Consider the following 142,106-nt stretch of genomic DNA (forward strand, 5'->3'; position numbering starts at 1 on the left):
CTCAGAGGTTAAGAGCATTGGCTGCTCTGCCAGAGGTCTTGAGTTCAATTCCCAGCAACCACGTGGTGGATCACAAACGATCTAAAACAAGATCTGGTGCCCTCTTCTGACCTGCAGGGACACATGCAGGCAGAACACTGTATGTATTAAAAAGAGTTGCCATGGTCATCGTGTCTCTTCACGGCAATAGAGAAACCTTAACTAAGACAAGAGCCAAACTTGATTTGTTCCCCAGAACTCATCCCCCCACCATTTTTTTTTTCTTGTTTTGAATGAGTGTGGAAGAAGTGGGGAAGAGAGACAGCCTTCCTGTATTAGCCAGGCTGGCCTGGAACTCATGATCCTCCTGCCGCAGCCCCTCTGATGCTGGAATTATAAAATACATCACACCAACTGGCCTTAGGGAGTTGTTCTTCTTTGTTTATTTGTTTGTTTGTTTCCTTGTTTGTTTGCATGTAACCCAGGCTAGCCCCGAACTCCTCCTGCTCCCTCCTACCGCCACCTTCCAAAGGCTGGGATTAAAGGCAGGTGCAGCCATGCCTGGCTCCCACCTAGTTTGGGTGCCAACCCAAGTCCCAGGTGTGCTTCTGACAACGGCTGTAAATTTGAGTTCCCAACTGGGGTTTGATCGATTTGCTGGAGCTGCTCAGAGACCTCAGGAAAACATTGACTGACACTGGCTGATTTGATGAAAAGATGCAGCAGATGGTATCAGGGAAGGGCAAAGCGCTATGTCCTATGTGCTCAACTACTGGGAAGCTTGACAAACCGTCCCTTTTGGGTTTTGTAATGGCATGGTTATGTCGGCATGATTGATCAATCATTGGCTATTAAGTTAGCCTTCCTGTCACTTCCCAGAAGATCAGTGGCTAGGACATCAAGTTCCAGCCCACTAATCCTTGTCCTGGTCTTTCCTCTAGTTAGTGGCTAGGACATAAAGTTCCAGCCCACTAATCCTTGTCCTGGTCTTCCTCTAACCAGTCCCCTCTAGGAGCTGTCTACCCTCATTCAACTCATTAGCATACAAAAAGACACTTATTTCAGAGACTCCAAGGATTTTAGAGTCTATGCCAGGAAATGGGAACAAGACCAAATATTTATATCATGGTGTCAATTGAGCTCCACTTTAACTACAAACATCTTGGTTCCTTCTCTCCCTCCCTCCCTCCTTCTCTCTGTCCCTCCCTCCCTCCCTGTCTCTCTCCCCCTCCTCCTGTCCTTCTCCTCCTCCTCCTTGTGTGTGTGTGAGAGAGAGAGAGAGAGAGAGAAAGAGAGAGAGAGAGAGAGAGAGAGAGAGAGAGAGAGAGAGTCTTTCTGTAGCCTTGGTTGTCCTGGTACTCTTTGTGTAGACCAGGTTGGCCTTGAACTCACAGAGATGCCTGCCTGGCTTGGTTCCAATCTCTCTAGACCACTTTCAGCCCCTTCTGTGTCTAAGACTCTCATTCCTCAGATGGACTGTTGTTCGGCTTTCCTGACTGTCTCCTGTGAGTCCCACTTCTTCCCCTCCTGTTGGTTCCCCAAGAGAGGGTCAATTTAAGTCTACTTCCGAGCGCAGAGTGGCGGTGGTACATGAATGCAATTCCATCACTGCAGAGGTTGGAGTGGAGCCAGGAAATGCTCAGTGGGTAGACGTGCTCACCACCCAGAACAAACCTGGAGTAAACAGAGAACCTGCTTCCAAAGGTTCTTCTCTGACCTCCATGCGCACACGCTCTGGAACACACATCCCTCCCCCACATGAACATAACTTTAACAGTAGAAATGGAGCAGAAGGGTCCTGAGTAGGAGGCCAGCCTGAGCTGCACAGTAAGATTGACCATAGAGAAAACTTGTCTGAAGAGAAACTGGGCTGGGGGCATAGCTTGGTGGTAGAGGACCTGCCTAGAATGGAGGATGCCCTGGGATGTAGTTCAATCCCTAATACTGTTCTCTTCTCTCTCTCTCTCTCTCTCTCTCTCTCTCTCTCTCGCTCTCTCGCTCTCGCTCTGCTCTCGCTCTCCTCCCTCCCTCTCGCTCTCGCTCTCTCTCTCCCTCCCTCTCTCTCTCTTTCCCTCACCATACATACATCCCTCTTTCTCCACCTTTCTAGTCCTCTCTTCTCATGCAGAACAGAGTCTAAAGTCTTTTCCTTATCTGTATGTGTCCCCAAAGTCACCGTGACCAGCTCTCGCTTTCTCTCCTTGCTCTTCCTGCTTCTCTCTGTCTTGCGCCTCTCTGTCTTGCACCCTCCATCCACACTGACCCCCACTCTTCCTTGAACACACCATGTCTCCTGAACTAGATGTTCCTCCTGGGGGCAACGCTCTGTCCCCCTAGACCCATCCAGCCTGCTCCTGCATTTCTTCAGAACTCAGCTGGAGGGCACTTTTCCAGACAGGCCTTCCCCATCTTCACCATCCCTTACCCTGCTTGATTTTATTCCATTTGTCTCTTCTTCTGCTAGGTCGTGCATGTCTAGTCAGGTTGTTTGCATGTTGTCTCTCTCTCTCTTCTCTGTAATATCAGCTTCATGAAACTCGACATTCTTTGATTCATTGCTGTGTCCTCAGTGCCTACTGAAGTATCTGGCATACCGTAGATACTCAATCAATATTGTTTAAATGCATGATGATAGCCTCAGTAATGCTTTGCTGATCATATAAAAGACGTTTCTATGATTATTTGTTGGACATTAAGATAGTCTGAAGTAGCCAGGTGGTGGTGGCACATACCTTTAATTCCAGCATTTGGGAGGCAGAGGCAGGTGGATCCCTGAGTTTGAGGCCAGCCTGATCTACAGAGTGAGTTCCAGGACAGTCAGGACCACACAGAGAAACTTGTCTTAAAAACAGTAACAACAAAGATAGTCTGAAAGACATAGAAATGAAGGAAAGAGCCCTAGGCTGGACACCAGTTGTGTGACACTATTCCTGGGGAGACATGAACAAAAGTCTACATACCTCAAATAGGGAACTGACAACAGACTGAAGTACGGATACCACCAAAGTCCAACTTGGGAAGCCAATGAATTCTGTAGAGGTTATTTACAGGAGTAGGGGTTGCTTACAGGAGCAGAAATGACTCAAAGACAGCTGCATCACAAAAGCCCACCCATCCATGGGTGACATCTTACCAGGAGCACACTACACAGCCTGTAGGCAACTCAGCAGGTGCAGTGGTGCTCAACCTGTGGGTCGAGATCCCTTTGGGGGTCAAAATACCTTTTCACGGGGGTCACACATCAGATATTCTGCATATCAGATATTTACATTACAATTCATAAGTAGCAAAGTAACAGATATGAAGTAGCAATGAAATGATTTTATGGTTGGGAGTCACCACAACTTAAGGGACTATACTAAAAGGCCACAGCATTAGGAAGGTTGAGAATCATTGATTAGAGAGTGTCCTTTGCAGGTAGCTCAGTTAGTCTGAGAGAGTGTCTCTAAGAGTGCATACATATACATGCACTTGGGGAGGGTGGGGCCTAGTGAATCTGATCAGTTTCAGGAACTTCAGGAAGCTAGCTATATTGAGCTATTTACTTCCTGAGCTTAGTAAGTTTCCTTGCAGGATGGAGTGTTTCACCTCTGCTTAGAACATCCTGTTGTTTCACCTCCCTGTAAACACCCTGTGTCTTAATGAGGTCCCCCCGCCCTTGGTTGGAAGGCTTAATCTCTGAGCAAACAGTCACATAACAGGTAGTTTTCATTGTGAGATGTGTAGTTAACATGCTCAAGGCCCTAGATTTCATCCCCAGAAGCAGCAACCACAAAAGGAGCACAATTCAAAAGGAACACCTAAATAGCTAAAATGTATAAATTCTAGAAAAATCAAACCAAAACTAAAGCCAAAATTCAGTCAATTAATGAATTAAACAAACCAACCATTTGCAGGGACTGGTGGTATAGGCCTAGAATTCCAACTATTACAAAGGCTGAGATAGAGGAGGTTGGCAAATTCAAAAGCTACCCAGGCTACAGGCTTAGTTCAAGGCCAGCCTGAGCAACTTAAGGAAACCTAGTTTCAAAACAGAGTAGAGAGAAGATTGGGTACACAGCTTAGTGGTAGAGTGCTTGCCTAGCATTCACAGGGCCCTGGGTTCGATCCCTAGTACTGCCTGGAGAAATATCAACTAAGCTACCACTATGGTTCTGCATCCCTGCGAACCCAGCACTCAAGAGCTAGACACAGGAGAGCAGCTGTAAGACTGAGGCAGCGTGGTCTGCATAGCAAGACCTTGTCTAAAAACAAACAAACACCCACTCGAGAAATTCCAAGCATTTTAGAATCTCTGTTAGGAACCAGGAACTGTATGCCAGGCATGCCTGTCCTCACCATACCTGTAATGCCAGCCATCCCAGCAGTGGGTGGGACAGGGCAGGAGTGGAGGGAACTCCAGTGTGAGGCCAACTTGGGTTAGCAGTGAATTTGATTTGACACCAGTCTAACGTACATAGTGAGACCATGTCACACACACACATAAAGACCAAGTCAGATGTAGCCTCTCACACCAACACAGTGCTTACCATCATCACATTGCCTCAGAATAAATACAATTGTTAAGTCAACTCTACAGGTGACCAGGCTGGGAATGTCGCTCAGGGGAATTATGTTTACCTTACAGGTACAAGGGCCTGGGTTTGACACAAAGGAAATTTGTTCTTTGTGGGAGCTGTTGGACTGAACTCCTGTACTAGGTCCAATAGAGCAAAACAAAATGGACTCACCTATGTTCCATGTCCGCAAGCTAAATTAAGCTGTTTTATATAACCTTCTGAGAAGGCGGGAGCTAGAGGCAACAGCCCAGTCCTGGGCAGGCCAGCCGGCATCCGTTTGCACACACACTGGCCTCCCCCCCCCCTCTCCTGCTGAACCTCACATCCCCAAGTAGTCGTCCCCGTTCTACCCTCATTGTTTTGTTTTTATTTATTTATTATTATTGTGTGTAAACGTGTGCAAGTGTGTGGTGTGTGTGTGTGTGTGTGTGTGTGTGTGTGTGGTGTGTGTGTGTGTGTCACGGCACACATCTGGAGGTCAGAAGATAACTTCCCCGGTCTCTGATTTTACTCTGGGTTCCGAGAATCGAACTCTCGTGTCAGACTTGCACAGCAAACACTTTTACCCACTGAGCCGTCCTGTCAGCCCCTTTAAAACTTGATTCCAGTGGGGCTGGAGCGATGGCTCAGTGGTAAAGAGCACTGACTGCCCTTCCGAGGTCCTGAGTTCAATTCCCAGCAACCACATGGTGGCTCACAACCATCTGTAATGAGATCTGGTGCCCTCTTCTGGCCTGCAGAGATACATGCTGTATACATAATAAATAAATCTTAAAAGAAAAGAAAAGAAAACTTGATTCCATATATGAGAGGAAAGCATGCTGTATTTGTCTTTCTCAGCCTGACTTATTTTACTTTATAGGACATCCTCCAACTCCTACTTTTCTGCGAATGACTTACACTTGTTCTTTATGATTGAATGTGTATATGTGTACTGCATTTTCTTGTCTTAAATTTTGAAAAAAATTTTTTGAGATTATAATATAATTACAGCACTTCCCCTTTTTCTTTCCTCTCTCCAAACCCTCCCATATACCACCATCCCTTGCTCTCTTTCAAATTCAAGGTGTCCTTTCATTGCCATTACGTGTGTGTGCGTGCGCACGAGTGCTCCTAAATACGTGAATACAACCTGCTCGGTCTGTATGATGTCACTCATGTTTTCAGGTCTGACTATGTGGTATTGGATAACCAATTGCTGTGCTCTTTCCCAAGGAAGACCCTTTCGACTATTTAGGCATTCCTTAGCTGCCTTTCGTGCTTTGTCTAGGGTTGAGGCTTCGTGGGCTTCCTCCTTTCATGTTAGCATGTCTATTGGTGACATTCTTATTCAGGTCAAGTTTAGGGAGCCATGTTGGTGAGATTTCATGGGTGCAACTTCTGACATTTCTAGGAGACACAGTCTAGCAAGGAAACCCCTCATTCCTCTGGCTCTTACAATCTTTTTGCCTCCTACCATGCTTTTTTTTTTTTTTATCCACTAATCTATTGGCAGGCTCCTACTCTGATCCATAGCACAGCTATTGTGATGAGTGCTGCTATAAGCATGGGTGGACAGATAGCTTTAGTCTTGCTGCCTTGATTCTTTTTGCTGTGTATACAGAGTGGTCTAACTGGACTGTATGCTGGTTCTGGTTTTACTTTTAAAACAAACAAACCTCCATACTTATTTGCATCAGTCTAAGCTCACACATGGTGCTTGAATTTCCCTGCCCCATCTTCACCTACATCTCTCTCTCTCTCTCTCTCTCTCTCTCTCTCTCTCTCTCTCTCTCTCATTCTCTCTCCCTCTTTCTCTCTATCTGCAGGGTCTTACTATGTACCCCTGGCTGGCCTGGAACTCATATGTTGACCAGTCTGGTTTCATATTCTCAAAGATCCATCTGCCTCTGCCTCTGCCTCTGCCTCTCAAGTGCTAGGGTTAATAGCATGTACCACTTCTGTCTCTCATTTCCTTGTAAAAACAAGGTCTCATGTAGCCCAGGCACCTGCAAACTCTGTGTTGCCAAGGATAACGTTGAACTCTTGATCTCTAATCCTCCCACCTCTGCCTCCAGAGTACTGGGATTGCAGGTGTAAACCACCACACTTGCATTATGGGGTGCTAGGGACTGAGCACAGGGTCTCGTGCATGCTAGGCTGGCAGTCTACCAACAGAGCTACATCCCTAGCCTTGTTGCTTCTTTCTTGATGGTAGCCATTCTGACTGAAGTCGGGGGGGGGGGGTCTCAATGTCATGGGGGTTTTCTTCTTGCTTTTGTTTTGGAAATACAGTCTTATTACACAGCCCAGGCTGGTTTCAGGCAACCTAGGATGCCTCAGCTTTCCCAAATTGCTTGTGTATGAATGATGCTCAACCTCAACTCAGTGTAGTTTGAATTTGCATTCCATTGATGGCTAAGGATGCTGGACATCTTCCCATCCATTTAATGACCATCTGCACCTTTTAAGAGCACCGTCCAGTTCTTTGTCTCTTTGTTCATTGGATTATTTGATCTTCTGATTTGTATGTTTAATTTTTTGAGTTCTTCATATATGCTGGATGCTAATCCCTTTATCAGATAAATAGCATGCAGAAATTTTTCTCCAGTCTGTAGGCTGTCTCTTCATTCTAGTAATTGTTTCTTTTGCTGTGCAAAGCTTTATAATATGATGCAGTTCCATCTGTCAATTCTTATGATCTCCTGACTTGTTAGAATACTACTCAGAAAGTCTTTACTAATGCTTAGAACTTTTTAAAAAGAGTTATTGTTAGCCAGGCAGTGGTGGTGCATGCCTTTAATCCCAATACTAGGGAGGCAGAGGCAGGTAGATCTCTGAGTTCTGTGAGGCCAGCCTGGTCTACAAAGTGAGTTCCAGGCCAGCCAAGGCTACACAGAGAAACCCTGTTTTGGAAAAAAAAAAAGAGTTACTGTTATTAGGTGTGTGTGTGTGTGTGTGTGTGTGTGTGTGTGCCATAGGCGGCCAGAAAAGGATGTCACATCCCTCAGAGTAGGCATTACAGGTGGTTGTGAGCTGCCCAATAGGAGTGCTGAGAACCAAACTCTAATTCTGCAAGAGCCAGTACTCTTAATGCCTGAGCCATCTTCTAGCCCATCACGCTTATATCATGAAGTGTTTCCTTCTGAAAGCATCAAAGTTTTGCACCTTTTATTTGGGTCTTGTATCCAAAAGTCTTTGCTCCATTCCGAGTTTATTTTTGCATAGGGTGAGAGATAGGATCTAGTTTCACATCTCTGCACATAGTATCCAGTTCTCCGTATCTCTGCATATAGTATCCAGTTCTCCATATCTCTGTGCATAATATCCAGTTCTCCATATTTCTGCACATAGTATCCCGTTTTCCTAGCATCACTTCTTGAAGCTTAAGCTTTTTCCAGTCTTCATGTTTGGCTCCTTCGGCTCAATTCAAATGGGTGTTGGCACATGGGTTTGTTTCTGGTTTTTGTTGTTTTATTCTAACCCATTAGTCTATATTTGTTTTGGGGCCAGGAAAGATAACTTTGAAAGCACCAATCACTTTTCTTTCCTGCTTCTGCTTTTCTCAGCCCTTTTTGGTCTGTAAAATCAGCGTTCTCTGCTTGGCTCACTGACACACTCATTTTACAGACTGAAGTATGGCCTGATTCAAGAACAATAAACACACATAAAAGAGAGCAGGAATTAAAAAAAATAGAATAAGGAACAAAAGCCAATTAAACTCCTTAAATTAAATATGTAGTAATTATGTTGCTTTTTTCAACTGTTTGCTTTGAGACAGCATCTCTTATATCCCAGGATGGCCATCTATCCAAGGGCGACCTTGATCTCCTGATCCTCCTGCCTCTACCTCTGGAGTATTGGAATTACAGTTTTTAACGAGGTTTTGTAAAGCAAACCCAAGGCTTTGTGCATACTAGGCAAGCACTCTACCACCTGGCCTACAGCCCCAGCCTAATTACGGCCTTTGACATTTCATTTTGTCCTCATTCACAGAGGGCAAAGTACAACAGAGACAGATGCAAGACCAGACTCCAGCTTCAGCCTCAGCCTTCATGGTGTGGTCCCCTGCATTAGAAGGTTGAGAACCACTGCTCTAAAGCCTTCCGGAAATAGGGCTGGGCATATCAGCCCGGTGCCTCACTGTGGCTCAGGGCTAATCATAAACAGTGGTCCAATGACACATTACAGATCAAACCAATGGCCTGCCATTAACTCCCCTGTGGTGTTGCCAGAATCCCGCCTCTGAAAGACAAACAAAGTGCAGAAGGGGTCTAGAAAACCCTACAGAGAAAATGTGACGAAGGTATTCTTTCTCTGTCTCTCTGTCTCTGTCTCTCTCTGTCTGCGTGTCTCTGTCTGTCTTTGACTCTCTGTCTCTCTCTCCAGGGACTCTCTTCATAGTCCTGGCTGTCCTGGAACTCACTCTGTAGACCAAGCTGGCTTTGAATTCAAGAAACCCTCCTGCCTCTGCCTCCAAAGTGCTGGGATTGAAGGCAAGCACCACTTTGCTTGGCTGAATGTATTTTCTCAAGTGAAGTTTCTCTTCCCATATGAGTCTAACTTGTGTCAAGTTGACAAAACAAACTAACCAGGACAATGTATATAACACCGTCTTCTGGGCCCCACAGTCATACACACACACACACACACACACACACACACACACACGTCACGCAGACACATGCATCCACACAGATAGGTAGGTAAGAGAGGGTAGGTAGACGATAGATAGATAGATAGATAGATAGATAGATAGATAGTAGATAGTAGATAGGTAGGTTGATAGACCTCCCTCTGCTGTGAGAACTAAAGAACCAAATCTTATTTCCTCTTCTTCCTTCAAGACAAGCTCCTAATACATACTCTGGGCTGGGCTCTAACTCAAAGTCCTCCTGTCTGGATCTTCCAAGTGCTGGGATTGTAGTCATGTAGCACCACACTACACTCAGAACTTTTTAGGTATAGTATTTGTACATGGGTATGCAGGACAGAGCAACAATTTAGTTTATGTATTCAATATGTAATTCTCAAATTAGTATAATAAGCAGTTCCCAAGCTGGGTATGAGACATGCCTATTATCTCAGCACATAGGAGATGGAGGCAGGGGGATCAGGCATCTGAGGTCATTTGAGGCCAGCCTGGGCTACATAAGATCCTGTTTCAGAAAACTAAAAGTACTTCTGTTCTCCTTAGACATTAATATTAATAATTCCTATGTACTGGTACTTTTACAGCTATTCTGAAATACATCACATAGGCTGAGCACGTAGCTCATTGGAAGAGTTCTACCCATCATATACAGGCCTTGGGTTTGACTCCCAGCACCACAAAGGAAGAAAAGACAGAACTATACCTTAGACTATTAGAAGCAACAGTTATCCTGCTGTGCTCCAGAAAACCAGAACCAAGGTGCCTATCATTGGATAAATATGATATATATATACACAATGGAATATTAATTGGCTTAAAGAAAAAAAACCAAAATTATATCATTTGCAGCAGCATGGTCGTTGCGTTAGTGAAACAAGCCAGGCATGGAAGTTAGTAAGTCCCACCAAACTCCTTTTATGAGTAAGGCAGGAGGTGGGCATGGAGACATATGCCTGTAATACAAGCCCTCATGATGTAGAGACTGGAGGGTTTTGAGTGTTCAAGGCCAGCCTAGGCTACATACAGAGTATCAGTCTAGTGAGCGCTACACAACAAGAGACTATCAAAAAGGAAAAAGAGGAGGAGGAGGAGGAAGGAGAGGAGAAAGAAAGTGGGTGGGGCAGTATGCTAGTGTTTGTGAACTCCCAGACATTTATGGAATTCACTTTACTAGAAACGGGTCGGGTATCTTCTGCTCTTGGTAAGCCCCTCTACCCTGTTATCTTGTACTTAATCCCAACTTTTCGCTGCAAGGTCTCTCAAGTATAGTTAAGGAGAAGTGTGTGATTCAGTGGTAGAGCACTTTTGTAGAATTTATAAGGCCCTGGGTTCAACGTGTGTGTGTGTGTGTGTGTGTGTGTGTGTGTGTGTGTGTGTGTGTAAATTTGGACAAAGTCTGTTAAGGAAGTCTCTTGCCCCATAAAACATTTGAGGCTAACTAGAATACAAATAGTATTTGCATGCTGTTGAGAGGAGATGTACCATGGTAAGCATTTAACATTTATATTATATATATACACTGAATACTTAAGTGCATGCATATATGTGGATTGTTTATATAATTTTATTATATAAAGTTATATAGATATATAATTTTTATTTGTTTACATTCCTTGAGATAGGAATTTAGATATCCCAGGCTGGTCTCAAACAAGATACGTAGCCAAGGTCAGTCAAGGCCAATTCTTAATCCTCCTGCCAATAACATTTATTTAATTGGTTGGGCTCCTTAACTAGATTGCCTGAGAATGGGAATGAAATGTGAGTTTCTTTTCTCTTTCAAAAACGAAGCCTCAAAACAAGACATTTGGAGGGGGGCAGGTAGGGATGTGACTCAGTTGATACAGTGCTTGCTTGCCTCGCATGCATGGAGCCCTGGGTACTGTCTATCCCTAGAACCGTATAACTGGGCAAAGACACATCTTCCTGTAATCCCAGCACCTAGGAGGTATGGCTAGCAGGACCGGGAATTCAAAATCATCCTTGGCTGTGCAGTGAGTTTCAGGCCAACCTGGGCTGCAGGAGCCCCTGGTTGGGTTGGGTTGTTTTCCTTTTAAGACAATCACAGAATGTTGACCATTAACTCCTGGGTTCAGGTGAGTATCATGCCTCAGCTTCCCAAGTAGTGGGACTATAGGTGAGTACCAGGTAGCAGTCTTCTAACACACACACACACACACACACACACACACACACACACACACACACACACCTGTCCCTGAGCACAGGCAGGAGAATGCAACTTATGGGGAAAAGCATTGAATGGCTGAGGGGGCACTTAGGATTTCAAAGGGAAGTGCTCACTCCTGCTCTTCGAGACTTGGGTTTCTCCCTCCATATATACAAATGGGGATGTACCCCACACTCTGTGCATTGTGCAGAAGTCAAAATGATGCCCATCAGGGTGGAAGTGCTGTGGAAATGTCCCCCCCACCGGGCATCTCATGCCTACCACAATGTACCTCCTCTCTATCGCCTCCAATGTCATCTGTAATTTGTGAGCCCCAGAGGGTTCATGGGACAAGAGACTTCCTCCTGAGACTTTGTCTTTTAGCAAAGAGAAGCCACAGAGAAGCTGTGACAGGTCAGGGACCCCACAGCTCTTCTCTGTGTATCTCTGACCGACACGGGTTAGAAGATAGGCAGTGTGGTATACGTGCCTGGTCTCTGCCCATCTCTGGCCCCTTTCCTGAGGAATGCAGTCTCCATTAGGCCGGCCCGAGGCCCCTGCTGGGAGCGTCCATTCCACTTCTCATTTCCTCCATTTGCAATCACTATTTATTTATCTTTGGAAGTTGAAGGAAACAGAGCCTGCCACAGGGACTGACCAGGGAATCTAGCGAGGGAAAGCTGAGAAAGCAAGCTAGTGTGTCTGCTGCCATCAGGCCAGGGAGAGAAGCTGCTTCCCTGCAAAGGAGATGGGAGACTTGGCTCACAGACCACCGTGGCAGAAAAGGCACTGGACACCCTAGCAGGTCCAAAGTGGGGTCACTCCGCTGGTACAGAAGGGTGGGGAGCAGTTCTGCCCCAGCCCTGAAGCTGCTACCTAGCAGTGAGGTGAAGAGACAAAAAGTTCATCTTTTGTGGGGAAACAGAGAAGATGGCACCCGGGTCCTCTGACCCGGGCCTTCTTTTCCGTTGGCACTGCAGCACATCTGTCACCAGCTGTTGGTGGTTGTTCCTGTTGCTTTTTGAGGTAGTGTCCACGGGGCACTTTCATTTCCCTGCCCAATTGTCAGAGTCAGATCCTACCCGAGACTGGACACTTTCTCTTTCTCATACCACAGTCTACACTCATACACGATGAGACGAGCAGGACCCAATAGATTACACTCCCCTCGGTGTTATGTGCTGTGTCCAAAGTCAAACAGCTAAGAAAAGGCATCGCTGGGCCTCCAAACCTAGGCTGGGATGCCCTGACTCCTGGTCCAGGGCTCTGCCCATACCCTATTACAGATCCCTGGGCCTTCTCTTATTTTTACCTTTGCATTTACTGCCGCCCACCCCCCAAACACACACACACACACACACACACACACACACACACACACACACACACCATACCACACCAACCTTTGCTAACAGGGGCTAACTCTGGCAGCGGCTGCCTTAGCCTTTGACCTCTCCTTGGCCTAATGACATGCACCTCCTGCTGGGCAAGGTCACTGCTCACAGGGTAAGGTCTATGGCCTCCTTGTCTCGCACTTGCGTCCTCCTGCTGTGGTCTCGGTCGAAATTTGGGGGTGGGAACAGTACTGTGAGAGTCAGCTTTAGATCGGCCCATGGTGTCAGGGGCCAAGAATGACCTTAATTCTGAGCAAAGCTCAACCCCTAACATGAAGCACCCAGACAACCGAGACCAGTCCCGAACATCACCAAAAGTCCTAGCAGGAACAAGGGTGTAGGCGGATGAGAGGGTTTTGTTAAAAAGTAATGGTTGCCTTGGAGGTCTGAGCTGGGTTGTGGCGAGAAAGGGTCCTGGCCCGTAGAAAGAGTCGGGATGGAAAAACAGCCTTGGTGCAGGGAGAATGGGAGTGGGTGGCTGTCCAAGCCGGCTTCCAGGCTTGCACTTGAAGGAGGGCAGCCGCCGAGCTGCGCATCGGGCGGCGCTAGGGCCTCGCAGAGTGACGAGGCGGTGAGGGAGGCGGGCGGGGGCTGGCGGCTGGAGCGGCGCGGCGCCGAGCTGCCCCCATCCATGGCACGGAGCTGCGGCGACAGCAGCGGCCGGAGCCAGGCGCGATCCGCTAGGTCTCAGCCGCGCGCACCGCGAGCCGGCGACGCGCAGGGGCCGGGCTCCCGTCGGCTCGGAGCGCTGCGCTGAGACTCGGGCCGCTCCGCCGGGGGCCACCCGCGCTGCGCTGTCAGTGGCGCCCGCGTCCCGCCGGGCCCCGGTGCTCGTAAGCCATGCCCCCGGGGCGCCGCAGCGGGGACCCCGAGGCTTGCCTCCGCCCAGGGCCCCCCGCCCCGCCCTCGGGCGCCCGGGGCTCCCGCTGAGCACGCCTCCAGCACGCCCGGCTCCCTCCGGCCGGCGCGCCGTCTGGCTCCTGAGCTGTAGGTCCCCGCGGGGCGATGGGTTGATGGGCGCCGGGGGACGCAGGATGCCGGTGCCGCCCGTGCGCCTGCTGCTGCTGCCGCCGCCGCTGCTGCTGCTGTGTCTTCTGCTCCTGGCTCCCGGAACTCGGGGTGCGCCTGGCTGCCCGGTCCCCATCCGCGGCTGCAAGTGCTCTGGGGAGCGGCCCAAGGGACTAAGTGGCGGCGCCCACAACCCGGCTCGAAGGAGGGTGGTGTGCGGCGGCGGGGACCTCCCCGAACCTCCGGACCCCGGCCTTCTGCCAAACGGCACCATCACCCTGTGAGTACCCTATGCCCGATCAGGACAACGAGGGGAACCTAAAAGCAGGGGGGCGATCTTGCCACTTGAGAGACTGGGTAAAGTTTGAGCCCAGGCATCAGCCGGGAAACTTGAGTTAGGGGAAGGATAGGAGTTTCTGGAACCAGGGTGTGCCCCAGAGAGAGAGGGGCACAGCGGAGTCCTCTCACCTGCACAGGTGAAGTGCGAGTGGGCGCTGGAAGGACATCCGTGTCCCTTGTCCCAGGTGGGCTAGCATTGCAGCCTTAAGGGGCCCTGAGCTGGGTGGGAGTGGGAAGGCTGATCCGGGCCAGGGGCCCTCTAGATGGCTGTGGTTCTTACTGAGGCTTCGGAACCCCCACGAGGGCGGGGAGGGGGGGCATCCTCCTGGACTCAGCTGGCTAGCCTGGACGCTAACTGGGATAACAGAGTCTGCGGTGCCCCGCCCCGGGCCTGCGGAGCTCTGCTCCCAGCCGGGCTTCATTGGGCAGGAGGAGAGTGAGCTCCGCTAAGCCTGTCCTTGGAATGCTGGAGCTTCTGGTCTGAATGAACCCTCCTGCTCCCTCCCGCCGCGTCCCAGTTCCCTCTTGGGCTCTCTCCCACTGTCCACATTTGGGAAGTGAACTCGGGTTGGGCAAACGGGTTCTGGTCTGTTCCTTTACTCCCCCCTGGAAATAATACAGGCCTTGACTGTTTATCGATTGACTTCATTGCTCAAAGATTTGGTAGAGCAACCCAGTTGAAGGGAGACACGTGCCTCCCGGCTCCCTCCAGCGTTCTCCTTTCTTCTGGGGCCCGATTCAGCCCTCGCTTTACTGGTCACGAGAGCCTGTGCTCCTTAACCCGAGTCTCAAGTTCCGGCAACCGCACGAGGAGAGCCCCCCGCACCCCAGCGGCTTCCTGTGCTGGCCATGTGCTCCAAGCTCCACGCACGACGTGGAGTTGAGGGTCGCGCCCTAGCGGTGACTCCTTGCTTTCCCGTTCGAGATCCAGCCTAAAAACCGCCTCCTCCTTCCCTGTCATCCTGACCCCGGGAGCGGAGGCAACTGTTTCTCCAACCACCCCTAGCCCAGAGCTGAGGCTGGCTTCATCTATTCGATTGTCCCCAGAACAATACAGTAAGTCCTCTGGTGGGTTCAGAGGCTGCCGGCTTCCTGACAGGACACAACTGGTCAGCCTGTGATGTTAGCCAGCTGGCCTGCATTTTCTCCAGCTGGGGTGTGTGCATGCACACGCCTGTTGTGCCTTTGAGTGGAGGCGGCATTTCTCCCCTGTTCAGCCTCCATGCAAGCTCTGGGGGATGGCAGTGGCTGCTAAGACTTTTTCACAGCAGGTCTGCGTGTCCAGTAATGCTAAGGGTCGTAGAAGGCTTGGGCATTCCCAGCCTACTTCGTTAGGGAGGCGCAAAATGCTTTGCCCGTGAGCACTAGCTGGGCTGATGTTTGGGTCACACAGCCGCGCAGTGATGGTTCAGCTGGGGGTGGAGGCGGTTTGTGTAGCCGCACATGCTCCTGAGGCTCAGCACACTCACATGTGTGGGAGCTGTCTCTTGTATGTCTGTCGGTGGGGATTAGGGAATCCTAACATGGTCAAGGCAGAAGGAAGGGAGGGGAAGAAAAAAAAACAGAAAAGTGATTTTGCAGTACATCTTAGAATGATTTGGCAACTAATGCGTTCCAGCCATGGCTAATTCCCATCGACGCCACTCAAAGGAGTGAGACCAGCTCTTGGTGAGAATATATCATGACAAAGTAACAGCAGACTTGACGTAACTTACTTTCCTGCCCCAGCCTCAAGCCCACCCTTAAGGAAAGGCTCCCCTCTCCTCTCAGGCCATTCACCTAGCTGGCTCACAATACCTCCTGAAGAGACTGGTCCCCACCTGACTCAACAGTGCAAAGGACAGACCAGGGAAGCCCACTCATCCATCAGTCTGGAGTGGGGTGGACTCTGCATCTCTCTCCAGATGTTTTTCTTAGCTTTCCCCATTTGTGATCCTGATGGTCCCCCACACACACCCCCCCACCCACCCGGGCCAGCAGCCTCTGAAGGAAAAAGACCCAGGGGTCTTCTCCGCAGAAGGTAGGCGAGCATTCCTCAGCGGGGTGCTGCTTGCCCTTTCCATGCCAACAGGGTGGAAACCCCCTTATAAGTGGGGAGTCATGGTAAGGTGCGGGGTCGTGCTTGTAATCCCGGAGGGCGGTGAGTTCCAAGCCATTCTGAGCTACACAGGGAGACCCTGTCTCAGACAAAACAGGACATTCATTTCGTCCTCCCTAACTCCTCTGTGTTCTTTTTTTTTTCCACACAGATTTTTCCCTTTCATTTTTTTTTTAGCTTGTCAACCGGGTTGAGCGGCCAGACTTGAGCCAGCTGTTTTTGCACTGTGGCTGTGTCCTCCCTCGCAGACATTTGCTGCAGTCCCACTGAGGACCTTCTTCTCCTCTCCAGAATGGGTCCCCCAGCTCCCAGTCACAGGATCCCTCAAGATAGAAGCCTGACAGACACTTAGGGCTAGGACTCCAAGTGCCAGATAAGGTCCCTGTCTGCTAGGGGGGGCCTCCCTTGAGCAGTCCTGTTTACCTCATTGAAAAAACTCCTTCCTCCGCCCGCCCGCCCCGTTATCTCAGCTCCTGCCTTCTGTTTTTTGCAGACCGCAGGTCCCCTCTCCCCCACCCTTTGCTTTGTGTCCTCCATGGTGGACTTTCATTTGCAGTTTTCCAGGAAAGCAGAGCTCTTGGCTTCCTTCCTGATCCATTTCTCACCCCACCCCACCCCCAGCCTCACAACCCTGTCTGCTGGGCAGCTGTGGGTACAAATGCCCCGAGCGAGCGGGAGCCCTTATGAGTCTGAGGAGAAAGGTCCTAGAGTAGGTGGCTTATGGCGGGGAGGATTTTGCTGGGAGTGGGAACCTCTCCAACCTGGGCAGTGGCTGAAGGTCTGCTTTCTGGTCCTTAGCTCTGAGAGTTAGAGGGGGAGCAGGTTTGAGAATAAGGGATTCCAGGAAGGACTGATAATAGATATCTGCCGAAGGAAATCTCCCCAGGAGGACCTCGGAGGACACCAGCCAGTGCCATAAATTCCCACTTCGTCCGCACTGACAAGGCCTTAGGAATCAGCAAGCCCGGGCCCACATCTCGAGGCTTTGTAGCTAAGGCTGGAGAGATTAGAGGAATCGCTAGGTGGATCAGTGTGGGATTAACTGAGTCTAAATGTTTCTACCAGATGAGGGTCTTGCTATTTGGGATCCAGTGGACCCAAACTCTACATGTAAAACCCATTTAATTTTTTTTTTTCTCCAGCAGAACCAAAGCCCTCTTAACCTGGAACCATTGCAGGCTGAGTGAGGAGGGGGCAGGCTTTGGATAAGTCACTGCTCATCCCCCCAGAATAGCAACCTGCTCAGCCTACCACAGACGCCCCTGTAAAGGGCAGAAGAGCCTGTCTGCACGCATGTGCCTAATCCCTAGCTGGGGTGCTCATGGGATGGTCCTGGGTAGGGAGAGGTAGAGGGAAGCCCCTCATGGATGGACCCTGCCGATGATCCTCCTGCCTCAGGAAGGTGGCTCTTCTGCAAAGATCTCCCTTGGGGACTCTCAGCTCTGGCTTGGGACTCAGGCAACGCAACCACCAGAATCTAGTTAGGAGAGTGTGGGGCAAAGTGTGCCAACCACCAGGCACACAGCCTGAGGGCAGTGGAAAGATGCTGGCTGGAGGGGCGGGGCCCAGCCTGCCTCCCCACCCCCTTCCCTTCTACCCTCTTTCCCCCATATGGTTCTCATAAGGTCTGGGCTCCGAGACAGCGGCCAGAGGAAGTGGCTGTGTACAGAGCGCTTTTGTGAGCAGGGGAGGGGGAGGGGGAGAGTGGAGAGAAAGAAGGAAAGAAAGGAGGGAAGAGGCCCCCCCGAGATGGAGAGATGTGGGGAGGTTTGAGTCTAGCAGACTCCCAAGCCCTCTAGGGTGAAGGTCTTATTCACACCTCATGATCCCCTAGACCCCCTTGCCTATCCCAAGTGAGGAGAGAGGAGGAACCCCAGGGCCTCCCTGACTCCTCCCATCCACCTTCGTGAGGGGCTGTCGATGGCCAGCCCAGGTGCCAGAGATTTTGACTGCCCCTGCTCTGTGGCCTTGAGAAATGCCTATCCTTCAGACTCCTGTGCCAGATCTTAGGGTGCAATGCATGACCCTGTTTCAGGGGAGCCCTGTGAGGAAATTAGAACCTGCCTCGCCCCCGCCCCCCAGGATTTGGATGGCATTATTTACTGCACTTAAGAGATTGAGACCCCTTAAGGCTGGGTCCCAAAGACGTACATATCCTTCAGCCCCAAATGGTACCAGGACATGGCTAGGGAAGTCACTGGACGGGGTCATTTGCTTGGATTAATCAAGACATGTGCATGGACTCTGAACCCTAAGGTCCCTTTTTGTGGGCTCTCGTGGAATTGGTGAAGGGTGCGACAGCCTAGTCCTTGATGGCAACTCTGAGAATCTATCCACCACGTGCAGGCAAACTAGTGTAGCATGAACCTACTGTCGCTTGACTCTTACATTTGGGGTCACATTTTTCTGTTTGTAAACGTACCCCGCCACACGTGTGTCATCGGGATAAGACCCTCTTCTGCCGCTTCTAAGTTGGTCCAGGTCTTTCCTCAACTCAGCCTCTGTCTGCTTCAATCGCCAAAGCCCAGAGAGGGTGGGGGAGCTCCCCATGGTCACACAGTTCGCCCAGAAGCAGTGACTCTCCCATCACCCCCGAGGGAGAGGCGGGCCAGGGAGTAGAGGGGGAAGAGAGAAGGGAAATGGCCCCGAGCTGAGGGACCATCAGGAAGGGCCGCTGAGAGGGGCTGTTTATTTTCATTCCCCCAGCCTGGCTGCTGTGTTCTATTTAGGGCCCAGACACTGACAGGACGGAGTTGCCTCCTCCCCTTCCTCCCTCCTCCGAGGGGCCCCCATCCTTCCCAAACTCCAGAACATTCCTTTGCTTTCAGGACTGGACCACGGAGGGAGGGGAGGGCGAAGTTGCGGGGGGGGGGGAGAAACCGGAGTGAGCTGACACAGAGGTCTTACTCCCCCAGCCCTCTCCTTCATGTTCCCCTGGGAGGCAGGGGAGGCAGGATGGGGCACCACGGGGTGGTATGCAAGATGGATGGGCCCAGGTGAGGGCAAGCTATGGGGTGACCCCGAGGAGGGAATTGTAGCCAGAGTAGAGGAGCCAGACATCTCCCAGCTGGAAAGGAAAGGGGAGGAATGGGCGCCCCTCTCCCCCCAGCCCCCACGGCGATCAGGGCTCCTGCCTTGCTGGGAATTGTGTGGGGAGGTCCAACCGTGTGCTTTAGACGGGAGAAAAAACACCAGCCCCAGGGTGGGAAAGGCTGGCTGGTAAGGGCTGGGGTCCCCTGTGCAGAACTCTGCCCCTCCCTAGCTCACCAAGCCCTCCTCCGCGGGCCTCTGGCTCCCTTGCCACCTCTGCAGGTGACTTCGAGAGCAACCAGGACAGAGACTGGGAACTGTGAAGCTTCCCAGGCCTCTGGGAGGCTTCCGCTCTCTGGAGGTAACCCACCCCGATGGCATGACCCAGAAGCATCGAGCCCTAGGGTTTGAATGACTGAAGGGGCACCAAAACATAGCTCTCCCTTTCTTCACTTGAGTTGGGTTGGTGAAATAGAAAAAAGTTAGTAGACAGAAGGAAATTTAAAGACGATCTTTTGTTTGTTTGTTTTGTTTTTCGAGACAGGGTCTTACTACATAGCACTGTCTGGCATAGCCCTGGCTGACCTAAACTGGCTATGTAGACTGGCCTGGCCTTGAACTCACAGAGATTTGCCTGCCTCTGCCTCTGCCTCTCCAGGATTGAGATTAAAAGTGTGTGCCACCACACCCAGAGGAAATGTCTTATCACTGCCAAAAGATGGATGTGGTGTGCCACACTTGTAATCCCAGCACCCCGGAGGCGGAGGTAGGAGGATTGCCAGTTCAAGGCCAGCCTGGGCTACGGAGTGAGACCTTATCTCAAAAAAACAAAAAATAACGCAGGCTGGCTTTAAAGAGCACTTGCTGCTCTTGCAGAGGACCTGAGTTTGGTTTCCAGCACTCACACCCTACAGTTTACAAATGCCTGTAACTCCCACCCCAGGTGGCTTCCAAGGCCTGGTGCATACACCAGGTTGGCCTCTAACTCCCTCTGCCTCCAGGGTGCTGGAATTAAAGGTATGCGCCTTAAAAACAAAACAACGCACCCAGTGGTGGTGGCCTTTAATCCTAGCACTCTGGAGGCAGAGGGAGTTTGAGGCCAGTCTGGCCTACAGAGCGCGATCCAGGACAGGCACCAAAACTACACAGAGAAACCCTGTCTCGGAAAAAAGAAAAAAAAAAGAAAAAAAAAAAAAAAAACAATGAAAAAAAAACATTAAAAAAAAAATTGAAAAAAATCTCAAACCAAACTGGAAGGAGAAAAAAGCCAGATAAGAAGCCCCAGCTAAGAGAGTCATGTTGGCTCCCTAGCAGGCATCCTCAGCCCACTCCTGCTCTGGGATGGACAGCTGCCTCTCAGGCAGCTCCAAAGGACAGGCAGGCAGAGTGGGCATGCCCTGGAGTTAGGTGTGTTGGCGGCAAGGCAGATCCATCTACTCTGTCCTTCATCATTCAGGGAAGGGGGCTCGAACCCCCCCCTCCCGGTAATGGCTTAACCAGTACAAGTGTAAAATACCCCACAGAGCATGTGAAGACACTCTGGGCCAGGAACTGGAAGACCTCTGGTCTCTAAATCGATTCTCCAGGTCTTTCATCGCCTTTCCTGAACCATCTCCCAGCTGTCTGCTGCACCTATGGATCGGGGGAGCAGGGGCTCCAGGTAGCTGGGGAAAAGATGGATGTTCAGTCCTGTAGGCGGGATTGGGTAGCATAATGGGATAGGAATGGGAGGAAGAAGGGAACCACCGCCCCTGACTTGGGACCGCTGCCTCTGCATTGAACTCCTTCCCGATGGGCATCCCCTTCCTGCGTACTCTGCTTGCCCCCATTCACTCAGCCAGTGTCTACTCACATCCAGGCCCCTGAAGGAGCTGAGAGACATGCTTTTTGTCCTAGGGACTTTACAGCCTTGGAGACGGAGAGGATCCAGCTGTACAGTGCTGGGCAGGTCTGGGCTCCAAATTAACACTGGGGAGGAGAGACTGGGGGGGACTAACTTACGGGTAAGTGTGAACGATGGATCAGCCAGTGGGGTGCTGCTCCGTTTGGACCAAGATCATCCTGGGCTGCAGAGTGAAACCCTGTCTCAGAGATCAATGAAAAGGTAATAGCAAATGAATCCGTTGGGATTTATGTATTTTATAGACTCTTTGAGTGTCAAACCCAAGGCCTTTTCTACCCCTGGCTCTGTTTACATTTTGAAGGATCCATGAGCTTGGATATCACCGATAGGATTTTAAATAGTGGCAATGGTTGGTAGTCCTTAAGGTAGACTGAAAGTTCCTCCCTCCCTCTGATCTCCACCTCCCCTGTAGAATGTTTCTCTGAAAGTCTAAGTGTAGATTGCTACAGCAGACATCATTTCTTGTGTCCCAGCAAGAGTTCCGGGGCCACAAAATCCCCACCAAGACTCCCTCATCAGCTTCCACAAACACCTGTAGCACTTTGTCTGTGGTTTCGGCCTATAGATTCAGTTCTAAAGCTCAGAACCGTTCCTTTTCCATCTAAGCCCAAATGCCTTGGTTTTGCCCACTCTTTACCAAGTCGTGTGCCCCTGTCGAGATATTTAGAGGAAGGAGACAAGACCTGTAAAAAAAGTGAGAGGAAAGCCAATAAGCAGGGTCAGGATGAGACAGCGTCTCTTTGGTCTTGGCCTTGACCCATGACTGTCTTTGGCTGGCTCTGTGTCTAGGGCAGTGTCTGGACAGCGCTGAGACTGGAAGAGGAAGATCCACCTGGCTCTCCTGTTGCCTGAAGTCATTCAGGGCTGCCTGGACAGGCTTCCAGCCAAGCAAAGCGGTGGGGAAGCAGTTCGGGAATGGGCACAGCACCTTACTTGTCCTAGAGAAAGAGAAAGGAAGCCGCAGAAGGGCAGTCTTCATTTTTTTTTAAAAAATAATTTATTTAACTTAATCTTACGTGCATTGGTGTGAAGATGTCAGATTCCCCCGGAACTGGAGTTACAGGCAGTTGTGAGCTGCCATGTGGGTGCTGGGAATCGAACCCTGGGTCCTCTGGAAGAGCAGCCAGTGCTCCTCACTGCTGAGCCATCTCTCCAGCCCCTTACCTATAATCCTTCATTAAACACAGTACTCATTACTCATTGATAAAGTGTAAGTTTGGTAGTCATGCATATTAAGCATTTGTTAACTTCTAATCCATAGCATTTGTTTGTTTGTTTATGCTGGGGAATCAAATGCAGGGCCTTTCACATACTGGGCAAGCGTTTTATCACTGAGTCACACACCCAGCATAGTGTTTGTGTCCTAAAGGCGCTGATTTATATTTTAGGTTTCAGGCACTTTACTAGGCACTGGAAACACCCAGAGGCCCTGAGCTCCATCCTACAGGACAATCCGGGAGCTCGGGTTTGGCCTGAATGGTACAGCGGAGCTTATCAGAAAGCAGACAGCCCCCCTCTCTCTCACTGCTCAGCTCCCCGACCACATACCAGCAGCAGCGGGCACTGGTGCCAGGCCTTTCCCACACTCTGCAAAGCTGGTGAAGGCCTAAACCACTGGCACGCTGGACCCTAGGGAGAGTGGGTCCTCACTATCCAGTCTGTTGGATCTGAGGAGGGAGGCAGACACATACATCGACCCTCTTGGGCACGTGAGAACCTTTTGGTGCTGGCACATGTTGGTTCCACGCCCCATAGAGCAGGGCCTACATGAGTCCTTTAGGGTCACTTTTGATGTGGGAGTGGTATCTGGTGAGTTCCTGTGGCTACCCAGAGGCCGCAGGGACTCTCCGAGACGCCAGCCACCCGCTCCACTGGCCTCCTCCATTGGCAGTTCCTGTGTTCACTCTCCTCCCTAAAAATAGGACCCCCAACCCAGAGAGGATTCTGGAATGGCCTTGGTGTACCCCGTATTTGGCCAGATTTCAAACTCTGGAATAGAGAAGAGGGGACCAACCCCGGGGGACTGGTCCTCCTTCCCATTGAAAGTATGAGCTGAGGGCAGGGGGGTGGGTGGGGCCAGAAGTCAAAGATGCTTAGCCAGGTCTCTGGGGGGCCTGTAGGGTTAGTGCGGTTGGAAGGGATTTGCCAGGCTGGCTCCCTGCAAGGCAGTAAGTAGTGTGAGAGAAGGATAGCCTGAGGAGGAGCGATCTGACGGGGGAATTTAAAGAAAGCCCACGCTGGCACTGTGTCTAGAACAGCTGGATGGAGCTGTAGGGGACATGGCTCCCTCCTCCACCGGGCTGCTTCCCGGCCTTCTTCCCACGACACAGTCAACAATGGTGGGAACATTTTTTCCTTCCCATTGGATAGAGGTTCTCTCTCTCTCTCTCTCTCTGTCTCTCTCTGTCTCTCTCTGTCTCTCTCTCTCTCTGTCTCTCTCTCTCTCTCTCTCTCTCTCTCTCTCTCTCTCTCTCTGCGTATTTATGTTCAGCCACCCCACTATCAGCTCTGCAACGTCCAGATTTCCACCTGTCCATAACGTCTCCAGACTTGAGAGTATAGTATACATAAGACCCAAGGATCCATCCCCTGCACCAGTAAAAAATAAATTCCTAGATCCATACAAAACAACAACAACAACCCACGAACATTCTCTGGATGATACAGGTTTAAAGTAAAATTCCTTGCCTGCTCAGGGGATTTAAAGCAAAAAAAAAAATCCAATTCTGGGTATTTGGGGACTCAAACCATGCAGCTGGAGTCTGTCAAAAGTGGGCACTGCCACCTGGAGAGGGCCCATTGGAAAAGGATAAAGAGCTGTTTGCCTGATGCCCGCCTTTGTGTGTGTGGAGATCGGGATCACAGTTTTTGCATCTAGAAAAAAAAAAAAAGTGTGAGTTTTAAGACATTAGGGGATGGCATTTGTGCTGGTCAAGCCCAAATCGTGGATTGCAGCTGTCCCCAGCACAGAGGCATATAGAGAAGGGGTCCAACTGCAGGAGGTCTCCGTAGAATAGGGTGGGATGTGTTTGGGAGCTGGCCAAGCTAAGAGATGTGTTGGTATGGTCCTGAGTTTCATCCTGGACTGCCTTGCAGGCTGGTCCCCGCCTTTTGCAATGCTCCTGAACCCTACAATGTTAGTCACACACATTTAGAGCATGGCTGGCCTGAAATGAGATATGCTGTTGGAGTACAGTACACTCTAGATTACCAAGCTTTGAAAGAAATAAAATACCAAATTAAAAATGTAAATAGATTACACATTGAAACGAAAAGACTCTGGGTATGTTGGGTTAAATCATATTCTATTAAAATTAGTTTCATGCTTTAAAAATGTGACTGATAGTAAATTTTAAATTACACATGTGGTTCACATTGTATTTCTATGGGCCAGCTGTAAGTTAAAGGTTTGGGATATATGAGAGGGATATATATATCAGTTAGGACTGATGGCTGAAAGGCATGGAAATATGGGGACCCCATTACCACTTATGTGTTCCTCTGAATAGGATTCTTTACCTGGGAACTCAGGTTCTCATTTTGGAAATTTCGGGATATGAATATATATTTGGGAGTATATAAAAGAATTATTTATTAGAAAGCATTTTCTTTTCCTTTTTTTCTTTTCTTTCTTTCTTTCTTTTTTTTTTTATTTGTTTTTTGAGACAGGGTTTCTCTGTGTAGATTTGGAGCCTTTCCTCGAACTCACAGAGATCCACCTGGCTCTGCCTCCCCAGTGCTGGGATTAAAGGCATGCAGCCACCACTGTCCGGCCCTAGAAAGCATTTTCTGCCTGGCGAGATGTCTCATGCCTATAATCCTGGCACGTGATAGGTAGGTAGAGTCACAAAGATCGTGCATTCCAGGACAGTTTAGACTATGGAGCAAGAGCCTGTCTCCAGAGAGAAGAGAGAGCAGAGACTGGAGGGATTCCCAGCTGTTAACAGCATGCACTGCCCTTCCAGAGTTCCATTGCTGGTACCCACATCAGGTGGCTTACCTGTAACTCCAACTCCTCTGACCTGCTGCACACACCCACACCACAAACACACATACACATAATTAAGAGGAATAAATAGAAAAAAGGGAGGAAAGCAGGGCTGTCAAGATAGCCCAAAGGGTAAGGGCACTTCCTACCATGCCTGGTCCCAGAACCCACGTGACAGAAGCAGAAAACCAACTTCTGCAAGCTGACCTCTGGCATGAGCACTGTGATGTGTTCCGTGTGCACACACTCACATTTTTTTTTTTTTTAAGGAGAATGCAAGGAGAGGGGGGAAGAGAGGGAGAGAGGAAAAGGGAGGAAAAACAGGAAAAGAGGGAATAAGAACGTTTGTTAGTTCAGGACTTCCCCCTACATTTATTTGTGTGGGTGTGCGTGTGCATGTGGAGGTCAGAGGACAACTTGCAGGATCCGTCCTCTCCTCCCACTGGGTTAATTCTGGGGACCAAAGTCAGGTCATTCCTCTTGGCAGCAAGTGCTTCCTGTCACTGAACCATCTTACTGTTCCCTGGTATAGGAATAAGAAAAAAAAACTCACTTTTCTTAAAAGATTTATTTATTTACTTACTTATTTTGAGATAGTCTTAGCCCGGGATGACTTGGAATTCATAGAGATTCACCTGCCTCTGCCTCCCAAGTGCTGGGATTAAAGGTGTACACTATCATACCTGGCCTAAAGATTTACCTTTAAAAAAAAAAACTGTGCCTTTTTTTTTTTTAAGATTTTAAAAAAATACACTTTATGGTTGTGTTTTGTCTACATGTATATATATGTACCATGTGGGTGCCTGCTGCCCACAGAGTCCAGAAGAAGACATTGGGTCCCCTTGGAACTGGAGTTATGGATGAGTGTGCGCTTCTGGGTGCTGATTAAACCTGGGTCCACTGCAAAAGCAAAAAGTGCTCTTAACTGCTAAGCCATCTCTCCAGCCCAAGATCTTCTATCTATCTATCTATCTATCTATCTATCTATCTATCTATCTATCTATCTATCTATCTATCTATCATCTATCCATCCATCCATCTATCCATCCACCCATCCATCCATCCATCCACCCATCCATCCCTGTCTGTCTGTCTCTCATCTATCTATCTATCTATCTATCTATCTATCTATCTATCTATCTATCTATCTATCTATCTATCTATCTATCTATCTATCTTAAGAGAGTGCTCCATTATATATCCCTTCATTGGCCTGAGGCCTCAAACTCACAGAGATCCACCTGCCTCCGCACGCACTTTAGTGCTGGATTAAAGGCATGCGCCACCACACCAGCTAGTGTAGAATTTTTAATGTCAGTGTTTTTCAGACTGGAATCCCCAATCCTCAGACATTGCCCAGAACTCAGACCTGTTTCCCACTCCAAGATCACATCCATTTTCCGAGCCTGAGCGCTAATGTTCTCTGTGGCTTCTCCACTTGTGAATAGGAGTCCTGTGCTGGCATCCTGGATCCAAAACTCAAGAAAAAGGGAGTTTGCTAAAAAGCTCTCAGTTTTCCCATGTCTGAGGGACCTTTTGGTTTTCGTTTTGTTTTTGCTGAGTGTGTTAGGATTGAACTCAGTGCCTCACGCACATTAAGTACATGCTCTCTCTATGTCCTTCCTCTGAGCTGTAGCTCAGTTCTGCCATGGTATGCTTTTTTTTTTTCTGAGATAGATGTTTTACTTTGTAGTGGAGGCTATCCCTCAGTTCTTGAGCCTTCTGTCTCACCTTCCTGGATGCTAGTTACAAGTATGCAGCACACAGGTGGTATCAGTGATGGTTGTCTTTTTGGATAAATAAAAAAAATAAATTAAGATGAAGTAAGTGTGTGTGTGTGTGTGTGTGTGTGTGTGTGTGTGTGTGTGTAGCCTTTTGGACGCCCAGTAATTTCCCCTAAGTCATTCTCCTGGAAACCACCCCTTGTCACCTTTGGAAGGACTATTAGACTGTCCTGGAAGTTGGGGGAGCTCTATCTGGAGGGAGAAGAAAGATGAGGCGTCTAACCCATTCACTGATCCAGAGGCCCCTCCCACTCACCTCCATCCTCGCCAGTGTTGGACCTGGGATGTAGCCTAGCTGTGGAGCATTTACCTAGAATTCCAAAGGCCCCCAGTCGGGGTCTGGGGCTCCTTGCCTGCTTCATGGGGTCACTCACTCACTCACTCACTCACTCACTCACTCACTCACTCACTCCCATGAGGCGTGGGGTGTGTGTGTGGCAGATCTCTGACAGCTCTACCTTTGGTTCCTAGCCCCTCCCCTCTGTATACGGTAGCGCACAGAGACTGTCTACTCCAGAGACAGCTTAAGGTTTGTACTTTGGGCCTTCCAGTGAGTTTTTCCACTAGTAAGAGCAGAGCAAAGAAGAGGGAAACCCTTTGCTTCGGGCCCCGGGCTGCCAGGAGTTTGGGTTGAGAGGCCTCATTAAAACTTTCTAATAAGCAATTAACTGGAGGGTTGAACTCTTTGGCTGGTCTGGAACTCCCTCCTCCCAATAAGAAGTCTGGGAGAAAAAGGCCAAGTGGGTGGGCAAAGATGAGACTGGGGGGGGCCTCTCCCCCCGCCCCCCGAACAGAAACGGTAAACAAACAGAATGTCCTGTCCGAGCAGGCATTGCAAAGGGGAGACCTAGCCTTCTGTCAGATCCAGGGCTCCGTCAGTCTTTCTACAGATTGGGGGGGCCAGGACACAGTGACGGTTCAGCCCCTCTGGACTGGAGACCTTGATGGCCCAGAATGGTCACCTTTCTGTAGAGTCCTTGGCTCCAAGGAGAGTGTTGGAAACCTCTCTTCCACCAGGGCTTCCTCCTCCTCCCCTTCCCCTTCCTTCCCTTCTGTGTTTTGTTTGTTTGTTTTTGAGGCTGGGTCCCAGGTAGCCCAGGCTGGCCTCAATAAGCGCTTGCTCTTTTTGCCTCTACTTCCCAAGCACTGGGATTAAAGGAGTGTGCCTCCATGCGGGGCTTCGGGCTCCTCTTCTCTACCTGACCCAGACGAGACCAGTCTTCCCCATCACTCTGCTCTGGATTCTGGATTGAGGGAGGGAGGGCAAGGACAGAAACCCTGCGGTGGGCATGGGCAGAGGCTCAGCGGAGTTGACACCGAGACTCCGTAGTGGAAGTAGCCTGTCACGTCTTTTTTTTTTTTTTTTTCCGAGACAGGGTTTCTCTGTGTAGCTTTGTGCCTTTCCTGGATCTCGCTCTGTAGACCAGGCTGGTCTCGAACTCACAAAGATCTGCCTGCCTCTGCCTCCCGAGTGCTGGGATTAAAGGCGTGCACCACCACCGCCCGGCCTGGCTATCACATCTTAACATCCACTGAGCCCCATCTCAAATCAGATCCAGTCTATGGGTCCTTCACTGCATCATTGCTTGACATCCATGACTTGAAGCTCTTTCTAGGGCAGGACTGTTCATTCACCAGCTTCTCCCTGTACCACCCCCTAGAGAGTGGTAGGTGGGGTCCCTGCTGCCTAACTGCAGACAGTGAGTGGCATTTACAGGGTGCAGCGTGGCCACACCTCTTGGGAACCCGGGTCCCTCTCAATCTGCATTTTGCACCACCGTCTAGCTTCTAACAGCACATCTCAATGTCCTTCCTGTCTCTTCAGGCTCTTGAGCAACAACAAGATTACTGCGCTCCGAAATGGATCCTTCTTGGGACTCTACCTGCTGGAGAAGTTGTAAGTACCCAGAAGTGCGTGGGCAAAGTGGGGTGGTGTGGTGGGGGCCGTGCTAGCCAAGGGTGGGAGTGTCCCTCTGGGAAGGATGAGGGACTTGGGTTGCCAGGTGAGGCTAGAACCTTCGGAGTCAAGCCTGGTATAGGACTTGGTAGAAGATGGCAAGCTGGGAGCAACTGGCTTTTCAGTAGCGACTGCCGGGCGGCGAACTAGGCAAAAGTAGGGACGCTGTGCTGTTCTAGGCGGAGGTGAGGTGAAAGGCAGCTCATTAATGCTCTTTAATGAGCAATTAGCTGAGAGGCCTGAGTGAGCCAGCTTCCTCCTCCTCCTCCCAGCTGGGGGCCCAGCATGAAATGGCTGAGGGAGACTTAATGTGACTGAGCCCTCTTTTCCTCCTTCCAGAAAAAAACAAATCAACAAGCAAAGCCTGGAGGGGCGCGGAGAGCTGGACTGAGAGGGCGGCCGGAGCTCAGTCATTTCTGACTCTCCTCCCCCCGATCCCTGCCAGTGTAAAGCTGCATTTTGGGGCGCAGGGTCCTTACTCTCTCCTGGAGGCCCTCCTCTCCAGCTGATGACCCCTGGGGCTGGGTGGGGGTGGTTTGTGGGACAGAGTTACTGAGCAGGAGCTGGGGGCCACAGGCCTTAAGAAAGTGAGAATGCAGAAGGCCGAGGGCTCAGCTACGTTAGAGGGCTTGGGGACGGAGAGATAAGACCTGGATAGGACACCTGACTCAGGGACTAAGTCATGTGACCTGCCACAGGAGGGCTTGCGTCAGGCCACAGCCATGCTTCCAGAACCCAGCCTGCGCCATCACTTTGGGCTCTTGTCCTGGGCTCTCTTCTCTCCTGGGGACTGATTCTTGCTCTCCTTTCCACCCATACCCACCTCTGCAACCTCTCCCTCTCCGAGGCATTCCTAATTCATGCAGTGGGACTCTTAGTCCCTCTTGTACCATGGTGTTCCCCAGCCTTGGATCCGTGTGCTGGAAAATATAAATGAAGAAGGTGTGGCTTGAGTGTGGTGGAGATCACAGATGTCTCTGTACCCATGACCACAAAGGAGTTTGGGGGCTTCTTTCAGACATATTCAAAGGAGGCGTCATCAAGACTCGAGAGTTCCAGGGCAGCAGAGATGAGATGCCCACTTAACTGTGTTCCGCTTTCTTACAAGGCCTTCTCCCCCTACCCACTTCACAGTGGAAGGGAAAGAGTTTGCCAAACCCACCAAGGTGAAGAGGGAGACTGAGTGTGACCTTGGTGGGAGACAAAAGTGACCAAGTCCACATGGGGTCAGAAAAGTGTTCTGGGGCAGGCTGGAGACAGGAGAGAGTTCTGGGAGGAAGGTGAGGGTGGTATGGTGTAGGGTCACAGCTCTGTGCTCAGGGTCCTCTGACTGCAGCTCATAGCTGTGATAATAACCATGATGCAACAAAGAAAGAGAATTACAGACCAATCTCCCTCATGAACATTGATGCAAAAATACTCAACAAAATATTGGCAAACCAAATCCAAGAACACATCAAAAAAATTATCCACCATGACCAAGCAGGTTTCATCCCAGAGATGCGAGGATGGTTCAACATACGAAAATCTGTCAATGAAATACACCATATAAACAAACTGAAAGAAAAAAAAAACCCACATGACATTTCATTAGATGCTGAAAAAGCCTTTGACAAAATCCAACACCCCTTCATGGTAAAGGTCTAGCAGAGACCAGGAATACAAGGAACATACCTAAACATAATAAAGGCAATTTACAGCAAGCCAACAGCCACCATCAAATGAAATGGAGAGAAACTCAAAGTGATTCCACTAAAATCAGGAACAAGACAAGGCTGTCCACTCTCCCCATATTTATTCAATATAGTACTTGAACTTCTGGCTAGAGCAATAAGACAGCAAAAGGAGATCAAAGGGATACAAATTGGAAAGGAAGAAGTCAAACTTTCACTATTTGCTGATGATATGATAGTATACATAAGTAACCCCAAAAACTCTACCAGGGAACTCCTACAGCTGATAAACTCCTTCAGTAAAGTGGCAGGATACAAGATCAACTCAAAAAAATCAGTAGCCCTCCTATACACAAATGATAAAAGGGCTGAGAAAGAAGTCAGAGAAACATCACCCTTTACAATAGCCACAAATAATATAAAATACCTTGGGATAACACTAACTAAACAAGTGAAGGACCTTTTTATAAGAACTTTAAATCTCTAAAGAAAGAAATTGAAGAAGATATCAGAAAATGGAAGGATCTCCATGCTCATGGATAGACAGGATTAACATAGTAAAAATGGCAATCTTATCAAAAGCAATCTACAGATTCAATGCGATCCCCATCAAAATCCCAATGCAATTCTTCACAGACTTGGAAAGAACAATACTCAACTTCATATGGACCAAAGGCTATCTTTAAGCTCATGCCTGAGGCTCAGAGAAATGCTCTCCTGAGGTGTTGCATTTATATATAGTGTGGCATGGTCCTAGTGGGAACCTGGGTCCTCATTCCATCTACAGTCTGCACCTTTTGGCTTCTAATGGCAACTTTTGTTGGGACTTCTTTTTTCTTTCTTTTTTCTCTTTAAGATAGCCTTATGGCCAGGCATAGTGGCACACACCTTTAGTCCCAGTGCCTGTGAGGCAGAAGCAGGCAGCTCTCTTGAGTTTGAGGCTAGCCTGGTCTACAGAGCAAGTTCTAGGACAGCTAGGGTTATGCAGAGAGAGAGAGAGAGAGTCTTGTAATGTAGCCAAGGCTGGCCTTGGACCCTCCAGTTTCACTAAGTGCTGGGATTACAGGTGAAGGAACATGTTCATTCTTCCATATGAGATTGAGCATTTGAGAACAGATTTTTTTTAATTTGTTTTATTTTTATGTGCACTAGTGTTTTGCTTGCATGCATGTCTATGTGAGGGTGTCAGGTCCCTTGAAACTGGAGCTAACATACAGTTGTGAGCTGCCATGTGGGTGCTGGGAATTGAATTTGGATCCTCTGGAAGGGCAGCCAGTGCTCTTAACCCCTGACATTATGTCTTGATTGTTGTTGTTGTTGTTTTGTTTTTCGAGACAGCATTTTTCTGTGTAATCCTGGCTGTCCTGGATCTCACTCTGTAGACCAGGCTGGCCTCAAACTCACAGAGATCCACCTGCCTCTGCCTCCCACATGTTGGGATTAAAGGCGTGCACCGCCGCCCGCCCAATTTTATGTCTTGATCTTAAGAGGGCAGGAAACCAAACATTTCTTCAGGAGTCTCTTGGGAGAAAGGCAAACCTACGTTTTCCTTCCTGGCACCCTGGTTGAGCACTTCTCTGAACCTCAAGTGGCCCCTCTGGCATCTTCCAGCTGTCTTCTTGTTTCATTTTTTTCCCTCTTCCTTCGGAGATACAAGGACTGACTACTACTCTCCTCCTACCCACGCCACGCAGAGTACCAAATTGACCGCCTCTCCCCAGCACCACGGACAGGGAACATGCATAGTGGGTCTTTCAAAGCACTGGGCAGATGTCTTAATTGACAGCCTGTTGGGTATTGGAGGAATGTGCCATGAGAAAAGATAGAAAGGCAAGAATTCTCACCTCTGAGACCTCAAATATGGCCCAATTGGTCAGGAAGAATGAACAAGGCTGGGCAGTGGTGGCGCACACCTTTAATCCCAGCACTGGGGAAGAAGAGGCAGGCAGATCTCTGTGAGTTCGGGGCCAGCCTGGTCTACAGATTGAGTTCCAGGACAGCCAAGCCTACACAAAGAAACCCTGTCTCAAACAAACAAGCAAACAAACAAACACAACAAACAAACAAACAAAGCGCATAACCTTAGATTCAGTCCTCAGCACCTGTAAACTGGGTGTGGTGATAAAAGCCCATAAATGAATTTGCAGCCATTCTAGATTATATGGATTATATAAAACCTTATTTTTTTTTAAAAAAAAAATGCTGTACATGATAGCACATGCCTTTAATTCTCAGGAGAATTAAATCTCGGTGAGTTTGAGGCTAGACTGGTCTATATAGTGAGTTCTGGGCTAGCCAGGGCAAACAGTGAAACTTTGTCTCAAAACTAATAAAAATTAAAAAAATTGAATAAAATTCCCAATCTGAGCTGGGAGCTCTGCTGCTATGAATCACTCTATTCATGTGACAGCTATGTATGGAGCCCCTCCATATGTTGGGCCCTGATCCCAATGATGGTTGGTTATAGCCAGCAGACCTAGTGCCTGTCTTCAAGCCATTTATTTACTTTCTCTCTACTGACAGGACCCAGGAAATAACAAATGATGTGTGATGTGTTGGGAGACATATATGCAAAGAAATTCTTTGAGACCAGAAGTTCCAGGCCAATGATGAGCAACTCAGTAAACCCTCATCTCCACACACACACACACACACACACCCCATTACATCCCCCTGTTCTCTTCCTACTCAGTAGTCATTTGCCTCTTCTCTTTTGAAGTGGTGAAACCCAACATCACAACCTTCTAGGGCAGTGGTTCTCAACCTTCCTAATGCTTCGAACCTTTAATAAAGCTCCTCATGTGGGGGTGACCCCTGCAACTATAAAATTATTTTGTTGCTACTTCACAACTGTAATTTGGGTACTATTATGAATTGTAATGTAAATATCAGTGCTTTCCGATGGTCTTAGGTAACCCCTGTGAAAGGGTCGTTTAACCCACAAGTTGAGACCCACTGTTGAAGTGATCAATAATTGCTGTTAAGTATGGGGTACCCATTATCAAAATAGGGAGGGGATAGAGCGAGGCTAGTCATGGACTTAACATCTTGTTCTCCTGGGAGATCAGGTTGTTGCCTGAAGAGATCGGAACTTCAGTGAAGTGGAGAGAGAGCCTTTGGGGCAAAGGCTGTGCACATCCCAGTAAGGAGGGCACCTGGCAGGGCTGGGGACCTCAGGCTTTCTAGCTTGCTGGTCACTCCCTGCTGATAGATGAGTGTGTTCTAAGAAATCAGGTTCTTTCTCTTTTTTCCTTATCTATCTATCTATGTATCTATCTATGTATCTATCTATGTATCTATCTATCTATCTATCTATCTATCTATCTATCTATCTATCTCTATTATCAGCTTGATACAGTACAAATTCTTATCCTAATAGTGAAATGTTTCACTGAAGTTTGCCCAGTGATTGAGTAAAACCAAAACTTATTATAAGCCACGGTCATCCTAGGGTCCCACCTGCTATATAGCCTCTCTGGTTCTGTGGGTTGCAGTCAAAGTCAGGTTCTCATGATTGTGGGGACTGTCAAGTCCAAACTCCTAGGGCAGCCTGGGAAGTCAGACAGGAAAAAGATGCTGCTATCTTGAGACAGAATTTCCTCTCCACAGTTTTTTCTTTTTTTTTTTTCCTCCTGAGCCTTCGTCCGATTACAGGATGTCCAACTGCATTATTGAAGACATCTCCTGAAGGTCAGCTGATTATCTTTCCACATCTGCAGAACACTTCCCCGGCAGGGTCTAACAGGAGTGGTTTGCTTGTTGTTTTGATATGGGCGTCTCTGTGTGTGGCCCAGGATGGCCTTGAAATGCTGAGCTCCAACGATTCTCCCCATGAGTAGCTCGGCCTATCGGCGCATGCCATGACACCCAGCTGGATGAACATCTAGGACTAACCATTGTGCTAGGCTAGGGAGAGGGCCCATAAGTCATGTAAGCCCTGTGTCTCATTCCTGGAGATGGTAAGTCACTGGGTCAGATGGGGCCTGGGAATTTTATCAAGTAGGAAGGCGATTCTCAGGCTCATCTGAAGTTGGAAGCCAACGTGCCAGATGACCCCTAGACTGGGGGCCTATTCATCACAATTGTGACATTGTGGCCTAGTGTGTAGTTGGTGCCCAGGAAACACTGATCTCTCTGTCCAGTGGGACTCGGATGTCTAGGCATGGGCAGCTGAGGCCATGTCCGTTCCATATCCCACAGTCTGTAGACAGCATGTCCTAGGGGAGGGCTGGGATCTGGTCTAGCAACTGCAGTGGTGAGGCCACAGAATGTGCCCTCACCCCCCCCCCACTCCCCACCCCCACTGCTGAGAGCCCTTCAGGTCTTTGCTAATGGATGTCTCTGTGTGTGTGTCTCAGTGTGTCTCTGTGTGTGTGTGTGTCTCAGTGTGTCGGTGACTTGGCTAGCCAAGAGTGGGCAGTAGATACGCAGGCCATATATATATATATATATATATATATATATATATATATATATATATTATATATATATATATATATACGCATGCTTTGGAATTCAGGGCGCTGCTGAGTGAGGCTGGGAAGGGTACAAGCAGGTGGACAGGGGGGTATCTGTGTGAATGTGGGGTGGAAGGGCAGAGGAAGGGAAGCAGAATAGATGGAGAGTGATTGTGGTGAGGAGGACCTTAGTGGTGGATCTAGGATCTAGGGGGACCCATCTCTATCAACTGGGTATGATGAGCCAGAAATCCTGTCCGGCACAGGCAATTCATGGCCAGCCCAGGGAGTGTACAGAAGGGCCCAGACATGCCTCAAGCGCTCTTTCCCTAAGGTCCCTCTGACCAAGTCTGTTTGTGACGTAAAGGAAAGACATTTGGGACAGGGTAGGTGGCAGGAGCCAGGGCCAGGTGTCTTAGCTAGCCATGGTGGACACCTGTAATCCCAGCAGGCTTAGAATTCACCATGTGGACCTGGCTAGCCAGGGCGAGCTCTGTAGTGCTATACCCCAGACCCTCCCAAAACAAACAGAAATAAAGCATGACCTTAGTCTGGTATAAAGAGGCCTGGGATCAAATCCTGCGCCTTGCATTTGTTTCTGGATGCTTCCACGAGCCTCGCATGTGGAGAATGGGGTTAGGGTTTCTTCTCGGAGAAGTTGTTATGGGAATAGATGAGCTCATCTCTGGAGCACTGGAGCACAGGCTTCCTCAGTGAAGACAGTGCCGTCCATGCCTTCTTCTGAAGAGTTCTACAGAAGGTGTTAGCCTGGTCTCCCGTTCTTGGTCGCTGTCCAGACTTCCCAGGCTTACTCAGGCAGTTACGTGTTTGAAATGTAATGATGTCCCTTTCTTGTCTTAATAATATTTTACGTTTATGCCGTGGTACGCACATGCAGATCGGAGGACCTCGTCCTGGAGTCTACCCTTTCTTTCCACCACATGGGTTTTGAGGATAAAATGCAAGTCGTCAGGCTGAGTGCCAAGTACCCCTCACCTGCAGAGCCGTTCTGCGGGCCTTTTTTATTTTTATTTTTTCCTGAGGGCTAGAACTCGGTGTGCACCTCGCTTTGCCCTCTGGAGGGCTGAGGCTCACAGATGCAATCAGCTGTGTGTCAGTAGGGCCAGCTTTGGCTGTTTTTATGATGCTGCTGCTGCTGCTGCTTAGGGCCCAGCACATGCTGGACAAGCCGTGTACCACAGAGCCACCCCCACCCCACCCCCACCCCCACCCCGTGCGGAGGACTCCTTCCTCGGGTGCCTTGTATGTTTGTCCAGCTCCCCCAGCAGTCACAGGCGACGAGGAACAGGTTGCTAGAAAATCCTTCAGGGCTCGGTGAGGTGCCTCCCTGCCCACCCATGAGACCACCAGACAGCCCCCGGAAGAGGTCAAGGGGGAGGGACTTAGTACGCGTGGGGGTGTGAGTCTCCGGGTGGATATGGGCCCTCCGCAGCTTGTGTGTGTGAAGCTGGAGCCGAGGGCCCAAGGAGGGGAGCTCGCTGAGCCCCGAATGATTTGTCATTGCCTAATGAGATTAATGAGCCCTAGGGGCTGGTATGCAGCGGGTGCTGGGGCACTCATTAGAAGCAGATGCTCATGGGAATGGGCTGTTCACTGGCCAGGTGGTTTCCATTAATCTGTGGGCGGGGCCCAGGGTGAGGCCTGGGGCTCTTGTCTCTCCTTTCCATTCTCGTTCCCACTAACGCCACCCCACCGGGGAGGAAGGACACTTCGAAGCTGTCCTGGACTCCCAAGACAGCTGAAGCCTTGACGGGGTGGCTTACAAGTTCAGGGACAGCCCCCTCTTGTTTGCCCTGGTCAGCCTAAGTGCCTGGCACAGTGTAGGTGCTCAATAAATATCTGTAGAATGGTATCTGGGGTAGAAGGCCTGGGAGGTGGGAAGGTGAGAGTCTGGGGCCATAAAGGATTTCCTTGGCCACAGGACTCCTTCTTTTCTTCCAGCCTCTCTACCTACAGGGGTGTTCTGGCCAGTTTTGCAGCCAGCCTGCACTTTCCAGTTGAACTCTGGAAACCTTGAAGGGCTGAGGGCAAGTTGCTGTGTGGCCAGCAAACCTATAATTTGGTTTTCAGACCTACAAGCAGGGAGGTCTGTGGGGGATAGGAGGAGCCAGTTCTGCGCAACCCTGCTCGGCCTGACTGTGTGTGAGTGCACGCACACACACACACACACACACACACACACAGTCACGTCAGCTCACACTCTTAACAAATCTAACATGACGTAATTTATGCCACCCATTGAAAGAGCACCGTCCAGCGCGGGCTTTGCTATATTTCAGAAACCTGTATGATCACCACGCTCTAATTTTAGAACATTTTCATCACCCACGAAAGAAACCTTGAATCATTAGCTGTCACTCCCCATTCCTCTAGCAGCCCTAAGCCACCACTAATCTCCTTCCCGACTTTATGGATTTGCCTGTTAGGAACATTTCATATAAATAGAATTATATAATATGTAGTCTTCTATAACTAGGTCCTTCCAGCCAGGGTAACATTTTTCCAGGGTCATCCATGCTTCAACACGCATCAGCACTTCATTCCTCTTTGTGGGCAAACAGGAGATGGCTCATGGACTGAACACACTGTGTTTTAAGTCTTTTACTCATGTGTGCATTGATGGAGGTTTAGGTACTTTTCTCTTTGAGGCTGCTGTGATTGAATTCTTTTGGGAACCTTCCCCCTGTGGGCTTTTTGTTTCGCTTTGGCTTCCGCTGCTGTTTATTTCTTTGAGGCAGGTTCTGGATCTGTAGCCCAGGCTGGCCTCCAACACCGAACCCCCTGCTTCAGCCTCCTGAGTACCTCACTGCCACGGCCAGCCTTGATCTTCTCTTCCTGCCGTATTCTCATGCGCGCAGGTCCGGGGGTTCTGTTCTCCCAAGGTTGGCACAGGCCATGGCTGCCCTGGGAAGTCTCCCTCTGTTTCTGCTCTCAGGATACCCTTCTTTCATGCTGGCACCCACATCGGGAGAAGGGTGTGCCTAGAGCCAAGGGAACTCGGTATGAGCAAGGTTGGGCCAAAGGCAATGGGGATGTGGATACTCCATCGACACAGTGCCTCTTCCTCAGGTTCCATACAACAACAGAGATCCGTGGAAGCAGAAGGGAGTCTTAGAGTCCGTATTCTAGAAACAGCTTTGTGACCTTAGATGACTTTGCTTTTGTGACCTCGGCTAATTAATGGAGAACCAGTTTAGATTCATCTGGAGCAAGGATCTTTTTTCTTTTCTTTCTTTTCTTCTTCTTCTTTTAATAGGGCCTCACTATGTAGTTCAGGCTAGCCTTGAACTCACTTGTCTATACCTCCTGAGGGCTGGGATTAAAGGCATGCACCGGCCATACCTGGAACAGTCTGTCTGTGTGTTTGGTCCCTCCCCCACCTTTGTGGAAAGGAACTCAGGGCCTTGCCCACATTAAGGCAAGTGCTCTCCCACTAAAGTCCCAGCCCTAGTTCTTTGGAGCAAGGGTTCTTAGCTGGGATTCCACAGCCCACCAAGACTCTGCATCCAAACGTTAGGTGTAGAACATTCTTCTGGGGTGGGAGTCCGGGCTTAACCAGCTTTCCCAGGAATATGCTGAACAGGAAGGGCTCCAGTCATTTGACAAAAGCCTTGGAGTTCTAGACTATGCGGGTCCTAGGGTGGCATTTCCTCCTGTCCCTGGGGAGTACAGCCCTGAGCCACTTTTCATTATTCCAGGTCCGGGCCATCCCTAGGCGCAAAGAGTTATCAGGGTCCGACCCTAGGAGCAGTCCTTGGCCTGTGCCCCCCCCCAGACCTGGTATCCCAGAGCTGGCCCACCCCCTAGAAAACTCACTCCCAAGAGTCATCCTGGTCACCCCTGAGCCTCCCTTGAGGAAAGGCGGAGGAATGCCTATTCCCGTGGAAGCTGCCCTAGAGAGAGAGAGAGAGGGCCTCCAGTGTCTCAGCTGCTGGAAGCAGGGCCGAGAGGGGGGCTGGGGCCCCACGGGCTGCCTTATTCCCATCTGCAGAGCATCAGTGGGGTTCACGGAGGGAGGGGGGGTGTGGGGAGGAAATGAGAATAAACACAAGTGAGCAGAGAGGGAAGGGGTGGGGTGGGGTGGGGGGGCTGCCGCCTCAGCCCCTTGGCAGCCCATGAAGGGAAATGACACAATGAGAAATGTGTTTCCCTCGGCCCGCCCCTGCGCATGGGGGTGGGAGGCAGAGCTCTGAGAATGGCCAGACCCCAGCAGAGGCCAGGGGGCACAGGCTGGATCCACAGAGGAGGGTGGGATGAAAGGGTGGAGCCTGACAGCCGAAAGGGGGCTGGGCAGGAAAGGGCAGTCCTGGGCAGGGGGACTTACTCTGCCCTCTGGTCTTGCCATGCAGGGAACCTAGGGCTAGGCCAGGCCCTACCGCATTCCCTGCATGTGCCCAGCACGGAGGCACTTTCCCAGAACTCTACCTTTCTCCAAAGCAGAGCCCTGAGGCTGGCTTTCCTTTCTGTCTGGAGGGGACTCACCTCGTCGGAGTCTGGTGTGAGAGGGGCTGAGATTGAGCCTAGTTACACTGAAGTTTTATCTCTGCCTCTTGTCTCTGTTTCTTTCCCCAACAGGGACCGCACAAACGGGCCCCCTGGTGGGATAGGACAGCACCTCCCTATCCTGGACACCCATTTCCTCTCACCCAGCTCCAGTTAACCCTCTCCTGTCCATAATTCAGAGCTGTCTCCAGGGCCTTTCCTATGCAGACCCAAGCCTCTCTTTGAAACTGGCTGGGACGGTAGAGCATGGGAAACCAGTTTGACTCCAGATACCTTTGGTAGAGTTCGGTCTTCTTTCCCCAGGAGTGGCCCTGCTTCACTCCCTGCTCCCTCCCCCGAGCTCTTTTAGGTAGGACCAGACAAGATGACACAGCCCTGGTTCTAATCTGTGTTGGCTTATGAAAGACGGGGTCTGATGGAGCCTTGGGTAGGTGGGTCAAGATCTGTAACCCTCCCTAGCCATAGCATAGAGGATGATGCAGAAGATGAGCGGGCCAGTATCCAGTGTGGCCCTTAGAGCAGAGGCCGGTGTGGTAGGTATTGGGCTGGTGCCATTAGCTAGGCACAAGCATGTCCCCTTAGTTGGGGAACTAGCTGTCGCCTCTGGGGAGGGGAGGGAGGGCCAAGATTTGAACTCCTGCCTCGGTGGTGTTTGAGCCACTGAAATGAGAGGTCAGACAGAGGCCGCTGTGTGACTCACCAGTGGTATGCTACACCATGTGGCGTGGAATGGCCCCCAGAAGCCATTGTCCATCCTGCTGTGACCTGCTCAGCCTGGAGGTAGTTTCTTTACCACCTCCTGAAAGCAGTGGGTGGATCGGCTATCCTCTCGAGGAGGCACGGCTGGAGACCTTGCACAGGTCTTATTAGCCCTGGGCCTCATCTGTACCTGTGATTGGCAATCTCAGCTTGGAGCTGTACGAGGGCATAGTGTGCTGCTGGCCCACCAGCCTCCCTGCGGGTTTCCTCACAAGCTCCTGAGAGAGATCTGTAGGGATACAAAAACTATGAAATTCCCTCTGATGAATAGGTACAGCTGTTTTCAGTGGCTTCCCTGAACAGCCCTTCATGTAAGGTCCTAGAGTGGTTCAGGTGAACGGAACATGGGAAACCTAGTCTCCTAACTCGTAACCGGAAGCTTTCTCCACTTCTTGTCCCTGTCTGGCCATCCTGTACCATTTTAGATAAATTGACATAAAACACAGCTCTGGTCCCAAAGGGAGTTAAAGGTAGTTCGTTCTGAGCCACAGGTGAGTGACCGTGACCTCGGAACGGATTCAGCTTGCTCCGCATTACGTGTTCCACCACGGAAGAGGCGACGTGAACCTGATAGGCCCAGAACAAAGAAATCCATACATCAGTGCAAATATTTACCAAATCTACGAAAAGAGTAGGCAGGCATTACCGCGAGGTGGAGAAATCAGCTGTCCTGGAGACGTGCTATCTGAGGACATTCTTAGCTTTGGGGTTGAGGAAGCTGGTTATCTGCTAAGTTACAAAGGTCTTAGCTGATAGTCCGGAGGATGTTAGGCTGGATACAAAGGTAGGGGCTAAGTGGCTATTAAGCGAACTAAAGATAGCCCGAGATAATTGTGGCTTGGCTTTCCACTGGCAACACGACAACTCTCCGTATCATTGGGCAAGTGAACCCTGAGTTAGTCCACTGCATCTTCAACCCAGATGTTCCTTCTCACAGGACTTGAGCTTACACACATTTCTCTGACCAGGGCTCCTTGTCGTTGGCCAGAGAAGCTGAAGAGACCTGGTGGGTGGGTGTGTGGGAAAGCCGACTTAGAAGGGAATCAAGCTCCACAGAAAACCAGCCCCCACCCCCCCCGAGTGACAGGATGCCCCGCCCAAGGAGCAGGGTAGCCCTCAGACAGAAGTGTAAAGGTCTCCCCACTGCTTCCCACAGGGACCTGAGGAACAATGTCATCAGCACTGTGCAGCCTGGAGCCTTCCTAGGTCTGGGAGAGCTGAAACGCTTGTGAGTGGCATGTCCTGCCCACCCCACCCCAGCCCTCTCTTTACCCCCCCTCCAAATTTCCCAGATACCGTGAGTAACTACCCCAGTAGTCACCCTGCCTTGTCCCTTCTCAGACACCAAGCCTCTACTCAGTCCATCGGCTGGGGCCAGTTGCTGGGGGTGTCTCCAGCTTGCTGTGGCAGAGGGGCCAAGCCTACTGCCCATAGAATCTCCAGCTCAATGTCTCTCTCAGAAGTGAATCTTCGTCCTGTTGTATAGTGGACGTGCTGAGTGTCTCTCTCTCTCTCTCTAGAGATCTCTCCAACAACCGGATCGGCTGTCTTACCTCTGAGACATTTCAAGGCCTCCCCAGACTTCTGAGACTGTGAGTAATAGATAGGTTTCTGAGAGAGAGAGAGAGAGAGAGAGAGAGAGAGAGAGAGAGAGAGAGAGAGAGAGAGAGAGAGAGGTGTGAAGGGGGGAAGGCTTGGGAGGAAGAAGGCTGAGCCAGACCCTTCTGGTACCTGCATTTTCTCCTTCCAGGGCTCTATCCTCCTGGCCCAGGGAGACCCTAAGATCTCATCTCACTCTTCCCTGCCCTCTGCAGAAACATATCTGGGAACATCTTCTCCAGTCTGCAACCTGGGGTCTTTGATGAGCTGCCAGCTCTTAAGGTTGTGTGAGTATCTTTCCCAGCACAGGAACAATCCCCTGGGTCCCTTCCTCCGCCCAGGAGGGAGACACCTGGACCCCAGGGGACTCTGAAGCCCAAACCTCAGCCCTCCCCTCAGCCCGAGAGAAACTCCCAGATCCTCTGAGCCACCTTACCTACCTGACAGCCCACACTGTCCTGCCTCAAACTCCTATTTTCCACTCAGCACATTGACTGGGGCCATTCCTAGCCCTGGCGGGCATGCGTCATGCCTGCTGCGTGGGCAGACGGCCAGAAACGCCCCCGAGTTAATCATGTCCGGAGTAGCGGGGCACACATGTGCCCGAGGTTGTCTTCTCCACCCCTTTCCTCCTTAGTTTCACCCCCACCCCACGAGCCCACGCTGTTCCTTGTACCCCACCCTGCAGGGACTTCGGCACCGAGTTTCTGACCTGTGACTGCCGCCTGCGCTGGCTGCTGCCCTGGGCCCGGAATCACTCCCTGCAGCTGTCAGAGCGCACGCTGTGTGCCTACCCCAGTGCCCTGCATGCCCGGGCCCTGAGCAGCCTCCAGGAGCCCCAGCTCCGCTGTGGTGAGGAACCTGTCCCAGGCCCCCAATGAGCCAGCCCCTCAGCCACACACAGCTTGCTAGGTCAGACCTCTCTGGGCCCCATGTATTATTATATGATGGACGTGTTTTCCAGGCCTCTCTCTTTCCCCTAGTTTGACGGGGTGGTCCTCCACCGGCATGCCTAGATCTCTTGTCGGACTACTTGCTTGTCTATATTTTCTTTTCTTTTTTTCCAGTATGTTTACTTATTTATTTCACATCCCCAACACAGTTTCCCCTCCCTCCTGCTTGTTTTATATTTTCATCTGGTCTCCGCTTGTATACTCCTCTGTTTTTCCTCTTATCTAAAAGGATTCTTTATGGTCCTTTTCACTCCCAACCAGAGATGACTAGAGGCAGAGGGTCTGGACCTGCCCTGTGGGATTCCACCTTCACCATGTGCTGCCCTTTAACTACAATGAGCTAATAATAATGTGTTGCATTACTGGACCACTCTTAGACATGGGCTCACGTGCGCATGCACTCAGGCCTCATCACTGATGTCTCTCATCCACAGAAGGGGCTCTGGAACTTCATACGCACTACCTCATCCCGTCCCTGCGCCAAGTGGTGTTCCAGGGCGACCGCCTGCCTTTCCAGTGCTCTGCCAGCTACTTGGGCAATGATACCCGCATCCACTGGTACCACAACGGGGCCCCTATGGAGGGCGATGAGCAGGCAGGCATCGTCCTCGCTGAAAACCTCATCCACGACTGCACCTTCATCACCAGGTACAGCTCTATTGTCCTTTTTCAGTCTAGGGCATGGGGAGGGGTAGCCATGGTGGACATGGTCCTGGGAGACAGGGAGGGCAGGGGGATGGGGGGGGAGAGAATAAAGAGCTAAGATACAGTCATAAATGGTCTGAATAGAGGTTAGAATTAAAGCCCTCCCCTCCTCAAAAAAAGATAGCAAATGCTTGTTAAAACGAGGCTGGGTGGCGTTTGACATTTGTTAATGCTTCTACAATGCCTACAGTGCCCCTCCAATCAGGAGAAAAAGAGTATGTATGCACATCTATTTCTTACTCCGTTAAAGGAAGAACCTGAGCTAGCGTCCCAGAACAGGGTATAGTGGGTGGGGGGCATGGAGGGGAGGGCTGGGCTGGGCCTGAGTGCTCAGCAAGGGTCGCAGTTTGCTTCCTATTGCTGCGCTAAACACCGTGTCCAAAAGCAACTTGGGGAGGAAAGGAGGGGAAGCCAGGGCAGGAACTCAAGCAGAGTCAGGAGCTGAAGCAGAGAGGTTCAGTGTTAACTGACTTGCTCCCTATGCGCAACCCTGGAGCACTCGCTCAGGAGTGGCCCCGCCCACTGTGGGCGGGGCTCTCTCACACCCCGCAGAAATCAAGAAAATGCTCCCACCGCCTTGCCCACAGGCCACTGTGATTGACAGAGGCGTTTTCTCAGTTGAGGCTCCATCTTCCCGGTTGACCCTAGCTTGTTGAGTCAAATTGATGAGGAGAAAAACTAACCAGTGCACCAAGCCGGTATCCCCCCCTCCCTCCCCCTCCCCCCTCCGCAGTGAGCTGACCCTGTCCCACATCGGCGTGTGGGCCTCAGGGGAGTGGGAGTGCTCCGTGTCCACGGGCCAAGGCAACACCAGCAAGAAGGTGGAGATTGTGGTGCTGGAGACCTCCGCCTCCTACTGCCCCGCTGAGCGTGTGACCAATAACCGCGGGGACTTCAGGTTGTCTGCTTTATAAATGGCTGCCCCCCCCCCCCCGCCCCCGCCCCGGCATCTGCACCCTCTCTCGGAGAGCACAAGTGACTCCCAAGGACTGCCTTTTCTTATTTAACTCACAGTCCTGCTGTTAGCCCTCAAGAGGATGAACATCTTTTAATTGCTTCCTCCCACTTTAGTGTGCAGAAGGTTCCTCTGAACAGTGTCACATCTTAACGTTCCAAAGGCCCTCTCTCTATGAAGGGCAGGTATTCTTCCCCATAGCGTAGAGCTGGGAATGCTAGAGCCCAGAGAAGATCAGCGACTCGTCCCATAAACGGCAGAGCTCATCTGTGAACCCAGATCCCTGCGTGGCACCCCCATCTATTGTCTGCAGTATTGTTGTGAGAACAAACAGAGAAAGCAGAAGTTGAGAGCCCCACGATGGCTGCCAGGACAGTCTTGACTGAACCCTTCACCAAGCCCCCCTCGGGGGGGGGTGTCTGGTGTCATAGTCCTGGGTTGAGGTTGGGGTGGGGATGGCATTGGTCTCAAGGAGGCTTGGTCATGGCAGCTTCCTCCATCTACTTCTAGGTGGCCACGAACCTTGGCCGGCATCACGGCTTACCAGTCCTGCTTACAGTACCCCTTCACCTCTGTGCCCTTGAGTGGGGGAGCCCCAGGTACCCGAGCCTCACGCCGGTGTGACCGAGCTGGCCGCTGGGAGCCCGGGGATTACTCCCACTGCCTGTACACCAATGACATCACTCGGGTACTCTACACCTTTGTGCTGGTGAGGCTGGGCCAACCCCCCCCCCCACTAACTTTGATTCCTGGAATTGGCTGGGATGGAGCCTGATACCTCGGGGTGGGGGGAGGCTGCACCTCTGTTCTCAGAGGTGCATTAAAAGGGGGGCGGGTACAACTGTCAGGCATGGTGGTGCACACCTTTTAGGAAGCAGAGGCAGGTGGGTGTCTGTGAGTTCAAGGCCAGTCTGGTCTATGTAGTGAGTTCCAGGACAGCCAGAGTTACATAGTGAGACCCTGTCTCAAAAACAGGTAGGTAGGTAAATAGGTAGGTAGATAGATAGGTGGGTAGATAGATAGATAGGTAGGTAGGTAGGTAGGTAGGTAGATAGTGGTGGGTGGGTGGGTGGGTAGATGATGGATAGATGATAGATAGATAGATAGATAGATAGATAGATAGATAGATGATAGATACAAACAGACAGACAGACAGATAGATGATAGATAGGTAGATAGGTAGGTAGGTAGATAGATAGATGATAGATAGATAGGTAAGTAGATAGATAGATGATTAGATAGATGATTAGATAGATAGGTAGATAGATAGATGATAGATGATAGATGATAGATACAGACAGATAGATAGATAGATAGATAGATAGATAGATAGATAGATAGATAAAAGTGGGTACAACAAGGCCCATGGGCTGGCACCCTTTCCCCTGGCGCTGTCCTCCAGCTTGTCTTTTCCAGGGCCAGGCCTGTACCTTTATCTGCTCTATCCACCATCACAGTCATGTACACCTTCATCACCCTTGGGATAGAATGATGCTTAGCTTGAGTAGCCTAGAGTTGTGATGAGAGGCTCCTGTGCACTTTTGATCCTCATGGTCTCCGTAGATGGTCTTGGCTCCTCTCCTGCCCTGTGGCCCTAGGTTCTGAGACAGAAGGAAACCAGCCTGACCTTCTCCCCCCCCCATGCCCCCCAGATGCCCATTAATGCCTCCAATGCATTGACCCTGGCCCACCAGCTCCGGGTGTACACAGCTGAGGCTGCCAGCTTTTCAGACATGATGGACGTAGTCTACGTGGCTCAGATGATCCAGAAATTTTTGGGTTATGTCGACCAGATCAAAGAGGTGAGATTCAACTTCTCCTCTGCCCCCCCCCCGCCCTGCCCCTGCCCCCGCCCCCAGCCATCCTCCCATCATCTCAGGCTTCACACACACACCAGCCCTGGGTCCTAAATACCACTGCTGCCCTCAGTGACTGTCCTGCCTCCCTCCCTCCCTTCCTCAGCTGGTGGAGGTGATGGTGGACATGGCCAGCAACCTGATGCTGGTGGATGAGCACCTTTTGTGGCTGGCGCAGCGAGAAGATAAAGCCTGCAGCGGCATTGTGGGTGCCCTGGAGCGCATCGGAGGAGCTGCCCTCAGCCCCCATGCCCAGCACATCTCTGTGGTACCGTAGCTTGGCGTGGGAGGGGGAATTAATTCTTCAGGGGCTAGCCCTCGGGGGAGGGGCCTGAGAGTGGACTGGGGCCAGTTTTTGTGACCCGTAGATGGGAAGTGCTTGCCAGGACATACATCAGGCTCTGGTAACATGGTGGCAAGCACAACTCAGCTGTGAACTGTCAGGGAGGCGCAAAGGTAGCTGAGATCCACACTGGTTGGGAACTGAGTTGGGGGGGGCGGGTTAAGTGGATGGAAGTAAAGAGGAGCTGACTGGGATTGAGTGCAGGGAAAAGGGAGGCTTTGTCTCAGTGTGGACAGCACTTTCAGGGGAATGGGGGGTGTTGGAAAGGTCACCGAGGGGCCGGTGACCTTTCTAAGCTGGTAGAATGTACAACCATAGTAGAGCATTATGGGTAAGACATTGTGCTAGATACTCGGGGACATATGGGGGGGGCGGTCATAGACATGGACCCTGCTTGACAGCTGAGGTGGGGAGGCATAATCAGCAGGTGGAAGCTAGGGAGTGTGTGAGAGCAATAATATCTCCAAGGGAAGGAGCAGGCCTGTGTCTGCGAGGTGTGTGTGCGCGTGTGTGCACACGCGCGTGTGGGTGACTCCATGGCATATGTAAGACTTTCCATGCTTTGCAAAGACAGTGAGTCATACAGGGTAAGGGGCGTGGCTGAAGCAGACCTGAAGCACGGACCTGTGTGGTCTTGGGCAGAGGATCACTATGTCTCAAATATCGGGTGACAAGTTCTCCGTCCCCAGAACTCAAGGAACGTGGCCTTGGAGGCCTACCTCATCAAGCCTCACAGCTATGTGGGCCTGACCTGCACGGCCTTCCAGAGGAGGGAGGGAGGCGTGTTGGCTGCACAGCCCGGTGGCCCTGGCCAGGATGTCCCGCTGGAGCCCGAGCCCTTAGCGGATCAACAGCTCCGCTTCCGCTGCACCACGGGGAGACCCAACATTTCTCTGTCATCCTTCCACATCAAGGTGGGCACCAGGGGAAGGAAGGGGGGCGTGGGGGCGGGGGCCAGAAGCTGAGGAGGGTGGTGCTGAGATATACAGGTGTCTCCCGGTGGAGGGGGCTGTGAAGGAGGGGTAATAAAAGGTGGGAAGAGGGACAAGGCAGGAGACAGGAAGGGACTGGGAGACATCAAAACCCAGGGGTGCTGAGTATCTCTGAGGACCTCCTATGTCCCCCTCAGAATAGCGTGGCCCTGGCCTCCATCCAGCTGCCCCCCAGCCTGTTCTCAACCCTTCCGGCTGCCCTGGCTCCCCCAGTCCCTCCAGATTGCACCCTGCAACTGCTGGTCTTCAGAAATGGCCGTCTTTTCCGCAGCCATGGCAACGCTTCCCGTCCTGGAGCAGCTGGGCCTGGCAAGAGGCGTGGTGTGGCCACCCCGGTCATATTTGCAGGAACCAGTAAGGGACTCACTTCCTGTATGTCTGTCTGGCTCCTTCCGTATGTTCGTGGCTCCCTCCTGCCCTGGTACAGTCGGCAGAGGATAGCAGAAACCTCAAGAGTGCCTCAAGGAGGGTGGGAGTGGAGATGGCCTGTAAAGGAAGGGATTGGTGGAGAACAGGATTTGGGGTACATGGTTTTATATCCCAGACATAGGACACTTTTATATCCTAAGCATGTGAGGAATCAGAAAGCTTGTGAGCACAAGGCCTCAATTCCTTCCCTTCACGCCAAACCCAGACCTACTGCACCCGTGGGCCCCAGGCTGGTCAGCCATACTACATGAGCACTACCTTTGCTGTTATAAGGAGGGAAACATGGGGGCTGGAGAGATGGCTCAGAGGTTAAGAGCACTGGTTGTTCTTCCAGAGGTCCCGAGTTCAATTCCCAGCAACCACATGGTGGCTCACAACCTTCTGTAGTTAGATCTGGTGCCCTCTTCTGGCCTGCAGGGATACAAGCAGGCAGAACACTGTATACTTAATAAAGAAATCTAAAAAAAAAAAAAAAGGAGGAAAACATGAAGGCCATGGCCTGCCCCACAATGGCTGCTGCTTCTCGAGTAGTGGAATACTTGAATAACACCCCCAGAGCTACCCCAGCCAGAGGCTCCTAAGACTGCTAGGCCAGCAGCTCTGGAGAGAAGTGTCCTAAAAGACAAGACAGCTGTGGCGTCAGAGTCAGAGGTGGGACTGGCCCAATAAATCCCAAGAGGTAGTCAGGACTTCCAGACACAGCATCGAGGGTAGAGACCCGAGCAGGAGGGAGGATACACTGCCTTGTTTGCGGTCTGGTCCCCGGGAGCTGAGCGGATCACTGTAACTCTGTCCTTGGTTGGTCCGTCCCATCCGGAACAGTTCTTCTACTACCTGCCCACATGTATCTTTCTGAGTCTTTCCTTCCGCTTTCCAAACTCTGGGCTTGCTCACCAGGCAATCTCCATCTACCGTAGGACACAGAACACCCAGTTTACCTTCTGAAAATACCACTGTGCACCCCACCAGAGCCCCTTCAAGCATCACGGGTTTATAATACCTACCTTCTTTTACACGCCATGCAGGGTCCTGTGTGCCATGAAGCTGTTGCCGTCACTACCCTGGGCTCCTCTCCTGTTCCTAAAATGGGCTCTTTCCAGTCCGGGTGGGAACGCTTGTTAAGGACTTAGCGTCTGTCAGTCTCTGCTGGGCCGAGCTATGCTTGAACACCAGACAATTGGGTCCTCGCCCTTAAGAAGAGAGCGCACCTCAGCGGACAGGCGCTGACCAAGTCATTAGACGTGAGAGGCAGGGCAAGGTGCCTGGACTGTGGAGTCACGGTGTTCTTCTGAACCTAGTTAGGGGCCAGGGAGGCCTGCCTGGAAAACTCAAGTCTCTCTGAGACCTGGATGATACGTCATCAGAGGAAGGGTCACTCCACGTTGTCAACCCCATGGGTTAATAACTGTTTTGATGGAGCAGTGTGGAGGTAGGGTGGGGGCTGTATGATCCACGTCACAGGCACTTTCTCCCACGTAGCTCTGCTTAATTCCTTCCTCAGGCTTTCTCCTGACCCCATCCACCCCTCTTTCCAGATGCCAACTGTTCCTTCCAGGGATCCCTTCTCACTTGGCTTGTCCTGCCCTCTGGGTTAGCATTGCAGACAATGTCCACGCCTCACTGGGCACCTAGGGTGGGGAGACCTGGCAAATGGTTTCACCTGTCCCGTCCCCATCCCCACTCCCTGGGTAGACTGTCACCTACACCATATCTAGCTCTGTCCCCAGGTCGGCAGGATCCCTGCATGCTCTGACCACCGCGACCATTGCTCTGCTTCGCCACTCTCTCGGCAGCCTTCCTCACAGCCTCGTGTGTCTGTGTGGACTTCCCTGTCCCCTGCAGGTGGCTGCGGCGTGGGAAACCTGACCGAGCCGGTGGCTGTTTCCCTGCGGCACTGGGCTGAAGGCGCTGACCCCATGGCAGCTTGGTGGAACCAGGAGGGGCCCGGGGGCTGGAGTTCTGAAGGCTGCAAGCTCCGCTTCAGCCAGCCCAATGTCAGCTCGCTGTACTGCCAGCATTTGGGCAACGTGGCTGTGCTCATGGTGTGTATAATGGTGTGTGTGTGTGTGTGTGTGTGTGTGTGTGTGTGAGAGAGAGAGAGAGAGAGAGAGAGAGAGAGAGAGAGAGGAGGGGAGTGTGTGTGTGGGGAATATGAGTGTGGGGGGGGAGTTAGTGTGTGTGTGAGAGAGGGGAAGTGGGGGGGAGTGAGTGAGTGTATGTGAGTCTGTGTGTGAGAGAGAGGAGGGGGGAGTGTGTGTGTGAAAGAGGGGGGAGTGTGGTGGGGAAGTGAGTGAGCGTATGTGAGTCTGTGTGTGAGAGGGGGGGAGTGTGGGGGGGTATAAGAGAGAGAGAGAAGAGAGAGAGAGAGAGAGAGAGAGAGAGTGTGTGTGTGTGTGTGTGCGCGCGCGCGTGCGCGCGCAGAGATGCAGGGAGGCAAGGGAACATGTGTAGGAGATAGGGACTGTGGTACTTTGATCACTTGGAGCTACAAGAAAATACAGGAAGGACAGCAGCCTTGTCCTTTGTTGATGGCAAAGTTCATGGGAAATGACCCTCATTCCTGCCTCTTCATCTTTCAGGATGGATCTGGGGCCATCTAGCTTGGCCCTCAGTGCCTATTTTGTTTGTTTGTTTGTTTGTTTGGTTGGTTTTTGAGACAGGGTTTCTTGTAGCCCAGCCCAAGCTGAGAATGACCTGCCTCGAATTGCTTATCTTCTTGCCTCCAAGCAGCCAAGTGCTGAGATAATAGGCATGCATCACCATACCTATTTTCACCTGAATTCTACTTAAAAAGCAACCTGGTGCCAGGCGGTGGTGATGCATGCCTTTAATCCCAGCACCCAGGAGGCAGAGGCAGGTGGATCTCTGTGAGTTCAAGGCCAGCCTGGTCTATAAAGGGAGTTCCAGGAGTAGCCAGGGCTACACACAGAAACCCTGTCTTGAATACCCCCCCCCAAAAAAAAAAATCAAGAAAAGCAACCTGGGAACGTGTGTAGTCATCTGCTCCCTTATCCCATTCCTCATCCAGCTTTTGCTGATACTGAGCAGACACAGTTCATCGCAGACAGCCGTCTTCCTCTTAGCTCATCTGAACTTTTAGAAAGTGATTTATTTCTTTTTATCTTATGTGCATTGGTGTTTCGCCTGCATGTATATCTGTGTCAGGGTGTCACATCCCCTGGAACTGGAGTTACAGGTGGTTGTGAGCTGCCATGTGGGTGCTGGGAATTGAACCTGGGTCCTCTGGAAGAGCAGCCAGTGTTCTTAACCGCTGAGCCATCTCTCCAGCCCCCGTCTTTGAGTTTTCCACTGGGCATCTAAAAAGAATTTCCCCAGAAAAGCAGAACGCGAGAAGGGAGGCCGTCAGTGTTTCTTGAGGCCAGCGTCTTGAGTGACTGTCTTCATACTTGTATTCTATCTACCAAATGGACTAAAGCATCCAGGTATGCAGGTCCAAGATAGGCAGTTGTCAATGTAAGGGAAAGTGGCTTAGGGACAGACAGGGTCTGCTCAGCCCTCTCACACACACCCCTCCCCAGGAGCTGAGTGCATTCCCTCGGGAGGTAGGAGGTTCTGGAGCTGGGTTGCATCCCGTTGTCTACCCCTGCACCGCCTTGCTGCTGCTCTGCCTTTTCTCCACCATCATCACCTACATCCTTAACCACAGGTGAGCACTGCTCCAGGGAGGAGGGAGTGTGGGGGCGGGGGGGGGGCTCACCACAGACTGGCAGATGTTTCTTCTTCAGGCAGGTCCACATGACCTGGCCAGGCTCTGGGGTTGAAGAGCACATTTTGGGGGTGAGGAAGTGGAAGTGTGTGTGGGGGGGATTAAGGACGTCTTTCCCATGGCCTGGAGCACATTTATGCACATGCCCATAGATCATTTGCGTTCTCTTTTTTGGCTCTCCCAGTGAGTGGTCTTAAGACACTGTAGGGTAGCGGTTTTCAACCACCCTAATGCTGAGACTCTTTAATACAGTCCCTCATGTTATGGTGACCCCCCCAACCATAAAATTACTTCATTGCTACTTCATAACTGTACTGATACGAATCATAATGTAAATATCTGATATGCAGAATCTTTGATATGTAACCCCTGTGAAAGGGTCGGGGGTCTGGACCCACAGGTTGAGAACTGCTGCTGTGGGGGGGGGGGTTTGGACAGCTCATTAATAAAGACTCTTTCTGGGGCAGCTCCATCCACGTGTCCCGGAAGGGCTGGCACATGCTGTTGAATCTGTGTTTCCACATGGCCATGACCTCTGCTGTCTTCGTGGGGGGTATCACTCTCACCAACTACCAGATGGTGTGCCAAGCGGTAAGAAGGGGATGGGGCACTCCAAACTGAGTGACTCCAGAGGAAGAGGGGGCAGAGCCAGAAGAGTAAGGTTTATGGACACAGCCCCCAGCTCCTCTGTTCTCTGCGCGAGCCTTGTAGGGTTGGGAAGGGGGTGATGTGTAGAGTCACAGGAATGAATGGTCAGACTAGCTCCAAAAACGCTGGAGATGGAGTTTCAAAGTGGAGAGGGGGGGGGCATCCCAGTGGAGGAGCGGTCATGTGTCAGCCAGACTGCTGTGTCTGGGTCCTGGAGAACCCCTGGGGTGAGAGAGAGAGAGCAGAGAGAGAGAGAGAGAGAGAGAGAGAGCCCTTGCTGGAAGCAGAGAGGGCGCCAGCAGGGACCAGAATGATGAGTACCTGGGTGGGATGCTGGAGACATGGGCAGAGCGGGAACATACACGGCCATTGACGTTCCAGGGTGTAGCCCAGTCAGCAGCTCAGGTCCCAAGCCTCAGTGCCTTGACCTTGTAGGTGGGCATCACTCTGCACTACTCTTCCTTGTCCACGCTGCTCTGGATGGGGGTAAAGGCTCGTGTCCTCCACAAGGAGCTCACTTGGAGGGCACCCCCTCCAGAAGAAGGGGATTCGGCCCCACCTGGTCCTCGCCCCATGCTCCGGTGAGTGCGCTCAGCTCTTGGCTATGGGGAGGGGCCTCACAAGACCCAATAATAGGCGTAGCAAAGCTGGGGTGTCTGGGGGGCCAGTACAGGATCCCTGGGAGATCTCTCTCCAGAGGCTAGAGACAAGGTTCTCAGGCGTGATAAGGATAGGGAAAGGAGTTGACACCAAAGGGCATTGGGTGGGAATCCTAAAAACCTTCATGACATCCCTCCCTCAGACTGTTTAAGGTTGGAGCGAACAATTTTGGCTCTTGCCCCTCAGAGCACAGTTCTTGGCCAAGTTCTGAAGAAGCTGCCCTCCTTCCCTTAGGAGGCCTTACATCCCTGCCCTCCCCCCACCTCCCCAAAACACACAGATTTTAAGAGGACAGAGGAGATGATAGAGACATTCAATTCAAGGGCTCCGAGCACCTGGTTCTCTGACCTCCGGCGCTCCATTTCTCTGACCTTCAAACCCCGCCCTCCCCCAGGTTCTATTTGATTGCTGGAGGGATCCCCCTCATAATCTGCGGCATCACCGCTGCGGTCAACATCCACAACTACCGGGACCACAGTCCCTAGTGAGCGCCTCTCCCTCCTGCCTCATCATCCCCATCTGCCTGCCCCAACCTCCACACCAGCCCCCGGCCCGCTGTTCCACCCAGCCAGAGCGCCCCCCTGCATGCTGACTAAGCCAGGTCCTGCCTCACCTCTCTACTTCCCACGCCCTACCTCATCAACCACCCAGCCTGTGCCCCGCCTCCAGGGCTCTCCAAACCCTTCATCCACTATACCTCTGTCTCCCCCTAGTTGCTGGCTGGTGTGGCGTCCAAGCCTTGGTGCCTTCTACATACCGGTGGCGTTGATTCTGCCCATCACCTGGATCTACTTCTTGTGTGCGGGCCTGCACTTACGGGGTCACGTGGCCCAGAATCCTAAGCAGGGTAACAGTAGGCTCTCTCCGGAGCCAGGGGAAGACCTGAGGGGTTCCACCAGGCTCAGGAGCAGTGGCGTCCTCCTGAGTGACTCTGGTTCCCTTTTGGCTACAGTTAGCGCAGGGGTAGGGACACCTGCGCCCCCAGAGGTTGGTGATGGCGTCTATTCTCCGGGAGTCCAGCTGGGGGCGCTGATGACCACGCATTTCCTGTACCTGGCTATGTGGGCCTGTGGCGCCTTGGCGGTGTCTCAGCGCTGGCTGCCCGGAGTGGTGTGTAGCTGTCTCTATGGTGTGGCAGCTTCAGCTCTGGGCCTCTTTGTCTTCACGCACCACTGTGCCAGGCGTAGGGATGTCCGGGCTTCCTGGCGCGCCTGCTGCCCTCCTGCTTCACCCTCGGCCTCCCACGCCCCACCCCGGGCCCTGCCGACGGCTGCGGACGATGGATCCCCAGTGCTGGGGGAGGGACCAGCCTCCCTCAAGTCCTCCCCAAGCGGCAGCAGCGGCCGCGCGCCGCCGCCCCCGTGCAAACTCACCAATCTGCAGGTAGCCCAGAGTCAGGTGTGCGAGGCCGGCGTGGCTGCCCGCGGGGATGGAGAGCCAGAGCCCACGGGCTCCCGTGGCAGCCTAGCTGCCCGGCACCATAACAACCTGCACCACGGACGCCGAGTACACAAGAGTCGGGCCAAGGGGCACCGAGCCGGAGAGACTGGCGGCAAGAGCCGGCTCAAGGCGCTGCGCGCGGGCGCGTCCCCGGGAGCTCCCGAGCTGCTGTCCAGTGAGAGCGGCAGCTTGCACAACAGCCCCTCCGACAGCTACCCCGGCAGCAGCCGCAATAGCCCCGGCGACGGCCTCCCACTCGAGGGGGAGCCCATGCTCACGCCGTCGGAAGGCAGCGACACCAGCGCAGCGCCGATCTCGGAGACGGGGCGCCCCGGGCAGCGCCGCTGCGCCAGCCGGGACAACCTCAAGGGCAGCGGCAGCGCACTGGAGCGGGAAAGCAAGCGCCGCTCGTACCCGCTCAACACCAGCAGTCTGAACGGCGCCCCCAAGGGGGGCAAGTACGAGGATTCCAGCGTGACCGGTGCAGAGGCCATGGCGGGAGGCTGCATGAAGACCGGCCTCTGGAAGAGCGAGACCACCGTCTAGGGCAGAGGCGGGCCAGATTTAGGATGGGCCGGCCACACCGGCTGGCTTGTTTATTCCCAGATCCTCCTGGGCGGTCCAAGCTGTCTACCTATGTGCAGGTTTGAGGTGGCCGTGCCCGTGGCTGCCCCTGGGCTCACCATCTTTAGTTACCGGGGCTGGGGAAGGGAGAGGCAGGTGCTTGCCGGTTGTCTGGCGGACTATCCCCTCGGCAGTAGCGACAGACAATCCCAGACATCAGCTTAGACCAGTTTTGATGGTCAAAGTTTTTGGTGTGCCCTCCCAGGTAGGGGGTAAAAGTTCCATCGGTCTGTGGGGTGACCCGCAAACGGAGTGGAAAAGCACAGCCCAGGCAGGTGCAGGAAACCTGGGAACTGCCTTTTCCTCACCAGCCTCAGGAGGCACCGTGTGACTGCCAAGATCCCAGGCCTCTCGCCCAGTTTTGGCGTGGGAAACCATCCTAGCAGGTGAGCCAGGTGCCCTGCCGGGGGAGTAACAGGTGCTGCCTTTTCAGATCAACTATGCAAGGGGGAGGGGCAGTGTGTAGGCAACTCTAGAGGTCAGCTAAGACCCGGGGGACGGGGGCAGGTGGGGGAGAGGTGCCCAGTTAGGGAGACATGATCCCTAGGGGGTGGTACACAAGTCTTCCAGAACAAAACCTGAACCCTGAGCACCTGAGAAAGTGATGCCGCCAGGTGCCTAAAGCCTCAAGGCGAGGGAGCTGCTGTTTGGATCCGGGCACCACCTGTGCCGTGGTCTCAAGAGTGGGTCCACTTAGCTGCTCAATTACAATACCCACTGCCTGCTCTCAGCTGTCCATCTCCAAGGGACTGAGGAAAAAATGCCTCCATGAGGCTTCTGTGGCCAAGCCATGGTGATAATCCGATTTCTAACTCCAGTTAGAAGCCTAAAATGCCAAACCACCTCCCAGCTCACTGAAACCCGACCAGACTCGGAGGCAGTACCTGGGTCCTGGCCGCCCAAGAGTCTGCTTTCACTACTCGCTAAAAACCCCAGCAACCATTTCCCCCCAACTTAAAATGCCTTCTACTAGAATCACATGGAAGGAGAGGAATCCTTGGGCCTTGTGACGCAGTAGGGAACCCAGGTCTGGTCAGGTGGGAGAACACAGTGGGGGAGAATCCACACTCCTTGAGATGGGTCCCATTATTTATGCTTGCTGCACAGACGATATTAGAGGGAAGCTTTGTATTACTCTACCACACATGCTGGCTGCTGTTTACATACCCTGCCGACGCCTTAGCACTGGAGAGCTTTTTGCAATATGCCGGGGAGGGGGGGGAGGGGGGGGGACGACGAAGTGCCAAAGAAAACCTGTTTTAAAAGTTCTGGTTTTATACAACAGAATGTTTTCTAGCAGATGCCTCTCTGTTTTAATATATTAAAGTCTTGCAAAGCCCTTTGAGCGACAGCCGTAGTTCACCCATGGTCCTTTTGTTAATGATGCAGCGGAGCTTATGAAAGCGTGAGACCACTAGAACCTAACTGAGCCTGGGCCAGGAGTCGCGGCTCCTGCTCATGTGACGGTTGACACCATGAGGAATGCCAGCTCTTTAACAACAGCAATGTTTACTTCACACCGAGGCACAAGAGAGCTGGGCAGATGGATCTTCAGCAGTCTTAGGAGGAATCCATCCCAGACTGGAGATGGCCAGCTTGCCCGCCTGCACCAAGGACAGGATTCCCACCCATAGACATTCCACAAGCCTCCCAACTTCTCTAGGGCGTTGGGTCCAATTAACTGCTCCTCTTGGTTCCTTTAAATAAGAAAGGAATATCCCAAGGGCATATACATTTACTTCTGGCAACACAGGCCTATTAACAAACTGTAGTCAGAATTTTTGAATATGCCTTGAAGAATGTGCATCAGTGCGGGTAGGGACACTCGTGGCTCCCTGGCTAGCAGCTTGGGCTCTCTCAAAGTCTCTGACTTCCTGAGGGGTGCGCAAATATTGCTCGATTTCACTGTCAGAAATGTTCTCGTCTCCGGTCACTACAGAAACGGGGGGCGGGGGGTGGGTCCGTTTGGGAGGCTTCAACATACAGGGTGGGAGGAGAGGCGCGGGGCTGGCAGGGCGTTTCCTCTTGGGCAAATCACAGGTACCATCCCCCGCCTCCTCTCGCTGTGCCTGCCCCCGCTGCTCTTGCTTGTGGGTCTCCACTTCCGCTGGTCCATCTCGAAAGGCCATGCGGACCAGCATGTGGCGGTGCTGGAGAAGGTCGCCGATGTGTTTCACCACGGTCCGCTTATCGAGCTTCAGCACTTGCAGCCAGGCCAGCTGGCTGGCCATCCGGAGCAGCACAGCCAGGAGCTCCTGCAGGCGAGAGGCAGCCGGGTAGGGCAGATCCACATTTGCCAACTTACAAAACTGGGCGAGAGAACATGTCAGCCGGCCCGAGGGCCGCAGAGACTGCCACGCCAGGAAGGTGGCTGCAGTGATGATAGGCAAGGGGTGCCGCCCCGTCACGAGCCACGTCTCATTTGCCAGCTCCACCAGCTGCAAGGTTCGAGACAGCATCTTGTCTTTGTCCTCCACATACTTGGCTGGCATGGATGGGGAAGCCTGGAACAGTTTGAAGCTGAAAGAACCAGAAGGAAGGTCAAGGGAATGACGAGTGTTCTTCCAGGGCGAGAAGGGCAGTCTACCCAAGGTGGGTGGGTGGGGAAGCTGTTCTGTCCTAGGGACAGGCAAGGTCACTGGGGAGAGAGGCACTGAGAAAGAGGGGCAGGAAACGTGCCAGGTGAAGGGCGCTAACGTAGCTGAGCACCTTCCTAGGGCACAATTCCAGTGTCCTCATTTACTTCACGGAATGTGTACCATTACATAGAAAGTGTACCATTACATAGAATGTGTACCATTATACAGAAAGTGTACCATTATATGATATGCATCTACTCAGGATATGACCAAGTTTCAACCATTACTGTTTGGGGTTGGTTGGTTTGGTTTTTTTTTTTTAACATAGGGTCTCATCATGAAGTCCAGGCTGGTCTAGAACTCCAGATAACTCTTGCTTCAGCCACCCAAGTGCTGGGATTAAGGGTATGTGCTACCATACTTAGTCAGCCATTTTGTGGTTTTGTTTTGTTTTAAAGTATGCTTGTTAGGCCAGCCTGGGCTGTGCAAGACTGTCTAAAACCAAACAGCTAAGAATCTCACTAAAACCTCAGCTTCGAACCTTGTTCTACTATTGACTAGTATCTTTGGACTCAATATAGAGGTGACTCTGCCACTACATACAGTGACACATGGCCCCTGCACGTAACTCGAACGATCGCCATTCATAAAGCAGGAGTCAGGCAACTCAGTGGCCCTATGCCAAGGCTGGCTAAGGATTTTTTTAAAAAAACATTATCCCAATCCTGTGATGGAAAGGAGATTGGAAGATTACAGCACTCTAGAAAAGTACAAATGGTATTGATCTCGGTGGCAAGCGTGAAATGGGAAGGAAAGACCCCCACCCCCTTTGAGACAGGCTCTGGTGAAGGCATGCATCTGCCAGGGCACCTCCCTACCCAGCCTTTCCTCCTAGACAAACAAGTACCTGCTGCAATAGGACTTCACCAGGTCTGCCAGGCACAGAGATGGCACATCCAGCCCCAAAAGCTTCACGATCTGCATGTAGGTGCCGGAAAACATATCCAGATCTGCGTACAATAGGGTGCAGATGGTTCCCATGGTGAGGGGCCAGTTATGTTGCCGGCAGGTGATTAGAACACAGCATCCGACTAACACTTCCTTCTTCTGTAGTCTCGCAGCGCGGATGCCAGACAGCTTATAGGCCTTTTGATAGTAGGAGACTGCTGTATCCTCGAACGTGGGGGGCAGCTTCAGAATCCGGCACAGGTCTCTCACCCGACGAAGGTCTAGGAAAACACACAGCAAGCAGAGAGGTCAGCTAGGGCTTAATTCAGGTCTGTTAAACTCGCCATATATAGCAGATGCACAAACAATACGCCCTCCTGTACTAACAGAACACTTGATGTGGCCATGTGTTTTATAGTGCTGGAGCTAGACTTGAGATCCTCAGGCATGCTGGGCAAGCTCTTTATCCCTGAGTTGCAGTCATAGCCCTTTAGAACTATGGCCCATCCAAGGGTAGAGAACATCTGTGAAAAGGTCACACTCAACCCACCACCCTCTATGAGTTATTTTGACTTATGGACAGGGCAGTTTCTCATTTGTTTTGGTACCAGGGATTGAACCCCAAGCCTTACATATGATAGGTGCATACTCTATCACCAACCTACCCCTTAGCTCCAAAGCCAAGCTTTACCCAGGCTCCTTGAGGCTACATGAAGCCCTGTGCAGACCCAAACCTTCATCTACCACAATTCCTTTTAGTTTTTAAGACACACGATGTAGCTGGGCTGACCTCCAAGTCTATCCTCCTGCCTCACGTGTCCTGAGTGCTGGGAGTGTAGGCCTACACCACATCAGCAATTGCTCTCTTCTAGCCTATCTTAGACCAGTAATGCCGAAAACAAGAACACACAGATGGACTCAGACATCAAGACAATTTTCCTTAAAGCCACCGTATCATAAAAAGCTGATTCTCTGGGCTGGAGAGATGGCACAGTAGTTAAGAGCACTGGCCACTCTAGCAGAGGACCTGGGGTTCAGTTTCCAGCACCCACATGGCAGTTCACAACCACCTATAACTCCAGTTCCATGTGACCCAACACCCTCTTCTGACTCGATGGGCACCAGGCATGCACATGGTGCGCACACATACATGCAATTAGAACACCCATGCAAACCAAACATTAAAGAGTCGAGTAAATAAAAGCAAAGCTGAAATTTAAGGAAAAAGGTTGCTTCTCACCTCGTTGCTGGCTGCGACTAACTTGTTCATTTTCCCCTGTGCTTCGAGAATATGTCACTTCTGTAAAAAACAACAACAACAACAACAACAAAGAAAAACAAATAGCACAGCTGGCCTCCATTCATTCATCTCCTTGCCCCCTGACCACATCAGACCAGGGAGATTTCAAATTATTATGTATCTACTTCTCATCTCAGAGAGGATACCCATCCATGTAAAAGTAAAGGCTTTTTATGTCTTCAGTAGCACCAAATCCAGCGACAGACAGTACAGAACTATATAAAGCAGCACTGGTGATTCCAATTTTCCAAGTTATTTCTCTGGTACATCCCATTTCGAGGGCTGCACTAGTCAAGGACTAGCCCAGTGGTTCCCAACCTCCTAATGCTGTGACCCTTTTTAATACAGTTCCTTATATTGTAGTGACCCCTAACGCTAAAATTAGTTTCGTTGCTACGTCATAACTGTAATTTTGCTAGTGCTATGAATTATAATGCAAATAACTGAGATGCAGGATGGTCTTCGGCTACAAGACCCGTGAAAGGGTCCTTCGAGCTCCCAAAAGGGTCGAGACCCATAGGTTGAGAACTACTAAGCAATGGCGCGGAAGGAAAGGAGGAGCATTGTGCCAATTAGTGCTACAAACTACCATGGGGTAATGGTTCGTGTTGTATTTCCAAATAATTTACCGGCCAGCCTTCAACACTCATTAGGTCTCATTCATCCACAATCCAGTATACCCACTAAACGCCAGACGCCACAGTAGGTATTGGGGAACACAGATGACTAGCACCCTAGCTAATTTACTTGGAGCAAGCTTCTCCCACATTTAACTGTGAACATGACCAGAAAGAAAGGAGGGGCGCGCGGGGTGGGGGAGGGAGGGAGCTAGGAATGTGGGTTTAAGCACTCCCCCGCCCCAGGCTAGCCCCCAGTACCTCTGAGGTTGCCCTCGTCGCTGAAGGTGGTCGTAAGGACCCCTTCAGTGACCACACAGCCGCAGTCGCAGCACACCAGCTGGCTCTGAGAATAATGCGAGTCTTCCACGAGCTCAGAGGAGCCGCAGTCCGGGCAGCGGCTGCCGCTCGGCATCTCACCATCGGCCACTTACCCCCAGGACACCCACCCCTAAGAAGGTATTGCTAACTGCCCCGCTGCAGAAAAGTGGAGGGGGCCCTTATTCCGACTGCACCTTCCTCTTCCGGTCAGCTGGACCACCGACTAGTGGTTGGCTCCGCCCCCGTGGCGGCACGCCCCTTCCGATCTCGTTGGTGGACCCGGGTAGAAACATGAGTTAGAAAGGAAGGTTCCTGGCCTTAACTGTGTCTCAGGTTCTCTGGTGTCTTGAGATTGGGCCACGTTGGGAGTTGACACATGCCAGAGATAAGGAATCGCTGTCTGCGAAACACTATTTTATTTATATTATTTAATTTATTTTCTTGTTTTTGTTTTTTCGAGACAGAGTTTCTCTGTGTAGTTTTGGCACCTGTCCTGGAGCTCGCGCTGTAGACCAGGCTGGCCTCGAACTCACATAGATATGCCTGGGTCTGACTCCGAGTGCTGGGATTAAAGGCTGCCCAAAGTCTTCTGTCTTTTAAACTCTATTTTTTTTGTTTGTTTTGTTTGTTTTCAACTATAAAATAAGGGAATTGGACCGGACAGGGTGGTACACACACCTATAATCCTAGTGCTTGGGAGATGGTGGCGGGAGGATCAGGAGTTCAAGGTCATCCTCCTCTATACAACAAGCTGGAGACCAGTCTGGGCTACAAGAGGCTTTGTCACAAATAAATCAAAAGGGTGTGGTGGCATACTCCTTTAATCCTAGCTTTTGGGAGACAAAGAGTTTGAGGCCAGCCTGGTCTACATATCTGTTCAGCTCAGCCAGAACAACACAGTGAGAACCTGTCTCTAAATAAATAAAAAATGAGATCGTTGAATTAAAATCTTAAGTGGTAGACTTTGATGTCTTTAGAGAGTAACATACAACAAACAAACACCCTCCTCCTATAGTTCTCACCTTAAAGAGGATAAGCCAAAGTTTATTCTAGAGCCAAAAAGGAGGATTAGCACCCAGGAACAAATTCAAGTACAAAGCCATATATCAAAATATTCAATAGATACAAAGGTGGGGGCCACAGGTGGGCATGCTAGGGGATAATGGGTAAACCTCTCCTATGAGTTTCAGATGCTATCTGACATTCTAGATTCTGGAATGGTAGAAGCTAGCAGCTGGGTAAGAATACATTTTAAGTTGTTAGGGTTTTGTTTTGTTTTGTTTGTTTGTTTTGAGACAGGGTCTCTACTTAGCTCTGGCTGTCCTGGAATTCACTATCTAGGCCAGGTTGGCCTCAAACTCACAGAAATCTGCTTGCCTCTCTCTACTGCCTGAGTGCTGGAATTAAAGGCATGTGCCACCACATTTGGCCTACATTTCTTTTTTTAAGGGAAGAAAATACACTCGCTGGTAGGCATGTTTTCTCTCTCCTCTCTGCCCTTCTCCTGCTCCTCTCTTCTTTCAACTTCAGCGCTCACCAGGTATCTTTGGATGAAGTAATATGGAGTAGTGAGGCTTTTGGCAAACTGGAGGATACAGGCAGATTCAGATCTGTTTAAGACCTTGAACTCTGAGCTGTCCTGGTGGCACACACCTTTAATTCTAGCACTCAGGAGGCAAAGGCAGGCAGAGCTCTGTGAGTCCAAGGGCAACTGGATGTACAATAGTGAGTTCCAGGCCCACTAGGGCTAGATAGACCCTCTCTAAAAATTTTTTGTTTGTTTTGTTTTTGGAGACAGGGTTTCTCTGTGTAGTTTTTTGGTGCGTTTCCTGGAACATGCTTTGTAGACCAGGCTGGCCTCGAACTCACAGAGATCCACCTGGCTCTGCCTCCCAAGTGCTGGGATTAAAGGCCTGTGCCACCATCACCTGGCAAAAAAAATTTTTTTAAAGAAAGAAAAGGGTAAAACAATCTTGAACTTTAAGCTAAGAGTGGCACATGCTTGCAGTCGCAGAACTTGGGAAGTGGAGGCAGGAGGACCAAGAGTTAGAAACAAGCCTGGCCTACATGAAAACTTGTCTCAAAAAACTATCAAAATAAACCAATAAAAAGATAAAATAAAACCTTGAGCATTAAGATCCCCTAAGATTCCGACTCCAGACTTCTTAGTTTCATATAGCTCAAAGAATCCTGAGTAAAATAATGCTCCCAGCGATACCATCATAGAAACTGAATTACAAATTAAGTGTGCTTAGTGTGTTGGTGCCATTGTTCCACACATCTGTGCAGGGAACTTAGTCCCCATTGAAATAGTACTGGCAGGTGAGGTCTTTGGGAAGTTTGGGCCATGACCGCTCTGCACTTCAGAATGGATGGATGCAATTTAATTATACAAATGTATCTGTGTGCATATATTTGCAACCTATGTGGGTACCTTTGGAGGCCAGAAGAGGGTTTCACACTCCTTGGAGCTGGAGTTGCCGGCAGTTGTGAACTGCCAGACATGGGCTCTGGGAATTAAATTCAGGTCCTTGGTAAATGCAGCAAGCATTCTTAACCACTGGGATATCTCTCCAAACTTTCTATTTTAAAGTAGGATTCCCATAGGGCTGGAGAAATGGCTCAGTGGTTAGGAGTAATTGACACTACTCCGGAGGATCAGAGTTGGCTTCCTAGCACCCACATTGGGCAGCTCACAACTGCTTGTAACTTTAGCTGGCCTCCAAGGGCACCCATAGTCACACACACATATAAATAAAAATAAAATAAAACTTGAAAAATACAGGATCCTATGTATTCCAGCATGACCTCAAATGAACTGTGTAGCCAAGGATGACCTTTAATTTTGGACCCTGCTGCCACTAGCTCCAAAGTGCAGGGATCACAGGCATATGTCATCACACCTGGTTGAGAGTGTTTTCTTTTTTTAAGATTTGATTTTTAAATTATGCACATGTATTTGTGTGTGTTCAAGTAGGTTCGTGCACATGTGTGTGTAGGTGCATGTTCGTGCAGCTGCCTGGAATGCAGAAGAGGGTGTGTGATCCTCTGTAACTGGCGTTACAGGTAGTTGGGAGCTACTTGATGTCAGTGCTGGGACTCTGATCTTTTGCAAGAACAGTATGTGCTCTTCACTGCTGAGCCATCTTTCCCATCTCTGAGATTAAACACTAGCTTATAAATAAGTCCTAATTGCACTCACTCCAAGTAAAGACTTTCAGGGCTAGCTCAGTGATGGAATACTTGTCTGTCAGCAACCTGGGTTTGCTCCTTTGTAACACACACACACACACACACACACACACACACACACACACACACACACACACACGGCAGTTTTTTTAGAAGACAGGATCTATCTATGATGCCCAAGATAGTGTGTGTGTGTGTGTGTGTGTGTGTGTGTGTGTGTGTGTGAGAGTGTGTGTACATGCATGCCAATGCATAAATGTGGAGGTCAGAGGACAAATTGTGGGCGTTGGTTCCTATGTGAGATTCAGGGATTTTGTTTGTTTTTTTTTGTTTTGTTTTGTTTTTTTTGAGACAGGGTTTCTCTGTAACTTTGGAGCCTGTCCTGGAACTCCCTCTGTAGATCAGGCTGGCCTCAAACTCACAGAGATCCACCTGTCTCTGCCTCCCAAATGCTGCAATTAAAGGCGTGCGCCAACACCTGGTGGGAGATTTAGGGATTGAATTTAGGTCATTTGGCTTGGTGTGAAAGTATCTTTGCCTGCTGAGCCATTCACTGGCCCCATTATTTTATTTTTGAGACAGGATCTCATGTAGTCTAGACTAGGTCTAAACCTTGTGGCTGAGCATGACCCTGAACTTCTGATACTTCTGCCTCCACCTCTCAAGTCCTGGGATCACAGTCTTATGCCATCACACCTGGCTTGGCTCCTTTTATTTTATTTGTAAACAACCTGTGTTCAGCACAACTTTATTTACTTATTTGTGGTCATGCTGGTGTGCATGCACATATGTGTGAAGCTGTCTTGGAACTTTCTCTGTAGATCAGGCTGTCCTCGAACTCACAGAGATCCACCTGCCTTCTCCTGAGTGCTGGGATTAAAGGCGTGTGACCCTTGTGTGCCACCACTGCCTGGCCCACATCCAGTTGTTGTTTGTTTTGTTTTTGTTTTTGTTTTTTGAGATAGGATTTTTCCGTGTAGTTTTGGTGCCTGTCCTGGATCTCATTCTGTAGACCAGGCTGGCCTCAAACTCACAGAGATCTGCCTGGCTCTGCCTCCCAAGTGCTGGAATTAAAGGTGTGCTTCTTTTCCTGGGGGCTCCAGCCCATAAAAGAAGAGGATTCCTGCATAATAGCCACTAATGGCCTTAGCATTCGAAGTCCCCTCCTGTCTTCACGTGTGTCAATTATGGAGTGAGGACTTATTTCCGGTTGTCCGACACCCTGGCACCTGTACACATTCATACACCTCAGGACATCTATTAGTTTCAGACAGTACAGTTGACACTTTTATTCAGATTTCTAAGAGCAACACAATTAACATTAGAAATAATTGTAGGTTTTTGTTTGTTGTTGGTGGTGGTTTTTCAAGACAGGGTTTCCATGTGTAGCCCTGGCTGTCCTGGAACTCCCTCTGTAGACCAGGCTGGCCTCGAACTCAGAGATGCACCTGCTTCCTCCTCCTGAGTGCTAGGATTAAAGGTGTGTACCACCACCGCCTGGCAAAGAATGGCTTTAAAAATCTTTTAGGCTGGAGAGATGGCTCAGAGGTTAAGGGCATTGACTGCTCTTTAAGAGGTCCTGAGTTCAATTCCTAGCAACCACATTGTGGCTCAAACCATCTAGAATGAGATCTGATGCCCTCTTCTGGCCTGCAGGCATACATGCAGACAGAACACTATACATAATAAACCTTAAAATATAAATAATAAATAAATCTTTTAAAAAATACACTAGCTGGGCAGTGGTGGCACACACCTTTAATCCCAGCACTTGGGAGGCAGAGGCAAGTGAATCTCTGTGAGTTCAAGGCCAGCCTTGTCTACAGAGCAAGTTCCAAGATAGGCTCCAAAAGCTACAGAGAAACCCTGTCTTGAAAAACAAAACAACAACAAAAATTTAATGATTTATTTTTATTTCATGTACATTGGTTTGCCTGCCTGAGGGTGTTGGATCCCTTGGAACTGGACTGGAGTTACAGATTGCTGTGAGCTGCCATGTGGGTGCTGGGAATTGAATCTGGGTTCTCTGGAAGAACAGCCAGTGCTCTTAACCACTGAGCCATCTATTCAGCCTCCTGTTTTTTAAATTTTGAGACAGGGTCTTATTGTGTAGCCCAGGCTGACTTCCAGCTCTTAATCTTCCTGCCTCAGTTTCTGGAGTGCTGGGTTACAGGCACGTGCCACCGCTTCTGCTAAGAAGTCGTTCTTAGCCAGGCAGTGGTGGCGCACGCCTTTAATCCCAGCACTCGGGAGGCAGAGCCAGGCGGATCTCTGTGAGTTCGAGGCCAGCCTGGGCTACCAAGTGAGTTCCAGGAAAGGCGCAAAACTACACAGAGAAACCCTGTCTCGAAAAACCAAAAAAAAAAAAGAAGTCGTTCTTGAATTACTATACAGAACCATATCAGGTTGCTCGCACCCTTTAGTGTAGGCAGCTCTTGAACTTCAGTGCATTTAAAGAGCAGAGGAAGACTTTTACAGGACCTGGATGTTCCACTTCCTCCACAATGCAAGGAGGAAGCGCAGTGTTATAATAAAGCCTCCCTTTACAACTGTAGAGCCGGAAGAATGGACACAGATAAAGGACACCTGCATTGACAGGACAGACTTCTCAGACAGATCCAGGTCGTACTCTGCCCAGTGGAGTATGCCTAGTGATTCTCCATCTCCTCGGGAATTGATGTGTTTGGAACTATTTGCGTCATAAGGGCCCGGGGCACAGCATTCCCGGCGCTTTCTCTCACAGACTCCTTGGAGAGCGACTGGCCACCCAGTGCCCTGTTTTATCTGAGGCACTCCGGGGTAGAATGCCACACGGGCTGGTTTAGAGCTACTGGCGAGGGAGACGTGGAGAGGTAGCTCCAGGCACAGCCCGGAGAGACTGCTGAGAAGACATTCCGGGCATGGTCCATGTGTGTGCAATGCCAATTTTGACCTTGGGCTTTTTTCAGAAGGGAGACTGAAGAGGAAAAGGCTCAAGGAGAGGCTGGTTTAGAGACAAGGAATGCCCTCCACCCCCACACCCCAAGCCCAGGCTAGAACCATCCATTCTAGCACACTGTTAGTCTGGCTGACCTCCCCTTGACGGCAGATTTCTGAGGCTGGATCGTCTGGGGAGGGCTAACACTGGGTATGAAGGTTCAATTGCTGTGAATAGCTGTGCTGGGTGGGCCCAGGAGAAGCACTAAATAGATGGAATTCCTCAGATCATATCATTTTTAGACCCTTCTAATCTAGCGTGAGTCACCAGTGAGGTGTGTAACTCAACCCCAGCTGGACTAACTCCTCTCAGCTCTCTGGACTGCAACGTTGTGGCTAGGCCGGTTTCACTCTGAGGATTCTCACTGTCACCCCAAGCCTAGCGGTTCCATCAGGCTTCAGAGCCATTCTGACTGGATTTCCTTTTCCATCACCCGAGTTCTTTAGTGTATTCATTCTCCAATACACACTGACAAGGCAGCCACAGTGAAGAGTATGGGCACGACTCTGCTGGGTCTTAGTCACCTTTCTGTACACACACACACACACACACACACACACACACACACACACACACTGTACTGGGCTGAAGAATAATATGCCCAACTTCTTGAACATCCAAGACCACAGACATCTGTTAACTTTTTCTTATCTTTTTTTTGAAAAATTTTTTTATTATTTTGAGACAAACCCTTATAGCCCAGGCTGGACAGCTCCAATTCATCATCCGTCTGCCTCTGCTGGAGTTATCAGTGTGCTCCCACTCCCCAATGACATGTGATGGATATGAAGTGGTCATTCCGACTCACTTTGCTGCACTCTGCAGGAGTACTAGTCACTCCTCAGGATCTTCGCTTCCCGGGAACTATGGATTATCTGGTCTTATGCAAAGTCTCTGAGAGGACTGATATTATGTGGACCCCACTTCCCCAGTTTGAGCTCTTTCCCTAATTCTCCTAGAATCAAAGAACATTATCTGCTTGCCCCACAGTGATTCTCGAACAGAGGGTGACAAGCGTGTCCTATAAAAGGCCAGAGAGCAAATATTCTGGTTTTCAAAGACAAATTGGACTGTGCTGAAACTACCTGACCTGCTATTATAAAGTGAAAATACCAAAGACATAAATAACCATGGACATAAATAAGTTTGGCTCTGTCTCATGAATCTCCCATCTAGTAACACTATGGTTTGAATTTCACGTCATTTCTGTATTATGGAATACTATCATTTTGATTTTCCTTTCATTCATCATATCAACGTACAAGTCTCTCATGGCTTAAAAGCTGTATACACACAGGTGACAAGCCACAGTTTGCTGACTCCCTTTCTAATCCACAAAGTCACGTAGGTTAGGAGATCTCAAGAGCCCTGGCTGCAGCAATCCCTGCAGAAGTCCTGGAATGTTCTCGAGTAGTTGCGACTATAGGTACATGCTACCTCACCCAGCCGAATCCTCACTTCGACACTCAGGTGCAGCCCGAACCCAGCACTCATCCCACGCAAGGGCAAATGCAGCTTTCTCTCCTCAACTAACTCTGTGGAGGGCCACAACTCTGTCACCAATGTGACCCTTTCCAGAGCTCAGGATACATGCTTCTGTGTGATAGGATAGAGAATTAAAAAGCTGAGAACATTTATCCTTGAGGTCTTTATTAAAACAAAACAAACAAACAAACCCAGAGCCAGATGTTGGGGTAAAAGCTGTAAGATCAGAGAAGCAGAACAAGTCAGTCACGTTCTTACCTCTCCAAAATCCTCAGCCTCAAGACAGCAAGTTCCTGTTTCCTCATTCCTTATATACCTTTCTGTGTCCTGCCATTTTACTTCCTGGGATTAAAGGTTTATGTCCTTCCCAAACAAAGGCTGATCTCAAGTCTTGGGATTAAGGGTGTGTGCCACCACTGTCTGGCCTCTATGTCTAATCTAGTGGCTGGCTCTGTCCTGTGATCCCCAGATAACTTTATCAGGGTATACAATGTATCACCACAGATTTTGGTTGTGGGAGATGCTGGGCCAGCTAAGCCAGTTTTAGGTCAGAACTGAATGATGGTCAGGATGCTCCAGGAGGAGAGATCTCGGGGATCCTCAAGATGGCACCAAAAAGGAAGCCCCAAACACAAGGTCCATTTGTCTGGTCATTAAGCTCAAGGACTATGGAAGGCTGTGCGTTGACACTTTGGGTTTGAAGGATGGGCAACACTCTGCAAATGTTTTTCAAGGTGGGCTGAGGCCAGGGCCCGCCCCCAGCAGGTCCCCTTTTTAGCCCATAGGTGGCAGTCATAAGCTGTGTCAGAAAGGACCTGGCTCTTGATGAGTGGTTGTTAGTTGGCAGTGGGTGGGGGGTGTCTCCCTCTGAATCCTTATCAGTGCATGTTGCAAAGTATGGATTATTGCAAATCATGGTCATGTTCACGAGGTACATTTTGTTCAAACAGGTACTGGGTGGTTTTGTTATATTCCCACCACGGGAGCAAAGAACCCAGTGGGATCAACTGAAAAGGTGGGTTTATTTGGGTTTCCCATCTCAGGTTTTCATGCAAGGCTGGTTGGCTCTTCTGCTCTGGGTTTATGTTGCAGCAGCATATATGGCTGGGACACATGGTAGAGCTTTACTGATCCTTCATGGTGGCCAGGAAAAAGACCTCAGAAGAGGTCGAGTTCCCAACATCCTCAATGACCTAAATTATCTTCACTCTATCATCCTCCTAACACTTCCACCACCTCTCAAGAGTGCCACAGCTGACAATCAAGTATTTGTTTACAAATTATTTATTAGTGTCTGTACATACAGGCACACATGAGCCACAGTTTAGATGTGGAGACCAGAGAACAGCTCACAGGGACTAGTTCTCTTCTTCCATAGTGGGTTCTTAGGACCCAACTCAGGTCCCCAGGTTTGTGTGGGAAGTAGCTCTCGTACAAAGCCATCTTGCTGGTCACCCAGTATTTAACATGAGGCTTTGGAGAACGTTTGAGATTGAAAAGAAAACAGCGATCTTTCTGGTAAAGGGCGTCTACTTGTGTAAGAGGAAAAATCCTGTCAAGAGTCAGGTCACAGCACTGGGAACTACTCAAGGCGACCTGGCTGACAGCAGATGCTTCCTGAGCCCTCGGCCTTGGGAGTCAGCGTCTTCCAGCTCAGAAGTCCAGATTTGGGAAAGATTCCTTTCTATGCTGTTCATATACTCTATTGCTATTTCCCTTGTTTTATATCTGTCTATAACAAAGGCTTTTATTTATTTATCTATCTATCTATCTATCTATCTATCTATCTATCTATCTATAACCAAAGCTTTCTGTTAATAATAGTCAAGTTAAGGACAAGGTAACTATCCTTCCTTGAATTGGAATTTGAAAACCCTAGGCTGACTGACTGTAAGAGCTAAGCTTGGTAGCATTAGCAGGAACCAAAGTGAAAGAATTCCAAACAAGAGAACCGAACCTAGTCATTTATGAAAACTTAGGAAAAAATAAAAATTCCTACTACTACCATAAAAAAAAAGAAAAGGAAAAAAAAAAAAAGCTCAACCCAAAATGAGAGAGGAGAATACGAATGAATATGAACCTGTTTTCAAACTCCTTAATGAAGATACTCTATCAGTGTCCTATGGAAGCTCCTGGCCCCAATCTAGAACACCATGGGCTCTGCAATGCGATCTCATCCCTGTGAGAAGCAGTATCTGCCCCTCTCCAGAGTCTTCAGAGCAAGGCCTAGGAGCCATGCTCCACACCCGAGGCCAGCAGATGCTCTCCTCGCTCAGACAGACTTAGTCACACTCCACACCCGAGGCCAGCAGATGCTCTCCTTGCTCGGACTTAGCCTGGATGGAAACTCGAGCTGAGGACGATAAAGCCTGGGAGGAGAGGCCTTCATCTGCCCTAACAGCCTCTATCAGATCAGCTGAGCTGACTGACCCCGAATCTCCTTCTCAGATGGGGGTACTTCTGAACCCCCAGGCAAAGACTTCCCTCTGGAGACTTCTGGGTAGACATTCACAGGGTGTCAAAGCCATAGTCCCTCGGGATAAGATGAGGACAACAAAGTCAGGAGATGCTCTGTCCTCTCCACGAGGTGCTCAGGCACTCTCTGGCACTGAGCATGGTGGCGGCTGCAGGACTTCACAGGAGAGGCCATCGTGGGGTACGACCACCCTAGGAAGTTTCCCAACAAGACAGAAGGAACTTTCTTTTTTTTCAGAGCAGAGGACCGAACCCAGGGCCTTGCTCTTGCTAGACACGCGCTCTACCACTGAGCTAAATCCCCAACCCCAGAAGGAACTTTCATCACACCCCAAGTGAAATACAGACGCAAATCTTTGAAAGGTAGTATCATTTTATTTAGTGTTAGGAAATTTAGAGTTAGGAAATTTTAGGGTTTTGTTTAAGACAAGGTCTCCTTTATCCCAGTCTGACTTATAACTCCCCATGCTGCTAGGATGGAGTTGAACTTTTGGTCACCTTGCCTCCACCTCCGAAGCGCTGTCTGGGATTACAAGTGTGCATCACAGTGCTCGGTGGGGTGGGGGGTGGGGGGTGGGGGGTGTGTCAAACCTAGCGCTTTGTGCATGTAAGGCAGGCACCGTACTAACTGAGCTACATGCCTGATCCCTTAGGTATTTCTTAAAAGCAATACCAAGTAAGTTCAAAATCCCCAAAGTAACACTCAGGGAGCAGTAATTCTGTAATTTGAAAAAAAAAAAAAAACCCATTGAGCCTTCTTCAGCTGGAGAGAGAGGAAAGCCAATTTAGTAGCTCACAGAGTAGGTAGGAGAATCCAGAGTTGGTGTGGGTTCGTGTTTCCCATCTAAGGCAACTGACGGATTTTTTAGTCTTGAAGGATCCTCAATCAATACCCTCCCACCCTCACCATAAAAAAAAAAAAAAGAAAAAGAAAGAAAGAAAGAAAAAGCTGGGGGTGGTAACATACTGATATTCCCGGCACTTGGAAAGTGGAGACAGGAAGATTAGGAGTTAAAGGTCATCAGTAGCCTTAAAGCCATTTCAAGGATAATCGGGGCTACATGAGAACCTGCCTAAAAAAAACAAAGACAAAAACATCACCAAGTGGGGTGGGGGGTCCAGCCTTACATTCTCCAGTACTTGATAACTCAGTGGCAGAGCACCGGACTGACGTGCACAAGACCCTGGGTTTAACCCCCAGCACCAGGAAAGTGGAGGGAAAGAAAAAAGGTGGGCTGGAAGGACCTGGGGGGTGAAGAACTCTGGCCTCGCTAGAGCAATCGGCAAAGCATCACGGACCAGCCTCTGGTCACGCCCCATGAACCGAGAAGCTGGAAGCACACAGCTCGTCTCTCATGCATGTGCCCAGCTGTGGAGCATGGCACAAGGCAGGGTTGCTCGCTCCTTCCTTCTGCTGTGGAAGTAAGGGTAACATACCGCAGTAAAACAGCCAGGCCAGTGCACGCGCCAAAGCCAAGGAGATGATAGGAAACAATTGGGTCAAGGGCTGACTGTCCTTAGGAAGCTGACCTCCAATCGGAGTCGGCTGGCATTTAGTCCAATGCCCCCTCAGACCCTGGTTGGCCTTTCTGGAGGCAGCCAGGCAAGGGCAAAGAAAAAGCCCCTCTTTTTCCAGAGCGCAGGCTCCTCAGGGCCTCTCACGCTGGCTTTGGTGGCAGCTACAGGCACAAACCAGTGGCCAACCTCAGGAGCTCCAGGGCTCTCCACGTCACCAACCTCTGCCACCAGGCTCAGCTTCCCTTGGTATCTTCCCTCAGCCCCCAACTGCATATTCAAGAACAGTTATTAAGTGGGTGTGACCTCTATGTACTTTGTGAGCTACAGCCAAGTTAGAAATGCAATGTTTTCCAGTGAAGACCTTGAAGTCAATTGCCCTACATTCTCCCGAGTTCCCAAGTGGCATTTCAGAGCACAGGAATTCACTCCACCTAGACGGTCCTCTCTAGAGCTGACTCAATAGCATACCAAAAGTCCTAGTAGCAGCAGAGACCTCCAGACCCGTCATTAACAAGGCAGTTAGTTCTCCAGGCTGACTCCTCCCTGAATCTGTCCTCTCCTCCCCCATGCACTTAGGTTATCACAGTAAAAATGCCTTTTTATCAAGTAAAAAAAAAAAAAAACCATGATGCAGAACAGACATATACATGTACATTTTCGGAGTTCAAGTGAATATAGTTTTCTTTTTTTCTTTATAGGCATGTTAATGAATTTCACAGTACTAAAAAAAATTACACATCATCCCAGAAATCTGCAATGCTCCCTAGTATTGGAGGAGAGGTTAAATAAAAATAGGTGTGAATCATTAACAGCTAATTAGATAAATCAAGTTACAGTCTTGCCCTTCCGATTAAAGTGCTCCAGTGTAAGCAGTGTCCCTCATCTTCAGGATGAGAAGGACACACACAGAGAGATTCTTCATTGGAACGACCACCACCTCTACCCTGTCCATTCCACTGGCCCGTGACTCCCCCTAACAGAGATGTTAAGATTTCACGAGATTTTTATTACAACCAAGAAGAGAAAAATGAACATGAAACACTTTAATTCCAGTATGAAGTGACCAGCAATGAAATTCCCTCTATTGGTGAAAATGGGACTGAGTTTAAGGAGGAAAAAAAAATTTATATATATATATATATATATATATATATATATAGAGAGAGAGAGAGAGAGAGAGAGCGCTGTATTTTAAAACAAGATTGATACACATAAATCTAGTTTATATATAAATATATATAACTATAACTATATATCTATCTCTCTCTATATAGTTTTATATGTATAAATCTAGTTTAAAAATACAGCAGTCTACCAGGCATGGTGACACATACTGGTGATCCCGGTATTTGGAAAGACAGAAGGGACGAAAGTTTGAAGCCAGTGAGATCCTGTCTCAAAACAGCAGCAACAATGAAACGCCCCACGATCAGGAAGTAGCAATCAAAAAGCACGTGGGGGGTGTCGAGCACCCGACCACTGAGCGCTTACCCAGCCCTGGCCCATGGCGCCTTCATCTTGAGGAATTGGCGGACTCTGGCTCCTCCCTTCTAGGAAGGCTGCCACCAAGACCAGCAAATGGAAGCATGGCCATGGCCAAGGCCCCTTCCTAACGTCATTCTCTACCTCACAGACTGTTGGAGTAAGTGTCCAGATCGCTTAGTCCTCTCTCCAGGCACCGGAGAGGCCAACAGAGCAGCAGGAACCCTGACAGCTGGAGAACAGGGACTCTGACCATTCCCCTACTCAAGTGAAAAGTGACTTTTGTTTTCTTTGAATGTGCACCGGTGCTGTGCCTGCATGTGTGTCTGTGTGAGGGTGTCGGATCCTCTGGAACTGGAGTTACAGGCAGTTGTGAGCAACCGTGTGGGTGCTGGGAATTGAACCTGGGTCCCTCTAGAAGAGCAGCCAGTTCCCTTAACCGCTGAGCGGGCCTGAAAAGTGATTCTTTAATTCCTTCATATCTCCGGGACATGGCCCTATGGATCTACAACAACACACTGTGTGTGTGTGTGTGTGTGTGTGTGTGTGTGTGTGTGTGTGTGTGTGATCGTGCAAGCGTGCTCGCATTTGTACACGTGTGGGGTGTGCTCACCCATGTGGGACCATATGAAGGGCAGAGGTTTATTTAAGGTAGCTTTTCATCTTATGAAGACAGGGTCCCTCACTGAATCCGGAGCTCTGTTTCAGCTAGAACAGCTGGCCAGTGAGCCCCCAGGACCTGCCTGTCTCTGTCCACTCACCTCTCTGTGCCCACCCCCCACGAGGCACCCGCCACTACTGCTGGCCGTTTTGCATGGGTGCCAGGAATGCAAACAGATCCTCAGGCTTGCAGGGCAAGCCCTTTACCCACTGAGCCGTATCTCCCCACCCACGAGGAGCGTGTTTTTAAGGCTAGAAGGGAGAAGGAACTGGAAGAGGCAGTTTGTTCAAAGTCTAAGAAGCATGCTCAGAGGCGTTCTGTAAACAGCTGAGCTCCAGGCAAGAGGCCTCAACACGGTGGCGGTAATCCCAACACTTGGGAAGCAGAGGCAGGAAGATCAGAAAAAGGCTAATCTCAGTTATACAGTGAGTTCAAGACCAGCCCGGGCTATACAACAGCCTTATTATATCAGAACAATGCCCCCCAAACAAGAACCCTACCAAAACAACCCTTGAGTCTGAGAAGTTTATAGGACATAAAAATTTAGCATCTACCACCCCTGAGCCGCTCAGAGGCCAGGAAAGGAGGTGAAAACAGTGCCCATAGTTCACAGAGTCCCTTTCTGATGGCACCCTAAGCCTGGCTTCGAGAGGATACATCCTTGAAAATCTCAGGATCAAAGGCTGACAACCCGAGTGTTAAAATACATTAGTTCCGATGGTGGCCCCTGAATCGGTGGTTCAGGATCAAACCTTATATTACAACTTAGTTAAAGGCACAGCGGCATTTAAAAATAAAACGCTGGGAATGTATAGAAAAGATACATTGTAATCATTAACCTGGTTTCAACTAGGAGAATTAACTCTCGACAGACAACGCACACCGGCAACAGGAGACTGACTGTGTGCTGGTTACTAGGCAGACCATGCCCTTGACCTCGAGAGGTAGTGGAAACAAGCTCACAAAACATCTCCGTTTCCTTCCTGCGATTCACATCTTTCCGGCCTTTTTGCCGAGCGGAGTGGACACTCGGAGGATGTTGGGGGTCTCCTCCATGACTCGGACCAGCAGGTTGTCGATGTAGTCTTCCAGTTCGCGCACCTGAAACTCCTTCTTGCTGATGGTTTCCTTCTGTTTGAGGACCAGCTGGATCAGCTCGTCGTGGGTCAGCTGTGCGTACGCGAAGGCGGGGTCCGAGGGCTGGTACTTCTTTGGAGAGGGAAAGAGAGGGAAACGGTTACCAGGCAGCAGAGAAACCAGACATCTGAAAGGGATGCAAAGGGAATGTCAGCAGCCACGGGAGCCTCTCGGAAACCCATCTTCTTGTTATTCTTCAGCGTCTCACTGCGTAGCCCTGGCTGACCTGAAACTCACTCTGTAGACCAGGCTGGGCACGAACTCACGGAGATTGGTCTGGCTCTGCCTTCCAGGTGTTGGGATTAAAGGCGTGCGCCATCACACCTGGCTTGGGAATCCACTTTCAACACAGGTTGAAACCAGGTGGCTCTGGCTGACTGAGAGAAGTACCATGGACTTTGTAGAGTGTGCATGGGTTGGTTGCGTGCGTTTTTACTTCCTTCCTTACTTATTGTCTTTTTGCTTTATGATCCTTTGGCAAATGTAAAAACCAGGGGCCTGGGAGCAGCTCAACAGCAGAACACTTCCCTACCACGTGTAAAGGCCCTAGGTTCGATCCCTAGCACAATGGTTCAAAAGCAGAAACCTTCCTTGGCTTAAAATTCTCAGACCCCTGATTCTGACTCTGGGTACATGTTTTCAAGAAATGTAATGAGGAGACTGGAGAGATGGCTCAGTAGTTAAGAGCACTGGCTGCTCTTTCGGGGACCCGGGTTCAATTACCAGCGCCCATATGGTATAGCTCCTAATCACCTGTAACTCCAGTCCCAGGAATCTCTTTTTAGCCTCCTCTGGCACAGCCCACCCCCCCCCCCCACCCCCACCCCCGTAAAACAGCCATATACACACACACAAAAAGAAACATAATGAGGCCTTGGTGGGGAGGAGGGGAAAAGAAGTAGGAGTCATCATCAGGTAGTAGTCGTCACATAATCAGTCAGGCTCAGGTTGGAGGCCAAGGTTGATGGACCACTTAATCTCTTAAGTTTGAAATCAGCCTTTAAAACTCCTGCTATCAATACAGAGCTGGGATAAGCCCCAAGGCAGGGCAGAAAGATGATGTGGGGGAGCACCCTCCTGCCAACCCAGCAGGGTACCCGCCAACTCAGTCTGTCAGCCACTCCTACACCTGCTCCGGGACCCCACAGACATTTACCCTGCAATCTCAAAACATGTATAGTGTAGCTAAAGCCAAGTGCCACCAGACCAGACTGTCTGGGTACACGGTGGCCTGTCCCAAAGACTGACTGTTCCTGTTTCTGATGGGAGCATGTACCCGGAACAGTTGCTTTTCGGGAGCATTTATCATCTGGGACAAGGAGACTGACTGCAAGCCCAAGGCCATGAGCGATAAAGCCTCGGTAAGAAGTAGCAAGTCACATCAAGGTCTTCGGAGGGAGGAAGAGGCAAGGCCTGGCAATCTACAGCTTAACAGATGTACAAATTCAAGGACGCAAGACTCCAGTGCAACTCAAGGTGACTCCTGCCCAAAGAACTCCAAGGCAGGAACAGGTTTTTGCCCTGGGGCCCTGCCACTTTCAACTTCTACCAGGAAGACCAATACCTTAAGAGCCTACCATCTCCAAGCTAGCCGAGGCAGACCTAACAGTAACAGTTCAACAACAGCACAGAAGTCATGTCCCCTCCAGGGAACAAACTGCCCGAGGAGACAGAATTCAGAGGAATCCCACTCTCTCACTGGCTGGGTTAGAAACACACGATGCTGTTTTCACATACCCAGCAAGCTTGAGTCCAATTCAGGTGGCCCAAGAACAGCTGGGCGATTTCTCCAACATCTGCTTCTCCCTCCCCCACCTCTGCTTGCTTTCAGCTTGTTGAGGATGTCCAGTCAGAGGGGGTGATCTTTTTGGTTCACCGTTTTTTGTTCTTGCTGCTAAGGATTAAATCCTGGGTTTTGTGCACGACACATAAATGCTCTGTCCCTGCAGTCACTCTGTGTGTGACTTCCAAAACTAGATCAAACCAGGCATGATGGATGGCACACGTGTAATCTTAGCACTCAGAAGAGGCTAGCCTGCATCATGAAGCAAGCTCCACGCCAGCCTTGGCTACAGCGAGGCAGTATCTCAACAACAACCAAGTGTTGTTGGACACACAACAATGTGGATGTATTTAACACTACTAAATTATGTTAAAAAACGGTAACGATGAGGCTGGGCTGTGGAGGCATACAACACCTTTAATCCTTGCACTCAGGAGGCAGAGGTAGACAGGTCTCTTCGAGTTTGAGGCCAGCCTGGTCTATATCAAGAGTCCTTGGCCAATCAGGGCTACAGAGTGAGACCCTGTCTCAAAAGAAAAAGGTATGGCGGGAAGCTTTCAGGTCATACACATTTTTGCCGTAATAAAAAAGGTGTCCATTGATGTTTCACATCAAGAAACATGCCCTTGCCGGGCGGTGGTGGCGCACGCCTTTAATCCCAGCACTCGGGAGGCAGAGGCAGGCGGATCTCTGTGAGTTCGAGGCCAGCCTGGGCTACCAAGTGAGCTCCAGGAAAGGCGCAAAGCTATGCAGAGAAACCCTGTCTCGAAAAAAAAAAAAAAAAAAAAAAAAAAAAAAGAAACATGCCCTGGAGGTTTTTAGATCACACCTCTACAATATAAGGGTTTCATTAAGAAATACTAATGATTGGTTGAGTGTGTAGCTTGGTGACGGAGTGTGTGGTTAGCAAGCGTGAGGCCCAGCGTGATTAAATCTGTAACTCGGGCCCTCTCCATCCCTCCTTCTCTGCAAGCCTCGGTCCCATGCAGCCCATGCTGGCCCTAAGTTCCTGACCCTCTGGCCTCCACCACTCAATTCTGGGGATTACAAGTGTGTGTCACACACCAGCTTTCTTTTTTCTCTCCTCTTTGCTGGTCTCCCCTTCTTTCCTTCTTTTTTTCTTTTCTTTTCTTCTTTTTTTTTTTTTTTTTGGTTTTTCGAGACAGGGTTTCTCTGTAGCTTTGGAGCCTGTCCTGGACTAGCTCTGTAGACCAGGCTGGCCTCGAACTCAAAGAGATCCACCTGCCTCTTGAGTGCTGGGATTACAGGTGTGCGCCACCACTGCCCGGCCCCTTCTTTCTTTTTGAGACAAGGTCTCGTGTAGCCCAGGCTGACCTCAAACATGGGTGGCCTTGAACTGCTGATCTTCCTGTCTTTCCCCAGGGCTGCCATTACAAGCATGTGCTACTATACCCAGTTTATGTGGCATTGAACATCAACCCCAGGGCTTCATGCATGATAGGCGAGCACTCTACCAACTGAAAGAAATCCCTAGCCCTTTCCTTTTATTTTATTTTATCAATGTAGAATTTTAAAAAATTACATCATTTATTTTCAGAGTGAGAGAGAGAGAAAGAGAGAGAGAGCTTCCGCATGTGAACCATGGGACATGTATATAGGTCAGAGGACAAACTGGGGGAGTCAGTTCTGTCCTACTTTGCGGGTCCCAGGGACTGAACTCAGGTCATTAGTCTTGGTAGAGAGTTCATTTATAGCTAAGCCATCTCCCCTGAGAACAGCCTTGTACGTTACTTTGTACACATAATTAAATTTTAGTTGAAATTGATTTAATAGAAAAATTTAATTCAGGTATATTTTAACCATCACTGTACTACTAGATATTTATGTTGTTTTCAACTCTCACAATTATAGGTAACATTTCTTTAAAAAGATTTGATTTAATTTTGATTGTGTGTCTGTGTACTCTCTGTGTACACAAGGGTAAGTGCCCATGGAGGCCAGAAGCGGTTGTCAGATCACCTGGAGCTGCACACTGCAGGCTGTAGTGACACACTCCTGTAATCTCAACACTTTGGAAGGCTGAGGAAAAAGGACCACGGGTTCAATGCCAGCCTGAGCTATATGAAATCTTGTCTCAAAAAAAAAACAAGAACACTGAGAGATGGTCAGTGGTCAAGAGCACTTGTCACTCCAGGTTCAGTCCCAGCACCCACATGGTGGCTCACAATCATCCTTAATTCCAGGGGATCGAATGCATTCTTCTGGGTCTGTGGGCACCAGGCATGCATGTAGCGCACAGACATATATGCAGGTAAAACACATGCACATTAAAAAAAAGATCTCAGTCTGAATTCTGTAATCAAAGAGTAAAGGATATATCTACAACTTTGAAATCATTAGAAGCTATAAAATAATCCAGCATTATAAATAAAAAGGCATCAGTGGCCAGGAAGAGGAAAGGTACCGAAAAATATTCACTACTGCAAATGGTGGCCACTGTCAGGTGTGAGGTCTCAAGAGGGCTGTGTTGAAGGCTGTGCTGGAGTTTTCCCTTCAGGTTCTTGTCAATGACATAAGTTCAAATGTGTGTCCAGCTCTTCCAAATACCACAGCATGAGACTTGTGGACCTAGTTGGACTTCCTATTTTAAAGTAAAAGCATTAAAACCATCTGGGTGAACAACACGCTCCTAGTTACAAGTTATCTGCAAAGACTGGAGGCGCTTCAGCCCTCAATGACAGCAACCTCTCCAGGGCACGGGGAACGTTCCGGAGGAGTGGGGGTGGGGATGGCAAGGAGCCTGGTGAGATGCTGTCTTCATGAACACACGGCAGGGGCCGTTTACAGGAACATAAGGTAGGAGAAGTGCTGGTCAGGAAGAAAGGATGTCTGCACAAGTGGGAGGGGAAGGAGAACTATGAGGTGAGCACAATCACAACATACTGTCAGTCGCTGTGAAACTGTCAAAGCCAGCAAAGTGACTGCTTAAAAATGGAGGCCCTGAAACAACAGCCAAGGGGGAAAACAAAGCCAACACACCAAAAACAGCGTTGCAACGACCCTGCTAGCTTCTCACCGACTTTGGCTGTGTGTGTGGTTTCTCTTCCCAACTCGCTTATTTTGAGGTTATTCTTACAAACACTGACTGCTTTATGCTCGCTACAAAGCTGCCATTCTCCAGGAGGCCAACAGCAGTCAGTCTCCAAGGAGCTTTCTATATTTACCTGGACTATTTACTTGGGAGGGTTGAAGACCAAGAGATTTACGGCAGGCCAAGGGGCAGCAGTGGGCACACAGGTCATGAAGTGAGAAGGGTGCTTTCCTTCTGTACTAAGTTGTTGTCTTAGTCAGTCCCAGGAGAGAAAGCCTTGACCAGATAACTATGAAGAGGAAATAAAATGGGAACCAAGGGCCTTGCTTACTTTCTGAAAAGGAGGCATTTGCTTCTTTCTGGGCTCAATGCCTAGTACATCAGTCAAGTCAATCTGCCAACCAATCAAAGATAGATAGATAGATAGATAGATAGATAGATAGATAGATAGATAGATAGAGATAGATGATAGACAGACAGACAGATGATAGATAGAAAGAAAGAATAGATGATAGACAGACAGGCAGACAGACAGACAAGGTTTGGTTTCCAATACCCACATGGTAGTTCACAACCATCTTTAACTCCAGTTCTAAAGAACCTAGTGCCCTCCACTGGCCTCCATGGGCACCAGGCCCACACTTTATGTGTACATAACACATGCAGGCAAAACACTCACACATATGAAATAAAAATAAATAAAATTAGAAGAGTCACAAAGCAGTCTGCATTGAAAGGAAGTGGGAAGGGGAAACTGCTAGATGGCTAGATTTAATTACGTCATCTTTATGTTGTCCTCTGGCTCAACTTCCTAGTAACTACCAGGAAAACAAAACAACAAAAACCTTCTTGGCAGAAAAACAACCAACCAACCTCCTGGGAGATAGTGCTGTTTCTACTGGCAACTCTCACACAGAAGCCAGCAGACCAAGCCGGAGGATGGATGGAGTTACAGCAGGTACAGACTGTGGGAGCTAAACCATTGCAGGTACGTGGTTCTGGCGCTGGAGGTAGCTCTGAAAGCAATGCTACCTTGTTGGCCCATTTTATAAGGAAAGAGGTCAAGGACGGAACTAGGTGACGCTAACGTGTCTTCAGCAAAAATTCTCACTGCCGAGCCACTTTTATTTAAGACTCCAATCTCCAAAATCCGATGACCGCTTACCCCAGCTCCTGATGGCAGAGGCGGAAGGAGAGTTAACCATCATCAATCACGGAAAAACGCCCGCAGGGGGCTGGAGCGATGGGTCAGGGATGAAGAGCACGTCCTGCCCTTCCACAGGACTTGAGCTTGGCTCCCCGCAACCACCTGAGGTGACTCACAAACACTTGTAACTCTAGCTCCAGGGACTTCAATGATTACGGCCTTCTAGGGCACCTGCCCTCATACCCACATAAAGATACCTATCTTAACAATAATAAAAATACAGTATTTAAAAAATGCTTTTGGGGGCTGGGAACTGTGTGGTCTAGCATGCCAAAGCCAGTATCACACATACATACAACAACAACAAATTTTTTCAGAAGTGACAGGAACATTTTATTTTTTAATTTTTTTTCCAAGACAGGGTTTCTCTGTATAGTCTTGGCTGTTCTCAAACTCAGAGATCCTCCTGCCTCTGCCTCTATGCCTGACAAAACCTTTTAATTAAAAAATAATAGCCGGGCATATGCCTTTAATCCTAGAACTCAGGAGGCAGAGGTAAGAGACCTTTGAGTTTGAAGTCAGTCTGGTCTACCAGGGCTACATACTGAGACTCTGTCTCAAAAGCCAAAACAAAATAACCCTTAAGAAACTATTATAGGGGGCTGGAGAGATGGCTCAGAGGTTAAGAACACTGACTGCTCTTCCAGAGGTCCTGAGTTCAGTTCCCAGCAACCACATGGTGGCTCACAACCATCTGTAATGAGATCTGGTGCCCTCTTCTGGCCTGCAGGCATACATGCAGGCAGAACACTGTATACATAACAAATAAATAAATCTTAAAAAAAAAAAGAAACTATTATAAAAATAGGGTTTTTGTTTGTTTGTTTGATAAAGGTGTTAGTGCACACCTCTGATCCCAGCACTCAAGAGGCAGAGGCAGGCAGATCTCTGTGAGTTCAAGGCCAGCCTGGTCTTTCAGGATAGTGAGGGCTCAAAAACCAGAAAGCGTAGTTCTTAGCAGCAGTCTGAAAGCCCCTCAAATATCTGAAACAGAACACATCCCTGGCCAGTGCAGGTCACCAGTCAAAGACCAGGACTCCAACAAGGCAGTATTCTAACTCTGATTTTAAAACTAGAAAGGGGTTGGGACACACCTCATTAGCAGAGTGTATGTACACTTAGCAAGTAAGAAGTCTTGGATTTTATCCCCAGCACCCTCCAAAAAAGGAAAAAAGTGAGTATTTGAAGGACAAAAGCCAAGAAATCATCCCAGAATGAGAAAGATGTACAGACAGGAGCTGGAGAGACGGCTCAGAGGTTAAGAGCACTCACTGGCTGCTCTCCCAGAGGTCCTGAGTTCAATTCCCAGCACCCACATGGTGGCTCACACCCATCTATAATGACATCTGGTGCCCTCTTTGGCTGGGTACGCATACTTGCAGATAGAACACTGTGTACGTAATAAATAAACCTTAAAAAAAAAAAAAAAAAGATACACAGACAATACATCTAACTGTAAGGGGCAGGCCTGGATTGCAACGCAAACCACTGAACAGGGTTGTCCCCTTGTTGGGAGAACCATGAAATACATTCCAGATGAGAAAGCTGTTAATTCAACAGTACACTTCTGGACTTTGAAGAATTGCAGCACACTTCTGGATTTTGAAGAATTCTTTTGTTCTTAGGAGTTGCACACTCAAGAATTTAGGTGGGGCTGGGGAGACGGGTCAGTGAGTAAAATGCTTGCCGTAAGGACTTGAGTGCGGATTCCTAGCACTCACAGAAAAAGCCAAGTGTGCTTGCATATGCCTGTGATCCTAGGGCTGGAGGGGTAGAGAGTAGGTAGGTTTCCTGGAGTTGGACAGCCAGCTAGCTCAGCTGGATCAGTGGGCTCCAGGTTTAGTAAAAGACCATATCTCAAAAATACAAGGTTTAAAAAAAAAAAAAAGAAGCCTTGTGATAACAGACTGAGAGAGAATCAGGGAAACAATACTTTCAAAACAGTCTCCAAAGAAATATCTTAGGATAACTCTAATCAAGCAAGTAAAAGACTTACATAATAAAAACTTTAAGATACTGAAGAAAGAAATCAAAGACGGCATCAGAAGACAGAAAGACCTCCCATACTCATGGATTGATAGGATTATCGGTGAAAATGGACATCCTACCAAAAACAATCTACAGATTCAGTGCAATTCCCATCAAAACCCCAAAACAATTCTTCACAAAAACTGAAAGGACAATTTCAGCTTCATATGGTAACACAAAAAAATCCAGGATCGCTAAAACAATCCCAAATAATAAAAGAACTGCTGGAGGTATCACCATCCCCTACCTCAAATTGTACCATAGCGCTACAATAATAAAAATAACATGGTATTAGCATAAAAACAGAAACGTTCATCAGTGGAATCAAATTCAAGACCCAGACCAAAAATCCATACACCTAAACTGATTTTTGACCAAGAAGCCAGAAATACACACTAGAAAAACAAAAAAACAAAAACAAAAAAACCCAGCACCTTTAAAAAATGGCGCTGGTCAAACTGGACGTCTGCACGTAGAAAACTATAAATAGGTTCATACTCATCACCTTGCACAAAACTCACCTACAAATGAATCAAGGAGCTCGACATAAGCAAGGGGCCTGAATCTGACAGAAGAGAAAGTGGGGGATAATCTTGAACTCATTGGTACAGGAAAAGACTTTCTGAACAGAACACTGATAGCACAGGCACTAAGATCAACAGCTAATAAACGGGACTTCACGTACTGAAAGGCTTCCATATGGCAAAGGACATCATAATTCAGACAAAGTGAGAGGCTACAGAATGGGAAAAGATCTTTACCAGTTACATATCCAAGAGAGGGTTAATATCTAAAATACTAAAGAACTAAAAAAAAAAAAAAAAAAAAAAATGGACATGAAGAAAATGACCAAATTAAAAAAAGATGAAATACACACGGCTGAAAATCACTTAAAAAAACATTCAACATCCTTAGTCATCAGGGAAATGCAAATAAAACTACTTTGAGACTTCATCTTAGACCAGTCAGAATGGCCAAGATCAATAAAACAAATGACAGCCCATGCTGTTGAGGATGTGGACATGGGGATACTCCTCCATTGCTGGTGGGAATGCAAACTTGTACAGTCACTATGGAAATCAGTGTGTCGGTTCCTCGGGAAGCTGGGAATAGATCTCAAGAGCCAGCTGTACCACTCTTGGGCACATACACAAAGAACTCGACACCCTACTACAGAGACGCTTGCTCATTCAATTATTCATAGTAGCCAGAAAATGGACACAGCCTAGATGTGTATTAGCTGATGAAAAGGTAAAGAAAATGTGGCACATTTACACAATGGAATATTATTCAGCTGTTTAAAAAACTAAAATCATGAAATTCACAGGCAAATGGATGGAGTGAGGGAAAAAAGAATCATCCTGAGTGAGGTAACCCGGACTCAAAAAGACAAGCTCGGTATTGTACCCTACATGTGGATGTTACCTTCTAAAGCTTCGATAGCTACAATCTATAGAGATTAGGTATAGTAAGGCTGGCGGGGAGGGGAGGATCTCCCAAGGAAGGGGAAATAGAATGTAGAGTTATGGAGTGGGGGGGGGTAGGGGAGATTGGAACAGGAAGATTAAATGGACACGGGAAGGGAAGAGGAAGATAAGGGAGAGAATACAGGGCGAGACAACTACCACTGAAGGTCACTCGAGGAGTCACGTGGAAACCCACTACAGTCTACGTTTTTCAAATATATACACACATGAAGGAAATACAAATGGAGTCACCGAATAACGGGGAGGCAAAGCCTCAACTAGACATCTCTCGGCACCAAGTGAAACCTCTAGCACCAGGAATGAGTTATACATAATTAAGTTACTGGCCAAAGGGGCCGCATGAATCCCCCAAGCCACCCAGGCTATTCTAAGGCTGGTTACTCCCCACAAAGTGACGGAAAAGCACTATTGTCAGAGACAACACCCACAGAGCTCACCGAACACCGAGAAGCCACACTGGGGCCTAACTAGAGCCTTCACCCTTCTGACCAGTGTCGTGCACTGGAAGGTACTCTACACGCTACCAGAGGAGAAGGGAAACCGCCGACCCAGCTACAAACCCTTCAATCTACAGCGGTGGTCTGCCTGCACCATAGCCTCGTACGGGCACAGAAAGTCAGGAGTGGGGCGCCCATCTTTAATCCCAGCACTCAGGAGGCAGAAGCAGGGAGATCTCTGAGTTCGAGGCCAGCTTGGTCTACTTAGTGAGTTCCAGGACAGCCAGGACCTGTCTTCAAAAAAAAAAAAAAAAAAAAAAAAAGGTGGCTCAAAAGTTGTGGGAGTAACCAACCACTATCTGATTGGATTAAAAAGTTACTCCAGGAGATGGAACCCATACCCGACAACGCTCCAGTGGCAAGAACCTTAGACTAGACAGGCATGGACCTAGGAGAAAACCAGACACTGCTAAAGGAACCTAGCAATAAAAAGACTCCTAACTACACTCTGCTCTACCTATAGATCACTGTGTCACTCACAATCATCAGAGAAGCTTCCTCCTGCAGGAGGTGGGAAGTAATAAAGAGACCCATAACTGGACAATATGCCAAGACTGAGGGGTCTTAGAACAGTTAGTCCTAACTGGAATGTCTCTATCAAATCTCTCCCCTCAGGCCTCAGGGAACTAACTCTGTGGAAGAGGAGGCAGGAAGAGGGAATGGAGGACACCAGGGAAAGAAGTCCTGTTCTAGACACAACAGGACGGATACACGTAACGAACTCACGGAGACTGGGGAAGCATGCACAGCTTAAGGCAGATGGGGTCCCAGTGCCGAGAGGGAAAAGTGGATAGAGTCCCCATCCCTAACCAAATAGCTGTCTCCAAATGACAACCACTTGCAAAAGGTTTCTACAGGGGAGTCTCACTGGGCATACAAACCATACTTTAGGGTAGGCCCCATGCCCAGAGTAGACGGCCAATATAAAACAAACTCAATGGTATTTTTGTAGATTTTTTTTTTTTGGTTTCATATTGTTTTGTTTGGAGATTTTTTTTTTTTAACCTTACTGACCTTTTGCTTGTTTATCATCATTTCCGATTTTGTGTTTTTATGGGTTTCTATTTCATTTATCTGTGTGTCTCTGTGTATGTGCTTTTTCTTTTGATTCTGGTTTTAGTTTTGGGGAGGGAGAGGAGAGGAGGGGAGGGGAGGGGAGGGTAGAGGAGAGGAGAGGAGAGGAGAGGAGAGGAGGGATGGAGCTGAATAGGTGCAGAGGATCTGGGAGGAGGTGAGGGAGGGGGGATCATGATCAGAATATATTATATGAAAAAATGATTTAAAAGAAAAAACGGTGAAGAGCTATAGAGCAAGACACGGACTTCAACGTCTAGCCTCCACACACATGTGCACACACCCACACAAACACCTGGAGATGAACATATAATTCACACCCAAGAACATTAGATGTGAAAAAGGACATGATGCATACAACCTACTTTTCCCATGGTTCAGATTTAACACACCCAAACTACACACTCAGTGGTGTATGGAGAGAGAGCAGGCGGGACAGGAAGGAACAGGAGGAGACAAACTGGGTCATCCAGAACAACGGGAGAATCTAGATGATGGTCAACAGGAGTTCTTTGTACCGTGTTTGCAACTTTTTAAATGTTGGAAACTATTTTGAAATACAGTGATAAAACCCAGTACATCTGTATCAAGAATTTTATATTCTTGCCTAAAGATAAAAAAGAAGCTGGGTGGTGGGGGGCATGCCTTTAATCCCAGAATTCAGGAGGTAAGGGCAGGCGGATCTCTGAGTTTGAGAATAGCCTCGTCTACAGAGCGAGATCTAGGACAGCCAGGGCTACACAGAGAAACCCTGTCTAGAAGAAACAAAAAACAAAAACAAAGAGAGAAAAAAAGAAAAAGAGAGAAAGAGAGAGAGAGAGACAGACAGACAGACACAGACACACAGAGAGAGAGAGAGAGAGAGAGAGAGAGAGAGAGAGAGAGAAGGGGAAAAGATGAACACTGCCTATAACCCCAGCACTCAGGAGGCTGAGTCATGAGGATTGCCATGAGTTTAGGGCAGCCTAGGCTACACAGTGAGTTCTAAACCAGCCTGGGATACAGAAACCTTGTCTTAAAGAAAAACAAAACAAAACAAGTAAATAAAAAAGTACCACCATACTCGTAAACAGACAGTGCCAGTGACAATCGCGTTGCTAGAGACCGGAAAGAATTCAGTGAGAAATAGAAATAATTGATTACAAGGAAATGTACTTATCCATTTAATGGACAGTCTGGGGGCCCTCAGAGGTTATCCGGACTCCAGACTCATCAGAGGTCTGCGTAAGTAATTCCCAGAATTGCCCAAGGTCTTTAACTTTTGCTGCTGTTTGTTCTGAGACAGCATCTTCCTATGTTGCCCGGGCTGGTCTCCAGACTAAATGAGCTCAGGTTCTCCTCCCATCAGCCCCCTGTGCAGCGGCAACAACTGAGGGCAGCTGTAATGGTGATGCTCTACATGCAGGCTCTGCAGAGCCTAACAAACTGCCAACTCCTCAGAACACATACCTTTATAATGGCTTCGTTGATCAGGTTCTCACTGATGATGGCGGCAGTCCCCAGGCTAGGGTTTGTAATCTTGGTGGGTGTTGTGTTCATCGGCTTCACGGGATGAAGCCTAGAAAGACAAGAAAAGGATCCTTAAACTTCCCGTAACCGCAAAGCTGAGAACTACCCATCTCAAAGATGGCTGCCGGCAAGATGAGAAAGGGGGCAGAGAATCATCTCTGGCCCAACATCCAGCTTATGCATCAGCTCCTGTGGAATTCAAAGTAAAATGGATCAGAGAGCCACACACAACCAGCAAAGCTCATCCTTGTCTTTGGGGGTAGGGGTGGGGTTGGCGCAGTCCCCGACAGATACTAAGTCCCTCAGTCTCCTTATAGACACAAGAACATTAAGACGGTCTTCTCAGGCTGGGACATAGTACTTGCCCGGCACGCACGAGGCCACAGGTTCCATCCTCAGCACTGCAAAACAATTTTTTTTCATTAATTAAAATAAATAAATAAAATAACGTTAACAGTAAAGAAGAAACAAAGAAAGAAAGTTCCTCATCCTTGTGGGTAGCTACAGACTAGGACTCCACTGAGGGGTTCTCTCTGCAGAACCTTCTGGCTTCTACAGTAAGGGAGAGTGCAGATCACTCTTTGAGCAGTTCTCAGAGGACGTCTTCAGCCTTGCTTTGGTCTACCACTCCGTCTACCGCTGGCTTCTGAGACCCTGGAGACACAAGAGCCCCACACTTCCACAGCCACAGAGCTCCGTCACACTGGAGAAGCATTCCTAAGCAAGCTATCTTGGAAGACTTAAGTTCTTGCTACACTTGCGGCTGGATCGTGAGTGATTGCAAGCACAAAGTACATGGCCCTGGTGTGGCCAGCCTTGCCAGCAAAACAGGCAAACTCTGGCATCAGGACGTCCCTTCGGCTTGAAGACATGGTCTCTGCAGGTAAAAGCAAAGAGAGGGCATCTTTCCCCGCGCACAAAGACAATCTCCCCCATCATCTCTCACCTGTGCTTGGCTGCCCCAGCTCCAGCACTTGGCGGAGCTGAGACTGGGTGGATCTCTGAGGGTGTGACCCAGGCTTGCAGAAGGGGCTTCTTCTTGCCAACAGTTTCAACTTTACCAGCGGGCCCTCTGCTGTTGCTTTGTTTGGAGGTTCCGCTACACTGCTGTGGTGACTGTCAGAATATGGAGAGCTAGGCAAAGAGCATGCAGCAGGAAAGGTCTCAGAGGACGAGGGGCTGGGCATGGGAGGGTCCTGGGATATGCGGGGAGGCGGATCTGGCCTCCCACTTTGCTTCACTTCCTCTTCCTCGACAGTCCCAGGGCCTGGTAACTGGTTATTCACACTGGAGCTCTTGCTCAGAGGTGGCTTAGGAGTTCCCAGTGCTGCTGTCTGCTCGGAAGGAGCCGCCATGGGAGCTCTGGGCCTGGAGTCACGGCGATTCTCCGTGAGCACTGACCCGTGTGCCTTCTCCAGACGGGAAGGTGACATGTTGGTGGGTGAAACTCCCGCTTCTAGATCAACCAGCCTTGCTCCCCCCCCTCCATCCCCAGCCTCATCGACTCTCTCATCGTCTGATGCCACTTCGGGAATGGAAGGAAGAGACAAGCTCAGGTCAGCCATGATAGGGGACTTCACGTCAGAGGCAGACGGAAGGTCACTCAGGGGGTCGGAGAGCAGGCCTTCATGATCGCTGGCTTTGCTCTGATACTGAGTCACGAAGTCATCGTTCTCCTCAACCCTCAAGAGTTGGGTGCCCCTTGCTGGGCTGGCCTCACTTGTGGGATCTTCTGAGAAACTCTGGCTTTCAGAAGCTGCCGTGGTCACAGGTCCCTCCCCTGTGCCTGCTGTGTGGGGACACTCTGGAGACTCTTCACCGGGCGCGTCTCCGGCCATGGCCCCTTCACGTGCCAGCTGCTGCGGATGACTTTCGTCCTCTTCCTCAAGCTCAGTGGGTTTTTCAGTGTCTTCCTCCACAAAGAGCCGTTCAGAAAAGGACACGCGCTTCTTGACTTTCTTTTGAGCTCCCCTGGCGGTCGGTGTTCCTTTGAGTCTCTGTGCTGTGCCGCCAAATGGGGAGGCTGCCTCTTCTTCCTGAAGAGGGGGCGTCGCTTCCTTGACTGCAGAAGCCACTGCACCGTTCTGATGGGTCTCCACAAAAGACCTAGACCGATGCTCAGAGCCTGTGCTTCTCGCCGTGGGAGACTTCTCAGCGGGGTCTTCGATGCTGCCACTGCTGAGTGAAAGCACAGAGGACACTTCCTGGGCCTCGTCAGGGGAGGGGACCCAGTGCTGCCCTGGGAAAGGAACCGTCTGGAGGTCTTTGTGCTGCCCCACGGGGTTGTTTCCTGACGCGTCACTGCGGCCTTGGCCTTCTGTCTCTGTGCCTGTCTCCCCGGCCTTGCCCTCTGAAGACTCTTCCGTCCCTTTCTGCACTGGGATGGTAATTTGTTTGCAAGGTGATCCTGAGGCAGAAGAACCACTATTCGGAGCTGGTGTTAGACTCTCCTTCTGAGAAACTGCTTTGAGGAGCAAAGAAGGTTCTTCAGAATGGACCTCCCCCTGGCCTGCGGGGGGCCAGTGCTCAATTGGAGTGGAGGTGGAGATGGGAGCTGCCAGGGGAGATGAGAAAGAGGAGGAGGCAGAAGGACTTTCAGAGGACTGTGTCTCTGAAAAGACAGGTGCCCGGGTAGAGCTAGAAGGGAGAGCAGGAAAGAGAGCAGAGTCAGGGGAAGGAAGCCTGGCCTGGGGTTGAGCCGCTGGAGGGACGTCCAGTCTGCAAAAAGGACACAATAAAATCTGCACGTCAGTTGCAGATGCATTTCAAAAAACATAAAAATAGTCATTAAAGGAGGACAGATGTTTTTACACTTGGGGCAGTATCTGCAAAGTCAAGGGAACCGCAATTCTTGACGTACAGATGGGTCACCTTGTTTTTCCTCAGTGCTGGGGAATCAAAGCCAGGGCTTCGTACGTGCTAAGTAAATATTCCACAACCGAGACATACTCTCCCCACAGTCGGAGACGACGCTGAGCACCAAGCACACCTGTCACACAAGGGTCTGTAGCAATGCACAGCAAGAGACAGATCCAGCTGGAGCAACCAACAGCCTACAGTTCCCTTAGTGACACAGTATGACAGGGCAAAAGCATCTCAAAAGGCTTAACACAAGGTAACAGGTACGGATTCTGAAGAGAAAAGTGCGCACAATCTCCAAAAAGTTTGTCTCCCCGCCCCCATGCCAGAGAAATGTCAACGTGAAAGTCACTCAGAAAAGCAGCTCCTTCAGTTTGGGCAGGCTCTTATGATCAGGCACAGAGGAAACAGAGAAAGGTCACAGGTACACTGAAGGGTGGACCAAGGGTCTCTCACACCTGCAAGATGATGCCAAGTACCGGGGAGAAGCAGCCACCTCCACTGGACAGCATGCACGGAACACTGAAACGCAGGTTCTGCCCATGTACCCACCACACCCATGAATGCCCAGCTCACATGCTCAGCATAGGCCACCAACTGTCTCCTTTCACCAGAGTCTGGTTAGCTCACTGAGAAAAACAACCTCCACCTACGGATGGCTGAGCTGTGGCTTTAGGCTGGGAAACACCCTGTCCTTTGTGCTGGGCAGGTCAGGCCAGCAGAGGTGACTGGTTCAAATGACTTCAGACTAGCATACCTTCACATACACATCCTGAGATGGACCAGGTCTGCTCCAGTGGAGACCGCTAAATACGAAGTAGTGCCAGAGAAAGGTTCTATTGGTCAAAAACTAAGACTTACCTAGGCTTCACAGCTTTGGTCTGGAGAGTCCTTGCAGCGGGAACTGGTGGCTTTGGTTCAGACTTAGGCTCCAGGCCGGCTTCTGGGTTTGAGATCGGCACATCTTCAAAGGGGTTCAGGGAGTTGCCCCGCTGGGAGGCAACAGGCACAGCATCTCTCTCAGACCTTCTTCCGAGCTCTTCCTCTCCCAGCTGGGCTTCCACGAGCGTGGCTTTCCCTTCCTTCTCTTTCTCTGAGGCAGCGGGGAGAGGTTCGCCTTCGCTGCTTTTGGCCACATCTTTCTTGCCCGTCACCAGAGAAAGCAAAGAGGACTTCTTGGTCTCCTGCTTCTTGCTGTCTTTGGTCTCCTTGGTAGCCTCCACGGTTGCTGGGGACACGCTCTCTCTGCTCTCTCCGCTCTCTCCACTGGTCAGAGGCCGGTAGGACGGCAAAGACATGGACTTCACAGACTCCTTGGTGGAAGAGTCGGACAGTCGCCTGTCAGAGGTCACACCATCTCCTTCCCCCGGTTCCTTAGGAGACCGGACAGCCAGGTTTTCGGTGGACAAGAACAAATGCTTCTTCCTGAAACCCTGCGGGGATGGGGAATTCGAAGGGCTGCTGTCTCGGATCTCACCCTTGACCTCTGGCTGCTCCATGTAAACATGATTCCCGTTGATACAGAGGTTAGATCTCGAAAGGGAGTCATTCTTGGACCGGAGGCCTCCGAGGAAGGACAGCCCTTCTTTCTTGGGAAGGCTGAAGCTGGTCTGGTTCAGTTGTGTATGCTCTCCACTGGATGTTCTCTTGTGGGACAGGACTGGGAAGAAAATAAACAGCAAAAGGGGATAAGTTCTGGAGAGATGGGTCAGTGAGTGAAGGTATTTACTGCAAAGTCTGGTGACTGAGTTAAGTCCTAAGGATCCACGTGGTCAAAAGAGAACTGACCCCCATTAGCTAGCCTCTGACCTAACAACACTCTAAATAAAAAATGAAGCTGAGGATACAGTTCAGAGGTAAAGCATTTGCCTATCATGCACAAGGCTCTGGAGTTCAATCTTTAGTAACAATAAAAAAGAAAGAAATTGCTGGCAGTGGTGGCGCACACCTTTAATCCCAGCACTTGGGAGGCAGAGGCAGGCGGATCTCTGTGAGTTCGAGGCCAGCCTGGGCTACCAAGTGAGTCCCAGGAAAGGCACAAAGCTACACAGAGAAACCCTGTCTCGAAAAATCAAAAAAAAAAAAAAAAAAAAGAAAAGAAAAGAAAAAAAAAAAAAAGAAAAAGAAAGAAATTACAGTAGTGAGGGATTGGAGGTATAGCTCAGTGACGGAGTTCTTAATCAGCATGTATGACACTGTCATTTTCATCCTCAGCATTACAAAGACAGGCAGAGAGGAGGTGCAGGGGTGGTAATAAGTAGGTCCAATGGGTAGGGGCACCTGTCAATCTATCAGCATTCGCACACATCTTCAATCGTGGTCACTGTCGGAAGGGGCTAGTGTTGCCTAAGCAACACACAGGATGGTTCTCCACAAGAAGAATTCCCAGCCCAGTCGGCAATGCTGACGTTAAGAAAGTCTGTGTTAGGGACAAACAGCCAAACGAATGGAAACACATGAACTATGAACCAACTGGATCAGGCCCTCTGAATAGGTGAGACAGTTGATTGGCTTGATCTGTTTGGGAGGCATCTAGGCAGTGGTACCGGGTCCTGTGCTCATTGCTTGAGTTGGCTGTTTGGAACCTGGGGCTTATGCAGGGGCACTTGGCTCAGTCTGGGAGGAGGGGACTGGACCTGCCTGGACTGAGTCTACCAGGTTGATCTCAGTTCTGGGGGAGGGGGGCTTTGCCCTGGAGGAGGTGGGAATGGGAGGTGGGCTGGGGGGAAGGGGAGTGGGGCGGGAGGGGGGAGAACAAGGGAATCCGTGGCTGATATGTAGAACTGAATGGTATTGTAAAATAAAATAAAAGGAAAAAAAAAAGAAAGAAAGTCTGTGTTAAACCAATGGAAAAGGCAATGTTCTCAACCGAGTAACAGAAGCTGGCCACTAAAAGGGATTCAGTAAATGAAGTTCAAAATCCACAACTTGAGTTAAGGAGACTGGACTACTTAGCTTCCATCAGGGATGTGCCGCATGGGAGCTAAGCACACGACAGAAGCTCAACAGACACCTGAGGAATTAATGAAGTATCAGACACACGACAAGGTCCTCCAACTTCTATTCTTCCATATACAACAGGTGCTGGGGGTATGGGTCAGTGTGAGAGCATTTGCCCAGCATACTCAAGGCCCTGGGCCAGATCCCCAGGACTGTGAGAAAACAAAAAGCAGAAAAAAAAAAAAAAAAAAAAAACCAAACCAAACAAACACAAACTCGAATGCACTTATTCTGTGAGCCCCAAACCCTTGGAGAAGACGTTTACATTCTCTTAGACAAAGCCCTAGTGAACTTCATCACCGTCATGGCTGTGCTAACTAAAACCTGTAGACCTGCCTCTTCCTCCTCAAAGTCAGAGAGACTGGGAAGGCAGGTGAGTGAGCAAAGACAGGAACTCACCATCCGAGGTGGAGGAGGACTCGTCCTCATTGTCATCACCGTCCCACCGGGACGGGAAGTCTCCAGGTCGCAGCAGCACTCTGTCCGGCTTTGAAGTAGGCAGGACGGACATGGATTGGGAGAGCGGCGTCTTCTGCAAATTCGACTTGGAAAACAAAGTCTTGATCTTCGATTTCTTTTTCTTGTCTTTTGAGGAGGAAGACTCCTCATCGCTGTCGACCGAGGGTGTCGTGCTGGGGACGATGGCAGACGCAGTGTCCGAGGCGCTCTCCTTATGCTTCCCTTTGATCTTGTCCTTCAGTTTTCCGAATGGACTCCGGGACTTATCTTTCATGGAGAGGTCGAACATGCTGGCTGTCATGTTGTTTCTCATGAACTGGATATCGACCTCAATTTCCCCTCGCTCTTTCTCCTTCTTTCCTGGCTTGGACTTCAAGGTGTACCATCTGAAGGGAGGAAGGACGAGAGGTTACCTCTGGATGGAAGCAGCGCCATGGGGCTCCTGATGCGTCAGTGAACTGTCCTCTCTGTCGCTCTGACCTCTCAGACAAATGCTCTTTGACACTGTCTCAGTGAGGAGGAGTAAGCGGGCGTGGGATAATACAGAACTTCGCTTTTATTTACCCATTCATTTTTGTAGGGCAAAGGATGAAACAATGGCGCCAAGCAGGACAGGCACGTGTTCTGCCCTCAAGCTATACCCTGGCCCTGCACTTTTATCTTTGAGGGTTTTTTTGTTTTGTTTTGTTTTGTTTTTTTTTTTTTTCTATATGCTAGACAAGGGCAGTCCGATGCATCTTACTAGGGACTGGACCTAAGGCTTTGAACATACAAGTACTCTACACCACTGAGCTCTATCCTCAACCCTTATAATCATCTAGAATAATGATCCAATGATGAGTACTTTCTAAAAAATAAACAAACTTGGCACAGTGATGCAGGCCTATGTCCCAGATATTAGGGGAATGGGAATGAACTACAACTCTGAGGCCAGTGTAGAAAATATAAGACCCTACCTTAATCAGGTGTGGTAGTGCGCGCCTTTAATCCCAGCACCCGTGGGGCAAAGGAAGGCGGAGCTCTATGAGTTTGAGTCTAGCCCTGTCTACATATCCAGTTCCAGGACAGCCAGGGCTACTTAATGAGACCCTATCTTAGGAAAACAAGAAGACGGGAACTAGCAGAGACCCACAACTGGACAATATGCGGACAGTGAGAGATCTTAGAACATTCAACCTTAAGTGGGATATCTCTATCAAATTCTTTTCCCCAGGGCTCAGGGAATGCTGTGGAAGAGAAAGTGGAAAGATTGTAAGAGCCAGAGGGAACAGAGGACACCGAGGAGACAGTGTCTTCCAGACACAACGGGATCTATGCACATACGAATTCACAGAGATGTGACAACATGCACAGGACCAGCACAGTTAGTCTAAGTCAGATGGGGGCCCAGCATCCCTAACTCAAAAGCCATCTGTTTGTTAATATTCTGACCTGGCTCTTGGGGCTGCCCCGTGTCCTGACATAAAAGGAAAACCTCTCCCTTCTCCTCTCTCTTCCACTCTCTCTATTCCCAGGAGGTGTGTACCCTCTCCCCGTCTCCTCTCTCTCTCCCTTCTGTCTCCCTCTTTCCCTATCTTCCTCTTCTTCTCTCTATTATAACAAACTCATTTCCTCACGGATGCAGCGCCTGGGTTGTGAATGACGTGCCACCCGCCCGCTGCTACATCTGCCCGGCAAGTTTTCCCTCACACGTGGGATACCCTGGCCAGCCGAGGTCCCACGCATGCAGTATCATAACACTATCTCCAACTGACAACCACTTGCAAACAGAAACTAATTTTCTCCAACTGAGTCTTCCTGGGTGTACAAACCACACCTAAGGGCAGATCCCGTGCCCAACAGTAAATGGCCAACAAAGGAACTCAACAGTGTATTTGTAGACTTGTCTCATATTGCTTTGTTTGGATATTTTTAACCTTACCAATCTTTTACTTGCATATTATGATTTCCGATTTTGTGTTTTTATGGGCTTTGCTTTCTGTAATTTCTTTTTCTTTTCTTTTCTTTTCTTTTCTTTTCTTTTCTTTTTTTTTTTTTTTTTTTTTTTTTTTTTTTTTTTTTTTCTTTTCTTTTCTTTTCTTTTCTTTCTTTCTCTCTCTCTTTCTTTCTTTCTTTTTTTTTTTTTAATTCTGGTATGTTAAGCCAGGCGATGGCAGTACATTCTTTTAATCCAAGCACTTGGGAGGCAGAGGCAAGTGCATCTCTGAGTTCCAGGACAGCTAGAACTATGGAGAGACCCTGCCTCGGAAAAAACAAAACAAAAAAATTCTGGTATGTTTGTTTTATTTGTCTGTTTTTCTAAAGAAAGAAGCATGGAGTTGGATGAGTGGAAAGATCTGGTCTTGCAGCAATCTGGGTGAAGTTGGGGGAGGGGAAACTTGTGATCAGAATATACTGTATGAAAAAATTATTTTCAATAAGAAAAAGAATAACACTCAAATGTGCCTGAAAAAAAACAAGACCCCACCTCAAAATACAGAGAAGAGTTCTATCAAATTAGTTCCAATGTCATATTTTCCTTCAGTAGGGACAGTTATTATACAAATTTATATATAAATATCAGATGGCTCCACGGTTAAGAGCACCGGCTGCTCTTCCAGAAGATCCTGGTTCAATTCCCAGCACCCATATGGTGGCTCATAACCATCTGTAACTCCAATTCCAGGAGATCCAACACCCTCTTCTGCCTCCACAGGAATCGCACACATATGGTACACAGACATACATTCAGGCAAAACACCAATACACATAAAATTAAAAAAAAATTTTTTTTAAGCTTATAGAAAGGAATAAAGCCTGGCAGGGAGAAAGGGAACATATAAAATTCAGTTTCAAAAAGAAAAAGAGGATAAAAAAAAGCTACAAGTGACAAATGTTGTATTATGATTGCACTTACATGAGGTACCCAGGGCTGTCAAATTCATCGAGCTAGAAAGTGGAACAGGGCTGAGGGGACTGGGGGATGGGCGGACCAGGGAAGTCATGCCTGAAGGGTAATAAACTCTAGTCCAAACTGGAAAAAGGAAGATTCTGGAGACAGATGGTGGTGCCGATTACACAATGTGAAAGGATACACAACTGCACACTTGAGCTGGTTAAAATGGTAAATCTTAGGCTGGGTATGTAGGTCAGTGGTGGAACACATGCCTAACATTATGAGATGCCTTGGATTCAATCCCCAGGTTCATAGGAAATAAAAAGCTAAATTTTGCATTTTGTCACAATTTGAAATAATGAAAAACTGACCAGAAAGCATTCATGTCTGACTTAGCTATCAGAAAAGAATATTTCAAACATCATTCAAGTATTTTACATGGCCCTTTGCAAGCTACTTCAAGATATGGCAAACGTCAGGGTACCAGACCTATTCTGACCGCAAACTTCAGAAAGGGGATTTCCTTGGCATTTTTTTTTTTTCCATCTGGAAACCTGATCTCTGGAGAACTGGGAGCTCAATTCATTGCAGGTGCATTATGGGCCAACCAACTCCAAGTACCTGGCCTCCAGAGAGCCACCCACAGGCCATCTCACAAGTGGAGAACTTTTTTTTTTTTCTTTTCTTTCAGTGACCTACTTAAAAGCCCAGGGCCTGGACTTTAAGGAAATGATGGTTTTGTCCAAATGAGTACAACTTCCTCTCTCACCTTCAACTGCAGCTCAGCAAAGGCCAACCTCTCCCCTGCCATTTGGCTCACTCTGTACACAGGCACGTAGAACCCTAACCCTCCAACTGCACTTGCAGTGTGCCCTGCAGCGTGTGCATTTGAGCCTCACAGAATGGCACGGAGTGGATGATGCATTCACTTTACAGGCGAGGGAGACGAAGCTTAGAGAAACGGCTACAATGCCAACGTTGCTGCCAAGCGTAGCAAGGATTCGCCAGGTTCTGAGCTCCTCTTCCTTCTCCTGACCAAGCATCTCTATTTAAGCTGATTCTCCTGATTCACTTTCAAATTCTTTCTGAGGAGAGTCTAAGACACTTTCTACCCTCTGTGTGTGTATGTGTGTGTGTGCATATGTGCACACATGAGTGAGTTTGTATGTGTGTGGTGGGGTGCTAGGGATCAAACTGCAAGGCCTCAGAGGTGGCAGGCAAACTGCTCTACTGCACAGCTACAACCCAGTTCACACACTTTCAACTCAAATATCCCAAAATCAAAGGGGAGGGGGAAACGCCAGCGTAGCCTGCCACCTCTCATAACCTGTGAGAAGACCACTGAAGATCCCACACACAGAACTGCCAGGAAGAACTTAGTGCATTCAACAATCTCAGCCAAGACCCAGCAAAATGATGGGAGATGCCAGCTCGGACTGGCGAAGAGAAATCCTTCACGGATTTTTAAGCCTCGGACGTGAAGGAGTGTTCAGGGAGAAACAGCCACAGCTGGGAGATGCCGGCCTTTTAACTTGACTCTCCCAGCAAGTCTCCCATCTTTCCAGAATGTTGTTCCAGGGCAGGGCCTGGCCTGGAATACTTTGCATATTTGTCAGGAGGTTGAGAGGATTATTTGTATTTTTCTTCCCTGACAGTCACGTGGTAAACGCGGTTGCCTTGGTGATGAAAGATGTCTGGCTTTGGTAATATTACTTGTAGGCACCTGAAAAGGAGAAGCGGCTGAAAGGTGAATGTGAAACTCAGTTGACCACAGCAGGGGCTGCAGGCAGTAAGGCCACTCAGGGAGAAGGGCTCGGGGGCAAGTGCTTCTCCGTTAGTCTTCTGAGGTATGCAAACACATCCAAGACCTTCACAGCGCATGCATGCCACCTGACCACTCCTGGCAGCAGGCTTGCCTTGGTTACCTGGACCAAAGTGCTTATTTTAAGCAAACTCCTAACCAACCCCAGAAGGCTCCCCACCAATTATTACCCGCCACTCAAGCCCTGGAGTGGACTGGCTTTGGAAACTTCCAGCACCACATGTGAGCAGAAACCTCACCAACTCTTCTTGCCGCTGATTTTCATAAGCAAACCTGAAGTCAGTCAGCAGGTGACCCAGGAAGTTCCAGGGCTCCTTTTAGGGGCGTGAAAAGCAGAGTCACGGGTAGCAAGCATCCTAGCAAATGCATCTAGAATGTTCCAACTACAGCAAGGAAAGAAAAGGAATGCTTCTGCCAATACACTCCTGTTAAAAGGCTGGGCCACTGAGAGATGCTTGACATCATTCTAACCAGACGCCACAGTGAAATCGCCTGGCAGTAGACAAGATATTTTCTTTTAAAAAAAAAAAATTCTTTATATACATTACATCCTGACCACAGTTTTGCCTACCTCCACTCCTCCAGTAGCCCTCCCCACCTTTCCTCTCCCCTAGATTCACCCCTCAATTTCCAGAGAGAGAAGAAAAAAAAAGAGAGAGTGAGAGCACTCGCAGGCATCCCAGGGTTTCAACTGAACACGGCATAACAAATTACAGTAAGACTAGGAACAAACCCTCATATCAAGGCTGGATGAGGCAACCCAATAGGAGGAAGAGGGTCCCAAGCGCAGGTAAAAGTCAGAGATTACCCACACTCCCCCACATACTGTTAGGAGTCCCATAAGACCACCAAGCATCACAAGCAGAAACCATATCATAGAGGCAGAGGACCTACCTCAGGCCCATGCAGGCTCCCTGACTATTGATTCAGTCTCCGTGAGTCCCCTAGGAGCCCTGCTTGGTTGATTCTGCAGGCTGCGTACTTGTGGGCAGACAAGATATTCTAAAGAGACACTTGTGTCCCAAGTATTAAAATTTCCTCAGGAGTCTCATACTGAGGAAAGGAAAAGGAGGAAGCCTGGTGCCGGCTAGAGGAGGAAACACTCTCCCAGGAAGAGATTTCACTCGGTTCTGGCAACTTTTCATATGACTATTTACCAGGGTACACTGGAACCAGGTAACGCTGTTGGATGCTGGGGAGGGGGTGTCACACCACGATAGAACTGCTTAGTTATGCATACTGTTTGCCCTGTATTTAAACCCACCTCAAGTCAGAGGGCTAGGCCGCTTCCCACTGTGGCCATAAACCCCCCTTTCCCGCTTTTCAGTATTACTTGTCTCTTTAGTGGCACCCTGGGGTCGGTGGGCAAGCCTTTGATCTGCCAGAGCCCAGGCTTTGAGCCTGAAAACCCCATTAACAAAGTTCACGAATGACTCACCCGCTGGAATCCCAAATTGGATTATGGCTGTGGCTTCAACATTACTATCAACACCATTTTTTTTGGGGGGTGGCTTTTTTTTTAATTCACTTACTTCCTGTCCCCCCAGAGAAGCAGTTAATAAATAATCTCTGATCCAGCATGGCCATGCAGCTGCAGCCGCCGTGTAGATGTTCCGGCATTACCTTTCACATAGAGCTGGAAAGCATCCGTTATCTTTCAATCAGGGTTGGGCTCAGTTTTCTGTCCAAAGGGCAGAGTGCAGCAGGAAAGCCATAATCCCATGCAACAAGTTCATTTCTAAGGCTACAATATGAAAAATCTTTCACTTATCAAAAAGTAAAATCTTAAAATCTTGTGTATATGAGACAAGGGCCCCATTATCTATCTATCTATCTATCTGTCTATCTATCTATCTATCTATCTATCTATCTATCTATCTAGGTTTTTCGAGACAGGGTTTCTCTGTGTAGCTTTGGAGCCTGTCCTGGATCTTGCTCTCTAGACCAGGCTGGCCTCAAACTCACAGAGATCCACCTGCCTCTGCCTCCCGAGTGCTGGGATTAAAGGCGTGCGCCACCACCGCCCGGCTCTAGGTAATATTTTTAAGTAACAACTGGTACAGTATAAAAATTCTAATCGCATGAGATACCAGCGAACAAGAAGCTTGGTTCCTTACGTGTGTTGTGCCTTCCCCATGCTCTCCTAGAAACAACGACCAGTTCTGCATTCTCCCACGTGAAAAATAATCTACCTCGTGGTGTTTATGTAGGGGTTCTTTTTTTGGGGTTGGATGGATGAGGGCTCCAAGATAATGTAACAGCTAAAAACATATAAAATACTGTTTATGTTTCCTAGATCTACACAGTGGTGTCTTAAGGAAATAAACAATCGCATTTATAATCCTAGCTAACACTCGGGAGATGGAGGCAGGGGGATCATGAGAGACTGACCTGGGGTACTCAGTGAGACAAATCCTGTTCTGGCTGGGGACAGGGAGAAGGAAGAAGGGAGGATGAATTAGGGGATGCTGAGGAAGACAGGATCTTCCTCCGGAGATGAGGGAAAAGATGAGCTCTCCCATCGCATCCCTGCAGGCGTAAAGCTCACACTGGTGGGTAAAGTGCCAGGAGCGCCTCAGAAACATTCTGTGGCTGGAGCGAACACGCCTTTCCCGTCCCAGAAGGGGGGCACCTGTAGAGACATCGTGGTCTTCAAGATCCCACGCAAACGTATTTAGATGCTGTGCACTGCGGTTACTCGGGGAAGGGACCCACGGCTTGACTCTAGCTGGGGAGAAGGGTCGGCACCAAACACCGCAAAGCATTGGCTGAACCGCGACAGCGACTGCCTGCGTTCTATTTCTTTAAAAAATTTTCTTGAAAATTACATTTATTTGTTTCTTATTTATGTGTGCGTGCACACACTGTATGCAGGGGAGCAGTCATGCCATGGCGAGCACACCTTGGAGGAGTCGGTCAGGAGCGGCTCCTGGGTACGGCAGTAAGTCCTTTTACTCACTGAACCTCACCGCTGGTCCTGCTGCCGATTTCTAACTTGAAGCATCGGGAAAACTGCTGGACGCTCCCTCACTGTGAAGCATGCAAAAATATTTCACATAAAAAGACACTTCTACTGTGCTCACTCCAGCAGCACAGACACTGGAAGGAAAAAAAAAGGAACGCTACAGAGATTAGCATGGCCCCTGTGCAAGGATGACACGCAAATTTATGAAGCGTTCCATATTTAAAAAAAAAAAAGACACTCCTACTGAAGTACAAATTCATCACAAACAGGACTCTCAACTAACTTAAGACCCTACGAACTACACAGCCACCTATCCTGGAGAACTAATAAATACAGCCTTTACTTTTTACTCCAGAAGAGTCCAGAAAAGAGAAGGCCAAGAAGGCCACCAGTCTAGACATGTCAGAGTTCATTTCAGGGTCTCTGGGTCTAGCTTAGACTCCAGGGTCAGCACAACTACACACACTTCCCCCTTTGTGGGCCAAACCTCAATTACGGGATGTAGCACAAATCATCATCCCCATGGAAACCCAGCATAAAACCCTGAGGGCTATAGCTCCTCCGGGAGGAAGGAGGAAGAGAACAGCACCCTAAGGGTGTTTGGAAGCAGGACGCAGTCTTTTCCTAGACGGAGATGTCTTAAGAAGCCGCTCAGGAACTGTCTTCCCCAGGGATTATAAATAGGGCAGAATGCCGCCACATGTGGGCTGCTGAGATTCAAAACCTCTCTGCCCTGGATAGCATGGCAGCGGTGTGGAGCAACAGAGACGGAGATGTTTATGACCTGTAACACGCTGGCAGTGTGTACTCTACAGCAGCTATGCAGTTGAGCAAGTTTTGTGGTGGAATGAGGTGGGCAGATATCAACAGGGTCTAACTTTGATTACAGAGTTACCCATTGGCTAACCTTCCACTCCTGAGCCCTTCCTGCTGCCCACTGTCAGTCACTGGAAGAACGAGTCCGCCCTGAGCGCAGGGGAGGGCTCCTGCTGCTGTTTGAACACCACCTCTAAAACAGCCATTTTAGTAGCACTGAAAAGCTAGTTATCAGGAGCCACCAAACTTAGTCCCAAGAGCTGGTAAGTGACATGAAGAAGAAAACCCAGGAAAGGCAGGTGAAGAAGGATTTGGAGGCCAGTGAGATGATTTAGCAGGTAAGGGACTTGCAGCTGGCCCAGATGACCAGAGTTAGGTCCCTGGGATTCATGTGGGAGAAGGAGAGAAGCAGACTCAAGTTGTCCTCTGAACATCATATGATGTGCACTGCAACACACACACACACACACACACACACACATACACACACACACACACAGAGAGAGAGAGAGGAGAGAGAGAGAGAGAGAGAGAGAGAGAGAGAATATGAATTAAATATTAATTAAATACTGGTCTTTAGAAATTCTCATAGAAAGTGATCAACACAACAGGGTATGGTGGAGTTCACTTGGAATCCAGCACTGTGACTTGAGGCAGGAGGATTTGAGAGAGTATTGGCTAGCCTGAGCTACATAGCAAGATCCTGTTGTCTCAATAATGAACAAAAGCAAAAACAAAATCACCTGCTCACACACATACAAAAGTAAGACACGTTACAAGAAAAAGAAAAATCAGTATGCCTTTAAAAGTGCACTCAAGGGGCTGGAGAGATGGCTCAGAGGTTAAGAGCACTGGCTGCTCTTCCAGAGGTCCTGAGTTCAATTCCCAGCAACCACATGGTGGCTCACAACCATTTATAATGAGACCTGGTGCCCTCTTCTGGCATGCAGTCATACATGCTGTATACATAATAAATAAATAAATCTTTTAAAAAAAAAAAAGTGCACTCAAGCCCATGCTAATCCAATGACTACAGTTTCATATATCTCCTCTACGTTTCTTTTCCTGTATAGTTAGCGGCTTCAAACTGAGAGATTTGGGGGCAACTTGCCTAACCCTTCTCTGGTTCCAGGTCCCCCTTAGAGACAAGGCTGAGGGGTACCTACTTGTTTCGGAAGGATGTCATAAAGTTTAGATGATTTAATACATGTAAAGTATCTAGAACAAGACCTGCTGTGGGTTGCAGCTATAATTACTACTTAGCCGGAATCAGAATGCATGGGCAATTTTATTTGTAGCATATGGCACACACCTTACAATCTTCATATCCCCAATTCTGATGGCTACATGACATCCCACCACCTGAGTAGCCTACAGTTGACCCAGTCAGAAGGTTCCTGACACAGAAATGGAGAAGATGAACAGTTCTAACCACGTTACCAAATACTCAAACATGCCCATCTAACGTAAGTATCAACGGACTTGCATGTGAAGATGTAGGAAAACACTCACCTACACAATTGGTGTTATATAATGTCCAAAAGGGTGTTTTTTTTTTAAATGGAAGAACTTAAAATATCATGATCAAAATCTAAGTTCTGGAACTTGTTTGGGGAATGTAAAGATCATCACCGAAGGCTTTAGGACTTTTATCCCAGTGGGTGGATGGGAACCAGAGGCTCCTAAGATTAGCAATGCCACTGGGCACGACAGTCGGTTTCAGCATATGAATCGGGGTGTTTCTATGCAGACAACAATAATTCAAGCACCCTTATTAAAATATTTTCTAAGAATTAGAAAATTTAACTCAGTCAGGTGGCCATGGCATATGCCTTTAATCCCAGCACTTTGGAGGCAGAGGCAGGTGGATCTCCTAGTTTGAGTCCAGCCTGGTCTACATAGCCAATTCAAGAACAGCCAGGGCTGCACAGAGGACCCTGTCTCGAAGAAGAAAAAGAAAGGAAGGAAAGAAGGAAGGGAGGGAGGGAGGGAGAGAGGGAGGGAGGGAAGGAGGGAAAGAAGGAAATTTAACTCATTTTTCAACATGGAAGCCTATCATCCCTAACATTATCTCCTTACAAAGTTGACCGTATTTAAGAAAGCCACAAATGGTACTACTGTGTAAGACCTGGGATCTCAGCTCTTGCCTAGCTATAACTACCACCAATGTTATCCTGTTTGGCCTGCCAAAGGAATTAATTTATCACGACAGTGACATCTTTCACCAAAAGAGAATTTGGGGATGGGAAAGGAAAGCCCATAGTCTGATGCTTCCCCCAGGCCTTGGCCAAGACAAAGAAAACAAACCTCAGCGACCAACATCAAAGAACACTCAGTCCACTCCTTACCCTGTCAACAGATGAACTACTCCCCCCCAAGAGCTCCTGGCAAGGGAGCAGAGAACCTGTGATTTATCTCGTAATCACTGTAAGTTCAAAGCAGGAAGAAAACATACCCAAAGAATCTTATTTTAAAATCGCATCTTAATAACACATGATTAGTAAAAGTGAAAAGTTCCATGTTGGTGAACGGCGGGGTCACGTTCACTGACCATGAGGGACCGGTGCTCTAAGAGAGCACAGCCCTGAATAAATACCCCAGGACTCAGCCTGCTGGGGCTGCCCTTCAAATCAGACATTCTTGGTGATAACAAGAGGCCTTTTAAGGGCAGGCTTCCTGGAAGCTCAAATTCTTCGGGAGGTTAGCTACGTCCTTGGTCATAGAAGGGCACTAAAAAAATGAAGTGTGTGGTCGCCCCATCTCCAGCAATTCGTCTCCGGTGCCGCCTGTAACCGCCTTCCCCTCGGGTAGCTCAAAGGCCAGCATTCAGGGAAGGTCATTTACAGCTGCCTTTCTTCTTTCCAAGGCACATTCCTCATGTCCCCCAGGGAGACCCTGGACGCTCAGACCCTCGGTTTTTCTTTACCAGATTATCAACGTATCCCTTCAGGAAAAGAGGCTCTCCTGGCCAGGTGTGAAGGTACACTCCTCTAATTCCAGTACCCAGGAGGCAGAAGAAGCTGGAGGCTGGTGGGTTCCACCAGACTGGACCACTTGTTTCAAACCAACCAACCAACCAACCAACCAGCCAAACAAATCAAAACCTTGAATGCAAACTATCATTACCATGCAGGAATCCCAGCTATTCACGAAGTAAGCCACTCACTGACTCTCAACAATGACCAAGTCCCTGATCACACAATAAACAAGACAAGAGTGGTCAGGTGAAAGCAGACACCTCAGGCATGGTTTCTGGAGGGCATGACCTCTGTCTGACTCAGGGCACACCTTGTGGGGACAAAGACCCGCTTGCCAGTACAAGGCTTGGATGTTACAGTTTTGCCGGAGTCAAAGGCCTGAGGTTGAGGCCTGCGCTAGATCCAGAACCAAAGGGCATGCTGGGAACTGCTTTAAGATGAAAAAATCAAATGGTCTCCTATCACTCCCTCTTCCACCTCAGTCCTGAGCACCCTCATCCTTTGGGGCTAACCCAGAGCTGGCTGTCCCTCCTAGAGGAGAGAGGGAGAAGCAGCATTTCCCAGGACAGAATGTTTTAATGGATAGCTGAGCGGCTACATGTTGGAGCTGATGGTGTTTTAATGAGTACACGTACTGCTTATAATATAATTATTACATTTCAAAGTTAACAACTACCATTCAAATGACCTATCAGATACTAACAAAACTCTTCCTCGGAGGGTAGCTATAGAAACACTATAAAGGTCTTTGATAGAAGGGAACTTAGCAAGATGGAGAGACCCAAGTCTTTCCAACACTGAGTCTTATTTTCTGTACAGGGCTCCTCTCTCCATTGTCTTGTGATACTAGGCTTTCCTTGAAACTGTGACATCATCGACTTCGCAGAGCACACCAATGAGGTTACACCAGCCACACAATTAACCAATCGAGTCCCTGGCCAGCACTGAAACAATCGGCCTCTGTAGACATCCACATCCACACCCTGCTTTCAATGGCATGCCCGAGTCATTCCTTTCGACAGAGGACACAACTCACAAGTGGCACTGCCCAAAGTTGTCTTTGTCATGGTGACCTCACCCTGGTATCAGGGTGATTGCTGGGGTAAGAAAGCAGAACTATTTCCTGGTTCACTTTCAACACGTAGCTCCCTTTATTTACTTGTTTAATCTTATCACCCACCCCCACCCCCGCACCCCCTACCAGAAGCAGAGCAATTAAACCTATAAAACATTTCTGAAAGGACCCACTACTTCAATTATTGCGACAGCCTCCCATTTCATCTTTGGGATTCCAGACTAGGCCATGTTCAAATTGGCCCACACCATCCTGCATTTAACTCTTGGTGGCTTCCTATTCCTTTCTCTTTGAGTCTTACCCTATACACAATCAATCCTCCAGCTTCCTAGGTACCCCTGCCTCAGGGCCTTTGTACAGCACTCCCTTGGATTCCTCTTTATTCTTCAGATATCTGTCTCAGAGGCCATCTTATTCATTAATACTCATAGCTGGGGCTGTAGCTCAGTAAGTAGTACAGCACATGCCCAGAATGCATAAAGCCCTGAGTTTAATCCTCAGCACCAAAGGCTTACCTATTATTATTTTATGATAGGCTCTTGCTATACAGCCCAGGCTAGCCTTGAATTCTCAGGATCAAGCAACCTTCCCTGGAACTGGAGTTACAGACAGCTGTGAGTTGTCATGTGGGTGCTGGGAATGGAACCCGGGGTCCTCTGAAGGGGAGCCAAGTGCTCTTAACTGCTGAACCATCTCTCCAGTCCTGCCTCAGCCTTCTTAGTAACTGAGGCTAGAGGTATCATCATGTCCTGCTTTCCAATCTCCTTCTTTACAGCATACTCTTATTGATCATTTTTTAAAAAATAATTTCCTTTTAGACTATTTACTTTATGCATATGGATGTTCTGCCTGTGAGTATGTAAGTACACTATGTCCATGCACTATCCTCGCAGGACAGAGAGCATCAAATCCCTGGAACTGGAGTTACAGACAGCTGTGAGTTGTCATGTGGGTGCTGGGAATGGAACCTGGGTCCTCTGAAGGGGAGCCAAGTGCTCTTAACTGCTGAACCATCTCTCTAGTCCTGATCATTTTTTTCTAATAAATCTTTTTTCTAAGATATGTTTTTTTTTTTTTTAATTTGGATTTTATGTGTGTGGGATTTTCTGTTGTCTTATTTTGCTTGCACATGCCTGCTCACCATGTGTAGGCAGTGTCCTTGGAGGCCAGAAGAGGGGGTCGGAAATCCTGGAACTGTAGGTACTGACAGTGTGAGTCAGTGCGTGCAGAGAATCAGACCCAAGTCCTCTAAAGAGCGGCCAATGCTCTCACCTGCCAGTGGTCTCTCCAGTGCCAACCTTTTGTTTCTGTAGCTTGCTCTTTTCCTCCCCACGAATGAGCACAATCCACTATTTCTTTCTTGTGTTCCTTCGTTTATAATCTACTTCCCAAAGAGGCTCTGAACTTCCTGAAAGCAAGCACCATGCCTCTCTGGCACTTTATACCCAGCATCTGGCATACAGCAGTCCTAAAAAGTACTTATGGCTCGGTTGGTAAAGTGTCTGTCAGGTAAGCCGAAGGGCCCAAGTTCGGATCCCCACACAATGTAAAAGCCAGGCACAGCAGCTAGTGTCTAAAACCTCAGCACTGGAGCAATTAAAGGTAGAACCTTGCAGCTTATTGGCTGGCCAGCTCAGGCAAATCAAATAATAATAACCCCGTCTCAAATTAATAAGGTGGAGGGAGATGGGGAGATGACTTAATGGCTAAAACCCTTGCCCCGCAACCCTGAGGATTGAGGTTCTGATCCCCCGCATCTACGTAAATGTCAGGTAGATGTGGTGGCCCACCTGCAATCTGAGACAGGCACAGGGGATCCCCAGAACTCCCTCTATTCTTACTGAACGTGTGACAGGTGAAATCACAAGTAACAGCATCGTCACCTAGTGACATCTTGGAGGTCGTCTCTTCCTGTGGTCATTTCATCCCATGGCCAAGATGAGGGAAGGGTGCTTATCACAAGACGTACAGACAGCCAGGAGCTCAGTTTTCTACACTGGAGTGGGAGGAGACCATGCTGCCTGAGAGATGAATGGTTCCGGGAAGGCCCAACGTCGTCTTTAAGGGAAATTACAAGAAAGAAGGGGCTGGGGGTGGGGGGAGGGTCCGAGTAACCAGTAACAACATTGCTTACATTTTCCACCCTGCTATAAAACAACTTCAGTGTGCACAAGGAGCCCAGAGCACACCTCCAACGGCTTACTTGTGACTTAAAGATGTCGACGGTCAGCTAAGCCATTTCTCTACACTTAAGTCTCTCAGAAAAATAACTCCTCAGCTCTTATTTCTAATAATCCAAAATTTCCCACGGGTAACTTATTTCAGCTTCTGACTGTCTTCTAAAACCTTTCCCACCATCTAACCTCTACAATATCCGAACACTTCCATAGGCAGACACTGGAGTCTCAACTGATACAGGAAACGGACCCTCCACCATTCCCTCCCTGTTTTAACATCGTGAAGATGACTGCAATGCTACATTTTATGGTGTTTACTTGCATAATGGCCCTCCAGCTCCCAGGCCGAATAGATCTAGCCTAGAGATTATTTCCCAAATTTTGTTGCTTTTAGCACCTGCTTTGGTTTAAAATCAATCTACTACAGGAGACTAGAAAGCTGGGCTGAGGGTCTTACAAGCTGTTTACCTGAATGTACTTCCGACTCATGTCTGCTGCTATCACGGTACTTAACTGGCTCCTATTTAACCAACACCCACTGAAACCTCAGGCAGGTCTTTAACAGATACAAGAGTAAAATCAACTCCTTTCTACCCTTCCTAACTGAAGGCCACACATTCCCTGCTGCTAAATGTATCCTGCCTATATATTAGGCTGCCTTATATAGTAGGCTACTTGGTACTTTAAATATGTGTATCATCATATTAAACTTAAGGGCAGAAAATTCAGAATCATGATAAAAAAAAGTATATTCTCTTGTCTGCAAATAAATTTGCTATATAGGGGTTTATCAAGAGAATAATTAATAAGTGGGTTCTTAACATGATAATGGACCTCAAATTTCAGTGTCTGAAAACTAAAAAAAAAAAAGCCACCCTCTGTTCAGTAACTGTTTTGTTACACACACACACACACACACACACACACCAAGAGAGGGAGAGACAGAGACAGACAGAGAGAGCCAGCGCAGACCAAGATCTTAGATTTTGTTTTGTTTCTTCTGCTTTTTAACGTATAAGGTGGACTCAAACCATTAACAACTAGTTCAAATAGATTTTCTAGCCAAACCTGTTTCTTTCTGTTAAAACTGACACCTCTCAGGCTATATCTCATTCTTCTACTCTCAGCTTCCTGGGGCACCTCGGAGTTCTACCAGGGCATCAGACAGGCTCAGTTTAACAGGGTTCCCCCAGCGCTAGGAAAGTCCCAGAAAGCGGTCATGGAAACTTTGCAATATCACCTACTTGCTGAAAAGCAGACATTCTATGGCAGTTATAAAAACCCACTAAGTAAGCACAATTTCCCTGCCAGTCAATATTGTGACTAAGTGGTAACCTGCTCACGTGACAGAAACAGGAACAGCCATGTAGGCTTAGGATTACCTTAGGGAAAAGAGGAAAAATGATACAGAGCCGAAAGAGAGCATGAGGACGAGGGCTTTCATCCCTCACACAGCAGTGCAGGACCTTTTGAACCTTTACACTGGCTTCATTCATGCAGGAAGCAGGACTCTTCACAAACATCAATTAAGGGCAGCGGCATGCTCCGCTTATAAATAGGGAAACTGGGGTGTTTAGAGCCAGAACAACCCAACTATGAGTCAGGACCAAGTGTACATCAGACCCAGCACTCTGGAAGCCCCATCTCTGGCAAGGGACCCAATCTATCTTGCAAGGGGATGAAATTGTCATATAAGAAACAGAGAGTGAACAGAGACGTGAACATCTTGGAACGCGACAATATGAAGAAGAGTCGACAGTTAGCAACCCAAGCCCCTCAAATGCCATTTCGTCAAGATGGAAAATAAGGATGGCTTCCGCTTCCGCTCCACGGGAACGGTATGCCAACATCCATTGCAGGTGGATGTTTCTCTCGGGATACCCCATCCAGCCTCAAGTCAAGACTCTCCTTTTTTATTGGAGTTTGGAAATGCCTGTTCATCTGTGCCCATAAAAAAAAAAAAAAAAAAAAAAAAAAAAAAAAAAAAAAAAAAACGAATCAGACTCGCTGAAACTGAACCACCCTAGCCTGAAAACTACAGTTGCTCTGGCTCCTCCTGCCCCACCCCCAAGTAAAAGTTAAAACACTCTGTGTATCTCAAGTGCAGGGACTGAACGAGTGGGTTTCATCAACTAGGGTTTAGGTGGTAACATAACCGGCATCTCTAAGGTCAAGCAAAGTAACCAGTTAGGCGAATCTAAAGCTTTCTTCGGTACATGAGATGAACATAATCAAATGCTCCTTTGGTTAAGCTGCCCTTTCCAAACACCAGTGAACGAGAACAAATGAAGCTCTAAGACCTTAAACTGAACTGGGGTTTGCCCAGCAAACCTTCAACTGAGGAGCAACAGGTGGGCTAGTGAATAGCCACCTACCAGGAGTCAGGACCAGACAGAATTTACCAAACTCCAAAGAGTCACAATGATCATTTCTACTGATCTTGGAATCATCATCTGTCACTAATTCAGACCCCCAAGCAAAACACCAAACTGTTCTAGAGTTCATTCCGAGGGGCAGCTCCAGGTGGAATCAGCAATCACTAGGCTGGTGTTTTGTTTTTTTTTTTTTTTTTTTTTTTTACCCCAATCTTGTCCTCACCCCTCCTCTAGCCATTTCGCCCAGCAACCGTCCAGCTCTGGGGTGCTGGGGCTTTCCCTCCAATTAGTTTTCTCTGCTCCCAGTCCCCAAGGGTTCTGAGCTCAAAGCGTCAAGCTTAACAAAATACCCAGGGGGCCTTCCACCTAAATTAAAGCGCGTATCAGGCACACACTACCCAACCTAACAGGAATTCTCCTACCCGCATATTGTTTCAATTCATCAAAAATTCATCTAGCGCTGACTGTTGTGTGCTGTGCGTTCCGAGGCGCCCGGAGGCTTCAAAACCTCTCCTGCCTTCCAAAAAGCCCCCATCCTGGGAGAGCTGGGACGTGACAGCCGGACGAGACGCTGGGTTAGGTGAGACTCGCGGGCGAGGACAACGCGCGCGGTGGCTGCCCGGCTCGGCCCCCGGGAGCAGCGCTGCCCAAGCGCCCTTCTTCCTCCCCCACCCCACCTCGACGCCCCGCGCCCACTCACTGCGTCTTCCTGCGGCTCTGGTCCCGGTGCAGCTCGCGCAGGTCCACCTCGGCGCGGCCCAGGAACTTATCGAGACCGAGCAGCGCGCGGTGCAGGACGGTGAGCTGCAGGGTGGCGGCGGCGGCCGAGGGCGCGGCCCCCGAGGACAGCAGTGGCGGCAGCTCGAAGGTGGCCTCCTCGCGCCACACGGGCGCGCCCAGGCTGCGCTCGGACACCGACGTGGCGTACTTCTCCTTGCCCACCTGGATCACCGCGTACGCGTCGCTCGTGCCCCCGGGACCCTTGGCCCGCAGGCCCCGCGCCTGTAGCACCGTCACCTGCACGTGAGTTGGGGACCACATGGTCCCCAGGCCCCGGCCCGCTGAGGCCGCCAGGGACATGGTGGCCGACGCCGCACCCGCCTGGGAGGCCACAAGGTAGTAGCCGCTGCCCTAGATCTGGACCGCCCACCCGGCTCCCGGGCTGCTTTAAGGCTTCCGGCCACGCCCCCGCCACGCCCCCGGGCCCGCGCGCCACCTGCCTGCGGGGCGGGGCTCCCGGGGTGGGGGCCGGGCCGAGAGCGGGGCGGGGCCAGGAGAAGGCGGGGAACCTAAAGGTCACGTGGGCTCGCTCCCCGCGAAGAAGCTTTTGGATGCAAAGGCAGCGTTGCAACTTGAGGTCCTCAGCTGCCAGAGTCCCTAGGAGGGCACAGGAGCTAGACAGGAAGCTCTGGCTTGGAAATCATGCTTAACTTCTAAGCCTGCACCGGCAAGCCGCAGATGGGTGACGTTGGGTCGATGACTTAAAATTTTCTTTGCCTCCGTTTCATCACGGGTAAAACGAGGCAACAACAGTCACCCCTTGGACTGCTGTAAAGAAAGTGATACTTTTACGTTCCCAGCACGGTTGCATGCACGTGGGGAGGGTTCCGAAAGTGGTAACTGTGCGCAGGGTAAGCAAGCAGCACTGCTCCTCTTGCTCTGGTCCCCTGGGTACTGCTCTGACGGAAGGCGGGCAGGCACCAGGGACGGTATAAGGATGTTATTTGGACCTGCGAAGGGGAACAGGGAACGGGCGGGACGGTAAGTGGTGGGCCAGCCTGTGTTTCCTGCCCTCACCAAATAAGGTGAGGCTAGGTTAGGAAGAGCAAGAAGGGGGAACTGGAAATGGGATTGCCAAACCAATCCCCTTGGTTCCCCATTTCCTCCTACTTAGCCTCTTGCGTCTGTCCCTGGGCTCCATCTCTGACCTCCCACCCACCTGTCGGCTTTCTTGTTCCCAGTCTCTAGCAGACTGGTGACACCCCCGTGTGTTTCAGGTCATCAACCTTCAAAGGCTGAAGTCTCCTGTGGCGAGTCTTCAGATGGGACATGTAGCTCTGGAGGCTTTTAGGTCTCACGATTAAGGAGAATTTCAGCAAAAGATGTGACACATCCAAGGTCCTGCGTTAAAGCTGGGGATGGAACCCTGGTGTCCTGCCTCCCGTGCTAGAATTTATGCACCTCCTCCTGCTCTACCACATTCTCAAGGATACCAGGTCTGCCAAGGTCTCCAGGCTTTCCTCCCCTTCGCTGAGTTCCCGCCCACCGACCTGTCAATTGCTTCCCTCACATCTGGAACCCCTGCCGTCTTGCATCACTGCCAGCTGCATTGATTTCTCACTTAGAGACTTGAAGGCATTCCTCTTTGGTTCCCACCCCTATGTTTTCCTTGATTTCTGGACAAACAAGCCTACAGCCCAGACAGTTTCTCTCCCTCCAGACCCCAGCTGCTTCCGGTTGTCCTTCTGGCTGTCCTTGCTGCCCCCTATCTACCTAAGTACTAAGCACTTCTTCACAAAGATTTCCCCAAGGTTTGACTTGATGTAGCTACCTTGAAGGCAGGCGACTTGTTCAAATCCCCTGTTTCTCGGTCTTTAGGCGGAGGTGGTGGTGTGGTGGTGGTATGGTGGTGGAGGAGGTATGGTGGTGATAGTGGTGGTGGTGGTGGTTGGTAATGGTGGTATGGTGGTGGTGGTGGTGGTGGTGGTGTGGTTGGGTGGTGGTGGTGGGATGGTGGTGGGGGTGGTGGTGGTGGTGGTGGTGGTGGTGGAAATAAGACTGCCAAGGTGGCCAGGTCATGCAGATTATCAACACCAGTCTTTGGAGTTTCTACTCAGTGTAAGACCTGGCAAGCCAGCCTCTGGAGGGCTGTGAGCAGTAGCATCCTTCAACTGTGCCCATTACCAGACAGCTGTGACAGCGAAGAACAAGCAGGTGACAGCTGTTTACCTTCAGTCATTTCCCCTGGAGACTCTCTCCCCTGTGCCATCTGCCTGCACTGTGCCCATCCTTGCTGTCTACCCTCAACTGGCTGTCCTGCTTCTTCAGTGTCCCCCAGCTGGACAAAGTCTAGATCTGGCATCCAACTTGGCTCTGGGAGGAAGTTTTCAGCTCTGATTTCCTCCGAAATTATTGGGGCTAGAGAGAGATAGCTCAGCAGTTAAGAGCACTATTGCTCTTCCAGAGGACCCAGGTTTGATTCCCAGCACCCAAGTGGTGACTCACAGCTATCTGTAGTTCAAGAGGATCTGATAGTCTCTTCTGGTCTCTGCAGGGACCAGTCATGTATGTGGTACACAGACATACATGCAGGCAAAAATCCCGTACTTATAAAATAAAAATGCTCTTAAATATTTATTTTTACCGTATTATTTATTTACTTACTTTTAAGAAAAACAGGGTATCTGCACGTACACCAGGCTGACCTCAAACTTCTCTTCATTCTGTCTCTGCTCTCTGAGGGCTGAGATTGCAGACATGGGCCATGTTGCTTGGCTCCCACACCCACATTGTGTGTGTGTGTGTGTGTGTGTGTGTGTGTGTGTGTGTGTGGTGTGGTGTGTGTGCGTGTGCGCGCTGCTTCCACAAGGAAGGGAGCAAGGATTAAGCCAGAGCTGGGCAGTCTCTCAGGGTGAGCAGGCGACAGCATCTCTTCACTCATGAAAGGGATAAAGGAGGGTGGGTAGAGTGAGGAAAGGGAAATCATGAGCATGTGTGACCTGGTGTGTTTGGGTTTCTGTGGTCCAGAGACTGACTAAGCAGGCAGAGCCGAATGGGGAAGGGCAGGGCCGCCTCACCACCAGTACACACACTGTAAGTAAGGCTCCTTTTCTCAGACAGTGGACTCTCAGCAGGGGTCAAGTGAGTTGCCTGGGGCTAGGTGTAGTCAGGGAGGGAATCAGACATTTGTCAATAAAGAAGAACTGGGATGTTTCCCGGCCAGTTGCGGACCTATAAAGTGGTTTGTTTTTTTTTTTTTTTTTTTGTCTCATTCTTGGGGCCTCAGCACACTGTCCCCGAGACTCAGTGACTGAGTGAGAACGAGTCTGCTCCCATTCTGACAACACCGTAACCTGGGTAGGGATACACAGGCACGATGACAGGACTTATGGCAAGGCTGGCAGACTCCGGGCTCTGGCTGCCCACCGATTGCACCACCACACCTCCGCCCCTGGTGATCCTAAAGGCAGGTCAGCAACCTTCCCAGGCCATTGGGAGTGTTTGTAAATACCTCCCTCGGCCGGCCGGGGTGGAGAGAGAAGTTGCTCTTCCTCCCACCATGCCCCGCCTACTCCCGGGTCCAACTGAAAGAGGAAGAGAGTTTCAGTCAACCCTGAGCACACAGACAAGGTGCCCGGCAGGTTAGACTGGACAGGCGGGCCAGCAGCTGTCCTGCAATAGCAACAATGCACAGCCAGCAGCCGCGAGGCTCCGGGGCTTCTCCACGGGCAGTGACCGGGATGGGCAGGTAGCTCTGATCTGGAATGCAGATTTGTAGAAGCCGGCAGCTTCCTCCTCATCCGTGCTGGGGGCGGAGAGAAGAGCTATTCAAGCCCAGGGACACTGCCACTGCCTTCTGAATGGCCAACCGCGGCCACAAGAAGGTTTAACTCAAAAAACAAACGACCTCTAGGAATTTTGGGTGGGTGATGTGGCAGTCCAGAGGAGGGGCTGGAAGAGTCTGGTAATAATGGCTGCCTGTTCTCGTTCTTTGCGGAAGATTCCAGGGTGTGGTGGTGACAAACGTCCACACACACAGTGATTCATTCACCCAGCTCTTGGGAAATAGCTGTCTAGCCTCTTGTGTCCAGCTGCCTTGGCACCTGCCCACTAGGTCGGCTGTGACTGCCTGCCTTCTATTGTGAAGGTTTGGGGAACGTGCTGGTTGTTTTTTGGTTTTGGTTGGTTTGTGTTTTTTGTTTTATTTTGTTATTTGTTATTTGTTTTTTTCTTTTTTTCTTTTTTTCTTTTTTTCAAGACAGGGTTTCCCTGTGTAGCTTTGGAGCCTGTCCTAGAACTCGCTCTGTAGACCAGGCTGGCCACGAATTCACAGAGATCCACCTGCTTTCACCTCCCAAGTCCTGGGGATTAAAGGCGTGTGCCACCACCGTCCAGAACTGGTTGATTTTTGTCAACTTGACAAAAACCTAGATATATCTGGGAAGAGGGACTCTCCAGTGAGAAAATGCCTCCATCAGATTGGCCTATAGGCATGTCTGTGAAAGATTTTCTTGATTAATGATTGATGGGAGAGGGCCCAGACCACTGTGGATGGTGCCACCCCTGGGCAGGCAGTCTTGGGTTATATAAGAAAAGCAGGTTGAGCAAGCAAGCCATGGGGAGCAAGCCAGTAAGCAGCACCCCTCCGTGGCCTCTGCTTCAGTGCCTGCCTTGACTTCCTGTCACTTCCCTTGGTGACTGTCTATAAGCTGTAAAATGAAAATAACCCTTTTCTCCCGTGGGTTGCTTTTAGGCATGATGTTTATTACAGCAATTGAAAGCAGACTGCCAGAGGAAGGAACAAGAGTCTCTGGGCTGACTCATTAGGGATGAGGAAGTGCAGGTCTCCAACATCAGGGTCTCTTTCCATTACCCTGTGAGGCTTAGTGATAAAGCCCTTGTCTGAGATTCATGAAGTATTGCACAGTACTGAGAAGAAGAAGAAGAAACAAACAAACCTTCCACCAAAAAAATTTTGAGAGAAAAGTCTGGCAGAAGTAGACTGAGATAATGCCCATTGGTCTTTTTTTTTTTTTTTCCCAGACTTAGTGCTATTGCCTTAGTTTAACAAGGCTGTCACAGATAACATGAAGGTGTTGTCAAGACCTCTCAGAGAAAGCTCTAGATCCCTCTATAACCCCAAGGTCGGAGGACAAATGTGCCCCCACTTCTACCCATTATGCACAAAGACTTCCCATGTATTTCCTAGTGTGTCTCTGGGCCCTTCGCCTGAACACCGTTTTACTCTAGGGCACACAGAAAATAGGCATCTCACCTCTGCACCCCCATTTCTAGCTTGCTAGGTCTTCCACTTTCTGGTGAATAGAAGACACCTGAGTCGGAGACATAAATGGCTCTCAGACTCCTCATTCACCTGTCAGATCTCTGCCACTGCCACGGCACTTACCCTCTACACACACTTTTTCAAATTCAATGTGTATGTATTTGTTCTTATTGATTATAAAAGTAAAGTGGGGTATATACCAGGAGTAGAACATTGGACTGCAGTGAGAAAGTCTTCTGTACTTCTAGCTGCAAGGCCCACCTGACTTTTCCAGAGCCTTTTGTGACATTCAGGGAAGGCAGAAGTTTTGCAGGCCAAGCCCCTTGAGTTGTCCCATCAAAAGCCACCCCTGCTGGACGGTGGTGGCGCACGCCTTTAATACCAGCACTTGGGAGGCAGAGCCAGGCGGATCTCTGTGAGTTCGAGGCCAGCCTGGTCTACAGAGTGAGATCTAGGACAGGCACCAAAACCACACAGAGAAACTCTGTCTCAAAAAAAAAAAAAAAAAAAAAAAAAAAAGCCACCCCTTAGAGGAGGCTTGCTAGCATTTCATCTTTCAGCTGCTGGGACCCCGGGGCATATCCTCTACAAGGCAGAGCTGGCCAAGGGTCAGGTGTGGATTACCTTACCTCCTGTTGACTCCCCTTCCATTTTGATGCCACTATACATGTACAAGTATGTGAACTTTGAACCTGAGGATCACACTCAGCCTCAGAGTCCTTCATGTGAGTCCACGTTGGGGAAATCCTACCCCCTTACCCACGCTAGGATGTATTTCACTCCTGGGGTTGTACATTATTCCTGGAATAACATTCTCTCCAACATCCCCCCACTTCAAGTGGCATCAAGTCCTCATCAGTTCAAGTCGGTGGCACTAAAGTCTTCTGGAACAATCAGGATGTCTGGAGAATTTCTCCTTACACTGGGGCGAAGGGTGTAGATCAGGGACGGGGCTGTAATGCAACAGTAGAGGGTTGCCTAGCCAGCATGTGCAAAATCTTCCTTCCCCAACACCAAGGGTGGAGGGGAGAGCCTGGGAGTGAAGCAGAGGGAGACAGCACAGACTGAAAAGGAGAAGCCAGGAGAAAGAGGCCAAGATTCAAGGGATACATTGCTGAGGTTTGGATCTGGAAGGCCTCCTGTTGTGTATTTTATGTTCTCCAATTAAGGCACTCCTCCTGGAGGGAGGCTTATGAGAGTCAGCAAGGTAGGGCAACTTAGGAGGCTCAAGAAGCTCAGAAACCTACAAGATCAACAAGGCCCAAACCCAGGATTCTTAAAGCAGTAACTTGTTGCTGAGGGCGAGGAGAAGCCTGTGGAGCTCTTGGGATGAAGCTGTCCTGGGTGGCCTGGGCTCTCTGTGACCCAGTTTCCTCTGAGTCATTCACACTCCTCTAAGTAACCCTGGCCATGCTCCCATAAGTAACACCAATCAACTTATTGGTTCACCAAAGCTAGGCTTGGCAGATCCTTTCTTGGGTGCTCTGTCTAGGGCTTATTCACATAATATCCTCCCCAAAGCTTATGGGTTAAAATCTTAGTCCTCAGCCCAGTAGCTAGTGTGAGGTGGTATTACCTCTAAGAGGTAAGGTTTAATGGGAGATCATAGGAGGAGAGCATACCCTGGAGGGACCAGCAGGACCTCAACCTCTTCTGATTTCTCTCTTTTGCATCTTGAGATGAGGGTTTCCTTTGCCTCACATTCCCACCCGGTTGAGCTACTTTACTATTGGTCCAAAAGCAATGGACTAGCTGATTAAGAAACATCTAAAACTGTGAGCTAAAATAAGCCTGTCCTCTTTTTAAGTTAATCATCTTAGGTTTTTTGTTACAGGAATGGGAAACTGACACATATGTCAGATCTACCAACTGGACACTGAAAGAGACAAGGAATCAAATCTTGCTCAGAGTCCCTAGAATGAACTCAGCACTACTAATACCCTGCCTGGCTTTAGAGTACTAAACTCCAGAACACCAGGGAGAGAATACTTTTCCTTTTTTTAAAGTTACCAAACTTATAGTACATTTTTATAGCAGCCAAAGGAAACTAATACTGGATTTTTAGGAATAAAATTACTATACATCTTCCGGTGACTCGGTGCATATACATAGATGAACACTCACACCCAAGAATGGAATTGCTAGGTCATGGGGTAAGTATATGTTTGTCACTGAGAGCTATTACCAAACAGTTTCCCAAAGAGGCTATGCCAATTCTTACTCCTACCAATGTTTGAAAGACTCAGTTTTCCCACAAATTGTGTCCATCTTTACTATTGATGTATTTTAAAGAAGTATTTCCCTTATGTGGGCTGAGTGGTAGTTTAAATGTATAATTCCCCAATATCTAATGATCTTTTTTTTCTTTCTTTCTCTTTCTGCCACCTGGGCAAGCTCTTTGTGATAGACTGGTGCATATCTTTAGTATTCTTTTTTTTTTGTCTTGTCTTCTTACTAATATTTTTCTATCTCAGGTGACAGGAGGCTGAGGAAGGAGGGTCATGAATTTGAGGCAACCTGTACTACATAGTAATTCAAGGCCAACCTGGGTAATGGAAGAAGATCCTACTTAAAAAAAATAAGCAGACAAGACAATATAATACACATATCTTCTCAGACTCTGAAACCCCCTTTATACACTCAGTGGAATTGTTTGCAGAAAAGAAGTTCCTAAGTGTAATTAAATGCAACTTGAGTTACCAATCTTTTATATATATATAATTAGTGCTTTGTGCCATGTCTAAAAAATTCCTTGTAGCCTCAAAGTCATAAATATGTTATTGATTATAATGAAATATTTACAGCTTTCCTTTTCCCATTTACAGTAGCAAGTTGCCTGGATTTTTTTTTTCTCTCAAACTTCTTTTTTCTTCAATTTGTAAGATTACACTTATTTATATGGGTGTATGTGTTACCATGTGTGTGCCGAGGCATGCATGTAGAGGTCAGAGCACAATGTATGGGAGTCAGTGCTCTCCTTTACCATGTGGGTCCTAGACACCAAACGCAGGTTGCTAGGCTTGGCAGCAAGCATCTCTGCCTGCTGAGCCATCTCACTGGTCCCTGGCTTTCAATTATCTGTGCAGCGGAGGAAGACCTTGAATTTCAGGACTTCCTGTCTCTACTTCCCAAGGGCTGGGGGGTCATGGGTATGTGCTACCAAGTCTCATTTATGTGATTCTGGGGACTGAATCAGGGCTTTCTCATGTTCTGTAAACTACCACCTGAGCTACAGTTTAACCCTAGAATAATTTTTTTGTGTTATTGTTAAAAATGAATTGGGGAAGCAGAGGCAGAAAGATCTCTGGGAGTTCGAGGCCAGCCTGGTCTATGGAGTGAGCTCAGGACATCCAGGTTATACAGTGAAACCCTGTCTTGAAACCCCCTCTGCCCCGCAAAAGATAATTCTTATAAATGAAGTCATAAGGCCAGGTGTATGTCTCACTAGAAGAGCACATGATCAGCATGCTCTAGGCCTTGGCTATGATCTCCAGAACCCTAAGAAAGCAAAGACCTTAGCTCCTAATTGTATTATTGTTATTATTAATTGTCATTGATATTTTTATTGATTTTTCAAGGCAGGGTTGCTGTGGGATGTTCTGTATGTCCTGTGGGAGCCCGTTCTCGGGTTCCTTGTGGCTTTACCCAGCAGGTTCGCATAGATGATGATTAGGACCATGGGCCTGAGTGCAGGTGTCTGAGATGGTCTGCACTTGGCTGTGCTGTGGGATGGTTTGTATGTTAAGTTGCTCTGATTGGTCAATAAATAAAACACTGATTGACCTGTGGCTAGGCAGGAAGTATAGGCAGGACTAACAGAGAGGAGAAATAAAAGAACAGGAAGGCAGAAGGAGTCACTGCCAGCTGCCACCCTGACAAGCAGCGTGAAAAGATGCCGGTAAGCCATGAGCCGAGTGGCAGGGTATAGATTTGTGGAAATGGATTAATTTAAGTTAATTAAATTATTAACTTAATATAATATGTATTATATAATTTATGTATTATATTAATTTAAGTTAATCAAATTATTAACTTAATATAATATGTATGGCCACGGCCATACAGTTTGTAAGCAATATAAGTCTCTGTGTTTACTTGGTTGGGTCTGAGCGGCTGTGGGACTGGTGGGTGAGAGAGATTTGTCCTGACTGTAGGCCAGGCAGGAAAACTCTAGCTATACAGGGTCTCACTGTGTAGCCATGGTGGGCCTGGATCTCACTCTGTAGAGCAGGCTGGCCTTACACTCACAGAGATTTACCTGCCTCTGCCTCCTGAGTGAAGGGATAAAGGCAATGGATCACCAACTGCCTGGCTCTAGCTCCTAATTTTAATGAATGTGCATTTATGTGAGGTGTGTGTGTGTACAGGTTAGGGAACTAGAAATGGGCTCATGAGGGGCAAGGGGACTCTACGGGAGAGGGGTAAAGAGGGGCCTAGAACACATGTGGTTTGAACAAAGCAAGAAGCATGCGCAGGAAGCATGCTGGGATGGAAGATAAGGAGATGGGTGAGAGGAGAGAGAACGTCTGGGAAAGGTCAACTAAAACTCACTAATCATAAAAATGCTGTCAGGAAGCCTGCTACTCTATGAGCTAATCAAAAATTAAATTAAAAAAGAAAAAGATGAAATCATGACTCTCAAAGGTAGGGGAACACAGCTTCGGTGAAGCAAAAAGATTCTTCCTAGAGCTTGTCTCTGCCTGCACAAAAGCCAAAGTCTGCCCTGGATGAAGTTATGGAGATTGAAGAGGAAAAGAAAAGAACATTTTTTTGGTGTGTGTGTGTGTGTGTGTGTGTGTGTGTGTGTGTGTGTGTGTGTGTGAGAGAGAGAGAGAGAGAGAGAGAGAGAGAGAGAGAGAAGAGAGAGAGAGACAGGGTTTCTCTGTGTAGCTTTGTGCCTTTCCTGGAACTCACTTTGGAGACCAGGCCAGCCTTGAACTCACAGAGATCCGCTTGGCTCTGCCTCCTGAGTGCTGGGATTAAAAGCATGCACCACCACTGCCCAGCAGAAAAGAATTTCTTGAGCAGACTTCTGGCTACAGCCTGGAATGGTCATGAAAATTACAACTACAAAACTTGGTGAGGAATACTAGAGAGGGGTGTGGTTGAGGGAGTGACTGACAGATCCACAGCTGTGGGAAAGATGATTGAATCTGGAGACAGGCTCTTTCAAGACAGTCATTCTGACTCCGGGAAAGAGAATTCTAGTTTTAAGTGGCAACTACGGAGGAAATAAAGGCACTCTAGAACCCATTGATGGGAAGGCTTTTTCAACCACTGTGGTTATTGGAACTGGGTCCCTCAAAGGTCAGAGACCGGAAGGAGTTCAATATGATGAGGACCTATCTAAGCTCGCTTGAGTTGAGGATGTATATCAACACTTGGAAATCCTAATGCATCAGACTGGTATTTGCAAAGGCACTGAGAGAGTGGACTGTGTTAGAGGATTTAGTTGTTCGGGTAAAGTAAATAAGATATAATTGTGTCTTTGGAACTATCAAAAGTAAATGAAACCCTTTGTTGCTGGCTGTCTAGTGTCTGTGGGTCTTTACTTGGTAGGGTGGAGTCTGTTGGGGCCATCTTGTAGGGGATGAAAAGGAGAAAATCAGGGAGGGGGATTATGGGAAAACCCACAGCAAAAAAAGCCTTGGAAGAGAGTTGGGAAGGGGTGGAGAGAGGTCTCTGAAAAGTTAGTCTCAAGTGTCTTCGTTGGTGACTCAGGGTAATGCTTCTCTTTGGGGCATTCTGGGAGTTCAGTCTCTTCACTTGGGATTTTGTCTTGCTTCATGTCTACCCCTCTCAACTGGGGAAGAAATGTCTACAAGTCTTTCCTCATTGAAGGGCATCTCTAGTTCTTCTTGGGTAATACACCAGCTTTCTTCCTGTCTCCAGCAAGAAGGTTGTAGGTATTCGAAGTTGATAGAACTCTGCTCATACACTGTCCAGAAGGTGTCCTGGAGTTCTAGTCCTGGGTTTGGTTATCTTGAGCAAGTGATGTCACTGGGTTCTGGTTATCAGGTGCAGCCTAGGATGTCGTAGCCTTCCTGACTATATTTATATGTATGATAGCTATTCTTGGTTGTCAACTTGACTACACCTGGAATTAACTAAAGCCCCCAAATGGAGGGCACAGCTATGAAGAATTTATTGGTTTTTAATTCTCTCATATATTATGTCCAAACCACAGTTTCCCCCAGATCCAGGCCTCCCCTAGTTCCCTTCAGAAAAGAAGAGGCCTGCCAGGGATATCAAGAAGGAATGGATGTGCTGACTGAAGTTCCTTTATATAGTATTCCAAGAGAAGGTGTGGCCCAGATTAAAGCTGTGCCTTCCAGCCTCAAGGTCTGGATTAAAGGCGTGTGTGAATCAACCTCAAGTTCCTGATCAAAGGCATATTGGCTTCCTGCCTTGAGATCTGCATCACAAGTGTGCCCTTCATTTCTAGATTATAGTTCATTCCAGATATAGTCAAGTTGACAACCAGGAACAGCCATCACACAACTGATACTTTTTTTTTTCTTTTTGAGACAGTCTCTCTAGTAGCCAGGCTATGGTGGAACTTGCTATTGTAGATATAGCTGGTCTGGAATGTTGAGTTCTTTCTGTCTCTACCACCAGAGTGATGAGATCCTGAGAGCTGGTCCTGAGGTACGCTGGAGAATTCAGCCTTGTGGTGAGGGAAGACACAGCAGAACTGACGGGGTTGACCAACCCTACAGGTGCCCAGGCCCAGAAACAGAGCTATGACCAGGCCCGTCCCAACATCCACCCCATCTATGATCTTTTGGAGCTTGGGGGCCAGTCCTTTAGACCCAAAGCTGCAGGATGTCCACAACACAGGGAAAACAAGGAGGAAAGGAAGGAAGGAAGGAAGGAAGGAAGGAAGGAAGGAAGGAAGGAAGGGAGAGAGAGAGAAAAGGAGAGAGAGAAGAGAGAGGGGGAGGGAAGGAGAGAGGTAGTTTTTTCCTTTTTTTTTTTTTTTTGTTCTTTTTTTCTCTCTCTTTGTTCATGTTTTCTGAGACAGGGTTTCTCTGTGTAGCTCTGGATGTCCTGGAACTCACTCTGTAGACCAATCCGGCCTCCAACTCAGAGATCCACATACCCCTCCCTGCCTCCCAAGTCCTGGGATTTAAAATCAGCTGCTGGGCCACATTCAGCTTTCTGAGGGAAGGTGGCAAACCCAATACCTCGAGGAGCCAGCAGAGCTACTGAAGGCAGAGTGGGCATCGGGATGCCTCTGAATTTCTTCACCTCTCCAGAAAGACTTCAGGGGGTCTCCACCCAGGACTTCAGCAGAACTGCATTCCAGAGGCATTTGGAATCTGAATCCAGGACACACACACACACACACACACACACACACACACACACACACACCACATTCTCACGATCACAGATCCAGCTGCCTTTCTTCCGAGGGCCCACTGAGGAGCTCTAAAAAGCTTAAAAAGGAAGAAAAGTCCTGTGTCCCAAACCATATATGGCTGTGGTCATAAAAGGGGGTGGTTAGCAGGCTACAGGTGACCAATTCCCAAGTTCAAACTTCAGGGTTCTTGTCAGTGCCCAAGTTTGCTAAACATCGCCACCTGCTGTCTCAAAAGCTGATAACCAGAAAAAGCCTCAGACTCCAGGACACATCAGTGGGCCATTTTAACTCCCCTCCAAGAAACCCCACCAATTTCCCAGAGCTCTGTGTCCATTCTGTCAGCTGGACCGCAGTGATCTACCCATCCTCCAAACTTACTGCTGATGAAACAGCTCACAGACCGAAAGCCTGCCGCTGACTCCCATCGTGACTGACCCAAAAAGATTTGGAGGATTTATCGCTCAGAAGCTCTCCCTCCCACCCCGTCCCCTTTCTCTTTGAGACAGGGCGGTCTGGCCTTTGCCTTCCATAGCCTCAGGCTTTCTGTGTAGTTGAGAAAGTTTCTGAGCCTTTGAACTTCTGAGTGCTGGGATTACAGGTATGTGTTCCTACACCTGTTTTCTTTGTTTTGTTTTATTTTTGTGGTGCTAGGGATGGAACCCAGGGTGCCTATGAGGCAAATGCTGTGCCAACCAACTAAATCCCATTAGCAGGCCTGGGAACTTTTTTTTCAAAGGTATGGAAAACTGAGCTGCCTGGTAGCCTGATTATCTGAGTTTGATGTCCAGGCCAAGGAGAGAATTGACTCTGGCAAGTTGTCCTCTGACCTACACACACACCATAGATAAACAAATAAATAAATACTACATACATACATACATATAAAAATAAGGACTATAAGACAGGGTCTCACTATGTAACCAAAGTTGTGTTAAAACACAAGGCCATGCCTGGTGGCACATGCTTGCATTCCAAGTCCTCAGGAGGTGTGGCTCTGCAGTCGGATCTTGATTTGGAGGTCAGCCGGGATGCACAGTGAATTCCCACACAGCCTAAGTGACGCAGTAAGACACTGTCTCAAAGCAAAAAGTGTCTTGGTGAAATACACATAAAATTGACTTTGTTTTTAGGACAGGCTCCCACTATGTAGCTCAGGCTTGCTTGGAACTGCTTATGTAGACCAGGCTGGCCTCAAACTAAAGGCACTCCTCTCTGCCTCTCCAGTGCTGAGATTAAAGGCATGTAACAACGTACCCAGCAAAATTTGGATCTTAGGAATGCAGTTTAGAAGTGACATACACTCACATTATTGTGCAGCCACTCTTCAGGGCGCTTTTCGTCACGGTCCTAGAAACATTGCAGGGCAACCTTCTCCTGCTTTCTGTCACTTACCCCTGCGGGGTCCACACTGCCACCAGTGCTTCCTGAATGAGGGTTTACTGAAACTGTGAAGCTTCTGGAAGCTCCTGTTTTGCAGTCTCTCCACTGTCTGAGGGCGGCGTTCAATGCGGGGTTGATGGTTTGCTGTTCTTGCATTTCTTCAGGCAGTGGCAATTTCCCTGCATTGGTGCCTCCTGCTCCCGTGAAGGCAGATGGGGGTGTAGAGACTAGTCTTCCTGCACCTGTGACTCTGGGGTGACCGCCTGCGAAGGTACCGAAGATGGCACCTGTCCTGACAGGGTCCCTCAGATGCTGAGGAGATGGTGGGGCTCACGTGGTCCGGGAGCTCCTACCATTGCATATGTTTTATATGTGCATGCGAGAAGATGTGTTTTTCTAGGGACATAGGCCCTTACCTTAGGCCAGGAAGGCGAAGAGCCACCAGATACGCATCTGGGGTTTTCATTTGTCTCACGATCCTTTTCTGGAAGAATCAGGGACTGTGAGTGCCGTGTCCTCCGGGACCACTGCTTTGTGTGGTTGGGGACTGGATGAGGGAAATCCAAGAGTGCAAAGGACATCACCAAGGTGAAATCGGAGCGAAGAGCTGGGGAGATAGAAGAGGTGTGGCAGAAGGACGGCAATCTGCAAATACACTGCCAGGAGCGGTGGGCACACCCGGAGGAGTGGAGGAGGAGCGGTGGGCACACGGGAGGAGTGGAGGAGGAGCGGTGGGCACACCCGGAAGAGTGGAGGAGGAGCGGTGGGCACACCCGGAGGAGTGGAGGAGGAGTGGAGGAGGAGCGGTGGGCACACCCGGAGGAGTGGAGGAGGAGCGGTGGGCACACGGGAGGAGTGGAGGAGGAGGAGCGGTGTGCACACCCGGAGGAGTGGAGGAGGAGCGGTGGGCACACTGGAGGAGTGGAGGAGGAGCGGTGTGCACACCCGGAAGAGTGGAGGAGGAGCGGTGGGCACACCCGGAGGAGTGGAGGAGGAGCGGTGGGCACACGGGAGGAGTGGAGGAGGAGCGGTGGGCACACGGGAGGAGCGGAGGAGGAGCGGTGTGCACACCCGGAGGAGTGGAGGAGGAGCGGTGGGCATGCCCGGAGGAGTGGAGGAGGAGCGGTGGGCACACCCGGAGGAGTGGAGGAGGAGCGGTGGGCACACGGGAGGAGTGGAGGAGGAGGAGCGGTGTGCACACCCGGAGGAGTGGAGGAGGAGCGGTGGGCACACTGGAGGAGTGGAGGAGGAGCGGTGTGCACACCCGGAGGAGTGGAGGAGGAGCGGTGGCACACCCGGAGGAGTGGAGGAGGAGCGGTGGGCACACCCGGAGGAGTGGAGGAGGAGCGGTGGGCACACGGGAGGAGTGGAGGAGGAGCGGTGGGCACACGGGAGGAGCGGAGGAGGAGCGGTGTGCACACCCGGAGGAGTGGAGGAGGAGCGGTGGGCACACGGGAGGAGTGGAGGAGGAGCGGTGGGCACACGGGAGGAGTGGAGGAGGAGCGGTGGGCACACGGGAGGAGTGGAGGAGGGCGGTGGCACACGGGAGGAGTGGAGGAGGAGCGGTGGGCACACGGGAGGAGTGGAGGAGGAGCGGTGGGCACGCCCGGAGGAGTGGAGGAGGAGCGGTGGGCACACGGGAGGAGTGGAGGAGCAGCGGTGTGCACACCTGGAGTCCCGGCACCTTACAGCCTGAGGGAGGAAGACTGTGAGCTTAAGGCTAGCCCGGCTGGGTAGCAAGACCCTATTTCGCAAAATAAAAACAAGCAAATTTGCAGACATTCGATGGAAGTGGGAGAGACAAGAAGGACACTCAGCTGTCGTTTATAACTTGTCCTGGCCCTGGGGACTCCACACATTCCTTCCTGGAGACTTCAGTGACCCTGGGACTTGCTAGACGGCTCCTTCTAACTCATCAAGTCAAACTCTCCATGAGAGGGATCTAAATGATCTAAATTACCCGCCCTCGCCAGACATATAAAAGAGAATTTTGTCCTCATTTCACACAGGAAAACCACGTAGAACAGGTAACTTCTCTAGTGTCCAACAGAACATGGATTTGAACCCAGGCCTGTCTCACTCCTAAGCACGCTTTCCAAATCTCCAGACTTTCCTTTTTAAAAAAGTTGTAAGAAAATGTAGAAAAGCTAATTTTCTTTGGTTATAGACTCCTCCACCTAGGAAACTCATTTCCATTGGAGGAACACAAGAAAGTTGCTGGGCAGGTGATGCCGCAAATCCTTGTTCTCCAAACTACAAAGACACATGCACACACACAGACACACAGACATATTGACACACATACATATACACCACACACACGCACACATATACACACACAGACACACACATACAAATACACACACATATGCACACAGAGACACACACATACATATACAAACAGACAGATAGACACACGTGCATTCACGCACGCATACATGCACGCATGCATGCACGCACACACTCATGCATGCACCACTTACACAGGGTGCTGTGGGATGGTCTGTATGTCAAATTGCTCTGACTGGTCAATAAATAAAACTCTGATTGGCCAGTGGCCAGGCAGGAAGTAGGTGGGACAAGGAGAGAGGAGAATTCTGGGAAGTGGAAGGCTGAGGCGGGGAGACACTGCCAGTCACCGCCTTGACCAGCAGCATGTGAAGATGCTGGTAAGCCATGAGCCACGTGGCAAGGTATAGATTTATGGAAATGGATTAATCTAAGCTATAAGAACAGTTAGCAAGAAGCCTGCCACGGCCATACAGTTGTATGCAATATAAGTCTCTGTGTTTACTTGGTTGGGTCTGAGCGGCTGTGGGACTGGCGGGTGACAAAGATTTGTCCTGACTGTGAACAAGGCAGAAAAACTCAAGCTACAACAGGGTTTCTTATCCCTGGCTGGCCTTAGACCTTTGACTTCTGATCCTTCCACTTCCACCTACCAGCTGCTGACATTTCAGGCGTGCAGCCACCACACCCTTATGCCGTTCTGGTACATGCTAAGCAAGCATTCTACCAACTGACCTACAACCCCACCTTCCAAACTGCCTCCTCTAAGAAGCAGGATTGTATTGAGTGAGGATCACAAACTGAGAGTCCTATGGCCTGTATCAGTTGGGGTTCTTAAGAGGAGAAGAATCCATAGGATGAATATATTACAAAGGGGATCTATTAGAATACTTAACATGATGTGGGCTAGGGAGTCCAACAATGGCTGCCTACACACTGGAGAAGCCAAGAGCCCTGGTAGCTGCAGGCTGGATCCCTCAGCACTTCCAGTCTGGTGCTGAAGACCTGGAAAATTCCTGGAGAGTCTTCATTCAGCTTGGAAGGGCAAAGAAGCTGAATTTCTTTGTTAGTGAAGGATGGTGGTGGTGATGGTGGTGGCTGCCGTGGTGGCAGCAGCAGCAGCAAGGTAGATGCAGTCACCAATAAGGAGAACAGTCAGCAGGCAAAGCAACACTGCTTTCCCTCCAGACTTCGTTATATCTGGGCTGCCATCAGAAAGTGCTATCCTTGCTGGGGATTGAGGTGGGGTGGGGGGCAGTGGGGGCAAGATCTTTCCTGTTCAGTTAATGCTTTCAGAAAATACCTTCACAGATCAGATCCAGTCAAAATGACAGCCAAGATCAACTATAGGACGGCCCAAGGCCTTCAGGGGGCTTACTTTATAAACAAGCCAGACAGGGAGGAAATAGCTGCATTCTTAGCCAGCCAGGGACTCTGTCTGGAGAAAGGGACAGAGAGGCCTCATAGGGGGTTACTAAGTATGCTGTGTGGATCAAATTAACTTCTCTGTGGTCTGGGTCTGATTTGGAGGGACTCAGGGATGTGTTCGCCTTGTCTGGAAGAGAGGATCAGACAGAACTCAGGCTGCTGGCAGAGAGTCCACCCCCTCTCAGTGCTTGGCATCTACTTGTCTCCTAAGAGCCGGTACCTGGGGATGGGGAGGCAGGGTAGACAGGTGTTGCTGGGCAGAGGGAATGTGAAGGCTACAGTTATGTTTAAATTAAATTACTATATTTTTGGTTTTTCGAGACAGGGTTTTTCTGTGTAGTTCTGGTGCCTGTCCTGGAACTCACTCTGTAAACCAGGCTGGCCTCGAACTCACAGAGATCTGCCTGGCTCTGCCTCCTGAGTGCTGGGATTAAAGGCGTGCCACACCACCTCCCAAACGAAAGTGTCTTGAACACTTGCCCAAGGACAGATCACTTCCTAGAATACTGGGGGCTGTTGTTCATGTTAGATAACAAGCTATGTGTTTTAGCTTCTATAAACAAGTTTGGTTGCCTCAACTGTACAGGATGTGCTCTACCACCCAGAAGGTGACATTTTTGTAGCCACTAGATGTGACTGTCCCTGAAGCTCAAGTGGCAGGCGAGTCATTTCTCAGTTCTAAGTGTCCTCAGGAGGGCAATAGGTTTCTCAGTTCTATGAAGTACAGTGGAACCCATTCCCACTCTGCTGTGTTTAAGTTCTGGTCAGCCTGATGGGATGCAGCTCTTTACCAATTAGCTGTCCCCAAGACAGTACGTAGTGTTAATACCAGTGGGCAAGAATAAGACCATGACCACAATTTTTGAGTCAAATTTGAAGCAAGCTGTATCAAAGACCGACCAGGACGATGGACACTGGCCAGGTTCATACCCAGGATTCCCAGAGAATGGCCACGGATTATGTTAGTTCGGTGCCTATAAAGGCAAAACCCACTTCCCACCTTCATCCAATGGGGGCAAGCGTACATCCTGACATACTTCCTGCCTATGTAGCTCCTACCTGTGTGTGATCAAGTACATCCTTTGCAGTTTGGTGACCAACCTTGTTGTTATCTGTCCTTGGGCAAGAGGGGCTTACAGGTTAGAGGCATTTTTGTTTTATAGATCTATTAATCACAGTGATTTAAACTTAAAATATAACTTTAGCCATCACAATACAGTTGGCTTAGGGCACACAAACTCTGAGAACCCTGTAGCCCTGCTTGGAACAGGGCATGTGATGTGCAAGAGTCCATGATGTTGAAAATGAGAGAATAATGGTGTGTAAAGTAACTGGATTGGTGTGTTAGTCAGGAACAGAAACTATAGAGTACACACACACACACACACACACACACACACACACACACACACACTCACACACTCATTCATTCATCCCATAAATGAAAAGTGTGATTGATCAGGATGGTAAAATCACAATGGTAGTGGTAATAATTCATCAGTGGATTATTAGAGCGTTAAATGAAACGATGGACTTAAACCTCTTAGAACAGTACAGCTCCGCAGTTTATAATCTCTACAACACAGTAACCACTCACAAAGCAGCTAGTGACCGTTCTTACCTTCTGAGGTGTAGTGACCATCTTTGGAACCTAAGCCAGTCTGTCTCTAGTGTCTTGGGCTGAGCTGCTCCTGTAGACTGGCAATTCTCTCCCCAAAAGAAACTGTTTCCCTTCCCATTCTAATTCCCCTCCATAACACAATAGGTGAAATGGTAACATTGCCCAATTGTGACTGTCCCTAACAAATCACTTATTTTCAGTCCTTTCATGTTGTCTGTGGTTTATGTGCATGTGATTTTTTACTTTTTTATGTGATTTTATTGTTATTGTTTTACTATTTTTCAGACAAGGTGTGACGGTTAATCTCAAACGTCAACTGGGCACGATCCAGATGGACTTGGGAAATGGACCTCTGGGCATGCCTGTGCGAGGTTATCTCGATTAGGTTGGTTTAGGAAGATTCCCCCACTATGGTGGTTCCATTCCCTGGGCTGGGAGTCTGTACGCAGAAGAACGTGATCTGAGAATAAGCATTGTTGCTGTCTACGCCTTGACTGGGGAGACAACATGCCTGGCAGGAAAATCACCCTCTTTCAAAACAGGCAGCTACAGTAGGACCTGTGTTTAAGGAGTGCATCAATAGCTCCACCTTAACATAATTTCTTCTTCCATTCTATCTAGCCACCAACTCACACGCCTGTAGCCTAGTGATTAGCCCGATGGATAAATGCACCACCCAGCATGTTGATCTCCCCAGCAGCCTTCGCCTCCTGTCCTCTGCTGGCTTTCTCCTTTCTTCCTTTCTTCTTTCCTTCCTTCCTTCCTTCCTTCCTTTCTTCCTTCCTTCCTTCCTTCCTTCCTTCCTTCCTTCCTTCCTTCCTTCCTTCCTTCCTTCCTTCCTTCCTCTCTCTCTTTCTCTTTCCCTCTCTCTCTTTCTTTCTCTTTCTTTTTTTCCCCCAAGATTTATTTATTATGTATACAGTGTTCTGCCTGCAGGCCAGAAGAGAGCGCCATGTGGTTCCTGGGAATTGAACTCAGGACCTCTGGAAGAACAGCCAGTGCTCTTAACTGCTAAGCCATCTCTCCAGCCCCTGTCCTCTGTCCTCTGCTTTCATAAGGATTCTGTACCACACTGGCCTCTCAGCTTTTCACTATCATTCTTCTCATGTATGAATTCTTATTAATTGAGGTTTTATTATGTATGCATGTACATTTTTTATATGTATAGATGTATATTTTTTGAGAAAGGATCATGTCAACATATAGCATAGGCCTGCCTTGAATTTGCAATCCTCCTGCCTCAGCCTCCCAAGTGCTAGAATTACAGATGTCCTCCATCCTACTTGGCAAAAATTGAGGTCTAGTTTGACATGGAATAAATCGCACACATTGGAAGCCTGCAATCTGATGAGTTCTGATGTGTGTGTGTGCATTTGTGAGTTACCACCACCATCAAATTAGTGAGCATACATCACTTCTCTCCAAAGGGATCCAGTGGTGATCCCTCTCTGTTCCCTGGCCCTCAACTCCTCTCACCCTTTAAGACAACCAATCTTTTGCTCATTTAAAAGTACTGTATTATGCTGGATGTGGTGGTACATGCTTCTAATCCTGGCACTTGGGAGACACAGATGGGAAGATCTCTGAGGGTTTGAGGCCAGCCTGGTACACATGATGGCTCCACACTGCTCTTGCAGAGGGCCTCAGTTTGGTTTCCAACAACCACCTGTAACTCTAGCTCCAGGGAGAGGTGGGTCTCTGGCCTCCGCTACACTTGCACACATTTGAAAGAACCCACACACTTCCTCTCTCTCTCTCTTCTTCCCTCCCTTCCTCCCTTCAGATCTAGCCTTCGTGGCATAATTTGTTATGTTGCTTGTGTATCTTTGTAAGAAGTCAGTTATTCATAAGCAGGAATGTTTATTTTTTGGACACTGTTCTGTTTCACTGATCTACTTGTCACAAGACCTTGATTATTATAATGTGTAACACTAGAAATTAGGTAGCATCAGCTATTGTGGTTTGAAGGAGAATGGCCCCCATTTGAGTCTTTGGGTTCCAGTTGGTGGAACTGTTTAGGGAGGATTAGGGGATGTGGCCTTTGGAAGAGATGTGTCACTGGGGGTGGACTTTGAGTTTCAAAAGTCAATGCCTCCGGGTGGCGGTGGCGCACATCTTTAATCCCAGCACTCGGGAGGCAGAGGCAGGCGGATCTTTGTGAGTTTGAGGCCAGCCTGGTCTACATAGTGAGATCCAGGAAAGGCGCAAAGCTACACAGACAAACCCTGTCTTGAAAAACAAAACAAAACAAAAAGTCAATGCCAGGCCCCATCTCTCTCTCTTTTTTCTTTCTGCTTGTAGATCAAGATATGATCTCTCAGCTACTGCTCCAGTGCCACACCTGCCTGCAGACATGCTCCCTGCCATGATGGTCATGGACTAGCCCTCTGAAACAGTAAACACACTCCCAATTAAATGCTTTCTTTTATAAGTTGGCTTGGTCATGGTGTCTGTTCACAGCAATAGAACTGTGACTAAGACAGACGTTTGTTCTAAAATATTTGTACAATGTGAAGAAGTGTTGCTCTCATTGGTTTAATAAAAAGTGGCCAATAGCTTGGCAGCATTTTCAGACACAGAGGACACTGGGAAGAAGGAAGGCAGAGATGCCAGGAGATGCGTAGGGAAGCAAGATGAACATGATATGCTGATGAGAGGTAAAAAGCCATGAATCATGTGAAAACATGTAGAGTGATAGAAATGGGTTCATTTGAGTTGTAAGAGCTAGTTAGTAATAAGCCTAAGCTATTGGCCGAGCTTTCATAATTAGTAAGTCTCCCAGTTGCTTTTTGTGAGTTGGAAGCCCAAAGCAAAGTCTGCCAACAGCCTTTCATCTTTGATCTCTTTCAAAATTAATTCCTGTAAAGTAATTTTAAGTGTTTACACATGAATTTTGGTTCAGCCTTTTGATTTCTCAAATATGATTGACATATTAGAAAACTACTTGAGCACAACTTGGTTTGTGTTTCTGGAAGAGACACCAGATGAATGTATACAACTGCACTCACTTGAAACCATGCACTTATGTGCATACACATGTGTGTGTACACACACACACCACAGCACACCTCTCAATATCTACTGACTTCTGTTCACTTTAGTACCAACACATGGTTACGAACTGAACCATGTCCTATGAGGATACTTGTTCTTACACACACACACACACACACACACACACACACACACACACACACACACGTCTCCCAGGGATGGAATCTAGGGCTCCACCTATGCTTGGCATGTGTTACACTGAAGCTCCTCCCCAACCCCAGGCCAGCACATTGCTTCATAAATAAATGAAAGGGTGAGCATAGTAATGCATAATTAATTCAGTATTTTTTTTTTTCAAGGTTGACATAAAGCTTTCATTCCAATCAGGGACAGCTTTGGGAAGACCACCCCTCTCAGCCCTCTGTTATCATCACTGCCTCGTGGATGCTCTGCGTGATGTAGTCGATGTTCCTGGAATTGATGCAGGTGAAATTGATGCGGCTGTTCTTAGGGACGTAGATGTGCTTCTTCTTGATCAGGAACTCCACCTGCTGGTCTGGGACAGTCACAGGACTCATAATTCCTCTCAAGCCCAGGCAGAATTAGAGGATAAGAAGTGTCAGTATCATTGGGGTCCTAGAACGCTCTCTCTGAAGCAGCCTCACTTTCCCAAGGACGTGAGGAAAGCCCAGAGCGGAGTTGCAAACGGATCACCCAGTCAGTGCTGCTCAGTGTTAAAACACAGGTCTGGGGTCAGGAAGGGGAGAGTTGTCCCGTTCTGGAACTTACAGTTGAGTCCCAGATAGCCATGGGTCCCACTCTGTTCGGTGATGTGATTCCAGGACCCAGGGGTCCCCAGGAGCCGGAGCTTCTCCTTCACCTTCTCCTTGATCAGCATGACGTTCTCCACAACACTTTTTATACTCTGCTTCCTGCCAGGGCAAAAAGGAAGAAACGGGACGGAGGGGTCTCCTCGCTTCCCAATGTAGCTTCCCCTCTTCCTATTTTTTCCATGCCCTGACCCATGTCAGGAAGCACATGGGTGGAACCTGGGCTCCGTGGCACCTATGGTGGGAAGGGAATTTGATTCTGCTGTGGTTTGGGTTTTAAACGGTTCCTCGAGGCCCACGAGTTAAAGGCTGTGTCACTATTGGCTGTGGGAGGAAGTTAGGTCGTTGGAGTGGGGGGCTATTAGGACTCCAGCTCCTTCATTACCTCCGTTTGCTTTCTGGACAACATAAGGTGGACATTTGTTACCCCAAACTCTACCACCATGTGTCGCTCCACCCTAGGATCCAGGGACACTGTCACCTGGACTTCCAAAAATGAGAGGGAACACAAAGCTTGCAGCCACAGGAAGCTGAGTGACCCAAGCCCCATACTATTTTAAGCATGAAAAGTAGACTCCCAGGTTTTGCCACCTTAGTTTTAGCGTGTGTGTGTGTGTGTGTGTGTGTGTGTGTGTGTGTGTGTGTGTAGGTCAGAGGACAACTTATAGGAGTAGGATCTTTCTTTCCACCACGTGGGTCCTGGGAATCATCAGGTCCTGAGGTCATCAACCTTGGCAGCAAGTACCTTTACCTGTGGAGCAATGTGCCAGACCCAGATCTCTCTCTCTCTCTCTCTCTCTCTCTCTCTCTCTCTCTCTCTCTCTCTCTCTCACTCACTCATTCTCCTCTCTCTATATTTTATGTCTATACCCCAGTAAAGCTTATCTGGGCATCACAGGAACAAGTCAGCCACTACATTAAGTATAGAGGTCAGGCAGTGGTAGCACACGCCTTTAATCCTAGCATTTGGGAGGCAGAGATCCATCCAGATCTCTGTGAGTTCAAGGCCACACTGGGAACAGAGCCAGGCGTGGTGGCACACGCCTTTAATCCCCAGTGCTAGTTAACCATAGAGGTCTGAAGGTCTGTACAGACAGACAGGAAGTGATAGAGCTCGGCAGAAAGAGGAAGTGATGTAGCTCGGCGGAGAGAGGAAGTAGGATGGCAGGGCACAGAAAGGCATATAAGGCGTGTGTATACAGGAAGCAACTCTCTTGGGCTGAGGATTTCCTAGTGGTAAGAACATGACTGGCTTCTTTCTGCTTCTCTGATCTCTCAGTTTTCACCCCAATGTCTGGCTCCTGTTTTTTTTTTTTTTTTAATTATTATTAATAAGATTGTTTAGCAATTCATCTTATCCCCCCCCTCTAGTCTCTGCCTCTCTGTCTCTGTCTGTCTGTCTGTCTGTCTGTCTGTCTGTCTCTCTCTCTCTCTCTCTCTCTCTCTCTCTCTCTCTCTCTCTCTCGTGTGTGTGTGTGCGCGCGCGCGCGGCCCCCCCCCCACATTCGTGCTTATGTACAAAATAATAGGTTTCCTCGGTCTGGAAGTGTTCAGATAACTAACTCATTGGCTTATTTCTAAAATAAAGGTGCCATTGTCGACTCCTGCAAGGCAGGGCAGCCCTTGGCATAGCTCGAGCCACGGCACACAGAAGGCCCTCAGTAAACTTTGATGGATGTGTGCATGAATGAGTGGGATACAGGGGCCACATAGGAGAAAAAGAAGCACCCAGGTGGATCCCGTGAGCCGGGCAGTCTGCAGGAACGTGGGAGCCCTAGCCGCCCTCCCTTGCCCAGTCCCTCCCACCCCTTACCATTCTACAAGCAGAGCAGGGTTACAGAGGATGGAAGTGATTATCCGGGCCCCTGTGGCCGGAGGGTTTCCCCACAGGGCCTGGACATTGTTCATCAGCTGCGAGAGGACGCACAGCAGGTCCTGGTTGCTGAGGGCTGCCACGACTAGGATCCCCACTCCTTCATCTGCGGCGTTGAGAAGACAGCTTCACCCTCGGTCTCCTCCCTCACGATCAGAATCCCACCTCCACCTCTCCCTCCAACCTTGCAGGAGACAGGGCCAAGCCGTGGAGCCACCAGCTCAGCCCAGCCAGGGTAGTATTTGACCCCCAAAAGCAGAAAGAGCATCCACAAGCAAGAGTGTGCACGGAGGAGAGAGCTTGAAAGATTTGCCAAGTACTTCCTCCTCATCTTCCGGCTGAGGAAGCAGACGCCTGAGAGGGTGAAATTTTAACTAGAACAGGTATGGGTAACTTGGGTAGCTGGGTTTAGTCACAGAACCCGACTTCTAGCTCAAGGGTGCTCTTTTCTGCTCACACTGCGATTCTCTGGAGTACTAGCCTTCTTCCAGGGGATAAATGATGTCGAAAACATCAATCCTTTGGTAGAGGGATAAGGTAGGGCAGTGGGGAAAATATAGAGTGTGTGTGTGTGTGTGTGTGTGTGTGTGTGTGTGTGTGTAAGAGAGAGAGAGAGAGAGACAGAGACAGAGAGAACATTATAAGAAGCTCATTATTTTGTAAGCTCACTAAAAAAAAAAATCACTTGTGTGATGGATATGACAACACTTTTGTTCCCCATTTCTCTTACCCTTCTGCCCATACCATACCATAAATGCCAAAACTCTTGGACAGGGATTGGCTGCAGAAGAACTCAAACCCTAGGAGCACGAAGTACTGTAAGAGTCTGGTGTCTTCTTCCAGGTCACCTGTGGACAGACCTTGACAGGGAACGTCAAAGAATGGGAATATATGCTTGCTCTGCAAGGGAAAAAAAAAAAAAGAATCCAAAAGAACGAGGTTGCTGGGGAGAAGCAGATGTGACAGGGCCCGGGGGAACGAGGCAGGAAGTTCTGCTGACCTTAATGATGGACATCAGATTTGTCCACTGAGTCTGCGTGAACCTGCAGTCAATAATGTTCCCAATCACAAGGATACTGTCAGCTGGGATATGCTGTAGGAAGACACCTGTCTCATCAAGGCACCACCTCTAGCCGTGGGCCGGTGACACCAGGCATTTCGAGGAGAAATAATCTCTTAGGTTTATTCTCACTAAAAATCCTGGCAAATCCAAGCCAATCGGAGGCCAATAAGTCAGGGGGAAGAATAGGCCATAAGCCAGGTTTATAGAGGGAGACGATTTTGAGTGGGGGGACCCCCTACCTCCATCAGATCGAAGAACATGGTGGGGTCTGAGCACAGCTCCTTGGGGTTCCAGATGCAGTATTCATAAACTGTAAAGCCCATGTCCTGGAAGATGAGTCCATACTGTTCTGTGGGAACACAGACCCCCCCACCAGCTGGGGTCCATGGAAATGGAGAAACAGAGGCGGCAGAGATGCCAGAGGGTGGGGGTAAGGATTACTGACTGGCGGTAGGGCCGTCACAGGAAAAGGGTGGACATAGCTTGGCATAGCTACCATATTTTTTTTCCTCCTGACAGGTAGTGAGGGTAAGAGCGGAGATGGCACACAGGGCAGGGATTGGCAACACTCACCCTTTTGACAGGAGACAATGCAAACGGTTTTCAAATTCTTCCGCCACATCCTGAGAAACTGGGCCCCCAGCTGGAAGGCTCCACTGTCACCAACAGTGTGGACACCCCCTACCTGTCAGCAAGCGGCACGTGAAAGGAACGTTTTAAAAGGATCCATGGTCACACCGGCGGTCACACCGGCATACCCCCGACTCAGATTTTTGTCTTACTTTCGGTTCTGGGGTTGGACTGAGCCTTACACATGCTCAGCATTTCAGCCCTCCTCCTTTTTCCTTTTTTTTTTGAGACAGGGTTTCTCTGTGTAGCTTCGGTGCCTGTCCTGGATCTCATTCTGTAGACCAGGCTGGCCTCGAACTCACAGAGATCCGCCTGCCTCTGCCTCCCGAGTGCGGGGGTTAAAGGCGTGCGCCACCCCAACCCGGCTCAGCCCTCTTCCTTTTTCCTTTATTATTTTTTTTTTCCAGAGCAGAGGACCCGAACCCAGGGCCTTGTGCATGCTAGGCAAGTGCTCTGCCACTGAGCTGAATCCCCAACCCCTCTTTTTCCTTTTATATTGAAACGACCTACTTAGAGTTTTCAAACAGCGGGAGTGGGTGCAACTGAATGACTGAATGAGGAGGATGGCTCCCAGCTGGGCTTCCCAGCACAAAATCTATGGACTCTCAGAGTCTTGGGAATTGCCTTTGTCAAGGTGGAGGAGGCCCTTGCATGTCATGCAGCCCTGTATCTCCTCTCGGTGCCTCACCCTTTTCTCTGCAATGGCTTGGCTGTGTTTTCCAAAGAGGAGTTCCAAGGCGGCTTGGATGAATGATTTCATGCCCATCCTGGGTAAGTATTCATAGTTCAGAGAGGGGTCCTGTGAAATCTGCAGGCGAGTCCTGCGCACCACGAGAGAAATCCAGGGATGGCCTTGTTCGGTCATGCAGACTGTGGAGAGACGTCAAAGGAAGTTCTGTGTGCCCAGTCTTGGGGGTCTCTGGGACAGTGGCCCATAAACCACAAGTCTCCTGTGTGTTTCTTGGGGCTTTGGAAATACCCATGAACACTTATATTTTTTCTCTCTCTCCTCCCTTCTTCTTTCTTTTCATAAAACAGTGATGATTGTGTTTAAAAACAAAACACCACCTGTAACGCAAATCTTAAAAGGTCTGATTAATAAAAACAAACCAGGAGCCAGGTATTGGGGTGAATGCTGAAAGATCAGAGAAGTAGAACAAGCCACATCCAACCTCACCTCACCAATTCCTCAGCTGATCTTGTTTCCTCAGACTGAAAGACTCTGATTCCTCATCCGAATGGATCTCAGCTAAACTGCTAAAAGCTTAAAAAAGGCTCTAGTTCCTAATTCTCACGCCTTATGTACCTTTCTGCTTCCTTCCATCACTTCATGGTGTGTCACCATGCCTGGCTGTTTCCAGTGTGGCTTTGAACTCACAGAGATCCTCTGGAATGTTAGGATTAAAGGCGTGTGATATCACTGCCTAAACCTATGTTTGATATAGTGGCTGTTCTGTTCTCTGACCCCCAGATAAGTTTATTGGGGTACACAGTATATCAACCACAACTACTACCATCAACAACAAGAACCTCAGCTAAGTCAGGCTTGATGGCCCAGGCTTGTCACCCCAGCACTAAGGAGGGGAGGAGGCAGGAGGATCATTTTCAGGCCAGCCTGGTCCATAGCTTCAGGCCAGCCTGAGCTATATAGGAAGACATGGTCTGAAAAACAAAAACCACAAACAAAACAGAATAGCAACAAAGGCAGCTGAAACCTATGCATTTTAAAGGTTACAGTTTACATACAAAATAAGTTAGACATTCAATAAGTTAAACAAAGTACGCACTGGCTTTCTTGATGGGGAGGCCTGATTCCATATGAGAAGGGTTGTCTGTCTCTGCCCCTCTTTTTCTGTGTCTCTTTGTCTGTCTCTCTCTGTCTTCCCTTGTCCTCTCCCCCTCTCATTAAGCATCCCAGGCTGGCCTTGAACTTGCTTTGTAGCTGAGAATGACCTTGAACATCTGATCCTCCACCCCTCAGGTGCTGGGGTTACAGGTGAGTGCCATACTTGGATTATTTGCTAGGGATTGAATGAAGGGCTTCAGGAATGCTAGGCAGGTACTCTGTCAATAGAGAAGAAGACTTGGCTCCTCCCAAATTCCCAGAAGTCCTCAGCAAAGGGCACAGGGAATGGGATGACTTGGAACCCTCAGTGCTCTCCTAGGCTCTGGGCAGTTCTGTTAATACACTAAAGCTTTCCCAAATGCAGGGGCATGGACTATTCATTCCTCCACTGGGGCCACTGCCCACTTACAGCCAGTCAAAATGTGTAGAAAACCTTAAACGCTGAAATGATTGGCCCCTACCTTTGTAGGCCAGGAACATCTTGCTAGGATAATCATCGTGCCTGTAGGTCTTTAGTAAGCTACCTTCCAGCTTCTGGGCTGGGGGTATGTCCCTGAACACGGAAAGACTAGTCATGGTTGAACGTAAATGTTCAACAACGGCGACCCTGCTTCAGGTCTCCTTCTCCCAGAACCTTGGCGGCTCTGATACAGACACGGTGGGTAATGGGGGTTGTCAGAGCAACAGAACCTCAGGACTCCACGGTGGCAAGTTCAGGGGTCACAGGAACATTCCACGGCACTGGAGGAGAGTCCTCTGGGAGATTAAGAGGCAGGAAGGAGTGATAAAGGACACGGGATTCCCAGGCACTTGCCCGCCTAACTTACTGCCTTCTATAGCCCCAACTGAAATAGCAGGTCCATCTC

General features: G+C 49.1%; 4 protein-coding genes and 1 non-coding gene across 5 annotated transcripts; 2 read left to right on the top strand and 3 right to left on the bottom strand.

Annotated features, from left to right (window-relative positions):
• The first annotated feature begins 13,360 nt into the window (after positions 1-13,360).
• Positions 13,361-56,537, top strand: Adgra2 (adhesion G protein-coupled receptor A2). Its single transcript, XM_028861475.2, has 19 exons — positions 13,361-14,023; positions 28,711-28,782; positions 41,412-41,483; positions 41,776-41,847; positions 42,070-42,141; positions 42,543-42,706; positions 43,242-43,455; positions 44,246-44,410; positions 44,978-45,176; positions 46,120-46,269; positions 46,430-46,591; positions 47,356-47,580; positions 47,796-48,012; positions 49,930-50,129; positions 51,627-51,754; positions 52,282-52,405; positions 52,898-53,043; positions 53,517-53,606; positions 53,836-56,537. The coding sequence occupies exons 1-19, from the start codon at positions 13,749-13,751 to the stop codon at positions 55,106-55,108; spliced, it is 4,020 nt and encodes a 1,339-aa protein (XP_028717308.1). The 5' UTR covers positions 13,361-13,748; the 3' UTR covers positions 55,109-56,537.
• Positions 56,474-61,165, bottom strand: Brf2 (BRF2 RNA polymerase III transcription initiation factor subunit). Its single transcript, XM_028861474.2, has 4 exons — positions 60,892-61,165; positions 59,954-60,013; positions 58,673-58,994; positions 56,474-57,706 (listed from the first exon to the last, which is right to left on the bottom strand). Exons 1-4 carry the CDS (start codon positions 61,043-61,045, stop codon positions 56,959-56,961), a joined length of 1,284 nt encoding a protein of 427 aa, XP_028717307.1. The 5' UTR covers positions 61,046-61,165; the 3' UTR covers positions 56,474-56,958.
• A 14,384-nt stretch (positions 61,166-75,549) lies between these two features.
• On the bottom strand, positions 75,550-113,069 carry Rab11fip1 (RAB11 family interacting protein 1). Its single transcript, XM_028861478.2, is given in 7 exon segments — positions 75,550-75,950; positions 88,456-88,564; positions 89,462-89,582; positions 89,585-91,233; positions 92,236-93,034; positions 94,774-95,219; positions 112,617-113,069. Coding segments are annotated over 7 exon segments (3,723 nt in total). The 5' UTR covers positions 112,997-113,069; the 3' UTR covers positions 75,550-75,731.
• On the top strand, positions 102,614-102,718 carry LOC114686808. The gene has a single exon (XR_003733621.1). It is a non-coding gene; the product is annotated as a U6 spliceosomal RNA (small nuclear RNA).
• Positions 113,070-135,321: 22,252 nt separating the features above from the next.
• On the bottom strand, positions 135,322-141,905 carry Got1l1 (glutamic-oxaloacetic transaminase 1 like 1). Its single transcript, XM_028861470.2, has 9 exons — positions 141,702-141,905; positions 140,083-140,264; positions 139,338-139,449; positions 139,004-139,113; positions 138,702-138,794; positions 138,451-138,601; positions 137,642-137,807; positions 135,788-135,930; positions 135,322-135,554 (listed from the first exon to the last, which is right to left on the bottom strand). The coding sequence occupies exons 1-9, from the start codon at positions 141,814-141,816 to the stop codon at positions 135,412-135,414; spliced, it is 1,215 nt and encodes a 404-aa protein (XP_028717303.1). The 5' UTR covers positions 141,817-141,905; the 3' UTR covers positions 135,322-135,411.
• Positions 141,906-142,106: the final 201 nt, after the last annotated feature.

Source organism: Peromyscus leucopus, chromosome 17 (assembly GCF_004664715.2).
Source record: "Peromyscus leucopus breed LL Stock chromosome 17, UCI_PerLeu_2.1, whole genome shotgun sequence".
Classification (NCBI taxonomy): Eukaryota; Metazoa; Chordata; class Mammalia; order Rodentia; family Cricetidae; genus Peromyscus; species Peromyscus leucopus.

Coding starts and splice junctions, on each gene's coding strand:
- Adgra2 (XM_028861475.2), top strand. CDS start 13,749: ATGGGCGCCGGGGGACGCAGGATGCCGGTGCCGCCCGTGCGCCTGCTG. Junction 28,783..41,411: donor CTCTACCTGCTGGAGAAGTT/GTAAGTACCCAG, acceptor TGCTTCCCACAG/GGACCTGAGGAACAATGTCA. Junction 41,848..42,069: donor CTCCCCAGACTTCTGAGACT/GTGAGTAATAGA, acceptor TGCCCTCTGCAG/AAACATATCTGGGAACATCT.
- Brf2 (XM_028861474.2), bottom strand. CDS start 61,045: ATGCCGAGCGGCAGCCGCTGCCCGGACTGCGGCTCCTCTGAGCTCGTG. Junction 58,995..59,953: donor TAGTCGCAGCCAGCAACGAG/GTGAGAAGCAAC, acceptor GTGTTTTCCTAG/ACCTTCGTCGGGTGAGAGAC. Junction 57,707..58,672: donor GTGAAGTCCTATTGCAGCAG/GTACTTGTTTGT, acceptor TGGTTCTTTCAG/CTTCAAACTGTTCCAGGCTT.
- Got1l1 (XM_028861470.2), bottom strand. CDS start 141,816: ATGACTAGTCTTTCCGTGTTCAGGGACATACCCCCAGCCCAGAAGCTG. Junction 139,114..139,337: donor CATTGTCTCCTGTCAAAAGG/GTGAGTGTTGCC, acceptor GTGTTCCCACAG/AACAGTATGGACTCATCTTC. Junction 135,931..137,641: donor CCTGCTCTGCTTGTAGAATG/GTAAGGGGTGGG, acceptor TTGCCCTGGCAG/GAAGCAGAGTATAAAAAGTG.